The 121960-nt window shown below is 41.7% G+C and overlaps 1 protein-coding gene across 1 annotated transcript; it reads left to right on the forward strand.

Moving 5' to 3' along the window:
* Positions 1-59305: 59305 nt before the first annotated feature.
* On the forward strand, positions 59306-118598 carry hs6st1a (heparan sulfate 6-O-sulfotransferase 1a). Its single transcript, XM_040042661.1, has 4 exons — positions 59306-60142; positions 110189-110411; positions 112099-112347; positions 114437-118598. The coding sequence occupies exons 1-4, from the start codon at positions 59643-59645 to the stop codon at positions 114746-114748; spliced, it is 1284 nt and encodes a 427-aa protein (XP_039898595.1). The 5' UTR covers positions 59306-59642; the 3' UTR covers positions 114749-118598.
* Positions 118599-121960: the final 3362 nt, after the last annotated feature.

Below are 121960 nucleotides of genomic sequence, written 5' to 3' on the forward strand. Positions count from 1 at the left end.
TTAAACCTAATGTTATGCAAAATAAAGTTAAGCAACATACAACAGCTGTGCTTAGATGGAGTTCAGCATCACAGTGACCTAAAAATGGAGCTGTGCAATGTAGATAATGAATCCAAAATGTTTCCCTAATGCTAACCAGGTAGTTTTGATAGCTTAACCGAACCAAACAATTCTCCTGATTGAAAGCTGTGTGTGCTTAGGTCACCACCACCACCACTCCAGCTACCTCATAAAGTGCAACTTTATGCAATTTCAGGAACACTTAGATGAGTTTATCAGCAACAAATTGTGTGTAATTATGTTTTGCAAGTCCTACCACGCAGTGATGCTAATGTAATGTTTCTGTTTAGGTTGTAGAGCGTTGTTTGCTAGCAGGTTTACCATGTCAGCTTTATAAGACTAAAATGTTCATAATAAAACAGTATGGGGGGATACGCACATCACTGGTGGCGTGAATTTGAGACCGTGTATCTTGGGGTCCATCATTTATTGTACTGAACTCATTGCCTTCACATATGGGTAATAGCGTAGTTAATGATAGTGGCATTGTGGACAGAGAGGAGTCCAACATAGTAAGTTCCCCATGCAACAAAGTAAGTCGTAGCATTGTGTGGACATGTGTTCACAACAATTTACTAACCATTTTAGTTATGATTTTTTAAAAATAACAAACACAAATTAATTTAATTCCTTCTTTGCAATGATTTGATTTAGAATAATGGTGACATCTGTTCACCTGTGGTTCTTTTTCTAGCATCACATTGTAACCAGTTAGTCCAGGGAGCAACCCTATCAGGGTTTCCATCAAGCATTTGCTGAAAAACAAATCATCCCTGCATTTCTAAGTTAGACATGATACTTTTATTTTACAGCTTTAATATTTACTATAAAGGTTACAGGTAAGTGGGGTTATTGTATAGCTGTCAGATCAGTTAAGATTAAGTGAAAGGTGCCCTCTGTTCACGATTGTAGAATCAATATCAACATCTCATTTTCTGGTTTCCTATTTCCCAAGATCCCCAGACCTTGATAGAAGCTGCAGCAACTTAATCAGCAGTTTAAGGAAAACACTTTTGCTCCTCTGGCTGACAATGAAGGACAATGAAGACAGCGGCTGTATGTCTAGCTGTGTGACTCGAGCCCAGTGTGAGCCCGTATTTACATTTCAGTCAATAGAGTATTCACTCATCTGTTTGAATGACCTTGTAAAGTCAGTAATCCCTGCTTCACAATGAATAAATACATAAACAATGAAATTTCATCGTCTCACAGTCACTCATTTTGAAAGAAAGTGAGACAAGAGAGACAGAGGGAAAAAGGAGAGAGGTGTGCGACTCTGATGCACAGTAATTCACTGACTGATAAGTAATTGCACTCTCGCAGAGTGCAGTGACTGCTGTTTGTTACTATAGGAAAGTGACTGGGGTAATGGTCCAATCCATATTGGACCTGTGCAGAAAATAGCAAGGTAATCAATGTGTCTGACCAGCTGCTGTGTAGCCCTGCATAGTATGTAATATATAGTACATGTTCTTGACAATGAGTTAGCAGAAAAGCTGAATGCAGTCTGCTTAAGTCCTGTTTCTGTGTGTATTTTTTTTTTTTTTTTGCATCAGTGTTAGCTCCAACTTGGCACAATACAGCAGCAAGCAGTGCACCCATTTGAAAAAGCAAAATTTTCAAAAAAGCTCGAGAGATAAAACTGCTTCCAGTGTGCCCTGTCTGCCACCTGATGTTTTATTCAGAGATGAGTCCAGTTCACATCACTTCACTTCACTATAGTGATTTATATAGGGCCAGCTTGAACAAATGAGGATTTTTTTTTCCGTCTCCTCAACGCAAAGACAAAGACAGAAGGAGGAGAAAGCTATTTGCAATTTGGAGCATCAATAAAAATGCAAATAGAGGGAAACCATTTCTCAGCTGTGACAGTGGAGGCGTTGTCATTGCAGCGCCCAAAGACAGCGAGACGGATGGACCCACCCGTATCCACAACCCAGAATTCTTTATCTTTAAACTGTAACACTCAGAGTTAGAGAAGAAAGGGATGGGGGTTCTTTCTTTCTTTCTGCAAATGCTGCTTTTTGTAAAGATGATGTTTTTTTGTAGTGCATGGCAGGGATTTTTGCTTCACAAGTGCAGATGTATACTTCACATCATGATGGAGGTGTCAGTGCTGGGAAGAGCAGGCCAGGGTCTGTCAATCAATCTTGCTCACAGATATGCTGGAAGAAAAAAAAAGGATATGTGTACTTTGAAGGCAATATTTTTAACGTTATAAAAAGAGGATTGATGTGAAGCCTGTGTTTGCCATTTGGTAAGAGCTCATCCTTAAAACCTTTTCTATTGTGACAATAGAAGAAGAATGCCTTGATACTGCTTAATCATCTAGGTAAGGAAATCCCAGAAACTTGATTCTGTTTATCTGGACATTGTGTTTTCTGTGGGATACATGTTTCATCACTCATCCAAGTGACTTCTTTAGTCTCTCTTTCAGACTGAAGAGTGGAACTCTGTGTGGTCTGCTGGCACAGAAAGAGTTAGATGTAGTTCTGGAGAATGATGTGTTTGATGACTGGCTTTTGTGAGTGTTTGTGGCTGCCTAACGCTGGTTTTATGGTCGAGCAGAGGTAGATCGTTCGATGTCTGCTCCATTGCCTGCAGTGAGCGCTATTGCAAGATGGGGGCAGTGTACAAAGTATGTGCTACAACAGGTATGTGGGAGACTTGCTTGTGTGTTGGTCAGTCAGCCAGCCATGGAGAAGTTGTAACAAACAAAGAGCTGAAGTGAAACACATGAAGTGAAACACATGAAGTGAAACACGTGAAAAACTTTTCATGCCTATTTTTTTTATGTTTGAAGGGGTTTTTTGAGGTTCTTCCATTCCCGGTGAACTGCGCTTTCACTCCCTGCACTATTCAGGGCCAACCAATCAACATTTGGCAGTCCCTTACATCATCCACTTCCAGCAACCTGCAGTGAGGGTCTTGCAGGAATGCACGGGAGCATGTCTGAGTTGGGTGAAAACCCGTCTCTCCATCTGTCTGACCAAAATCGTGGACATCTGCAGGACCGTAAATGTAGCTTTACTTGTTGCGCAGAAGAATCTCGGGGGGGACAGTCGAGCAGAAGAAGCTCAGGAGATAAACCAGAGATGAGTAGGTGGAGAGTGGGCAGAGAGCTGGTTAGACAGGGAAGTCCGTTTCTTTGCAGGAGAGAATTCAATTCATTTTATTTATACAGCAACAAATCACAACAACAGTTGCCTCAAGGTGCTTTAAGGTAAAGACCTTAAGTTAATACAGAGAAAATCCCAACAATCAAACGATCCTTTATGAAAAACCACTTGGCGACAGTGGGAAGGAAAAATTCCCTTTTAACAGGAAGAAACTTCTAGCAGAACCTGGCTCAGGGAAGGACGGCCATCTGTTGAGACCGGTTGAGAAGGATAAAAAATAGCTTGTGGCATCCAAAGTTCTCAATGTGCTGTATTCCATTTTTTTGACTCTGGGCAAACAACTGGGGGGAAACACACAACAGCTCAGTTAGTTAATGAATAGTACTGACGCTTACAGCTAACAAAGGTTGCCTGACTTCCACCAGGTTACCGATGACGACCTGGCAGAGAAATGTGGTACCCTTCAAAGTTAATGTGCTGAACACCTGATTGCACCACTCAAAACAGGTGCGGGAGGAGCAGCTTGAGCAGAGAGTAACACCAAGCCGTCTGATAACTCCACCAGGGAACCAGATGAGGGAAACACAGACAGAAAAAAGAAAAAGCAGCCCCCAAACCAGTCCCACTGAAACAGAACAGTTGCTGCCACGCAATTGGCTGATTAGATTTTTTTTTTTAATGAGCATTTGATATTAAATAAATTCGTATTCACTCCTATCAAATGAGAACGCTCTCTTATGTAATGCACAGTTATTGTTTTAAATTAGTTAGAAAAAATAAAATGTCGTGATTTTTTGTCCATTGTGTGTTAAATAAAGGATTATCTTATCAGTCAGAACTACACACGTCCTCTACATGCTTCAAAATTATCCAAACCCGCTGCTATCAATCAGCGAGTGAGCCCTTTAACTCCTTCTTTTCTATTTTCTGCAAGAACAAAAGTACAGACCGAGATTTCAGGTGAGCATCTACCTGTGGCACAAAAACCTCATTACCTCACAATCCAGACACTTCATCGGCTTCTGCGAACAAAGTAAGCAGCTGCTTGAGAACAGCAGAACCTTGAGGCAGAGGCATTAAGAAGCACGTGAAGTCAATGAGAGTTTTTCTTTTCCCTGACTTGGTGTTTCCATGCTCGCTGATTCTCCCTCTGAGTGGAGTAAGTGCACAGGTAAGCTCCCTGCTTATTGGTCAAGACTGAGATGGGAGAAATTCTTGATCAGCTCTGACGCACAGGCCAATGATTTTTTTTTTTTAATTTATTGTGACTGTGCAAACAGAGAAGCAAACGTGGTTGTTTCTGAGCTGGCTTGCAGATACCGACTCAGGTGTCTAACGCTTCTTACGAAGATCAAACGGTGAATTCTTTCCTTGAGGTGCAAAAGTTCTCCACTTATCCTGTTTTTCCGAACTGCTTGTCTACAAAGTTTTGAATATTTCCTTGAAAATTATATTGCTAAGCAGCTTAATAAACACCACCAACAACAAAGTCACGACTCCTACATCACCTCTGAAAGCTCGCACTGCTCCATAGAGCGAAACCTTCATAAACGTCAGACGTACTGAGGCACTCTTGACCCCCAAGGGAGCTTAGGGATTTAAATCTAATCTGTCCAAACACCTTACTGTCTCTTCCCGTATTTTCCTTCCTCCGCTTGCCACTTTTCACTGTTTGTTCTGTGGCAGTGCATTTGTTTATTTTTGTGATATGTATGCAAAGACTTCCTGCATACATAAACCGCAAACCCTGCTGAAAAAAACCCTACCTTTTTGTTGTCAAAAACTGCAAGTGTGTGTCTGTGTGAGCAAGCACTAGTGTGTGTCCTCGCTGGCTGGCAGTAATGCAGTAGAATTTAGGCAGAGTGAATGATCACTCTGTTTATAGGGATTTGATTGCAACCCAGAAACCAGGCCACATTCTCTGTCTGTCAGCTGCCAGCGAGCAGCCTGGCGTCAACATTTTATTCCCTGAAACTCTGCCTTTCTTCTTCCTTTTCGTTCTCGCTGCATCTCCCCTCGTCTTTCCTAATTCTTCTTCCCACTCCCCACCCTTCCTCAAGAAAATTATTTATTTGCAGCCACCACCCCCTCCTCCAACACACCCCTCTTTCTCCCACCCCCTCGCTGTGCCTTCTGATTTCCCTGGGAACTGAGCAGCAGCAGACGTCTTTCTTCACAAAAAACAGACACACACATACAAAAAAATAAGTCACACTTGCATGAGCACACGCCTAACTATATATATAATATATATATATATATATATATATATATATATATATATATATATATATATTTATTAACACATACAGAGATTTAGACACATACACAGGATTTTTCCATGTGGATTACCTGGGAATTACAACATCTGGATGTAATAATTTCAATATTTGTTTACTCTAAGCTCCCAGTCCCCCAGTATGTGGTAACAGAAGTTTATGAAACCAAATTAATTATGTGTGCCAGTTCCCACAGGACCCTGCTCACAGATTTGTACAGAATATTGGAATGTTAGTCCCCTCTGACCTAAAGCGGTGTTTTCCACTGTCTATCTGCAAATATGCACCAGAAACTGTGTGTGTGCTTGTGTTGAAATGTGCCTTATTTGGCAGTTGTGTGTTTTTCATTTCTATACTCCTGGCAGCTTTAAGAGTCTACATATTTCACATATTTTGCACAGAAAAATTGAGATGGTTATGTAACAGATGATACAGTCATATCTTAGAATACAGTTAGTTTATGGTTAATGCTATTTACATTATACTAACAGATCGTTATGGGGTGCACTGGTGACTCCTAAGGCACCAGTACAAGATCTTGAGCGATCTTATGCTACATCTACTTTAGCTGAACCCAGCCAGAGGGTCTTCGTTCCAAATTATTCCCTGCTTCTCCATTCCCTTGCCTCCTGTTATCTCTCCGCTACTGACTCAAAAATAAATAAAAAATACAATAACATGCCCAATTACTTGATAGAAAAGGATGCTCAAGAAAAAAGCAATCCACTACTGATTTCAGCCCACGCTATGCAACACGTTTCCAAAGAAAGGTTTGATACTGTGCAAAATATTTATAAAAGACAATAATTTGTAAATCATTTAAAGCCTTTGTTTGACAGAAAATGGCTCACAGACAACATATCAGATGTTGAAACTGAGAAATCCTGTTTTGTTTTCTTTTAAATTTCTGATCAGTTTGCATTTTAAACAAACTGAGACATGAGCAACAAAAGACGGGAAAAGCTGGTAAGGACACCATTTACAGCACATCATAAATTAAAAGAAAGAAATCTCTGTATGCAAAGGGCAAGTGTATGAAAGCCTGTTTCCGCCACTAAAAAAAAAAAAAAAAGTATCCATAACTCGAAATTTAGACTTATTAACTTGAAATTTTGAGAAAAATAGCTCGCAATTTTGACTTACTTTATCTAAAAATTTTGAGTTAATAATTCGAAATTTCGAGTTAGCGCTGCCAATCAATAATCTACGTGAATGATGTCGTTTCCTTGTTACCCGGAAGCTGAAGCCCTCAGCTACAAATACTACAGCTAAGCTACCAGTATTACAGCCAGTCATGAATGCTCAAATTGCTGATTATTTTCAGCGTGGCTTTACAAATGATGAAATCCAGCTGAGTCACATGGCGTTACTATCAGAAAACGTACTCTGGAAAGCGCCAATTTGTTGCGATCCGGTTTTGAGCGCGCATTCCATGTAGATGATTGGCAGAGCTAACTCAAAATTTTGAGTTGCTTTTCTCAAAACTTTGAATTAATAAGTTGAAATTTATATTATGGATACTTTTTTCTTTAATGGTGGAAACTGGCTTCCATGCAAGGGCAGCGACAGTACTGAATGGCTGTGATTTACAGACCCAGAGGCAGGCAGCTGTTTCAAAACTAGACATGACTCTGTAGTGGAAATTACTGCATGGGCTCAGTAATACTTAAAAACCACTCTTGGTGAACAATTTGTCAAAACTACCATGCAAAGCAAAATAAATAAATAAATAAAACAGATAGATTCAACATTCAGTATGACATCTTTGTTTCTGCATTAAAATAATTGCAAATGATTGCGTCCTGTTTTTGATTTTACGCAGAGTCCCAAGTTTTTAAAAACAAGGTTGTTCTTTAATATTTTCCTCAATCTCCAGCTTTCATTGTAGGGGGTCTAATAACTTTTGAATGCCAAACAGCAAGACAACAATCCCCTGGTTCTTAAAAAGTGCCTTTCTAACATTCTGTAATTGTGAAAACTGGCAAATTGCTGCAGTGTGGGTGTGATTGTAGTATAATTTTGGCTTTGGAAAGATATAAAAATTGGCAAGCAAACTGAACCCTCAATGCAATTATTGGAAAAGTTTCAGAGCATGTGGCTCAGGTAGTCCTTGACAATCCAAAAGCACTCTGCCTAAAGCATATTGACACCTTTAAATGTCTGAAATTTACATAAAATGTGAAAATTAGAATAAAATCACCCCACATCATCACTTCTCGTTATTGTTGCATCGCATATGCAGCTGCACATACACACTTGAGCTCTGACTTGGCAACAGATGTATTCTCACTGCCAGAAGGCGGTGGTCCAGCTTAAATGACGTAGTTAATAGAAAAAGTCTGCATATGTCGATATTCATTCACACAGAAAAATCTCAAAATATGTTAAACACCAGAACATAATTTTGTTTCTTACTTTAAAAACATACACATTGCAACTTCCCAGTGATTTTGATCTCACTAAATGCATCTTGCCCTTTTGTTGCATTAGGATAGCAACTCAAATCTCACATTTTTTTGAAATGTTCAATAACTAACTGGAGCTTGACCGGTGTATTGGTCTGCAAGAGATATGACCATGTCTGTATCGGTTTTTGTGTAACTTAGAAATGGCATCAACACATAATTCGTCCAGGAGATCGGCTGCAACACCAATGTTTACTACACACTCAGCGTTGTCTGTTGCACATGTGGCGGAGGAGCATCAAAGGGCTGCAGGCAGTGGTGCTTAGTCTAGCGGCATACCACACCATCCGTCAAATATTGTGGAGGCACTGTTATGGCACGGCTATTTATGGTTGCCAGTGGAACCAGGTTACACGGGTTGATGACTGCTGATAGGGGTAGCAGGATGGATTCTGAAGTGTACAGTGCTATACTCTCAGCTCAGCTAAATGCTGCAAAGCCATACTGCAAAAGCAACCCAAGGGTTTCTCAAAGCAAAGGAAAATAATATTCTTCCATGGTCAAGTCATTCACCTAATCTCAACCCAACACTGCCAGCTTTCAGTTGTTGAAGACAAAACTGAACGCAGACAGAGCCGCACAAGCGCAGCAGCTGGAGGTGGCTTCAGTGGCAGCGAATCTCACTGGAGGAAACGCAACATTTGGAGATGTCTGTGGGTTCTAGGCTTCAGGCAGTCATAGAGTGCAACAGATTGTCATCCAAGTATGAAAAAACAATTCTTATGTTTACAATTATGTTAGTTGATGCAGTTAATTGTGAGTTTCTGAAAATGTGGGGCTTTGTTCCATAACAGTGCAATCCAATTCTTTGGGTATACTGCTTGGATTAAAGCTGAATATCTGCACTTTAACTTCATCCTCACCCTTTGATCTAAAATCCCTTGTAGTGGTATACAGAAGCAACATACACTTACCAGCCACTTCATTAGGTACACCTTGTTAGTATCAAGTTGGACCCCACTTTGGAGATCAATATTTTCTTAATTCTTTGTGCCACAGGTTCAACAAAGTGCTGGAACCATTCCTCAGAGATTCCGGTCCATATTGATGTGATAGCATTACACAATTGCTGCAGATTTTTCAGCTGTATAACATGAATCTCCTGTTCCACCAAATCCCAAAGGTGCTCTGTTAGACTGAGATGTGACGACTGTGGAGGCCATCTGAACACAGTGAACTCATTATCATGTTCAAGAAATCAGTTTGAGGTAATATGAGGTTTATGATACGACGCATTATCCTGCCGGAAGCAGCCGTCAGAAGATGTGGTCATAAAGGAATAGAGATGGTCAGCAGTAATACTCAGGTAGGCCGTGGCATTTTAATAACACCCAGTTGGTATTAAAGGGCCCAGAGAATGCCAAGAGAATATCCCTTCACCATTATACCAGCAGCAGCAGCAGCGACGTGAACCGCTGTTACAAGGCAGGGTGGATCCATGCTTTCATTTTATTTTTAAGCCAAATTCTGACACTAAACTATTAATATTATCTGATATATCAATCATATCTTTAGCCATTAGCCCTAGCAATCCAGTAAGAGGCATACTCTACAGCTAACACTTATTCTAACCTTGAATTGTTGGCAGACATGTATGTTATGGTCATATCCATCTCCTTAAAGGATGTTGTCACACTGACACTTGTCATTGTCATTATTTGTTATTGTATGTGTCTGTCTGTGTCTCCATGCTTTAGCGTCAAAGATCTGAATACACAGATAGCACTTCCACAGTGTTCATGAAACATACATCTCCATCACTTTGAGCAACATGCCTCCCTTACACACAGACACACACACACACACACAGGAGCTATCATCTACTCCTACTGAGCCAGAAATAGGCATGCATCACTTCTCTGCTGTCTCAACAAAACATTGATATACGAGTTAGCTGTGATGTGTGAGGTTAAGTACAAAGACAGTTGATGCTGACGGCGGTTCATGGTGGGCGAGGGGGTGCCGGGTGGGCAGGTAGGTAGAGAGGGAGAGGTTAGGAGAGTGGGTGTCTTGAATGATTCATACAAGCGACTCCCAGAACGGCTACTGCTGTACTCAACATCAGCAGTGGGATATGATAGCGCACGCCTATTGATGTAAAGAGTTTCTCACTGCTTTCGTGTTGGAGAGTTCAGAGTTATCGATTCGGCCAAAGAGCTCACTCCGAGTAGGTGTTCCACATACCTGGCCCACCAGCTAATTTTATTTTTACGCAGCGGAGCAGGACTATCCGTCTGCCTGCGCAGTGGGATATCACAAAAGAAAACTCTTTTTCCTTCTAGCTTCGTTTTTATTCATCAGCATTGTTTCCCACCTCTGCTGTCCTTTCCTGCTCTTGTTCACCCCGCTCCCTCCTTCCAAGGCCATGTACATTGTAAGATAAAGAATGTCAGAGTCTGGTACAGAGGGTAGGCTGGAAGGATCACTGTTTATGGACGTTTGAGCCCAGTCTCTGAGAAAGGTAATTTCACGCTCGACGGCACTGACTCCAGTCTCAACGTTGTCCCTGTGATTAATTAGGCTTTTTAAACGAACAAACCAGGAGCCAGGTGAAGATGTTAATTATCCCACAGTTATGCAGATCGAATATAGTCACAGGCCTGCGGCACCCGTTAGTGCGCAGACTCGTGCCCAAAGGCTGACATACATATGATTTCTCATGAGCATTCATATACAAATTACCATGTGAAAGCAAACATTTGAAGCTGAGGACAAAAAAAAGAGAATCGCTGCTTAAATATTTTCCTAAATCAATATGTTTCTAAATCAACTGGGTTCACCCTTTTATTCCCAGCATGCACTCAAAACAAGCAGCAGTTCCCGGACTTGAACAACACCCTTAATGAGCCAGATATACTATAAAGTGCCGCTCCGAGCCCTCAGAAGACACGAACAAGCATACAAAAAGCAGTATTTTATAATAGACTTGAAACCTGAATCATCCACTCGCATTCATCCTCATTATATAACAACCGTTCGATATATAGGTCTGGATTCTTTGTGTCAATGTGGATCCTGTCGGTTGCCTAGAAATGAGTGAAATTCTAAGTTTTGTGCACCATCTTTTATATCAGCTGATCTTTGTTTAGCTTGTTTGTTTAGCTGCTGGACTCCTGAGATTTTATCAGCAGCTCCACAAGCTGTTCACAAACCAAATAACCAAAACAAATGTATTGATTTGTATATAACAAAACAATCCAACTCAGGACTCCTACTTACAAATTGTGTCCAGCTAAAGACGTGACCTAAACCAACAGCTTCAGTAGATACGGGGAAAACATTTCATGAGCGCTAATGCTTATCAGAACAATGATGCACATTGTTATTGAAAACTTAGATAACCACTGAAGCTGCTTTTCTGGCCTGAAATGTAGTCATATATCTGAATAAAGTGTCACGTTTTCATTTACAAATGTCCACATTATTCTTTTAAACTGTGTTTTTAGTTGAAAAGTATTTTCATTCATATGAAAAATTGAAAAGCATTCTATTCTATTCTATCCATGAGCACTACAGATCCAGTGTTTGCTTTGAGAGTGTTGATGGCGAAGTATAGAGAAGGTCAGAATCTGTGACACTGTGTGTTTGTGGATCTAAAGAAAGCAGATGATAAGGTGCCAAGAGAGGAGCTGTGGTTTTGCATGAGAAAGGCAGAAGTGGCAGAGAAGTATGTAAGGGTGCTGCAGGACTTGTTAGTGGACTGCAAGACAGTGGTGAGGTGTGTGGTAGGAATGACAGATGGGTTCAAGGTTGGGGTGGAATTACATCAGGGATCTGCTCTGAGCGCCTTCTTCTTTGTGATGGTGATGGACAGATGAACAGATGAGTTCAGGCAGGAGTCTCCGTGGACTATTATCTTTGCAGGCGACATTGTGATCTGTAGTGAGAGTAGAGAGCAGGTGGAAGAGAGCATGGAGAGGTGGATGTATGCTCTGGAGAAAAGAGGAATGAAAGTCAATAGAAGCAAGACAGAGTATGTGTGTGAGAGAGAGAGACAGGTTTAACAGTGAAGGTGGATGAGTTTGAATACCTGGGGTCAACCATCCAAGCAACAGACAATGCAGAGGAGAGGTGAAGTAGCGAGTGCAGGCAGGGTGGAGTTGTTGGAGACGAGGGACAGGGGTTATTTGTGACAGGATAGTAGGTAGAGTGAAAGGGAAAGTTTAAAAGATGGTAGAGAGACCTGCTATGATATATGGTTTAGAGGCACTGACAAAAAGATGGGCCGAGCTGGAGGTGGCAGAGCTGAAGATGTTAAAATTTCCATTGGTAGTGACCAGGATGGACAGTTTAGAAATGAGTATATCAGATGAACAGCTCAGGTTGAGTGGTTTGGAGACAAAGTTAGTAAAAGGAAAGCTCAAATTTCTGGCATGTGCAGAGGAGGGATAGTAGATGTATTGAAAAAGATTGAATAAGGAGCTGCAAGGGAGGAGGAAAGGACCAAAGAGAAGATTCATGGATGGAGTGAAGAAGGAAATGCAGAGGGTTGGAATGACAGAAGAGGGACAGAGTGAGATAGAGACAGATGATCATCTGTGGTAATCTCAAAAGAACATAAAAAAAAAAACGTGATTGTGCTGTATTCATATGGCTGGTGCCCAAGTTTTACCAGGAAGTACAGGGTTGGCTGCTTACTTGTGACAAATGAATGAGTGGTAATGAATTACTAGTCAATGCTGCTGCCCAGGTAAGTTACAGCCATTCAAACACCTCAGTCGCTTTAGATTGTAAGGTAAAGACCCTACAGACAAAACCACAACAATCAAATGATCAATCTTCACTGAAACTGAGCTGCCAACTTGTCTTTCAGACTCTCATTGACTGTACAGTTGTTCTGAAAGGGCAGCCGGGCTATGGAACATGTCATGTTCTCGGGGTTTGGTTACGTTTTCGAGTTTTAGACTCGTTTTTTAATTCCAGTTTCAAATGATAATTTTTTTTATTGTGACGCTGACCTTTGGGATCGTTACTTTCCTGGTTTCTCTTTGTTTTTTGCTGGTACTCTAGTGTTTGAAGTTTTGATTTTTGTGTTTGTTTTGGGGGATTTGGGGGGTTTATTTATTAGTCTAGTAGACTGTAAGTTTTACCTCTTGTGATATTATTACTAAGTATTTGAGTCATTGTTTTGCTTTATGATAATAAGGGTTGAAGTTAAGCTTGTCCAGGCTTGTGTTTCAGTGACTTCCTGTTTTATTTTAAAGGTTAGCTTTCTTTTGTAATTTTCTGATTCTTTCTCCTGTGTCTCATTCCCCTCATACTGATCTATATATATATATATATATATATATATATATATATACCTATAAATGGTCCTGTCTCCCTCTATCCCCCTTTCTCATTTACCAAATCACACGTTTTCCTCTCCTCGCATTTTAGTCCATTCCACCAGAGAAGTAAGCAGAGTCAATGCAGCAGGCATTTAACAAAATAACACATTCCTCTTTTGGAGCTGTCATTTTAAAACATCAGTTAAATTCAATGTTTGACATAACTGTCAATTCAATGTGTGTCATAAAGTTAGCCCAACTACTGCTGCATTTTCTGATCTCAGATGTGACGTGTTCATGACATCTTTTATATTTAGGGCTGCTTTCAATTAAATGTACGGCGTAATAAAAATACAGATAAAAACATCCTGTTTGAGAGATTTTTGGAAGACAGAGGAGATGAGATAAATCAGTGTCCATGATCCCTGTTGTACAGCCATATATGTTCCTGTATATTATTATTATTAGTAGTAGTAGTAGTTATTTTCTTTGTTCATTTTGGATGTTGTACTTATCTCTCAGTTCCCTGTTAGCTCTTTGGACAGCTAAATAATGTCACGTTGCCTTCATGTCCAGCATTTGGGTCCTTTCTCCATTGCCACTCACATTATATGACAAAAATAAAAGCTTTTTTTATTTGTACCAAGCTTTAAACATGCTTATTTCTTCTGAAAAGTTGGGCATTTTATCACGGGAGTCTGTGGGTAATGACACTCTTTAGGAGCCAGCCTCAATTGGCCATTTTAGAAACTGCAGTTTTTGGCTCTCTTCTGTTGGCTTCTTCTATCACCACTGGAGTCTTTGCTTCCCAAAGTCTAATTTTCCACCCTGTACACACGGCAATATGTCAACAACCTGTTTTCTATTAAGATTATCAGATGGGAGCAAACTTAAATCAGCGAATTGAAAGTTAGGAACTGCACACGGCCCTGATGAGCAGCTTCTTTGATCCACTCTCAACCGTTATGAATGCATCTCCAGAAAAAAAGAAAATAAAAGAACGTGGGTCTTTTTTAGCTAACCCAAAAGTTTACCACAACATTTCCTCTGGACGATAAAAGAAAGAAAATCCTTTAAAGTGTGCATAATTAACAAACAACATGATAGTTCGGTTGATCCAGCCATGTAAGGGTGACCTTTCCAAACGAGTCCAGCTGGCAGTAGTACGTTGTTTGAAGTGTGACTCGGTTCTCTCTCAGTGTGAACCAGCGGCATCAGACATCAGACAGCCTATTAAAGACTCAATTAGACGTTCTGCGTATTGGATTCCTGTGGCTATCTGTCCTATTGAAATACCATTACAGAGAGGCGGAGAGGAGGAAAACGAGATATAAAGAGCAGAAGATAGAGACAAACACACACGGGCAAAGAGAGAAAGAGAGAGACTGATAAAGACAGAGAGGGAGGCTGAACGGAGCGCCTCTGGCATCAAAGAATGATTAGAGCTCGGCCAACATAATGTGATCTCTCGCACACATAAGTTATGGCCTCAGTTTTTCTGGTGTTGCTGTACAAAAGCTGACTTTACAGATAGCTAGCTGGTAATCCAGTAATCCACCATAAGAACTATAGACTTTCAATTCAATAACGGTCTCACTGATGGATTTTGTAGACTAATGAATGACAAACAAGTGTTATATGAAAAACTTGCACATGTGCAGCTAACGTGTAGTCCTTTAACATTTAGATGTGTATTTTCTGCTGTTTTACAAAGTTGAGGTGTGTTTGTGTCTTTGTCACTTGTTCTCGCTGCTTTTCTTTGACTCACTCAGTTTCTATTTCTGCCATCTAATTACCGGCTGTCTGTCACTCCTTCCCAACTCTGTTGTTGAACTGCAAATTACGCTCCCCTGTGGACTTTTCTCATTTTATTATTTTGCAAAACACACTCACTGTAGATGTTTAATGAAGCTTTGTTTTTTTAAGACAGTTGGACACTTGTTTTAGAAATACACTTGAAAAATATTATTTACTGTTAGATTTTTCTTAAATCCTGTCCTGTCTGGCAGCTTTTGTGATCTGAATGAACTGTGGTGCCAAGCACAACTATATAAAATCTCTATAGCCTCCTCTTGTTCATGTTAATCTTTTATATGTTCATTCATTAATTTCTATTTGTGTTATTTCAGTTTTTACATTATATGTGGTATAATATGATAATGTCTAAGGCAGGACAGGCAGGGGGGGTGGGGTAACTGGTACGAGTTGAAAACACAGTCCCGGGGCCCCAGGTGCCCAAAAACCAAAGCGGTCCAAGCCACCCCGAGGCAACAGGGAGGGAGCAGGCCAACAACCACAACAGAGCATCCAGCCACGCATCCCAGATCCAACGAGCACCCGCATTCCAGGGGAGGGGCGTTCAGCATGGAGCTGTGACCATGTCCCACAGGGGTTAAGGCCCAGCAAGCCCAGCCATGCCCACACACACTCTTACAGACCATTCGCTCACTCATTCCCTCTCACCTACTCACCAATGACACAGAGAGACCTAAAGACAAATGCGCACACACTGGCCCAGCACCTGGCAATGCCCAGAAGAGACCAGAAGTTGGGATCAGGACTGATGGAAAGATCTGGCTCCCACTTAGCAGTTGGGAGGAAATTGATTTGTCAATTTTTAACAATAGTTTATCAATTTTTCATAACCATTTTGGGGCACAAATATTTAAAAACTTTGCTTCCCAAGTACATAATTCTACATTCAGTTGACTGGGATTGAATTTTCCGGTATGATGGATTTCAAGAAAATGTATCTTTGCTGATTCTATATTTTGATACAAGTTCTTCAAATGAAATAAACTTTCCATCTTGTATAACATGATCTCCTTCTCATGCCACGATGAAAAACTTAGTGGGGGGGGTTTTCTAATTAAAACAGATTACATTTTAGTAATCTTGTAATACACCAAGTAACTTTTAAAAGTAATATTCCCAAACATTAATCAAGATCATTGTTGAAAGAGTCATTAAAAAGAATGATGTTTCTCACTTTTTAACCTATTTATATTCGAATGCTCTCATTTGACACCCCATTTCCTCATGAGGAAATGGGGTGTCAAACATAATATTCACGCAGGTGTACAGTATGCCCACCATGGCCAGGCTCATTTCAGCATTAATCTGCTGATACACACATTTTTCCCTGTTTAATATGTATGTGTTCAAAGGAGGGATTAGCAGAATCTCCTTTAAAGAGCAAACCCTTTTCCACCAAATCACCCTTTGTACACACAGGGGTCTCTGACTGAGGCTGCATTAGGTGTAATGACCAAGAGGCTCAGTTTCATCTTTGTTTTCTATTTGCATTACACACGCTTCCTCATATTACCCTGGCCATAATTTCAAATGTTTTAACTTGCTGGAAGTTTCCCTTCCTGTCTTTTCCCTTGAAAGGTAATTTTTACCTTCTGTGTCCAGGATCTTTCTCAGATGTTTGTCCTTATCAATTAGTTCTTGGCAGGAAATTTACTTACAAGTGAAGCTTTCTCACATGGGGTAGTTATCTTAAATCAAGTGTGACACTTTAATACACTGTTGACCTTCACTTACCTCAATTAAAACCACTAGTTGCTGTACCAGCAGTGATTAAAGAGGAACTTTGGTGTTTGTTTCCAGCTTCATAATTGTGTTCTTGGACCGTGTAGAGTAGCTTTGCATGATAGTGCTTATGTGTCGGGGTTTGGGTGCTGCCACATAATTCATCCAGTGTACAAAACAAGCTGTTGTAGCTTTTCTCCCTTTAAAGCATTTTTCTTGTGATTGGCTGCCCTTCACAAAAAGAAGATATGAAGGTCTTTTGTACTTACAGCCAGACTACTCTGCCTTAATTGACCACATTAAGGATATTTGCTCTCATTAACATCATAAGCCAATGGTAGAAAAAGCTCTCTCAAACAGAACATTTGCCTCATAGAGATTACGCCTAGGTCTCTATTTAAATGCTGAAATATGTTTAATAAAAACACCCACTATTTTCCAGAATATATATTTGCCATTGTAAGTGGACTGATACTTATATAGCACCTTTCCACTCAATTTGGTCATTCAAAGCGCTTTGTACTACCAGTTTCATTTACCCAGTAAAACACACACACACAACCACACACACACATTCATACAATGCTTTTATCTATTAGGAAGAGTTCAAGGGGATAGACGACCCACTCTGCCACCTTATCCACAGCAGCCCCTGTAAAAGGAGCCCATATTCTCTGATCACTTATCTCCTTTTCCTGTATTTAATTGCACTTTAATGTTATATAAACTGCAATGTAAAGTGATTTATTTTCAAACTGATATTAAGTTGTCTCCTCTGTTGATGAAGTTCAAAGAGGCCTAATTACATCCACTGTGATTCACTTTGGTTAAACAAAAAAGAAAAGTTCAAAGGGGGCCCACACAAGTGCTTGAGTTTATGGTTCTTCGGGTCCTTCAATCTTCTTGTTCCCTCTCATGTTGCTCCACTCCGCTCCTGTCCTCCTACAAAACATTAGGGCTTCCTTGTTCCTATAGCAACCCCTCCTCATCTCTCTATCAGGGTGTATATACATAGCTAGTCTCCAGGGTATTCGTTCTCCAACTCAGCAAAGATATTGGCAATTATGTGCTTGTTAGGAGTGGGCCGGAGATAAGAAAGATGTGTCTTGTGTCTGATTACTCTTGCTCTGTGTTCCTGGGAGAGGCTTGGGAGTTCTCGGGGGGGGGGACTGTGCCAAACCCCGTTTCCTAATCTAGTCGGGGTCCTGGTGGAAATATTGCACTTTTGCATGTATTGGATTATTCATGCATGTAATATTGAGTAAATGGGAATGTGGAAGAGCTCTTATGTGAGGTGATAGTTATGAGCATTAGGCACCACAAGCCCTCTTAATTCCTTTTTTCCCTCTCTTTGGACAGTTTGAACAGGCTTTTCAGGGCATGGACACCTCACACGCTCTATTGTGTTGTAAATGAGACAGAGTTTTGGTTTAATACAGTGTCCAATAAGGGTAAAAGGTGCTGGGTTTCAGCAAAAATTTCAAGGTCGAAACCTCAGTACAAGCTCTTTCAGCAATCACCCACACACACATGTGCAGACACATCAGCACATACATGCACATAAACCATCTCAGCCAGAGCCATGTGTTGATGAGACAGGAGCGTGAGGGTTGTATGTGCGTCGCTAATGTAATTCCATCTCGCCAGATGGCCTGTTTTTTTTTTTGGTTTTTTTTTTCTTCCGAAAACACACTTTTTTTTTCTTCCCCCATCTTTTTTGATCCTCTCTCATTCTTCCTCTTCCTCCTGCACCTCTTGTTCCAGCTCTCTCATCATTCACACTTTCTCCTTCTTCTCACCTCTCCAACTTGTGTTTTTACAGCCTCACCTGTGCTTTTCTTTTTCTGCACTTATTTAACAGTCCGTGGCCTCTCACTTCCCCATTGTGTCATCTTAAGCAGGACTCATTATTATCAGTCAATCAGCGGCGAAGTCTCTTACGTAGCAGTTCCGTCTCCACTCGAGTATTTTGCGATGTTGTTCCGCTCACTCATGTACTCACAAACACACGTCGAAGCCCCTGTTCAGCTGTTATCTCTGTGGCTGTTTGATCAGTCAGATAGCGTGTGTGTCAGATGTTAGACTGACATGTTTCCTATGCTCAGGGCTGTTCTCCAGAGGCACGGCGGTCAGAAAAGCTCATTTGATTGGACTGATGCTGCAGGCTCAGAGCACAGGGCCCAGTCGAGTGATGTCTGAGCTGATTCTAATGCACTGCAGCATGTGTCAAACATAGAGCGACACAGTGGTTGCATTCCAAAACCAAGGATACTGTACACACTCCCTGCTCTCCCCCCATCTTTATCTGCTGCCCTTGAGCAAACCACGTCAAGGCTCATCATCATAGAGCCAGTCGGGAAAATTAACTGCGAGGGTGTTTTCTGTTCTCCAGCTTGTCATGAAAATAGACCATTAGGGCTGTAGCATCAAGGGTACAGTGAAGGAGGTTTTTGTTTTGGATCGCAGCCATGCAGCAAAGTATTTAGGGGAGCTGGGGATTTGAATAGCATTCCATTACAGAGCACCGCAAGGCGGGTGATAAACCCAGGTTTGCCTCTTTTGTTGTTTCTCATTTTCTGCTTCTGAGCGTTATGACTGCAAAGTGTGTTTTCATGGCATAAAACAATTTTTATTTTAAAAAAAATGTGAATAAAAGGGAGACTCTGGTATTTTTTTTATCTAGGAGGTTTCCAAAATAAATGTTGTGCTGTCATATTAAGTTTTGAATGTGAGCTCCTTTCTTCAGTATACCGGCAGAATATACGACTGAGCCAACACCAAATGCAATGATTCACAAGCGCTGATTTATAGTGTTTTCAGTTTCCATCAGCAAAATATATAAGGTGCATAAGCAAGAAATCAGATTTAAAATGTTTACAGATTTCTAAAAAGCTTCAATCTTGAGACTGTCAGCTACGCCAAATGCATTTTTCTCCTAACTACCAAACATTTGTCAGGTTCAGAGGGAATGTCATCGCTGACAGCTGGCTTTCAGTGCTTTTACTTTATCATTTCACCTCAGTCCTTCAATTTCCACCTTTCTTAGAAGCACAAAAAACACTTAAAAATATTTTCAGCCTATTGAAACCGAGCAGAGGGGCAAACAAAATTGTTTTAGGGTCAGTTATAAAAGCTTGGCACAATACCACTCCATGAATCAGTTTTATTACTCGAAGGTTCAAAATCCTACTAATGCAGACCTTCATGAGATGTCTTACCTGTCAGCTCTCATTCTCTTTTCACTTTGAGCTGCTTGCTGGGAAATCTGAGCTCATTTCATACCTTACACATTACTGCCTGTATTTACACCCTGGCTTACTACAAAAATACATTTTTGTACTAGTTACTTGCTTTGCCAAATGGGAGAAAATTGTTTACAATTATAGTAACATTTTTTCTGCATCTTTATAGTGTGTGGGGGTTGAGTGTTTACGTGTACAGTCATGAAAACGAGAGGTTTCACAGGACTCTATGAAGTCCTGTACAAAACTAAATCTGCCCCCATAATTCAGCAGCTTTTATCACCAATAGTTGTTTTCTCTTTTATTTTTTTTCAGCCTCTCATATCATTGTGAAGGAACTTTGCTCCACTCTTCTTTATAACATTGCTTGAGTTCATTGACGTTTGTGTGGATTTGTTTATACACAGCTCTCTTAATCTCAAGAATTGGTTGATGGCTGGACTTTGACTGGATCTTTGTAGACATTTTGTTCTTTTCCTATTCAGCCATTCTGTTGTGGATGTCATGTTGTGCTTTGGATCATTGTATTGCAGTTTCAGCCAAGCTTTAGCTGTTGGACAGATTCACACTTGACCAGAATACTTACAGAGGAGTTTACGTTTGACTTGATGACTGCAAGGTGCTCAGGTGCTGTGACTGCAAAACAAGCTGAAATTATTACCCCTCCAATGTCATGAACATTAACAGTTAACATGCTAATTTCAGACATTTACCACTTGAGTTTTTTGCAATTTCAGAAGAATTGGACGCTCTGTCCTCCTGCTGACTTTCATTGGACGTCCACTTGTGGGAAGACTGTGGAATTGTGAATGCTCCACACCAGCTAACAGCCAAAACCCTGTATTTATAGAGGTGGTCAGACTTGCTTATTATTAATCAATGCTGATAATCAAGTGTGTTTTCTTTTGTTACTTACCCTATGAATTCCTATGGAAGCAGGGAAGGTGTACTCTTTTTTTTTTTTCAGAGGAGTGCATGTGAAAACCTTCTTTGTCATATCACTATGTGTGTTAAAGAAATCAGTAAACATTTTGGGATATAGACCTATCAAGATGTTTGAACAAGACTTAGTTAAGTCTCCTCTGTGCCTGGCTCTCTTTAATCCACACAAAAAAACAAAAGTAGATGATTGACTTGTTTTATGGGAGTTGAGTGCAGGAGGATTTCTTGGAAGGTAACACAGATTTTCTGAAGCTTTTAATTCCTGTGAGGTTGAAAGACTCCAGGTTTCACATATTTGGTTCAAACGAATGCAGACTGTTACATAAACTACACTGTATGCCGGTCTTGCAGTGTTGGGAATCACATCATGACATAATAATATGACATAAAATCAGCAAAGTTAGAAAATGTAGTTTAGTTGCAAGACAAAAAAGTCTTGACAAGATCACTTTTTACATTGAGAGTGAATGAAGATCTGCATTTCACCCGCGGTATCTTGTTCATGTCAGCGCCGACATTCCTTCGTCTTCAGCCAAGTGAGGGGTTTTTTTTACAAAGAACTTGAGCAGTCTTTCTAGAAACTATGTTATTATTACCTATTTTCCAGGATTTCCTATCATTAGTATCACCCAATTTGATCTTATCACCTATTTAATAAGTGACGAAACAAAACAAATTGACAGATTTTAATCCCAAGCAATTTACTTGCTTACTTACTTACTTACTGATTTGCTTGCTTTTACTGGCCAGAAAATAACCAAATAGCCTACGTTTTCTAAACCTAACCACACAGTGGGTCCAAGTGAACGTGAACAGTGAGTAAAACCACAATTATGAAGCCTGTCATAACGAAAGTTATGCCCAAAAGAGCTCCAACTTGCATCATGGTGCAGAGCCGAATGGATTATGCCTCTGCAGCCTTTCTGACTCCTGGAGCAGAATTTTCCCGGCCCTTTTAAACTAGAAACACTCCGCACATCGAAGGGTGTAACAACCACCATTTAACGAGGTAATAACTACAAACAAGTCAGACGAGACTATCAACAAGTAAATGGGCATCAGTGGGGTGATCACATTTGAAAGGGGTGAATACACAGAACAGCTCTGCATTTCCTACAACTTACTTATGTGCATTCTTTGGGGAACAGTTTTATGTAAGAGCAATTTGCACAAGTGCATCAACATATTCATCACCTAAAATGTGCACACCTTTGCAATGCAGACACACACACACACACACACATAGGGTGAATAAAGCAAATCAGGGGAGTCTGTCATGGCTGGCAGTGAAGTACAGAGCCAGTCTCGGCTCTCCCTGAGGCCAGATGAAAATATATAAGATGTACATTCAAAGTTCACTCTGAAATCCTCCTCTCTCTTACTGTCACTCCACATGACTCATCCCATCTCTCTGGTTCTACCTTTTTTCTGTCACACACACGCACACAAAATATAGACTCTCCTTCTCACACACACACACACACACCTGCTCTTGAAGGTAGAATTTCTTAGTAGTCACAGAGGAATCCATTGTGTTTCCTGCACATTTTTCTTACTGTTAACTGGAGATGCTCCAGCGTGCCTGAACCCGTTTTAATTTCTGCTCTTTCTCATTGCTTCTCTCCATCTCCTTCATTTTATCTAATATGATAGGATAATTGTGTCAGTGACCTCGACTGCACAAAGCTCTCAGGTGATTATGAAGACGAAACGAAGTGGTTTACATAATTCGGTTGACCTGTCAGCTTGTGTATGTGACAGAGAGTAAGAGAGACCGTGCTCGCGGGAACTATGCATGTCTGTATTTGCTTTTTAATGCCACATAATGCCTGACCTTGTGTCAAGGAGTTATCAGCATTTTCCGCTTAAGCCAACTCACCTGAATACCAAAGAGGTTTGTTGGACTCAAGAACGTAGCCTCCCCCACGCTCTCGCTCCCTCCCCCTCTGTTTCCATCCTCTCTTTCTCTCTCCTTCTCTCTCTCGCTCATGGAGTGTGTGAGAATTAGCATGGTTGTTTTTCAGTGCAGCACAGTCTCAGGCTATTATAGAAGCAGTACCACCCAGGGGACGGAGGCATTATGAGTGTTGGAAGAGCTAAGAGCCAAGGAACAGATGAGTTCTCCCCTGGCTAACAGTCTATCCGCGCTTCACGCTGGTCCTGTGGGCATTCAGCCTCCATAAACATACATGCTGTGCAGGGCTATTCTAAAATGTGCCCTATCCCCCAGCCCTGCACCTCCAAGACTAACTCTTTTTAATAAAATCTGTGGCTTGGTTGTGCATGCTTGGTTTTTTAAACAGATCTTGAATGTGACCGCCTAAAACTTTAGTTAAATTAATTGTTTAGCAGGCACAGGCTGGGAATCCCAATGGTCCCGTACAGAGAGCAATTTTTAGAATTCTTTATTAGCATTTATTTGTTTTTCTAAAGCAGATGACCATGCAGATAGTTTGACTTTTAAGCCACACATTAAAATTTTTAGCCCTCCCTAATACCAAGAGACACTTCCAGTGCAGCAGACAAAAGCTTATGAATAAATTTCTTGTAAATCAGGGTGTTACTGAACCTTTTGTGAGTTACGAGATGAGCAGACAATTTCAGGTTCTTTTATAGAACTTTTAGTATTCTAACCGCTTAATTTTCATTGCAATCACATCGTTAGTTTTACTAGCCTCCTACTTAAGTTTTAAAAAGTTGAATCCGAGGCTGATGCTCATTTTTTTAAAAGTTTTTAATACTCCATTAGCTTGTTTTTTGTTTTGTTTTTTATTATATCACATTTATCTCACTTCAGAGTTAATGTAGCATTGCAATTACGGCGGTCCGGCTCTTTTTGCATGCTGTTTTACTGTTCTACATTACTGGGCTCACTGAGCCATAAGTCATAAGCACAACAGTAACGGGTGACATTATTTATTCAAGGTTTGATTTACTTAAAAACTACAAGGACAAATTCAATTGGCAAGTGTACCCACCCCGTAAATGACCCACGTTTTACCACCCACAGCAGATACCATGCAGAAGTAACGGAACTACGCACAAACACCTCCTCATCTTACCATATTTTGTCATGTTTCATTTGGCACCGCTTAGCATCAAATACAAATGACAGCTGTAAACAACTGGCTCCCCCTCTCTCTCCACCTACTCTCCCTCTCTCTCTCCCTCTAGAAATCTCTGTAGGCTATGAACTGGAGAGGGTATAATTTATCATGAACATGACAAATTACTTTTGGTCGTGTTGAGGAGCGGATTGGTCGTCCGCACGTTTGCGTATGTGTGTGTGCGAGTAAGAGAGTGTAAAGTGGTACAGGGCCTATAAAATGATATGCAGCATCTTGGCTCTGCAAGGTGGAAGGTGGGAATAGATTAGAATTACTGCTTTGTTCTTGATGCGCTGGCATGTTAAGAGCAGCTCAGGCCACATGCGTCCACAGATCACAATCAGCCCATAGGTATACTGTAAGAGAGGTTGTGCCTTGCATTTTATAGCTGCTGTGAGTACTTGTATTCAACCATCTGTGGAAAAATAAATATAGATTACAGTAGCTGTTGTTTCAGTATGTAATATTTTTCTTAATCAGATGTACAAATATCTTTAGTCATCGCTGATTTCTGCAATTTTGATAAAAAGAAAATGAGAGACACTTGTAGTAATTTATACTGCTTCAATAATGTTGAGGCCCGGGCTCGGGGGAGGCCAGTCCATGACTGATAGTGTTCCTCTGTGTGTGTTTTGTTTTGTTTTTTAAATCTAGGTATGGTTTTACTGTACCAGCAGGGTGTTTGGCACCATGATCATGCCAATCAGAAGCTGTCCAGATGGTATTACATAGTGGATCAAAATCTGACTGTACTTTTCTGCCTTATGAGCTCCTCTCTAGATATTAATGACAATTTGAACATCCAATTTTATTGAGACCATTTCTGATGAGGTTTCAGTGAACAGTAGATGAATCAGCTGAAGGTGGAGCTGCCTTTCTCAGGTCCTGTGTCAGGTCTTTGCTGGATTCTTCTCTGTTTCTTAAGGACATGACTTACAGATACTGTAAAGTACAATTTAAGTGTGGTTATTTTTTATGATATCGAAGCATTAAGCACTTTAATTCAGTAGAACGCATCATTCAGTTCGATGCACTTGTCTAAGTCATCACAGTCTGTTGCTTTATTACCAAATGCAGCCTAGCCGCTGACAGTTTGGGCCTCCAGCAGATCACAGCAGTTCCAAAGGGCTTGTAAGCTCACTTCTTTCTATCTCCACACCTCTAGATTTTTTTTTTTTTTTTCATTTTTAAATTACCTTCCCAGCCCCAACTGGGATTGACTCAAGTGCAATCACTTGGGACTGTGTTCAGCTCCCTTCGGACTTCACACTTTGATGTGAAAAATCAGCAGAGTTCCCCCTAAAGCTAAATAAATCTTTTAAAAAGGGCAGAATTGAGTAAAATAATAACAATACAAGGCAAAAAAAAAAGGTGTTTATTCCCAACTTGTGGAAAGTAAGCATTTGGCAGATGCATGGTTTCAAGAGGCGTGTGTGTGTGTGTGTGTGTGTGTGTGTGTGTGTGTGTGTGTGTGTGTGTGTGTGTGTGTGTGTGCGTGCGTGCGTGCGTGCGTGCGTGCTTGCATGCTTATCTATGCAGTTGTGCCTGTGTTTTCATTTCCACAGCAGTTGTTATCACCCCTCCTCGCCTATCGCGTGCTAATCTTTCCCCATCAGGTGTGTGTTTTTGTTTTGCAGATATCTCTTTCTATCTGGGTGTGTTGAGCTCCACAACAACAAAGAGCCACTTAGAAACTGGCTCTTGTGATTGCCAAAGTAAGCATTACTGACCAGATATGAACATCACAACAGCGACTGGGTCAAAAGGATAATAGGGCTTTTGTGATGATACAAACCGACAGGCTATTTTCACTCAGTCAGTCAATCATAATCTCTGTAATGGGAAGTTACATAAGGCATTCTCCATTTGTGCACAAATTCAACAGACAACACAGAAGAATAATTCATTCTTCATAGAATAATTAATAATAGATTTGTAATTTGTTTGGAAATTATTTTGTGGACAGATGTCTACAGGTTTAATTATGGGTTGTGGCACCTACCTCTGATGTAATTATTTGAAATCCAGATCACGTAAAAGAAATGATAATAGTAGTACTAATTAAATTCTGTCTGCTGCAATTGTAGTGGATAGGATTTAAATCATTAATGTCTGAATGGCAGTGTTTTCCCTTTTTTTTACTGGAGAAATGGTGACTGGCTGCCTGCTTAAACTGTATATAAAAACTGATGTAGTCACCATGACATTGGTTTGGTAACTTGTACTTTGAACCTTCAGTTTAAGCACAAGATACCAAGATAAAGCTGCATCTCACCAGACTCAAGACTCACCGGAAACTTTATTAGGTACAGGCTGCAGGGGCCCCCTTTCGCCTGCAGAACTGCCTTAATTTTTCATGGAGTAGATTCAACAAGAACCGTGGAAACATTCTTCAAAGAGTTTGGTAGCTTGTCACAATAGCATGCCAATATCTATGTGGAGGCCATTTGAGTACAGTGAGGTCTTTGTCACGTTTGAGAAATGTTTTAAATTTATGATATGCTGTGTTATCCTGCCGGAATCAGTCATCAGAAAATGGCTATGGTCCTGAACGGAAAGGCATGGTGATTAACAATACTTCAGTTCATGCTAAATTCTGACCCCGCCATCCAAATTAAGACCCATCATCCCAGACAACACTTTTCTGCTCTTCTGTTGTCCAATTTTAGTGAGCTCGTTTAAGTTGTGCCTTCAGTTTTCTGTTCTCTCCTGGCACCCTGTGTGGTCTTCTGCTGCTGTAGCCAATCTGCCTCACTGTCTAACATGGTGTTCAGAGATGCTCTTGTTTAAACCTTGGCTGTAAAGACTTTGTGTCATGGTCCTGGGTCGTGCGACCCAGTGTTTTGAGTTTTAGCCTATTTTGATGTTTATTGTTTCTTTAGGTTCATTAAGTTATTCTAGCTCATTTGTTATTATATTACCCTTGTGTTAAGTCTCCCTTGCCCTTCATGTGTTTATGTCTGTGTGTCTTATGTTGTCAAGTTCTTGTTGTCGTTTCTGTCATCTCCCTGTACTCAGTCTCCCTGCTTCGTGCGTCTACCTGTCATGCGTCATGTCTGCGTGGTTATGTTTAGTTCATGTCATGTCTAATCTCCATGTTTCCTGTTTTACTTTGAAAGTCTGTATTCAATGTCAGTGTATTTAGTTTCACTTCTCCTGTCCTGTCTTTAGGTTCATGTGTGTCAGCTGTGCTCCCATGTGTGGCCACTTCCCCTGATCATCCCTCATGTGTATTTAGTCTCTGTGTGTCACGTCGTCTGTGTTCCCATTCTTAGCCATAGCTTTCCGTGTCTTCATGATTTATTACAGTTTTAGTTCCCCGGTTTAGTTATAGTTTAGTTCTCTTCACTGTGATTCTGCCTTGTTTGAACCCCATGTCTTCAGTCAAAATGAAGGCTCGCTTTTCGTTCAAAACTTCCTTTCATGTCTTCGCCAGTGTCTGCGCCTGAGTCCTCCACACACTCTCCATACGGTCAGCCACTGCGACCGTGACACTTTAAATTTGAGCCGGACTTCTTGTATGGTTTGTTAGTGCAATTAACCGCACACCAAGCCACTTTATTTGTTAGACAATTCCTTTATAAATGTTTCCAAATGCAAAAACACCACAAACACATTCAAGAGGTTCAGTTCAGTGACTCCAATTAGCTGAGGTGACAAATACCAGACAGCTGTCTGTGCCGGCGCTTAATCATGCATTATTTCTAGCAAGTTATATACCCAACAGTATTTAGTTGTCACGAAGAAAGTTATATAGAGATCAAAATGTTTTTTGTACCAGGCGGTAACCAAGCTTTGTTCTGCTCTAAACTTGGACATTTCAACTGTGGAAGTCTTTGGGGACTGACTCACTTTTGGAGCCTGGCTTGTGCTGCAATTTGAGTAACTGCAGTTTTTACACATATATTTAAAAGTTATCAATCCATCTGTTTTCTTAACCTCATCCTGTTAGGGTTTTGGTACAGCAAGAGGCTATAATAGCTATCAGGTCTCCAGTCCAATATTTTAAAAAACACTGTAGGATTCTCACAACTTTAAAAATAAACGACCACAAAACTCACAGTGAACTACGTCAGTATATTATCTCATGTGTCATTCATGTGTGCACAGAATTGGCAGAGCAAGCAAGAAAAGGCTCAGCTTTAACCAGGATCATCACCCCAACCATCGATGAATCTGTTTTAATCGGTCATCATTTTTATAATGTACTTGTCAAATTGATTCAGAGTCCAGAGAGTCGAGAAGAAAACACAGAACTCATAAAAAAATGTAATCAGATCTACATTCAGTTATTTTTATGGGGGAGAAACAGGCAGTCAAATCATTAGGATCTTTTTAAATTTATTAGATCTATAAGTAAGATGTTATACTGTAACAGGCACCTGACAGACTTTTACAGGTATTAGTGTTACTTGAATAGGCATGAAACTGATATGAATGGTGAGAAGAGCAGAGATAACTGGAACGTGAATACTCATTTAAAGCAACAAACCCTCCCTGCTACGATAAACTGCAGTCATGTTCATGCACAAAAGGTATAAGAAGCAATGGATGGATCCAAAACCCGTTGGCACTAGTCGCTTTATCACAGGCAGGAAGAAAACTCCAGCAAGGAGACAGAGAGAGAGAAAGAGGGAGAGAGGAGGAGGATCGATATTCCAATACTCCCCTGTCTGCTCCACTGACCCCCAACGTTATCCCACATCATTGCAGCGGACACAGAGAAGACAAACGACTCCCATGTCGTGAACATGGGACCGGTGGAGGGGAGGGTGACGAAGGTGGCGTGATGAAGGGCAGTTGCAGGTGCGTGGGACGCGAGATGCGCAGTGAGTCCCTAACATCAGCACTGACAGCGACGACGTCTTTCCAGACTTGGCAGCGCAAATGTGCAGCAAAAAAAAAAAAAAAATCAAAGTGACAGGAAAGAGCCTGAGTCTGCAAGAATAACAGGGAAGAAGATTGCCTGTGAGATGCGACCTAAAAGCATACGACCCAGAAATGAGAAGACAAATAGACAAACAGGATATACTGCATGTCTTTATCAACTGTAGAGACTGTGCAAAGTGGCACAAACCCTCAAGGGATGCGCATATATACATGCACAGGTACATACACACAGGTGGATTCACATCTCTTCCCCTGCGGTAGGTAGATAGCTAGATACTGCAGGTAGGGGAGGCAGGTTGGGGGCCTCTATGTGATTTGTGACAGTTCAGAGTGACAGACTGGTTGCGAAGAAAAGGTGCAGGAATGAGCGAAGATGGATGAAGGGGGAGAACGCTCCCTTTGTACCACAAAGAGCCCTCTGTTGTTTTTGATCTGCTCTGACTTCAAAGTGCAAAAGTCTGTTTTTATTCCCGGCAGAACTCCCTCTGTTGCCTTATCACACATCTCATTTGTGGGGCTCCAGACAAACAGACAGCAGCACGGGGTTGAGGGCCCTGCTAGACTGAGGTTTGACAAATTAGATTTTGCCGTGATTGATGCTGAATCAACAGCTGAAACAAAGTTGAGAGGGAAGGGTGGGTTGAGAGAGAGGAGGGGATGACATGCAGGAGAATTAAGAAAAAAGAAAGAAGGAAGGACAGAAATGCAAGAAAGAAAGACTGCCAAAAACTCGATCAAAGAAAATGTCTCGCAATATTTATTTGCATCTTTCATTTCACGAGAATTCAGCCGGGCAGAGTGGCACCCATATTTATTGACATTGTCAGACTGTGGTTGTAATTTGTGGGCCGGGACTCAGGGGCTTTATGAGTGGAACTTGCAATTAGATTTATCGAAGCTTGTGTGTTGGTGAGAGTGTGTACGTGTGTGTAATTAGAAGTTATTGAAATGTGGGGTCCCTGTAGCCCAATGATTACAGCTAAATCAATATTAATCAAAAATGCAACTGGAAGAGTGACGCATAAAAAATGCAAAGATATAGACAGAAAAATTATGAGAGGCATGCGAGATAGAAAACGAGAAACAGAAGGCACAAAAACTGGGATGATAACGTAAAAACGCAGCCAAAACTTAGTGCAGACTTTCCCTTTTTGCCAGATCGCCCACATTTTCATCATTCCCTGATTTCCTCTGGGTCTCAAAAGGTGCACGCATTTTTACACCCACTTATGAACATTGACATGTAAATTTACCCCTTTGACTAATAGCGAGCTCTCTTGACCTCTGAAGTCAAGAGTCCACAAAATGACACAAGCTGTTATAGCCTATTAGCGGTGCTGCAACCTCCACTTAATTTATTTGCTGCACAAAAGAGGAAGCATTTAACAGTTATGAGCCCAGAGGAGATGGTACAAAAGCATCGTTTGAAAAAGTGGCAACCTCCAGGGTTGAAAAATGAAATGATTGCAGGTGTGCAGAAAAATCAAAATTCCTTGAATGTCCAATTGAGGCTGATTCCAAAAGCCAGTCATTCCCTGCAGACAGCCATATAAAAATGCCCAAATTTACAGCGGACAGAAACACGTTTACATCCTACTACAAAAATCGGCTCTGGTCTCTATAGCTAATGTTGTCATTTATGACAACTCTGTGGGGAAGGGTGGTGTTATATAATTCATCAGTTTAAATTGTATTACACCTTACTTCATTGTACTACAATTACAATAACATTCTCCACTTTATTAGGCACACCCATTAAAATAGCTCATTACTTCAAATGTCAAATCTCCAATCAATTTCTTTCCCATAGCCAGATGACAAAAAGAGAACCATTGGGATGTGGTGGAACGGGACATCATGGAAATGCAGCTGAAAAAACTGAAGTAACTGTGATGCTATCATGTCAATATCGACCAACATCTCTGAGGAATATTTGCAGCACCACGTTGAATCTATAGCAAGAAAAATTAGGACAGTTCTGGAAAGCAAAGTGTACCGAATATGTCAAAAATCCAGAGTACCTGGAAGAAATCCATGCAGTCAGGGGAAAACATGCAAACTCCACACATAGGAGCTCCAAAAAAGCTCCAATATACATAAGCATAAAACAGAATATTCAGAGAGTAACAGTGATGTCCTGTTAATTAGCTAAAAAAGCTAAATACTTAAAGGTAACAGATAAACAAACAGTTTGGGGAAAACAACTAAACCAGGGGTTACTTGAGTTTATCTGACAGGGCCATTGGGAAAATCTAACTTAAAAGAACTGAATGGCACTGGATAAGCTCAGTGAGCTAGCACTGATCCAAAAATGTTGTGCAGAAATTGTGGAGGAAGTAGCCATTTTCTGGTTTTGACAAGGTCTTTAGTCTCAGCTCTTTGACCCTGTTCCCTTTTCCTCTCTTCCTGTCTTCCTAGTTTGTGTGTATGTGTTGTGTTGCATTTGTAAAGGGGCCAGCATTACAGCCTGCTTTATAGGGCAGTGGACAGAATCTCTTTGCCAAGGTCAGGCTGACAGAATGCATTATAGGAAAGTAATTCATGAGTTTACAATAGAGCGCATTTACACGCTCAATGCAGTCTGCGGGCTGAGAATGACTCAGTCATATCTGAAGGATGGTTTTTACATCACATCTATTGAGCTGTTTCCTCTAAGAACACCTGCTGTGTGTGTGGTGTGTGGGTGTGCGTGCATGCACATTTAAATGTTGTGACATTTGCTGCAGTGTCTGATTAATTGTCTTATACAGCTTGTATAGACTGTGACAGGTGTTAGTCGTTTCATTGGGATTAGGAAGGTGGGAGGAAGATGGGAAAAGGTGATGAGGAGGGGGTTTGTCAAAGGTATGTGAGAGAGGGCGATGCAGATGATCATGAATGAGAATATCATAATATCATATGACAAAAACTGTGCGCCTGTGTGTGTCTAGGTGTGTGAGAGAGAGAGATAAAGAGAGGGACCCCTAGCTTGTTTGGAGCAATTATCTCTCTATTCCAATCAGTGTTGATGCCTGCGTATAATCTGTAAACACTAAATGTGCCTAGACCTTGTTTAATGAGTGTGCCTCACACACGCAACACACAGGCGCACACACAAGCCATTAATATTTTCTGATGGCAGTCAGCAGCATTACTCGCCGCAGAGGAGGAAGAGTTAAGGGGGAAGTCAAGGCAGCCTGGATGTCTGGGTGTAATGGGCATCAGCAGCTCAGACAGAAATGACTTCTAATAAGTACAGAAAGCATTGGCAGCGTGATATAAACACACAAGAAGTGAGCTTCACTTTAGCATTGACAATTATTTTCTGCCAGCATGGTTTGATGATTCAGCTCTGTTATGAACTTAGCACAAAGAGTAATGATTGCATTTGGTTGGTTATTTCTCGTTTGCAACAATGCTTCTTGGCAATAAATATTATACAGTTGGAAAGCCTGTTTATTTCCTATTAAATGGTGCCACATTTGTAAGGAAAATGCAGGTGGGTGCTGTTCGTGCCAGAGTAACACAACTACACTGGCTGACTTGGAATAAACGCTGGTTCAAAAATGGGATGCCATCCCACAGCAGTGTGTAACCAACCTGGTGACCAGCATGAGGGGGAGCTGCCAGGATGTTGTGGTTCCACATGCTACTTAAGTCTCTGTTTGTTAAATGAATAAATTCTTTAATGTTGTTTTTTCAGACTTTAATCATCCAATCCAATAAACACCAAACAAGAGTCAACAGCAGAATAAGTTGTTTGGCATTGGCAGAAACGATCTGGAGAATTTTTCATGGGCGCAGACCACATATTCAACTCACAAATGTATTTTCCTCATAAATATGGCACCATTTAAGGGGAAATAAACAAGCATACCAGCAGTATAACATTTATCGCCAAGAAGCATTAGAAATAATCACCCAAACACAAATTTCCTTACTTTTTTTTTTCTGCGTTTATATGTGTGGGAAGTTATGACAACTTTGATAACTGGTGTCTGCGTCAATACTCTAGAAAAACAACATGCATGGATCATGTTGTAATAATCAAATCTAAAAAATCTGACTGAGATTTCACAAAGCTTTCATGCACCGTCACTATTAACGGGTGTGTGACTATGGGGAGGGATGGAGCTGGCTATGACACTGCCTTTCAGGGGTAAAAATAAGATTAAGGACTTGCTAGTACTTGTCTATGATAACACTTCGTTGTACCCTCTACTGCAATAAAAGGAAATGCGTTGTTTAATAAAAGTCAGAAACATGATAGCCTTCTATAAAAGCTGAATTTGTTCAGCTGTCTCTAGTTGATCCCTTGTTGGCAAGCCTCTCAAGATGTACTCAAATATGAGCTAATTTAATACCAGTGACAATTTTTAGCAAGCAAAACTGAGTTTATTACAAAGAGGCTTCAGTCTTTTGATTTCTGGAGGGTTTTTTTTTTTCTTTGTTTGTTTTTTACCCAAAAATAAATTTACTAAATTAAACTGGTAAACTGTTATTTTCTACTTAGATTAAAACATTTTTAATGTTGTCTTGGAGGATAAACATTCACGATAACCCACTTTGTTGTCTGTTTAATTTAGATTTTCATAAGAGACGAACAGCAACTTTTACAGTTGAACATCTGAAATGTTTGACACTTAAATTTCAGGGAAATCGATTAAAAAAAGTTTCCTGATAGTTTGATATTTGGATCATTTAAATGACCAATCAGTTTAGTGTGACACTTAGCAAGAGATTTACAAAAGTTTTAAAAAGCCAGATTGTGTCCCCATAAAATTTAATGACTTACATGTTAACAAAGAAATTATTGCCTGCAACAAAAATCCCACTGGGTATCCCAAAATAGTCACCATGAGCTCACTTTCAATATTTACAGACTTTAAATCTTATGCCTTCTAGAGCTGTTCAAATTAGCAGATGGAAAAAGTGGGCTAATAGAAATATTTTACCTCCCTTTGTTTTCCATTATTGATTAAATTGTGTGATCTCCTTTAAAATCTTCCAACTTCAGCCTTTGACCTTGGACAAAGAAGTGCTTTTAATTTGTACATTTTAATCCCTGAGCCTGGTTCTGCCAGCGGTTCCTTCCTGTTAAGAGTTTGTCCTTCCCACTGTTGCCAAGTGCTTGTTCATAGGCGCTTATCTAATTGTTGGGGTTTTCTTTCTATTGTTGTTGTGTCTTTACTTTACAATATAAAGTGCCTTAAAGTGACTGTGGTTGTCATTTGGTGCTATATAAATAAAACTTAATCAAAGTTTTTTAAAAATTGATTTTTAACTTCACCACATGATCTTCATCAGTGAACTCTGAAGTTTATAAAGAGGTAAAAAAAAAAAAATTAATACTGAGCCGAACCAACTTCAGTTTATTGGTGCGGCCCTCCACAACAAACACAGTTTCTCATGTGTGAAATAAATTGTCCCTGTTCTAAATGGATCAGTATTTCAGTTAAAAGATGTATTTGAGTTCTTTTTTTGTCATTAAAGTGTCTGTGCAGCACAGTGATATTAAGAAATTCAGACTCAGACAGACATAAATAAAAATCCACACTTCCCATCATTATGGATGTCCGTAGCTACCAGGTGCTTTACAATGATGTCATCAACGTCAGATGCAGGTGATGAGAAATCATCATCATCCTGGATGTCAATCTGTTCTGTGACGCATTTTTCACCTGTTTAGGATGCGGTGTTATTGGCTGGTTAACCACCCACTGCCAACTCGTCCCTGTCGGCTCTACTCGCTATCTTTAGACATGCCTACCGAACTGTTTCATGCTCTGTCTCTTCAATGACGCCTGAGAAAGCTTCTCCCCCACTCTCTCTCTCTCTCTCTGTGAGCTCTACTCTAGACAGATATTGCTAGCTCTACCCATTACCTGTTCCTAATGGAAAACTATTTTTCAGCCAAACAATATCCCCAAAACTCTCATTTTCAGCAAATCTGTCTTCCAAACTAAAATGTCTCAGCTCCGGCACCCTTAAAAGCCCAACCATTTTGTCTTTGTGTGCTCAGCACATTTGCAGCTCAAACTCAGGTGGAGCTGTGTTTTTAGTGCTAATTTAGCGCTATGTGTAGCGCTGCCAGCATGTATTGGACCAATTAGAAAGCAGCAAAGGAGACCAAAACAGAGAGCGAAAAGAAAAAAGCTGAGAATATTTTAAAGTCCATGGGAAGTCATCTCTTTATTTTGGTGTCACTGAAGCTGTGTGCCTGTGTGTGCCTCTGTGTGTGTGTGTGTGTCTATGATTGGCTTTGCATTATGATGAGTGTACGGGGGTGGCAGAGTGTTGACATGCAGAGCACAATGCCTCCATAAGCAACAGGATAATGAATGCATTCAGGCTCCTGCGTTCTGACACAAGTCTGTTTACTCTTCTAACACAGAACATTCCTCTTTGGTTTTCTAATTTTCCTCTCTAAGTGGCCAGCTAGGTGTCTGTGGATAAGAGTAAGAGCAGATTCGTGTAGGAGCCTGCACGTGCGACCTTGTGTGTGCTTTTGTAGAGAGCGTGTAACAGTTTCGAATTTTTCTGAGCTGCCAGGCACAGAAACTCATTTAGGCTGCAGCTTCAGTTCAGAAGAGGCCCAAGGCAGCTGTTCCTCTAGGCTGACGCCGAGGATGGCTCACATTTTTACGCTGTTATCAGAGCTCCTCTCTGGGCTGAGCCTGGTGGGAGGCCTGGTTGCCTTGCCGTTCCTCTAGGCAAGACAGATAGCAACCAATCACTGGCACCAAAGAGGCTACCCCATGGCTCTCTCTGCAGACTCACATTTGCATATCCAGGTGTGTGTGTGTGTGTGTGTGTGTGTGTGTGTGTGTGTGTGTGTGTGTGTGTGTGTGTGTGTGTGTGTGTGTGTGTGTGTGTGTGTGTGTGTGTGCGCGTGGTAATCAAAATGCACTAGGGCTGGTTATTGTGTGTGTGGGCTTAGCCTGAGCTTAATTCCCGGTCAAACTGTTTGATCGTGCTTTGTTTACTTTTGTTGGCCTCATCATCTAAAAAACGATGCACACATACACACACAGAAACAGACAGCGCTTAATCACAGCAGCCCATGTGTTCACTGAATTCACTGGTCCTTCTCATCTATCTCATAGCACATGATTTATGTGAAAATTATTTGCCGCTATAAACACTCACAGCAGGATCTACACAGAGACACACACAGTTCCTCATCGTATTTATGACAGCGGGGCCGCTGCACCGAGGGGATATTGGACTTTCTCTTCAGTTATCAATGTTTCAGTTTTGATTGATGACCTTTATTGTAATTATTTATTGAAAGGCAGGAACAGGATAATTAGAAAAGGTCTGGAGGGGAGGAAAGTGCTGATCCAGTGGGAATTCTGAGGAGGAAACTGGAACGCTGAAGGTGATAAAGTTCACAGATCTCCTCAGAATTCCGTGTCAGCGAACGGGAAGGAGGAGGGCAGGATCTGCAGAAGGAATCAATGATCACAGCTAATGGCATACTAATGATGTAACTACTCATCCACACTGCTCAGACACAGAGAGAGAGAGAAGGAGAGGGAGAACAGAGAGGAGTTGAAAAAAGAAAGAAAGAGTGAAAGAAGGAAAGAAAGAAACCAGACATCAGGGACACAGGGGTCATAAATTGATCAGTAATCAAAACAAGGCACAGACACTGTGAACCAGGGACCACGCTGAGAAATTATAAATGTGCTACTTGCACTCCGGTTCCATTTTGCAGGCGGAAATGGAGTAATCATCAAATAAACACGGTTATCAATTCACATTATTTAGCAGCAGTGCCGCCACATCCGAAGTTAAACGGCACTGTATCTTTCATCTTGCACATTCAGTTGTTGTTGGGTGTTCTTTTTACCATAATCATAGACATAATGTATGACTCTCACCATGAATGATTCACATTATTATTAATAGTGAAGCATGCAGTTACGCAGTTGTCAAAGCACCTCTCAGGGCAATCATTTATGGGGGTCAGCTGAACATCGGAACAAGACTTTAGCTCCAGTTTAACGTTGGCAAGTTAATTCATAGCATTTTAAAAGCGCCTTCAAGTACACTGATTTCTTTACACGGCAATCACTATGAAACACGACTTTGAGTCTGCAGTGATGCTAGAAGTTCTGAGGCTGTAAACAGCACCCTAACTCGGTGGCAACATGATGTAAATATGCTGATGTTTAACAAGTATAGCTGCCGTGCTTGTCAAATTGAGACACATGTACAGAGTGAGAAGCAAGACTAGCAGCAACTCTCACTTAAATGCTATAAAAAGGAATGTGTGTTTGCATGTTTAGATGCTCAGGGACCTCGTGGGCAAGCTCATGGTCAGAGAGAAAATAACTGTGCAGAAGTCATTCTTTGATAGAAATAAGCTTTTTATGAAATCCACATGTCTGTTAAGGTAGCTTATTCTGAACCAAAGTCCTGGATTTTCCGATGATTGGCACGGGCATTTACAAAAACACAGGGACTTTTTAAATATTCAACTACCTGTTCCTGTTCAGGTATAATATCTACATCGTGTGTCAAATTTAACATCACTTCATATTATCACACATGATCTTCACTGGACTTGGCCTTTGTTCATGTTTTCTTGATATGAATTCTATACATAGAATAAACTAAACTAAAAAGAGAAAAGCAATTCAGTTCATGATTCACAGGCATGAACTCTTTTTTTCACCATTCTTTCTCAATATCACCTTTATATGGAGCAACTGGTAATTAAAAAGCAATCATAATTCTACCAAATGAGATGATGTCAAATCACATAGGTGACCGGTTAGATGGAAAAAAAAACTCAATTAAATGATTTTTTTTTTCCCCATGTAAATCAATTCATATTCATTCCTTTTCTTTATTTATAAGGACAGCACTAATTACACCAGTGTTAGCCAGCTGGCTAACTTCCAACTGCAATCCTTTGGCAAGCTTTCTGAAAACCAGTGCAGTGACGGATTAAGAAACACACAAGACAATAACACACTGAAATGACAACAACTGTATCAGAATCAACATTCTCAATAGTACACAACATAGTACACATGCAGAGAAGCAGGAAGCAGCAATAATACAGTTATAAACTCCACTGTTAATTCAGAGGAAATATATTCCAGTCCCATCTAAGTGCATATTTACTGATATCGACTTCTTTGGGTGAATCCTTCTCAAGAACTATGCATCAAACTTCTCCTCAGTATTAATTAAATTTGTACTTTACAGTTAGGCCCATTATTTGTTGGAAAAGGACCCCTTTTTTGTTTGTTTCATCTCTGTATGCCATCACAGTGGATTTTGAATCACACAGCCAACATGTGGTTGAAGAGCCGAACTGGAGCTTTAATTCAAGGGCTTTTACAAAAAAGAAAGCTACTTTTGGCTGCTCGCTTTTTTCACAAGGGGTTGCCACAGCGGGTAGTGCCGCATGTTTGATTTGGCAGATTTTTACACTGGATCTCTTTTTTTGATGCATAGCAATAGAGATTTTGTGTTTACTGGGAAAAAAAGACAAGGAACCTATCAGAGAGACGGCAAAAAAGTTTTGGAGTGGCCAAATCAACAATCTGGTAGATTGAAAAGAAGTACTGTACCGCAGCCCAGCAACACCCAAATTGCCTAAAGACAAACTGAAGCGGGTGATGGCAGGATTAGTGAAGAAAAATGACTTCACAACAACTTAACAAGTCTAGAACACTTTAGAGGCAGGCAGGCATATCATTATCAAAGACTACAATAAAGAGATGCCTTCATGAATGAAAACACAGAGGATTTACAACAAGGTGCAACCCACTGCTTATACTCAAGAAAAGGAGACTGGATTAGGCCTTGCAGAGTATCTCAAGGGGGGGAACAAAGCATTTGGTGTTGTTGATAGCTTAACTGACAGGAAGGCCGTAACTGACTGTTTCCATCCATCCATCCAATTTGTCTTCTACTTGTTCAGTTCGGCGTCACAGTAAATTCAGTAATCACATTACAATTACAATTATCTTGTTGCTTATGTTACAAAGATTTTTTCAGTTATCTGCATGATGGGTTGATAGAAAGAAAGAAATAAAATGTCAAACATGCCTTTTTCTTTCTGCCCAACTACTCTAGAATCAGCTAATATTACTTCACATGGTGGAAAATGGTGCAGCGTCTACAACATAAACTTAAACTTAAAGATTACAAATATAAAAGTTACGTTTGGATTTTATTGCATGAAAGGAGAAAGTGCAAACAGAAACAACTTCATTGTATTACTAACACAAAATTGCCTCTTTGCAAGCATCTGCAAAGACAGCATGCAAAGACAAAGCTAACGAAGATCCCAGAATGATGTTACAGCTGAGTTCCTGCAGTCAGCCCGGCAGACTCAGAACTTCAGCAGGTAACAAAAACAGTGCTGAACAATCAAGCTTGTAGCACTGTAGAGTTCATTTCAAGCTCTATATCTTTCTACAGTGGAATCACAGTTGCAATGATTTTGAAGTCTCTTTGGAGCAGTTTTAAATTTTACTTTGCGTTGTTGGCTTTATGTTCAAACTTAAGCTCTAAAAGAACAATCGTATGACCAAACGATTGGGACTATGTATAAAAACGGCTGTAACCCCTAAACAGTTCATGCAAAACTTTTCTGCAAAAGCCTGAAAGTCTGAACTTGAATCACCTTTTGACTTTTTGATTTACAATCCAATTTGTGTCCAACAAATTATGGACCTTAAAAACCTGAATACTTGTAGCATTTGGACAACAGAACAAACAATGACGCAGCTTCAAGAAGCGATATTTCCTTTCATCTTTCCGTACTGCTGCCACAATGACAACATATAAGGTATTTTTCATAATGCCGCTTATGCTTCAGAAGACAAGTTATTCATTTTCTTTCATGTTACTTGTTTGTGGAGTTTGATTTACTTTGATAAGATCCTGGTTAACAAATCTAAAATGTCCTGTAGACTTAATATGTTCTACATACATTACCATACCACCTTTACTTATTACGGTGCACTTATTTACAGTTAAGCTGAAAGACTAAATGAGTCATTTTCCACGGATGAACAGCAGGTTTTTATAAAACTCAACATATGTACACAGTAATGAAAACCTCTCTGACTGCACTCTGCCTTCTCATCCTTGTACTAGACCTGCTTGTTCTCTGTCTGGTGTTTAAGTGTAACTAATCTGATTGCTGCCATGTTTCATATTGACAAAGACATCCATCAGTGCTAATTAACTCTCTAACTGAAGACTTCCTTTTGGATGGTACTATAATGTTGCTGAATATTGATTATTTTTTTCTTCCCCCAGTTTTTATTCTTAAGTTTGTTTGGGGAAAAATGACAAATAAGAAAAAAAAAAGAAAAACTCTCCAGGATCCGATTCACGAGAAGGATAAATGTGAGAAGGACATGGTTTATGGATCAAGCAGTAGACTAATGGACCCAGGATATCACTGGTGCAGTTGCTGAGCCTAAGACTGCACATGTGTGAAGAAGATAAAGGATGGGGTTTAATTTAAAACTGAGGGGCAAAAAGAAAGAAAAAAACAGCTCCCAAACAACTGAAATGGATGAGCAGATAGGATCTGATGTGTTGTAGCGATACAAATAATTTTTGTAACTGCAGACTTTTCTGTGGAATAGTCCAGAGGGCAAGGATATTAAGTCGTTTTACACTTTGTACCTTTAAATTACCAATAAAATCATCCACTTTTAATCTTGAACAATCTTTTTTCTGCTGCGAACTATCTTCAAATAAAACAGCGTGCATGAAGTTTAAAGATGGTCCCAATTCCACACAGATTCATTGTTTTTACCAATGAATCAATGAAAGAAGTTTGTAGGAAACGTCAACTTCTACTTGAATGAGGCCCCAGGACCCTGACTGAACCATGCATTTCATAGCAAACACAAGTTTAATCTAGTCTAAATGAAGTTTACTCCATGGCAATAAAGAGGTTCATTTACTTTATCTACAGGGGCACCACATTTCTGATGATTTCCTTATTGCTTTTATAATGAAAAAACATAGTTTCTTGCTGTTTTATGAATATGACATATTATTTTTCTTAATAATATGATGATTGCATAGACTTTACACACCAAACAGTTGTAAAACACTAAATTAACTGTGGAGTTGAGCACCCTGCCTCACCACTGAAATTGTAAATAAGCAACAAAAATGAGCTCAGACGAAAAGCAAAAGAAAATTATTCATTTCCTTTGAAACACTTATCTCCTGTGGAGTGGAAAGTGAGATAAGGTGAAGACTGCAGCAAAAGAGAACCACAAAGAGGTACAACAATTACAGACACTGCAGAGACACAATCACAACCTTCCACCAGAATTTTCTCACACTCGCCGTTTGAATCCTTACCTCCTGTATCTAGCCCACCTTCCTCCAAAACAAATTTTCGTCTCATCGTTTTTTATTCCTCCCCAGCTTTTATCAGGCTGGCTGTTGAGGAAAGGCGCATGTGGCTCCTTCAGTAATATGACATTTACACAAATTCACCAGACGTACTGGCGGGATTCTGCCCCCACTGTGCACCAACGTGTGCAAATACACCTCAGTGAGTCTTTTTTCTGTCATATGCATATGCGTGTGCTTAAAAATTGGGTTGACAATCTCCATAACTGTGAGAGATAGAGGATTTTTGGGTGGAATTTTGTAGGTGCACGTACTAACACGCATGCTGTTTTGCCGTTTGGCAGACAAGCTGCAATCCTTTTGATGTTGGTGAAACTGAGCTTTCCTCTTTCAAAATCTACAGAACCCAACTGTGCTGCTGAACCAGCAGCCATTATCTCTTTGCAATAACATCAATACTCTGTTTCCTGATTTGCTCCTTCCCCTCACTCCACTCTGTCACCACAAAACTCCATCACCAGATCTGTCTGGCTGTGAGCAGCCTGAGACAGGCGGTCATGGTGAATTGGCATCATGAGTCAGCTGAGCGTCGAAATCATGTCGGGCTTCTGTATTTTTTTCCCCTCACAGAGCTTTTAAGAATCGCTGCAAGGCAGTATTTTTGAAAAAGGTTGGAATACACTGAATGAGATGCAGATACAGATGAAATGAATCAGATTGCATTGTTTAAACTCTCGGGGTGAGAGGGCGTAAAGAGGGTAGACACTGAGCAGATGGAAATGAATTCAGATACATCGGCAGAGGGAAGAAATGATGCAATGAAATTAAGATCGAGAGACAACTAAAGAGGGCACCTCAGCCACACCGAGAAGAGGGAGAAAATCAACAAGAAGAGTGTGTGTGTGAGTGTGCGTGGAGGGGGGCAGCCAAGTGTGCAAAAAAAAAAAAGTGTTTGCACCTCAATCAATGAGAGTTCAGACGCAGGGTGACAGAAAGTGCAGCAAAGGGGATGATGAAGAGAGCGGTTTAAAAAGAGCGAAGGAAATTAGATGAATCAATGGAGGCGTCTCTCAGGTTATTTTTCATCTTTTGGGGTCAGTTCTATTCCATTACTTGAGGACTGTTTGTCCTCAATCACACTGTTTTTGAATCATAGCAAAGCGGAAAGGCCTGGAAAAGAAAAACACGGGGGTGAATTTAATTTCTCAATCTCCAAATTGATTTAGTGGAACCTACCAAAAGGCTACAAACTGACCTCTGAATACAGCTTATTGTGCTTCTGCTGAGCGCTGTCAAACAGACGGGATTTCAGATCAGTGCAGTTATGACCTGACCATGCTAAGATGATAAGATGATTAAATATCTAATTCACTTTAGATCATTAACTTTAATCTGCTTATACTTAGGAGGCAGAAGAGGCAGCCGGGCAGGAGAGGGAGGGGGAGAGGAAGGGAGGGGAGGGGAGAGGCACCGCAATCTGGCTTCCATATTTCAATATCCATCATAGGATCAGTTTTATCTTCTCTGTCCATCTGACAAAATGGAAAGAAAGGCTCTGGGAAAAAAAGGGAAGTAAAATGGTTCACAGGGAAATAAATGCAGAATTTCTTTTTCTAAGTGCAGGATCCATCTGCTGCTGCATTTCATGTTATTGAAGTGACGTCAGCGAGGAGTTATAGACTGCACTTGTTTTAAAGGAACATTTCACAGTTTGCACGTCTTCTCTTTCCACAAGTATATCAAAGTGTGTTTACTATCCAAACTGCATCTACCCTCTGCTCATTCAGTGAAAATCAAAATGCCAAAGCTTGTAAATTGCTGGCAGCAGAGACATTTAGTCAGTACAAGTGAAAATTGCCTTGCAGGTGTGTGAAAATTCAGTCAAAAATGATGGACTGCTTTGAAATATCATATCGTGTGTTAGGATCCTGACAAACGACATTTCAGAGTCAGCTGAGCAACATTGTGTTCATTCTTTTTTGGTTTGTAAGCTTTTACCCTCCATCAGTGGCGGTCCAGATGCGAAGCTGTTCTCAGGCCAGCTCTTATCTTGTGTCAGATGTCAGAATTTCACTTGAGCCTCTAGAAACATCCTCAGAGCTCTGGGAGAAAAAATAACCCTTGCTGTTTACTGAATTTCATGCAACAGTGATGAAACCCTGAGGAAGGTGAAGTGATTCTCTGTTAAAGATCTTTTTCACTTATGACATCTGTGCTGTCAGGAAGTGAAACTAGGGGCTTTCTGAAAGAAAATGCCTATGTATACAGTATTTTACAAAAGTCTCAGCCACCGCTCATTTCTTTATATTTTGCTAGAAAAATTAGAAATCACCGTAGATTTATTGAAACACGCAAATGAAATGAAACTACATTATATAAGGCTAAAACAGAGTTTGTACACTATTAATGAACATTTGGTATAACTACTTTAATTCTTCTGTTTGGCCCAAACTTTCTTCGGTCAAGCTTTAGTTAGGAACAGATCGACAGGCTTCTTGAAGGACTTTCAAAGCTCTTCTTGGGATGCTGACTGCCTTTTGTTTTGCTCTCTGTGGAGGCCAATCCATGACTGATAATCTTTTAATGTGTTTTTCTATCCAGGTATGTGTTTGTTGCATTGGGAGTTCTTTTAGGATCATTTTCATGCAGAAAAACGAAATTATTGCCAGCTGTTTTAGGCCTGCCACGTCTTCTTTTGTCTACCAGTTTCCACAAAGTTTTTTAGGGACAAACATGCTGAGATATGCCAAGTTTTTACCTGACAGATCTTTGGGATTTGCCTTGTTGGCACAAAAACACTATTTTATGCTTGTCAAACTGTGTTATCTTTTGGATTTTTGTAGATTCGACTAAAGAAATGTGAACAGTTATGTGTTTTTGCAACAAGCTGGTAGTAACAAAGTGCCTAAAGATACAATGGCCACTTTTAGAGGTACACAAAGATTTTGCCCCTTGGAAGCAAAGGTGTGGCTCAAAACTTTTGCACAGCTCTGTATATTTATGTATATTTAGTTAATTATCATTTCTTGCATGCAGCAGCGCCTCAATCCCTATAATTAATGTGTCATTTGCAGACAAACACAAATGTTAATCTTATTTCCCAGCATTTGAGTTCCTTTCACTGCTGCAATAAACATGAATTAGAGAAGTTAAATGATTCTCGACTTCCTCTGAACACGGTGCAAACATTCTGGGAACAACCTCAAAATTAAGGTAGTGCATGTTGGCAGTGATCGCAGCTGACCCTCATTAACTCTGAGCACTCTTACTGCACTGCTGCAAATGTTTGTTCCCTTGTCCTGAGAAGACACTCTGGCAGGTTCATTGCACAACTGAAACCAAGCTTCTATTAGAATCTGCAATCTGCTCGTGGCAGGGAGACAACGCCGAAGCCAAACTATGCAGCTATCTTTGGAACAATACTGCATTTGCCAATCAGTCATGCCAATAATGTGCAACTAGCATGAGGCAGAAGTTGAGCTAGCGGGCAGGAGGGAGGGTGAGGATGAGGGGAGGAAACTTGTGATTGTGAGGTGAAAACCACCTACAGCACAGTAATTACTGTCCATTTATTTCAAAGGAGATAAGCGGTGTGACAGGGGATATTGTGGGTTTCTCTGTGCGAGAACCCAATGCCATGTGGCTCACGAAAGGAAGGACAGACGTGGTGAGGGAAGAGTACAAGGGAAAAAAGAAAGATAAAAAGGGGGAGGAGTAGGGAAGAAAGAGAGTGAGACAGTGTGAGGTTACGCAGCTTCCATTAGTCGTCCGTTGTCTTCCAAGAACTGGAGCAGCGGCTAGATCAGGTTGCACCCCACTCAAACAAAGAGCTTTGGTTATTTGAGTCCTCTGCCATTGTGCCGGCTAAATTTCCCAAGGCAAATGTTGACAGAGAAAATTGATATTGAGTGCAATATTATTCTTCACCAATCACAAGGCATTTCCTTCATAAAAGTTGTTATCTGTGATGTCTGCATAGCATTCATCTGCTTTTATACAGGACTGGGAAAAATGCCTTTATTGAGAGTTTTTAGACACACAACTTAGATAAAATGAAACTTTAGTGTAAAACAAAAATTCATAATAAAACTTACTTTGTTAAGTAATACAGCTCAAAAACACACAATTTTACTTTTGAGCCAAAAGCTAATCAATAGTGGACTAGGCGGCAGACGGTAGCTATGCATGGCATTTTAAATAAACCCATAATCGTTAAGAATTGCCTTGTAATGTGAAGCAACCTAGTTCCCTCCAGACACACCGCTTATGGACTTTAATCTGTCATGTCTGTGAGAGAAAATAAAATCGTCACACCCACAGGAAATATATGTCCTCGGGCTAAAAGGTTCAAGGGTCAGCTTGTCACGAAAAAATGTTTGAGCTTGCAGAAGATTAAGCCTGCAGTGCTTTGGAGATCGTTCTAAAGGAGATTGCAATAACCTTTTGTATGAAGATCCAAAATCTCTATACACACAATAATCAATACAAAAGACTTTGTGAGAAAGGTTTGAATACATCACCTTGCACGGTGTGTTAGTATCAAAATGACAGTTTTGGGAAGTTAGGAAAACACATTCAATACTGAAAGTTTAGCAGTGAGAGGGTTCGGCGGCTGAATCAGTGATCTGACTTTGTTTGAACCGTGCTGACATTTTCGGTGAGAAGAGGGAGATCGCTGTCTACTTGAACTGGTAATAATTGTGTTGTGTTTGAGTGAAAAATAAAAAATCAACCCTCAGTTGCACAATAACACACTGCAGCTCCGTCTACTAAAGGTTCAGATTAAATGCTTCTGATTTGCAGTAGCAAAAAAGTTTTAAAAGAAGAATTTAGGGTCAAAATAATAATGTAATGGCCATGCTTGCAAGTGTGAAAAGTTGTCCACCAACGGCTGAGCGAGTGCTGTGAAAACGGTACACATATTTATGGTTGCCAGCAGAGATGGGCGAATCGATCCAAATATCGATAGTATCAATGCCAACGCTGGGTTTGGTATAAAATTGATAATAGAGTGATAAGATCAATACTTTGTATCTTCTATGTTCAGTAGTTTTTGGAGGAGAAATCAAAAAATGTACCTCAAACATGCACAATGAAAAATTTAGGTTAAAAGTATCCATACTGGTATCAGTGTCGGTATCTGCAATACTGGGCCTGTATTTACTTGGTATCGGATAGATACCAACATTTGCAATCTCACGCTTACCACATGATGAATCCTGATGAGTTTCATGATCCTCTGTCTTTTCCTGTAGTGCCAAATCAGATACTGAAGTGATACATCTGTCCTTAAAATCCAGGGATGATCCTGCAAAGTAGCCCTCTCCTGATTAGTGCTTGTCAATGTAGCATTAACCCCAACTCCTACCCTGACCCTCCAATTAAAGCTTGATTATAAAGGGGACCTGCAGCTCATTGTTCAGTCTCTCCTGGCTTTTTGGGTTTCGTCTTAGTTGCAGACAGCAGGGGTGGAAAATGGATTTCATGTGTTCAGCCTAAATGTGAATGTAAATATGGTCAGATCCTGGTGTTGGTGGACCAGATTTCTTTCTCTTGGTGACTGTTTTTGGTTGTCCAGTGCCTACTGGTTATGAGTAGGGTTACAGCATCAAGGTTGTAGTTTGGGATTCCAGTAGGGTGGACCTCAGATAACATTTTTTCTCCTTTTTATAGATCTCCCCTGCTGCTGGCTTCTTTAGGTCTTTTCTTTAATTCGACCTTTTTTGGGGTTTTTTCTTTTTAGTAAGGAGAGGAAACTCTTGTTGGAAGCCTGGGGACATTTGTTGAGGTCCCCTTCCCACACTTGTGCCCCAGTGCCTGTACTTAATTGCATGAGTATAATGGACACTACTTTAGTTTGCAGTGACAGTTGCAGTCAGACAGTCTGTTGGGCTGCTATTTTGCCACTGTGATTGTGCATGTCTTCTGTTAGAAATATATATATATTATATTACAGTAATATTTTTACTAGATTATACTGTTTTTGCCTGTTTAAACTTTCTTGCGTTGCAGTCTTGTTTTTGACTTACTGATTTATTACTGCCTTATTAAAATTAACTTGCCACAGCTGCGCCTTGTCAGTAAATAATTTGTGTGCTTTACAATTAAGGTTAATTAGTGTAATATTGCCTGGGGTGTAATTTCCTAGGTGTCATATACAGTGTTTAATAACTTTATTAGGCCACCGCCCAATGCAAGGTTTGTGCCAGTATTGGTAATTATTAAAATAATTATCTCTACCGAGGAGGATATGTTTGTGGTAGCATGTGCGTGCGTGTCGTTCTGCCTGTAAGCACGAAAGCTGAAAAAGTGTTGAATGAATTCTGATAAAACTTTGTAACAGTGTAGAGTCGGGTCATGTTTACAGTCTGTTAAAATTTGGTATACATCTACTGAGTTCAACCGAATGATTTATTCAAATTTACAAAACGTCTTATAACTTAGAAACTGTGATTCTTACAAGTGTTGTGTGTGTTGTCAACATGTAGAAAGTACCGTAAATATCATGACACATTTGACCTTTGACCTTCAAAGTCAATAGATTGATCTGAAGGTCAAAGTGATAATAATGTTATATTGAGCTAGTTACAATTATCTTACTGCCATTGCTTGTATTGACAACATAAAGGCATATAGGGAATGGTTTATGGGGACGCTAAGTACCATGTTACTTTTGACCTCTGACCTCTACAACGTCAAATAATGCCAGCCTTTCATAAAATTTCGTTTATCTTTCAAGCTGTGTGTCATGGTCGTGGGTCATGCGACCCAGTGTTTCTGAGTTCCATGTTATTTTGTTATTTCATCTGTATTCTAGTTTCTTTTCAGTTATCTAGTTAAATTCATGCCTAGTTTACGGTTTTAGTTCATGGGTTATCAGGTTCCCCTTGTGTCATCATCCCTGAGTTAAATTTCCCCTTGTTGTTGCGTGTGTCTTATTCTGTCATGTTTCAGGTCTGCATGGTTGATGTTGTCAAGTTCGTGTCATGTGTGCTTCTCGTCATGTTTTCCTGTTTACTTTGAAAGTCCGGTTTCCATGTCGTTGTGTTCAGGTTTACGTTTTTCTGTGCATCATGTGTTCGTTCTAGTCAGCTGTTTCCTCATGTGTCTCCAATTCCCCATATCACCTCATGTGTCTATTTAAGTCCTCCGTCTTCCTGTGTTTAGCGTTGCGTCGTCTGTGTTACTTCACTCCATGTTTTTCATAGTCTTCATCGCCATAGTCTTCAGAGTTATCGTAGTTATCTCAGTTTTAATAGTTTTAATAGTTTCTTCCCAGTTTAGGTTCCTGTTTAGTTGTTACTCCTGTTCTGCTCTTGCTCTCGTTTTTGTTCATGATCACCAGCCACAATAAAAGGCTCGATATTTGTTTAGAGTTAATTCCGTCCACACCTGGGCCTCCAAACACCCTCCACACGGTCTCTCCCACAGATCGTGACACTGTGCATGAAATTCTAATGCCTTTAGTTTGAAAACTTCTTAAAGTATGTTCAAAAACAAGAAAGAAACAAAATGAATACATGCAAAATACAATACTATTCCCTTTACAGTAAATGTTACCCAAAGAGCGAGCTGCCTCGGCGAAGGTTTACGTTCTCTGAGTGAGAATGGTTAATCCACCAATATGTGTAATCAATATTACATTACATATATATATCTTTTTATTAAAATATTTTTAAAATATAATTTTTGTTGTTATCCATGAATTTTCAAATTTACAATTTTATTTTGAAAAGCAGAAAAAATATTATTTTTTGAGTAAGATATTAAATCACAGCTATTTACTTGCATTCCTGAACATTTTATTTTAGTGATTGAAGTTTATGCTTGATCAAATTCCGACTTCTCGGAGAAGTCGGAATTTGATTATAAAAACGCAAATTTCGTTAAGTTTTCTTTTTTGTTATATTTGTGCTTCCTTGTTTTTTGCTCTACTACATTTCTTAAGCATTGTATACTTTACTTACTTTAATACAAGGAAAAGTAAAAAGATTTAGCGAGCCTACGCTGCATGAGAAATGCAGGCGTATTTCTAGTTCTATATCTAATTTATCACAACATAATTGTCACTGTGTGGAAAAATCTTGTTGATGAGATGAAAGAGAGGCCGCTGAAGCAAATGCACTGTCAGGAGGTGGTGCACTCCAGCCGGTCGTTGAGAATCGCTGATCTGACACCAAATCCACACACACAATGATTACGCATAGGGGCACAAAGCAGCACATGAAAGCAGCCCATAAGCCATGATAAATATAAACACGCCGCACATGTCCTGATGCATCATTTTGCAGGAATACTGACAGAAGATAAAGTCAGGCATACTCACCGGGGCAGAGCTACCACATACATTAAGAATGACAGAGTCTTGTGTTGCTACCCTCACACAGAACAGAGCCCCTCTTGATACACACACTAGTATTAATGATCACAGTCATATAGAACAAATATAACAGACATTTCAACCCAACCAGCTTTTTTTCTTTGGAGGAGTTCATATCTTTATCCGGGGGGCGCTCAAGAGAACACAGAATGGCTCATTAACATCATACAACATACACATTCCCACAAATGTATACTCGCTTGTTTACAAAAACATGTGCATACGCTCCAGCATATTTGCACGTCTGTATGGCTAACGTACACGCACTTATGTCTAACACACACTCGCATGCATCAAACCTCCTCGGTGTGCCCTCCTCAAACACACACTCAAACAGACTGTGGAATGTAGGAACTACATGGCGCCCAGTTTTGTTTTCTTTCGACAGTGTGCACTTCCCCTTAGGCACAGCCAAAGAAAATATTTGTGTCTGAAACACTCTGAAAGTTCAGGGAATAATTCATTTCTGGGCTTCTTGATGAAAAAAGATTTCTAAATTTTTTTTTATTTATCTTCGGCCTGTTTATTTATAAGGGAGAGCAAACAAATGCGTGATTGCATTCATGACAAAAAAAAAATGAGAGTTTGGTGTGTGCGTTTGTGTAATTTTCTGCGTGCGTGCTTTTAATACCTTCCTGCTCTTGTTTTCATGTTCTTTGCACACAGTGGTATTCGGTCCTGGCCGCTGGCTGGGTAAAAAACAAAAAAAAAGGGGGGGCACGTACAAACAGAAGGAGGGTGTGTGAATATGATGTGTGTGCTTGTTTGTTTGCAGGGAAAAAAATCTTGAAAATCAGGAAATGACAGACATGTAAGCACCGTGAATGAACCCTCTTTAGCTTGTGTCAGCAAGAGAACCAACAATAACTGAGGGTGTTTAATGTCTCTTCTGCACATGTAAATATTTATATGCTTTTATTTTCATGCATTTCTCATATTTGTTTCTCATAGTTTACAGATATAAGAATGTTTATTGGAAGTTTCTTCCTGTTAAAAGGAAGTTTTTGCTTCCCATTGTCGCCAAGTGCTTGCTCATAGGAAGTTAACTGATTGTTGGGGTTTTCTTTAAAGTATTATAGGGTCTTTACCTTACAATATAAAGCTCCTTGAAGCAACTGTTGTTGTGATTTATATAAATAAGATTGGATTGAATTCAATGACTCAGTCTCAGTAGAGTAAAAATAAGACGGCAACCTTCTTGAAAGTAAGAAAAATCGGTGGTTTTGCTGTAGTTACATTTTTTTCACATCTGGGAATCAGTTGCAAGTAGATGTGATGACCAATTGGTCTCCCAGAGATTAAGCAGGCAACCAACCACTTTGAAGGGTCACCTGGTCTGAAGCAGCCTATCTTCAAATAGTCACAGTCTGACTCAGACTGACTGCAGTCACTCTCGGACAGATTGGCAAAGGGTTGCAAATGACTGCCATCTAATTAATAAACACAGACAGACTTTTTGCAAAGTGTTGGCAATTTAAGTCAGTCTTCACCAATGAGCGTAATTCATCTGTCGATTCAACTCAACTGGTTTCCTACTGGTTGTATTCTTGCATAAAACCAAGGTTGCTGAATGAAAATGTCACTTTGATGTGAAATCGCTATCATGCAGCAGCTATTTCACTGTTTGTGGAGGCAGAGTCAATTCTGGACTGGAGTTAATGCAAATTTCTGTTTAATGTGAATTTATACATACGTAGAATTTCCTTTGTACGTCAACATATTTGCAACAGAAGGCAGTTAATTTGCAATTTTTAACCATTCAATTGCTGTAATTTGTGTATTATCACAGGTATATTGCATGGAGTTGCCAACTTGACCCCATTCAATCACAGAATTACTTTTCTTTTTCGTGCCATCTTGACATGTCAAAAATGCTTTGAAAATCACAGCTGACTCCAAGCGCTGGCAGACCTGCTTCCTCTCTTCGAAGTCACAGTTTCAAAAGCACCAATCATTGTTTTTCTTATTGTGATCGTAGCATAACCTAGATAATATATTCTATGCAGATATACATGCTGATGTTGGTTCTGAATATAAAATACTGTAAAATGAAAGTATTTGGATGACTTTTAAGAATACTGTCTAAATATTTATTGACTGGCCGACTTCCCGGCAACATCTCATGATTCATTGAGAATCTTGGTAACATGTGACCAGCATTCAAATTTCAAATCTTACATCTCTAAAGTCACCCAGGCTCGTATTTTCCTAATAAACTGCAACTTTAACTACACACTTTTCCCTCCATCTACAAATTCCCTTTTCATGTTTCTCCAGAGCAGGACAACTATAATGTTAACGAAACTAAGTCCGTGCTCACACATCATCATTCTTGCTTTCCTTCAGCAGCGTCCAGTGATATTTAGAACTCATTTAAAAAATGTACAGCAGATGTGCTAAGACCTTATTCCAGCAATGGATCACCAGTGAACTGATCAGGGCATTTTAACTACTCCATGGTGCTATATCAAAATCCAGGCTTTTGAGGTTGTAGCATCAAAAAATGTGGAACAAGCTGCCTTCTTCTATGGTTCATTTTAAATGTCTGCACCAAAAAGTTTGGGCTAGTATTAAAATTGTTGCTTGTACGTAAGTATGCCTGCACATATGTAACATATGTATATTGCTAAACACATTTATTAGACCACATGTTACAAAAACAAGAAAACACAACTCTGTATAGATAAATAGAATTATTTTAATATATTGGTTCCACAGTAAAACAAAAAACAAAAAAATGCACCCCTGTTTTTTGTATGAATATATCTCAGGGATTCAATGTGTAGTTTAACATCTTTATCCTGACAGATCGGGGAGTTTCACTGGCCTGGCCCACTTAAAGTCAAAGTGGGCTGCATGTGGCCCACAATGTAAAATGAGTTTGACATCCCTGCTCTAGTCCAATCATCTTTCTGCCTGCCTTCTTTAAGTTAATCACTCTGCGTACTTTAAATCTCACTGCTCATTTGTCATTCTCCGTTGCAGACGCCTTCATGGAACGCACCTCCTCCCCCTCTTTATCTTCACCGCCACCAGCGCCTAGACTCTGGAGGGGGGTCCTGCCCTAAATCCTATCACCACTGGGATTCCGTTCTGCTGCGATGGGCCATCGGAGTCTAATTGCCAAGTAGCTAAATTGAATTCTGTATATCAATAAATCACGTTCAGTTCCTTCTAATGACCTCTCCTTATTGAAATAACATTTATTCCAATCAAGACATTTAGCATTAAGCTCACGTCTCCTCATTACTGGATCTAACTAGCAGGCCGGCTAGCAGAGCCTTTAACTTCATCATTACGTCAAGGCTTCCACTAGTGGTATTCTTGGGCTAACTAAACAATAACTACTTGCACACACAAAAAAATAAGGTTTAAGTATCTAAAAGCAACATTGTGTACAAAACAATTAAGACAATTGGAAACAATTTCATGCTTTTAACGCTTTTTAAAATTATGCATTTAAGAGAGTTCATGCTTTTTAAGGATCTGTAGCCACCCTGTAAAATACGTGGCTCTCACTTCATTATCACAAAATAAATCTCATCTATACATTATGGCTTAGACACATTAATATAATGCATTTGTACAAGAGAAATAGAGAGACTCGATGTGTGCATGGACACTGAAGCGGGACATAATCCACAAGTCAAAGCCTCTGGAAACAGCATGGAAATATCCATCTAAACAGCAACATTATGCAAAGGCAACAATAAACTGGTTCTCATGATAAACAGACTGTCATATCTCTATACCCAAGCCAGAGGGCAACACACTCAGTGACATCCATCTTCTTTAAGTAACGCTGCTCGTAATGGCACTGTGCATGGCGGGAGCAGAACACACACACAAGTTAACACTGCCAAACACACAGTATTAATATGCTCACTTGCGCTCTCTCTCTCAGCCAGACACACATATATAGACTCTCCCAGTATTTAATACAACTGGGTAATGCCAGGGGCGAGGCAGAACTCATAATCACGAGTGTGTTTAACAGCGGTGTGACAGGCGGATGCTGCTTCACTGTAAGTAAAGCACATGTAAATAAGCGGGCTGAATTATTCAAGACGGGAGACTGGCTCGCTCGTGCTGGCTCACCCTCACACACTCAGATCCAGACATGCTGGGATAATCTCAGGAAAAAATGCCTTTGCTTGTCAAGGTGCAAACAGTCCAAGACGGAGCCAAGCAGGAGTGCTTATCATGCAGCGGGCGTAGTGAACTCACGTGATGTGCCTGCAGATTCAGGAGTTTGGTGAAGTTGTGAAGAGGCACATGTGGCTTCCACAGGGCTCAGGGGAGATGTCGGGGATGTGTACGGGATGACAGAAGAGTTTTGTGCTGCATATGACCAGATGGGGATGAAAGAAGAAAATAAAAAAATAAATAAACATATTTCTTGCAACTTTATTTTACAGCAGACTTTTCCTGTTTTTTTCCAACTTGATATTCTTGGACTGTACTGGAGTAGCTTTGCTTTCATATACTGGGTTTCGTTGGCTCCCTTTAAGCCAACTTCGCTATGATTGGCTGCCTTTCATAAACAGATGGTTTGAACAGCAGTTGGGTGGGGCTTATGAGCTCATAGCCAGAGCTGCGTGCCTGAGATGACCATATTAGGGATTTCCATACTCACTGACATCCTAGAGATCCAAGAAAAAGTATTTGGAGCAGTCTGAAGACAAGGATTACTTGCACATACCCTGACAACATTAATAATATTATTATTATAGCATTCAAGTTTGTCTTATATATAAGAAAATGAGCAGTAGGACCACTTTAATCAAAAATTTCAGGCTTTAATATTTGATTAACATGGACAATGTGACACTAACACATGTACAGCATCTCTCAGGAACATGCGTCCAAGTGCACATCTATCTGTGATTTGTTTTTCCCCCCATATTTCACGTCTTGATCATAATTTACTCTTCAGGTAAAGGTCAATGTCTCTCTACAGTTTATTTCAGTGATAGACGTGGCACAGTCACTCTTTTTGCTGGCAGTTTTGTCTGCAGCCCTTTCCATATGATGGCTTTCTTGCAGCTTTCCCAAAGTAGCATTTGCTGCCATTCTTTGTCTTATTTAAACATTTTCGTTAGGTGTTTTATCGACCAAATAATCAGCAGTTCAAATTCCTGCTATTTCATTATTTGCTGAGTGAAGTTGATAAGTCGAAATGTTTGCTTTGTTTTGTTTATAATGTCGGCTTTATGTTTCTAAAGCCCAAACTGGCATCATTAAATGCCATTATGATAATAGAAAACATCTAAAAAGAAATGCTTACAAGCTGTAAAGGAAGGCGTATAATTACATGCACAAGGCAAGAAGGTGAAAGGCTCCTGTAAAAGCGCTGCCAATAACAAGAGGAATGCCTGGACGCAGACTTTAAACCACAAATCTATTTACACAGACAACTTTCAGATGTGAGCCAGATTTTCCTCGGGCAAACAAAGGCATTTGTGGTTTGGAGTCTGTTAGCAGTGGTGTCCCTTTATTGAGATAGCTCACACAGCAAATAACTACACTCTAATAAGGGACAATATTGTTAAGGGTTTGTGACTAACACATAGCTTTATTAGGAATCAATCGTTTAATCATTCTACTCATGCTAGATCAATTATAACACATTAGTGCAGTTGCCCTCTGAAGGTTTAAAATGGACTATGTAACCTCTGGAATAACACGTGAAGAGAATCTGTATCAAAACCAATCTGTTAATATCTCTTTGGGGTTCCTGCAGCTTAAGGCGTGTTAGATTTTTAAGCCTTTTTAATATCTTTTTTTTTTCTAAGAAAAACTGAAGGGGAAAAAAACAAGATTAGGTAATGTAAGAGTTGCTTGGGTTTTGTGGTTTGGCTGAGGCTGTTTGTGAACATTGAAGCGACACATCCAAGATAGCTGATCTGAGATCTTCAGGGCTTAAACAAAGTTGCTGATTCCTAATGTGGCGAGTTTTGCACACTTGTTGCACAAAATCCACAGCGCCTCATATACATTGCCTGTTTTCAACCAAACCACAAAACCCTGCCATATTGATTGCATCTGCAGTTCCCTGTGACATTGCTGACAAGCAGCCAGTGCACCTGACCTGAGCTTCCCTGCAGTAAAATAAGCTATAATTGTTGCTGGCTGTGCTTCTGATCTGCCTAACTTAGATCTGAGAGTCATTCGGTTTTGATGTATTTAGTTTATGTGTTACCAGTTAACTGAATGTGAGGAAAAAAAGAGAGTCATAAAAACTGCCCATGTTTCAACATGTTCAAGGGATTTGAACGAACAGTGTAAGACGTGTTAATACCAATCACGGTCTGTTTTGTGCATTTTTTTCATTAATCTGAGGGAACCGTGTTATCAATAACGGTAAAACCCAAGAATATTTAACAATTAAAGCTTTTGTGTGTGGGTGGGGGGGGGGGGGTAGCTTTAAAGTAGCTAAAAAAGAAAGAAAATGAAAGAATATTTATATAAGTGGTTCTCCATAATCAAATCATGGAGAACCACGAGGCCAATTACAGCCTGACTCAACGCGTAACTCAACATCAACCGAAACCTCTCTAAGTGAAAGCATACCCTCATACCTTACTTGCTTACTACCCACAGCCAACAAACTGCTGTTTTCACAACCCCAGTCTGCTGATGAGGCCGATCTTCCTGATTAAGCCTCATTTAAGAGACATGTGGGAATCAGGGCGGGTAGTTTGGTGAGATTAAAGGCACATTCATTTCGCTCTGTCACATTACCACAATAAACATCTGCAATAACAAATGTGTGAGAACCTGCGAGCTAAACCACAGGGAGGGCAAAGAAAACACACCGTCAGCTGTGATGAAGCAGCACCTGGCTGTTAAAACATGCCTCTTTCTTCCACTCGCACATGTGATCAGTCAAAACATGTTCGACATTAATCGCCCCGAGGAATCGCGTAAATATGCCTGACAAGTTGGAAGGCTGTCTCGAAGAAAAGCGGGCAGGAGGACTCTTTACTGACCACCAGCGGGAGCAACGCGAGAAGCAACGTGAAGCACCGGGGGAAGGTTGATCTCATGGTTGTCGGGCATTCGGTGCTTTCTAGTAAATGAGCTAGGGGAGCTTTGCTCAACAGAAACTTGTACCTAATGCTGCTTTTCTGGCTGTGTGAAGTGTGTCTTTGTGATGGAGATTTCGAGGCTATTTTAAATATATTTATATAAATTCTTAATTTATAGAGCAAGAGGAAAAATAACACAATATTGGGTTACCCCAATCTAAAGATGAAAACAGAGAAAAAAAATAACAACAACAAAAGGAAGTTAGAAGATTTTAAATAAAATATGTGCCTATAAAAATGTGGATTTATAAGTAATGTGTTTTTTGAGAAAATGTCTTTAAAAATGTAAGAAGTAGTGTTCTTACAAACACATAAAAAAAGGCTATATTTTCAGAAAATCATCATCTTTTTGCCAGATCTTTTGAAACTCATTAAAAATGCAGGGGCCGTTTAAGGACCAATTCAATTCAATTCAATTTTATTTATATAGCGCCAAATCACAACAAAAGTCGCCTCAAGGCGCTTCATAGATACAGAGAAAAACCCAACAATCATATGAGCCCCTATGAGCAAGCACTTTGGCGACAGTGGGAAGGAAAAACTCCCTTTTAACAGGAAGAAACCTCCGGCAGAACCAGGCTCAGGGAGGGGCGGGGCCATCTGCTGCGACCGGTTGGGGTGAGAGAAGGAAGACAGGATAAAAGACATGCTGTGGAAGAGAGACAGAGGTTAATAACAGATATGATTCAATGCAGAGAGGTCTGTTAACACATAGTGAGTGAGAAAGGTGACTGGAAGGGAAAAACTCAATGCATCATGGGAATCCCCCGGCAGCCTACGTCTATTGCAGCATAACTAAGGGAGGATTCAGGGTCACCTGGTCCAACCCTAACTATATGCTTTAGCAAAAAGGAAAGTTTTAAGCCTAAACTTCAAAGTAGAGATAGTGTCTGTCTCCCGAATCCAAACTGGAAGCTGGTTCCACAGAAGAGGGGCCTGAAAACTGAAGGCTCTCCCTCCCATTCTACTTTTAAACACTCTAGGAACAACAAGTAGGCCTGCAGAGTGAGAGCGAAGTGCTCTAATAGGGTGATATGGTACTACAAGGACATTAAGATAAGATGGGGCCTGATTATTTAAGACCTTGTATGTGAGGAGCAGGATATTGAATTCAATTCTGGATTTAACAGGAAGCCAATGAAGGGAAGCCAAAACAGGAGAAATATGCTCTCTCTTTCTAGTCCCTGTCAGTACTCTTGCTGCAGCATTTTGGATTAGCTGAAGGCTTTTCAGTGAGTTTTTTGGACATCCTGACCATCCACTCCAGCTTTTGTTTTCTGTTAGGGGAAGGTATTAGCAAACAGATCTGTGAATAATCAAATTACTGCAGAGTAAATGCCACACAGACCCACAGGAGCCGGGTCCCCAAAGCCCCTGAGACTGCAGCATTCATAGGCTCATCACAGGTGCTGTACAGACTAATTCAACTCCAGAGATATCGAAACCACTCTGCAGTTACTAAAAATTTACCATTTGTGATGAGTGTGTATAAAAAGGTTTAAAATAAAAATTCTTTTATTTTTATTTGAAGTCCTTTTTCTGAAACAAAACTAAAACTCAGTCCTGGTGAGGTAGGACATTTTCTGTATGGTGTTTTATTGTGTTAGTTTTTGTTGAATGTCTTTCTTAATTATGACATTTTCATGTGACCTGGCATGGAACCACAGACGTAGATTAGCAGTTCTGCTTTAATCTGGCATTACATTACATTACATCTTCTATTCTTTTGTATTTTTATGTACATAAATGTGTGTTGTCCCTGGTGAAACAATAATATGTACTTACAAAACACACTAAGGTCAGTTTGGAACTTTTTCTGAGCACAACTTGACAGATGGATTTTGCTACGTTTGTTTATGGAGTCATGGGTCGGCTACATGCTGTAAGTGTGCTGCCAGCACAAAGTGTCCTATCAGTTAATTTTAGAATTTGGTATTTATAGTTTGGTATTGATTTCTGTTTCGTTTCTGTTTTCAAATCAGTTGAGTTCCAAGTAATTCCCAGAGTTGAGTTCCAGTTCAGTAAAAAAAAAAAAAAAAATGTCTGAAATGTTTTCATTTTCACTTAATATTTTTTTATATATATTTTTTTTTTTTACTTTGAAATTCCTATTACTTTTTTAAACTATAGGTTTTATTTTTATTACCATTTATGTGTTAATGTTTTTTTCCACACCCAGTTTTTAGTTCACTTTCAGTTATCTGTCTGCTCAGAACTCCTTTAAATCTTGGCTTCCACATTAGAATAATTTAAGGAGAAAAAAAGTCTAAAAGCTACGCTGATATTAATGAGAAAAAGCAAAAACTGAAGGATTTAAACAATAAAAGTAAAAGAGCAAATGTATTTTGAAAGTGAAAACATAAACTCAGAATACAACATTATAACCACTATGACTCATTCAAATCCCCCTGTTTGTAAAATAATCCAATACAAAGTATTTAACTACAGCTCGTTACTGTAACGCTCGATCTCGCTGTCTATTGGCTGCTGGCAAATGCCGCGGTCGTTACATGTCAACCAACAAATTAAAGCGATTCTCCTTTCACTAGATTTTCAGAGAAAGAGAGAGGGAGTGAGAGAGGTTGAAAGGTAGGTTTCGCGCTGCATCCTGGGTACATAGCTCCACTGTGATGCAGTGAGCCTGTTGTGTTGACTGGACACCAAAGTAAAGTGAAACGGGAGCGGGTCGGCTCCGAGGGGCTCTCCGAGCGAGTTACGATGCGTCTTTCACGGTGTTGAACGGTCGCGGTGAGCCATGAGCCAACTTCGCCGGTCGCCTCGAAGCGGAATGAGCCACTGTTGAGCCCCGAAAACGATTCCTTCTCGGAGGGGGGAAAGCAAAAATGAAGAAGCCGAGCGCCCTGCTCCCCGTTGCCGGCTTGACTGGGAAATGGTAGCGTGCTGTAGGGACCGCACTGGGAAGGATCATGGTCGAGAGGAGCAGCAAATTCTTGTTGATCGTCGTCGGATCCGTGTGTTTTATGCTGATTCTCTATCAGTACGTGGCCCCCGGGGTGATCAATTTCGGCTCCCCGCACGGTTATTTCACGGAAGAAGACGAGGGGGACATCTTCCCCACTCCGGACCCCCACTACGTTAAGAAATACTACTTCCCCGTTAGGGACCTGGAGAGGACGATTGATTTCCAAATTAAAGGGGAGGACGTGATCGTGTTTTTGCACATCCAGAAGACCGGGGGGACTACCTTCGGTAGGCACCTGGTGCAGAATGTCCGTCTGGAGGTCCCCTGCGACTGCAGACCGGGCCAGAAGAAGTGTACCTGCTACCGGCCGAACCGCAAGGAGACCTGGCTGTTCTCTCGGTTCTCCACCGGCTGGAGCTGCGGTTTGCACGCAGACTGGACGGAGCTCACCAACTGTGTGCCGGGGGTCCTCAACAAGAAGGAGAACAAGCAGAAATCCCTGAGGTGAGACTGGGAGGTGTTTGGTGTAGTCAGGCTACTGTAGACTATGGAAAAGACACAAAGTGTGGTTTAGGTTCTAATCCCCCAAACTGCGGAGGATTTTGTTTGTCTGAAACTTTAGAGCTCTTCTCCACTGGAGGTACAATAAGGTCACTGAAAGCTCGTAAAAACTTACAGTTGATAAATAAACTTATGTCACTCAGTCAAACTGCCTTTCAGTTCTTAGCAGCTTCTTTCTGCTTATGACATATTTTACCTCATTCCCCTGGAGACATTTTAAAAGGCATAATAGTCACTGGTTTAAAGCTCATCTCTCCTCATAAAAATATCAAAAGTCCACCTGGAGCAGGTTTTTTTTTTTTCTTTTTTAATCACAGGATTGTTATTGTGATCCCAGAGAAGATAAAGCACAACAGAGGGTAATATAAAGGTGTTATAGTCTCATAAACGAATGTAACAAACGCATGAAAATCCCCACAGCTTCTTCACGGATGTGTTGTTCTCTGCATGGGACAGCATTACCATATAATTTTCATAAAGTCATCTATCTGCAGGTCGAGAATAGATGCTGAGAGACAAATGTTGATTGACATTTCAACACTACACTGTCACGAAATGCCACAGGAGCTCAGCAGCATCTCTGACAATTGTTGATCGGTGCCAGTATCAGGGTGCCCTCCCACTGAATCGTACACTGAGATTTGGCTGAATTTATTTCAGGAGGGCTGTAATACATCCAGGCAACATTTCCGCTCAGTAATAATCCCTCGCTTTGACTGCGAGGTACCCAGACACAATGCGCATTCTTATTAAGTTATAACCCATTTCTTCTCCACGCCTTCCCCATTGTTGTTGCCCACATATTGCATCCCTCACCCAGACATATTGACGGCTGTATCAACTTCCATTTCACTGCACCCCTGTGGTTAAAGGGTACGCTTGTTGAATGGGTTATGTGTCTTTGTGTTGTCTGAGCTTGTTCAATATTTTATTTTGGCTATGGATGATCAATAGGACAAAGAGGGATTAGAAATTGTGGAAATTTGTCTGTCTGGCATCCAGGCGTGGTGGAGATGTCAGGCCGGCTGCTCTGCTTCCCATGGCTGCTCAGACTGGGGGATCAGTGCTGCAGGCTGGGCTGGGCTTGGCTGGTAGAGGGGGAGGGAGATCGGGGGACCCTGCGGGGGTTTGGCTCCGCTCTAATCCGGGTGATTATTACCACTGGGACGCGCATACACACACACACATACACACACTAGCAGTGGTATTTGCTACTGGCGTCTGTCCTGACTCCTGTGGTTTCCCTGGGGCAGAGGTGATAACGTGTTCGGCCATTCTGCATGGAGGGCTGAGATATCACAGTGGATGCAGGATAAACTGCCTTTCATCACTTTGTGAACAGTTTCTGAGCCCGCGCGCACCTGAAGAGGCCACAGGAAAAGAACGAGACAAGAAGGCAGAGAAGATGAGAGTAAATATGCACGGGTGAGAGCACAGATGACAGACGATCGCTTGGCCCGGGTGTAATCGACTGTCTGAGCACTCGGGGCAGGAAAAACAAGGCACTGCAAGGGTAAAAACAACCTAAAGGAAACCGTGCCGCTCCAAGCTGTGTACAGCGCAACTTTCACAAAGAAGAGAAGTGAATAACTGCAAAGAAACAAGAAGCGCTCTCTGTTTCTCTCTCTGTCACGGCTCTGTTTGTTCCTTTTTCTCCCTCATTGCCTCTTTTTCTGGCCTCTGTCCTCATTGTTCGGTCCTCTTGTGCCACTCTTCTAATGCTGGGAGCATTTATCTTGAGGGCATTGTCGTGCAAAGGCGAGTTAAAGCGTGAATTTAAAGGTGTCAGTGTGGCATTTCTCGGTGTCCCCCCCAACCCGCAGCTTTCCGATCAACTGCGTATATTCGTAGTGCGTTTATGTTTGAGGAAGTGGGTTTGAGTGAATCTATGTCTGTGTGAAACGGAAAATGATTATTTAAAACAAACCTATGTAGCAGGAGCAGTTGTTGTGCTGACAGATCCAGCATCCCTCTCTCCGCAGCTGTGCGCTCATACAGCTGTCGAGTGGATTTTACACAAACGGCTCAAATGCTGCAAAAATAAAATGTGAATTAGGACCATTTCCATCAGCTGGATTGAGGCACATAAATACACCACCTGGCTGTCAACAAAAATATATATCTGCATGAAAACCTGAATAAAGTCCAGACAAACAAACATATTTAAGATTTAATAGTGGACAAGTCACTAAAGATGGCTACCACTACTACTACTGTAAGGGTATGTGAATACATCCCAAACTCATTCAGTTTGGCTTTGCTTGGTATGCTGTGCTCTGTATGATATGGATATTTCCTGAGTTTTAATGTAAGCCAAACATCTATTTCATGTCTATGTCTTTATGTTCACACGCCCTTAATGAAAATCGATGAGCTTTTTCCCACAGTGTTTTGGCAGCACACCAGTCCTTTTCATCCGTGTAGCAGGCTACCAGGGTTAGCCTTGCAGTGTTTCCCCGAGGTTAACTGTCTCCAGAAGTGGATGGGAGGGTTGAGGAAGCTTATCGGTGGGGTTGCAGCTGTAATGACATCAGCAGGAGAGCCACCAGGGTCGTGGTCAGGATTGGCTTCTCTACCAGCAGAGCTTCTTGCAGCGTTGTCTCTTGCTACTAGCTTCATGTGGGATGCATATTAAGAAATAATAATGATGACTAGGAGACTTTAGGGCTGACTTTCGGACGCTGGGGTTGTCTTTGGGTTTAAGTGGAGCTAAAGTGTTTTAAAGCTTTTACTCGTCGCTCAGTCACATGGTGAAACAGAGAGCAGAGGAGAGAAATGACAGTAAAGCAGAGCAGATGCACACACTGAGCTGGAGTGAAATTAAGACTCATATAATATGTAATTATCATTAATGAAATGTTTCATTCTTACATTGTTTTAATTTTTTGATTATTTTTTATCCCATTTTAATTGATTTATGCTTTGATGCAGTGATTCCCAAATTGCGGGCGGGGCCCCCTGGTGGGCCACAAAAGTATTGCATGTGGGGCAAATTACTAATAGAAATTCAGTTTGAGATTACTCAAGTATGTACAGTTCCATATTTATTTAAATTTGTGTATTGATGTCAAACGTTAAATAAAACTGGTAATATGAGGTGGTTAGTCTGTGGTAGTACTCATTACTGCTTTTGTATTGAAGTTTGTGTCAAAGTGGCAGGTGGGTCATTCATTGGGCTCAGCAGTTTGCATATGACTTGGTAGCATTAGCAATTTATAGCCAAGAGCCTGTTTCTGTTTGTTTGTTTTAAATAAAAATTTCAAGGAAACGCATCACAATCACAGATTGGGTGGGTTCCATGGGATTTTCAGGTTTTTAAGTAGGCTGTAGGACTCTTGACTTTGGGAACTTCTTTAACGTGATGATGAAATCAAAGAAATGTGTCTTTGCTTGTTTTGTTCTGCTGATTAAGCATACCAGCAAAAAACCAAAAACTACTTTCAAGCCTTTTGTGAAAGAAGTATCAATACGTTTTTGTCCAAACAAGTGCATCCATTAATAAAATTCTGTGATATTTGACAGTTGCCTAATTTATTAACTGTTTCTAATTATGTTTATATGGGGGCATGTTGCCCTTTTAATAAGGGCTAGAGAGCATCATAATTACCCTTATGAGATTTCCAAAACATTTGTGGATTTGGGAGCTGTTTTGTATTGATGCTGTAACGCTTTCCAAGCCCAGTTGTTATGGCTGGATTAGTTATTGATTGAACAGATGAGTCTGTTGCACCATTTCTTCTGAATATTTCCACTTGAAGAGAGCGTAACAGCAGCTTTATCTACTTTCTTCAGCGTTTTTAAAGTATGGTTTCTTTTTTCTTTTTTTTTTTTTAAATACAGTGAATCCTAATTTTTTTTTTTTGAAGAAAATAAAACAGTTGATTGGACATAGTTTGGTGTGGAGATAAATGTGGCAGCTCCAGAGCAAAGCGCATTAAAAGGAGCAAGCAGCGGCGTGATGAATAGTTGGTAATGGGGGAGACAGGTCTGGCTTTGATTGGTGATTAGATGAGATCGATATGAACAGTGGCATTGTGGGAGAAAGTAACTCACTTACTCAGCAGAGCGCCACTGAGAGTGGATTTGTCATCTTCCCACTCCTTATACCAGTTTTAATGTTCCCCACTGATCCCATGGGACACACTATCTCGCGCTCACACACGTCCACTAATAAGTGTGTGAAACAAACAGTCAAATGCAATGCTTAAGATATGGCGCTTCTAATTGGTTAAGGAGGTTCCTATCACTTTACTCAAATTAAAGCACCACTTTCAAATGGGGGAAACCATCTGTCCTCTAGAAGTGTGTGTGTGTGTGTGTGTGTGTGTGTGTGTGTGTGTGTGTGTGTGTGTGTGTGTGTGTGTGTGTGTGTGTGTGTGTGTGTGTGTGTGTGTGTGTGTGTGTGTATACACACATCTCATAACTGTGTGTGCCTGTTTTTCTTTTTTTTTTTTTTTTTTAATCCTGGCATGTCAAAGAGTGTCTTAGTAAGCAAAGTGATGGGGCTAATTTTACTGCCTTAGTCTCAGTCCTCTTTCAAATCGCTCCCTGTTTCTTTCTCCCCCACCTCCTCTTCAGCCCCCCTTGGCTTGTCTCTAGAACACTTTCCCTCCCTCCCTCTCCTTCCATCCTTTCCTCCCTCCTTCCGTCCACATGACGGTGTCACTCTAATCAAACAGCAGGCTTGCTTTCTGCTTGGTGGCTTTATGGCTGGGGGCTCTCTTGCTGTCTCTCTTTCACTTTTCCATCCATCTCGGGCCCGTTGTCTTTCTTTCCTTCCTTTGCCATCGTTCTCTCGCTCTCCCCCCGAGCGTGACTACTGCATTAGAGGAAATGTCTTTTCATGGAAGATTTGCTGCAATTTCCAAAATGGCTGCTTTGCCTAATGGACAACTGCCTTGGTTCTAATGAATGATTACATGTATGAGGGAGGGGAGGGGACGATGGCAGGGGGGAACAGAAGAAGAGATGGCGGCGATGAAGAGCAGTATGAGGAAGAGGATGGAATGAGTGTGGGACAAGAGGAGAGCTGTCAGGGAATGATTGGAAAGATAAAGGATGGAGGGGTGAAAACGTTTAGTTTCATTGCTGGGGAGGGGGCTAGTCAATTAGCACGGTTGTCAAGCACTGGGCATTACTCTTCTTTCAATAGGTCTGTTTCAGATTCACAGCACAAATCACTGCACCCTAAGATGGGTGTGTGTGTGTGTGTGTGTGTGTGTGTGTGTGTGTGTGGCGTGAGAGCGGATGCATGTGGTAGCCCAGCATGATGCCAGTGCAACCCAGCATCCAGATTAACTTTGCAGAGGCAGCCACGGCTGATTGGCATATCATATGTGTGTGTGTGTGTTTGTCTATGCGAGCACATGCACGCGCTCATGTGTAGTCAGGCAGGTCAGTGTTAATCCAATCAGATTAGCTGGGTTTAAGCGCTGGCGGCCAGGCACACCAAAGCCGGTTACGTCCGTTCATCCTGTGGCTGCGGTTATAGTATTCCCGACAAACATTCCCAGATCAGTCCAGCCAGTTATTCCCTTCATGAACTCAAATCCCCTTTTCTTCTCAGGCAAGCCTGCTTATCTTCCTAGAAACCAGGCTCTGATTGGGTTTATCTCTCATGAATAATACCAGTAGCTGCTTTACTTTACCTGATGAATATCTTGTTTGTACAGTGGACATGCAGTGATAAGTGTCTGGATGGATGTTTACATTTAGTCGTGGGAACATTAGTAGATTAATGGAGTTTTCAAAGGACACACAATTGATCAATGACAGTTGTTATGACCTGTTTGGTAATTAAGTAAAATATCAAACACTTGCTGTAGGAGGCGACAGGAAGGGCATCCAGTGTAAAAATCCATGGCAAATTAAATATGCAGATCCATCCACTACGGCGACCCCTTAGGAATAAAGCAGAATTTGTGGTTCAGCAGGGATAGCACGTTTGCAGTCCATCTTTCGACAGACCGATGCATCATCAACTTCCAGAAATGCACAGTTAGGATTTTAGAGGACTGGGCGAAGACCCTTCTCCATGCACGTTTGCAGGACCATACCGAAAGAAGCTTTGTTATAGGTTGTATATCTGTACAAGCTGCCACCAGGCCGATAATCCAAAGTTCTTGCTGCTCAACCTGTTTTATTTAAAGTTTTCTTTTTAAAGCTTAAAATGCTTTAGTGTGGAGTTGAATAATGAAGCCACCACAGACGTGCCAAAAGCTTCAAATATCAACTCGTTGCTCACAGCCTATTTGAGACTTTGACAGGACAGTGGATAATGTCAGGTGGATCGGTAAACACTGCACTACTAGTTCGTCATTTAGCTTTATCTTGCATTGGGAAAAATGATAATCATTTGTTATCATACAGCAAATAGTTTTGTTTTGGGGATTTTTAAAAGTTAAGTAAAGGTTTTGATTCTTTGTAGTCTGTTTAGTTGAATGCTGTTTCAAGATGTCCTCAAATAAAATGGTTATTTCTCTACTGTTAGAAAAAGTTGAGATGGACTCTGTATCTGTTTTCTCCTTTGGTAACGTAGAATTGACAGGTCTGTGCTTCACTGCTGCTTCGCGTTGACTTCAGGAGTTCAGCTCAGGTTCATTCTCAGGTCATTGCGTCAACGCATAACACAGCTTCAGGATTCAGAGCTGAGACTTTAGCTCAATAGAATATGCCAATACCTCTGTTGGGCCTCATCACTACACACATACGCAGAGTTTTAGTTTGACTCCGTGCCACGGAGACCATCTGCAGACGTTTTGCAGCAAACGAAAGGTTGGCTTTGGTTGATCAGGGATGCAAATGTCTGATTAGAACCAAACTGTTGACGTTGGGTATTACAGAATCGACCTTAAAGTCAACATGAACCGGCACAGAAATCAAACCAGTACAGTGAAGCCGAGTTGAGGCCGTTGCACGTAATTGATTGGCCGCAGCTGTTTCACCTCAGTGGATTGTAAAGGCAGGAGAAGTAGAGGGATTGCTAAACATCGTCTCCATTGATGGTATGTGAAAGGTTATCATTACCCTGCCTGCAAGACTTCATTATTGATTGAGTGCTATGGATTAGATAGGTTGGGTGTTTTTTTGTCATTGATTGATTGAACTTGAATGACAGTAACATAGAGCAGAGTCTTACCAGACCAGTATGGATGTATGCTGAAGACGGACGACAGACACACAGACAGAGAGAGCATGAGCGCGGGACAGAAAAGCAAGAGTGATGTGTTTCTTAATCATTACACAGCCCCTACCGCTCTGTGTGTCACTCCTTTTCTTCCACCCTCTGTTGCCGACTGTCAAATGTCAACCCTCGCCACCGCCACCGAAGTGATTCTGCGGCCCTGTGGACAAATAACCGTGCGGTGAATGATTAGCAGACATTTCTATGGCTGGTAATAAGGGGTGTTACGCTGCAGCAGCTCCGCCAACAGGATTACCGCCTATTGATTATCCTAGCCTAGCATTAGTTTTGCTAGCTAAAAGCGACTGGCTGATTAGTGAGCATTTCTATAGTGGTTAATGAGTGGTGCTGCGGAATGCTATGGTATGCTATCCATGAGAATGGGATTACAGTCTATTAATCAGACAAGAGGCTCGCTGGAGTCATTAGCCAGCCCCGCGGCAAAGTCAGCGCATCTGTGGCTTATTTCTGGTTCCTAAATGAGGTTTGGCCTTGTCTCCGTTGTCTGGTCTCTCGCTACATATCAACACTGAGTTTCTTGTCTTTCTTTTAATACCCAATGATTCCCTATTCTTTGATCGCACCTCTCATCTTTTGCCCTCCCTCACATCTTCTTTCCTTCCTCAGAGATGGAGAAGGACAGAGAGCGAGAGAGGGAAGGAGACATCCCTAGGGGAAGCCTCTCTCTCTGCATCCATTAACGGCACTGTCTTTTCACGTCCCTCAATATGACAAGTCCAGACAGGATGTGAACCCGGAGCTGCTCCTCATCTCTCAGTGTGCATTCCCTCTCCTTTATTTGTTAACAAACAAATAAATGCGACCGTTTTCTGCATGCTAGGATTTATGAATAATCTATTCACGAAGCTGATGTGTGTCTGTGGGTGCGTGCTTGCGTGTGTGCGAGCGAGAGATGGCCAAAGGAGGCATGTGAACGGAGAGGCGAGGCTGACAAGCGTGTTAATTGAATTGTGGGAAAAATGCAAATCCTGCACTGCCTCTTTGAGTTAGGGGGAGGAGTTTCAGCTGACTGTGACCGTCTCTGCTCACACACGCCCATGCACACACACACACTGAGCTAACTTTTACCGATCCCCCAAAAAAACGGTTTTGCCTGCTACTATTTGACGCCTCTTCCCATCATTACCCATCATCCTTCTCAGTTTTTCTGCCCGTCATGCCATCCCAGGACCTCTTTTGTCTGTGTGTGTGTGTGTGTGTGAGTGTGTGTTCATATGTGTTTGCATGTGAGGGTCCCGCCAGAGTGGGGGAAAAATGAAATTCCTCGTTCTGCTACACTTGGTTTGTGTACTTTGCTTTAGGGCAGAGCTGTAGATCACCAGAGTTGCTCCTTGTTTTGTTTTGGTTGTTTTGAAAGTGCAGTGTGTGTCTGTGTGCGAGTGCATGTCCTCTAACTTCATTGGTGCACGTGTGCCGTGTGTGTGCCGTGTGAATGTGTGTCCTGTGGGATCTGTGTTCACAGCACTGTACATTAATTTGATTTGTGGGCCTGCCCGTGACTGCGTGTTTGCCTGGTAAACCACAGATGAAATGTGTTGCTTACATTGCTGCCAAGCGTCACTGAAAATGCATATTTCTGATTATCTTCTAATACAAATAATGAGCTTTGAGCTGTGATTTGTTACAATTCCTAAAAGCCAAGGTGTGTTTGTGAACATTTAGGTGCACCTCACCATTATTTCTGTACAATCTCAGCTTCAGATGATGCAGTTTCTTGTTTCTGAGGCCCTCCCAGGGATGTGACTCCAAAATCACTGCATTTACATGAATAAGATTGACGTTGCATAATAATATCTACATTTTCTGAAGGCTTTAAAAGGCGAAAAAGCTCGACTGTGGTCACTTTAAATATTAACAAGGACAAACCGAACAACAAAAAGTCACTCGCTGCTTTTTCTCCAGTATGAACAGAGCGGTAGTTGTGACGTCACATCTGCACTCGCCTCTGTTCCATTGTTTCCGTAACTCGCTGCCGCCTCTCATCCAAACTGGCATCTCCTGACTCGCCCTTGGATTCTTCTGTCGGATTAGTTCTATGTTACAAATGCCACTGGTGACATTGAGTGTTTTTGTCTTAACTCTGGAAACAAGCCCCCGAACTTCTGGTTTCATTTCAGCCCTCTGTGCACCATCTGTAGCTGGGCATAAATAATAAAAACTTCATCGGGCTGCTCGGAGAGATTTAGGTTTTTATTTTGTGCTGAGCAGAATTAAAGGCGAACCGCAGCTGATTACTTGTACCACAAACAGTCGCATGACGAGCTGTCAGGTGGCAGCTACTAAAAGATGTTTCTTGCACACAAACGCACACAGATTATGCGAGAGGCCTGGTTGAGTTAAGAGTTAAATCCATACGTCTCCTTGTTTGAAAATCGGCACCGACTCTTGTTGATCTGAGCTTTAAATGTAGGGCAGGCCTCTCCTGTAACTGCACTAAAGAGACGAGTGAGAGAGTGACACTGCCAAATAAAGGTCAGCGTTAAAGCTAATCCAGTTATACTATTCTTAGTGCCTCTTCACCTCTTTGTCTCTTGCCGCTCTTCCTTCTCCTCCTCCTCTTCTTCATCTCACTTGGCTCTGTGGATCTGGGCTGCAAGTATGTCAGGTTCACCTTTGTTTTCCCCTTCTCTCTTTCGCTCTGTCAAAAAAAAACTTCTTCATCCTGCGCGCCACCACCGCTGTCATTCCGAGTCCCCAGCGCGTGTCAGCTTCCTCCAGAGAGAGGAAGTGATGTGTCAGGATGCGCCTTTATCCGCCAGTGATCTGATCTGATGTGAGATTGAGATAAACACAGGAGGAGTATAGTGTTCTCTCCCTCTCTCACCCTGGGGAACTGTACGACGGATTTCTTTTCCCCCCCCCACCCTCTGTCTGTGCCTTTTTTCCCCTCATGTGCACAGACAGAAAAATCAGGTGGTCTTGGGGTAATTGCCAAGTTACAAAGGGAATTCTAGGGAGTGGGTCTTTCATGTCTGCTAAGCCCGTCAATTCCTTAAAATATCTCCTTTGATACCTTATACTAGAAGTTTAGGAAGAAGTCTTGTAACAGTGAGATCACTGGTTTGATCCCCCATGATATGTAATATTTCTTCCGACAGCTTTGTGTTGTTACAGTCTTTAAGTAAGATACTAAACTTCCATCAGCTTCTAGTTTTATACCTTTTGTTAGCCTGTCAAATAAATGCAAAAAAATACTAAATTACTTCAGGAGCTCCTACAGATGCATAGTACAGTGTTGTGACACTAAGACTAGTACTTGAAAAGGATACAAAGTGTATCAATATTTCAGATTTTCCCCTGGAGTTGTCCTAACAACCACATAGATTGGTTACTTAGGCTTTAATAGGCAGAGAAAATCCAGTCCCACTGAGGCTGCACTGTTTTCAGCAGACAGTGTAGTGTCTTATATTTAAAACTGCTGTATTTATTAGAGTAGATACACATGGAGAGGCAAGGCTAATACCATAACCAACCACTTGAACATTGCATCCTTCCATCTTCTACCAGTTATAAAATCAGGGTCGTGGGGAGAGGATAGGCCAGTACATCCTAAACAGGTCACCAGTCTATGGCAGGGATAACAGAGAAACAGACAACTGTTGAAAATGACATTCACTCCTATGGCCAGTTTAGAAATCCCAATTAACCTAACCCCATGCACATGTTTGGACTGTGGGAGGAAGCCAGTATACCCAGAGAGAACCCAGTCGAGCACAGGGAGAACATGTAAACTCCATAAAGAAAGGACTCAGCCGACCAGTGTGGATTCCCAGAACCTCCTTCCTGTGAGGCAGCCGTGCTAACCACTGCACCCTGGTGCTGCCCGTTGCGGATATTTTTAGATAACTCCCCAACTAAGCCTGAACATCTGTTTCAAAGTTTATTTTCATACTTAGTCAATGGCATCCACTGCTAATACGCTTTCGAGCATTCCACTCCAGTCTCGGCCTAAACCCCGGAAATTTTGGTATGCTGTAATTATCTCCAAGGTAGTCCTGCTAACTCCTAAAAGAATATTTTATTAGACAACCGAACAGATGACCAAAAAAGGAGCTTTGACGAGTTCAAACGCATGAAAACGCATCACTTAGCTGTGCTTAAGAGGGCTTTGTCATGTCCCGGAAAGTAGAACATAACAGCCCAATTAGAGCTGAGTATGTAAATTAGATGTTTATGAGAGACAAGACTTATCCTGCCTCTTTAAGGCAAACAGTTAATTATGTGCGCTTCCCTTTAATGGAGTCTTCTCCCCATGGTCGAAGGCAAATGGGATCCGAAAGTCCCACCAAATGCTGATAAGACATGCCTTGTTACTACACTGGATATTAAGAGCTCGAGATGTATTGAAATCGTTCAGTCTTTGTTTTTGTGTTTTTCGCTTGTTCTGAAAATTGGACTTGGCTGCACATCCCAGTCTGTAATTACTCGACAAATGAAGCCAAAGCAATAACTATCAAACCGCTTTCCCAATGACTTCTTGTCACTCCGCTGCCGTCTATGAATTTCATATTCTCCTCTAGTGGAAAGCCAGGTAATTTGAGGTGTTAGCTCCAAAGCTTTCAACAAACGTTACCCCACCACCAATGAGCCTTTAAGCACAGAGAAGCTTTCAGAGGTGAGTGTGTCATTGTAAAGCAAGGTGTTCCCAGACAATGAGTAAAACAAGTGAGATTGTTCTGTTTTATTTAAGCTTTTTTTCCTTTTTCCCTGCTAGGAAAGTAATTTAAACACAGTGTTGACTGAAAGGGGCGGCGAGGCAGGGGATTTGGAAAAAAAATGATTCAAATTAAGCAGCTGATACTCAGAAACACTACGCATAAACAAAGACAAATACCGGTTATAGGACTAAAAGGCTATTAATTTGCAGAAGGCAAGATACTAACTGTAATGCAACACTTAAACCACCGAAACAAATTAAAGAGAAGTACCATTAACAGTATTTGAAGAAAAAAAAAAAGACCTAGGCAGTAGCCGTTTTCTCTGCTTCTGAGTGTCTATAGCAATAGATGAAAGAGAGTAGAGGTATTAAAGGTGCATGAAACTCCCTGGAGTCCAGAAAGATGTCACTTCATCACAACTTGGGTTATTTCCCATTTGCGTGATGCTGGCCTTTTGAGCATCACAATGCAAATAGTCCGAGGCACTCATGCAAAAATGCAGACCGTGCTCTCTCTGCCACACACATGCTCCCTCCGTCCCTTACAGACTTTATGATGTTCACTGTTCCCCCCCACATGTGCCTTTTTTTTTCCCCCCCTCCCTCTCTTTTCCTCCCTTCCTTCCCGTTCTCCCCTCGCTCTCTGCCATCTTTTGTCCGGCATCTCTTCACGCTTGACCGGCCTTGCTGTGACTCTTGACTTCAAAGAGCTACTTCATTCATCAGTCACTCATCAGAAAGAGAGGGCCATTCAGCGCTGCGCTAAAAGAGAGGGAGGGGACGAGGAATGAGTGTATAAAAAAAGAAAAAAAAAAAAAGAGTGTGCGTTGGGGGGGCGGGGGATAAGTGTATGAAAAGAGGGCACGAGAGAGAAAGCGGATCTGCTCTTGACCGCAGGAGACCTTGGGAGTCACAAAAGCAAAAAAAGGGACATGCTCCCACACATCCACACACCCATGCAGAGTCCCTGTCAGCACTTAAACAAACTGTCTCACACTTGTTTTCCATCCTGTTGGGTGTGTGCAGATGCCTCGTGCACATTTCCTTCCATCGTTTTCTGTCAATCTCCGTTTTCTCTCTCTCTTTTTTTTTTTTTTTTTTTTTTTTTTTTTTGTCTTCTCATTCTTCTCATTTGAGCCAGCGGTGCAGAGGGGGCGTCGAGTCCCGTTCCTTCTATAGTCCCCTCACTGCACCTGGGTTTTTTTTTTCCTCAAATCTTTTCTACACGACCGCTCGCCACTATTTCTAAATCTGTATTTTCTGTATTTTCACTCCATTGGTGTTCACTGACATTCTCCCTCTTTTTTTTCCCCATTCCTCTGTATTTTGAGGTGGCTGGCAAGCTAGTTTTCAGGTCAGTGGGAATTGCTATTGCCTCCCCTCTCAGTTGGGAGTCTGGCTCACACTCGACTGCATACAAACACACTCACACACACAGATATGCACACTTATTGTTCATCCTGCTCTTTTTTTCCCTTTTATAACCGGTTTATATGGACATGTGGTTCTGTGGCCTTGTACACACGGTTTCTTAACTTGTAAAGATTTCTTGTAGGTGCGCCAGGTGTCTTTCATCCACCTTCATGTCTTTTCACCATCCCGGCTTTTATTTGCGTTTCTCTCTCAAGTAATAAGTCACAACTGAAAGACTGTGACGCTCTGGGTGCTATGATCTGTTTTTGTGGTTTTTCACTCTCTATGGAGAAGCGATTTCTTTATGACTCACCTTGTTTGTGTGTGGGCATGTACCGTATGTATCTAAACTCTTACCGAAGTTAACCTTTCATGCTCAACAAGCAGGTTTTTACAAGAGGTAATTATGGTCTTATGTAAGGATGCCAGTGCCTGTTGAAGGACTTTTAAAAGTTTGAAAAGGCTTTTTGTTGTATAGAAAGTAAAAGTATATGCATACAGTGAACGGTAATATGTTATTGTCATTTTTATTATTATTTTTCGTGCACCCTGCAATTACTGTGTGCTGAGCGTAAGAGCCTAAAATAATATTTGACTGTTAAGATGTTTTGGGTTTTTTTCATATTTATTTAATTTGATTATTATTTTTTTTATTGTTAATATGTTTTTTCCCATACAGCACAATTTAACTGTTTTTCTAAGGTGTTACGTAGGCACCCCTCACTATCTGGTGCTACTTGAGGCTTCACACTTTTTTCTGATGGGAAGTTCAGCGTAAAAGATGGGTGTAGCATCCGTTACTGGTTTCTGAAGCGCTGTTTTGAAGCTTCAAGATGTTTCTGTTCATATGTTGGGGTTTTGAAACCAGATCTGAGGAGCGAGGTGTAGCTCTGACGGTCATCCCGGATAATCTTCCTTTCTGAAACTGAGACTGAGTAAAAAAATGGAGTAAATGTAATGATAGACTGAACCCATGAACTCGGCAAGGAATTGTATACATAGGTCAAAATAGCATTTTAATTCCTCAAGTCCAGTTAGCTTTTTTTTTAAAGTGCAGGTGTGCAATTTTGTTATACGTGTACGATGGCAATAAAGGGCTATTCTACTCTTAAACTAATTCTTAAACTAATTACACAAACTCCGGTCTTTACTTCTTCTTCTTTTTTAGTTCCTGGTGCAGAAACTGTGGCTTTTGCACCAATAAGCTGAATTCGTTCAACAAATTTTTCACAGTCCATTTTTTTTTGTTAAACTGTTAACAGCGCCAAGAACTAGCAGTACTTTGGGCTAAATGTAACAATAAAGGCAGTTTTAGTAAAAGGAAGTCATAGTAACCCAGCATGTAACTACTTATTACACAGTCCTGTAGATGCTAACCTGCTGGGAAGGAAACCGCTAGCCACACCATGCTAACTAGCGTGACATTGTATGCAATTTTAAGCATAGTGGAAAGCACCACACATTTTTAACAAAATTGAAATATATTTTAGTTATTAAGGATTAATAGTTTCAAATAGCTGACAGTTTGTAGGAACAGTGCTTAACCTCAGCCGTTGAGTGTGGGCTTTCTTTTAGACTGAATGGTTAGTCTTGGGGGGGGGGGGGTTGTTTTGTTTTTATAAATCTTGTGTTCATGTCTTGGGTGCACTATTATTGCAAACTGCGTTCTTAATCTATATCATCTTAAATTATGCGTTTGACACGACTCACTCTAAGCAGTGATCCTCTTCCTGTTTCAGCTTGGCTGTTTGTTGCTACATTTAGCAACTTTGCAGACATTTAGTAGCATTTTTCTCACGTCAACCAACTGCTGTTCAGCAACGAAGGTCCTTCTACAGTCAAATGTCTCCTTCTGTGCCATTCAGCAAGTTGGAGAGCAGCATACACTGAGAAGGAAAAAAGAAATTCTGCCTCTTTTGGATCATTTTACTGTCAACGTCTGAAGCCCAACAAACGATATTCAAGACAGCCCTAAGTGTAACTTATGTTTTTTGTTTATATTTTTGTACCAAATTTGATTTCCTTCAAAATATTCAAACATCAAAGTCCTCCTCAATTACATTTTACGTTCATTTTATCAAAGCTCAGGATAGGTAGGTAGCTAGGATATTATTTCATAGAAATGAAAGATTTCAGAGTTTTATTATAATTGAATTCACTTCAAATGTAGTTTTCTTAATGCCGAAAAGAGATTTTAATTGCGATTAGAGGCAAAAATGTGAAATTAGCAGATACATAGTGCTGTTCATGCCAAAGCAGCTCTTTCTGGCATTGTTTTAGCTCTGTTTGGTAGTAGTAACGATGCATTGGGCCGTGTTTTTTAATATTTTACCATTCTTGTGTGTAAATGGGGACAAACAAAACATAAATTTGTAGCTTTAAGCAACACAGAAGCCCCCGTTAAAGGCATTCAACTAATTAACCGCCTGAACGAGCCTGAGAAGCTTCAAAAATATTGACATGTTGTTTTTGTCGCTGCATTTTAAAAAGTGGGGGAATGAAAGCAAAGAAGAGAAATTGCGCCCGCTGAGAATCCGTCAAAAAATTGGCAGGAGAGCTGACGTGTCCGCAGACCGCAGTGTTTGGATTTTAAAGTCAAATACCGTGTCCGTGTGCAGTCTTCATGAGCTGAACTTCACTCTAGCAGACGCACACACAAGCTGCTGGGCGCTGCTCTGCACCAACGGCCACAAAAAGCCCGGAGAGAGCAGGTGTAGAGATGAACATGAGTCACAGGTCTTAATAAAGCAGAAAAGGTGCAGAATAGTTAATGAAACACCTAGTCATTTCCCCCTTTTTGTTACTCTCGCTGCCAGAGTGATAAAATGTGTGTTTCTGCTTTTGTGCCCATATATAAAAATATATCTGTATTTTTAAGTATTCATCTATATAAGTCTGCGTGTAAATTATGTACACAAACTCTGGCCCTGTGGGGCTAGTCGGGCAAGTTCTTGTAAGCCTGGTGGCTGAGAAACAGACCTGCCAGGACATGCCGGCACACATGCACACTCCTGCTAAAACATTAAAACACCCATAGGAGAAAATGGATATGAAGGGAGAAAGAAGCTTAATAAAAGCGCCACGATGAAGGGAATTGGAGGGGTGGGATAATTGTGTTTGAGCAGGCAAACAGAAAGAAAAGCCTGGGAGAGATGATGGAGGTTTTTCTTTAAAATAAATAAATAAATAAAAAGTAAAAGAGAGAAACAGAAAGCAAGAAGGTGAGGTGAAACTATCTCGTCGCCCCTCCTAACATGATGGAATGTTAATCAGTGTAAAGAGGTCAGCCCTTGCGGCGTTTTGTGCGTCTGTGTGAGAGCGTGTGACGAGGTGAAAAGGTCAGACATGGGTGTACTGGCTCTTTGGAGCCTCATCTTAAAGTCCTTGACGTGAACAACTTTACACAGGGGTCCGTTACGACTTTCTTCACAACACAGTCGCAGTCACAAATTGTAAATAAACACCCGATGATGATCCATCAGTTTTGACAGATTTAGAAAAGTGGCCTCAGATATCTGCCGACTGTGTTTTTGTCTATTAAATATTAAAAATCTATCGCACTTACCGTCTTTTCAGCTTCTCTTCCTTCACTCTCTGTTTTGTAAGTGCAGCCGTCAGCCTTTATGAGCAGCTTTTACCTGCCTGCTTTTTTTTTTCATTCCCAGAAAGGGAATTATGCTGCCAGTGCGTTAGATCTACAGGTTGGACCCACAGGATTGTAGATCATTAAACAGCCACAGAGCCATAATGTGTCGTCCACAGTAAAGATTTAAAACATGTTGTGCATTTCCTCTTCTTATTAAAGAAGTCTGTGGAGGATTATTTCAGGGCAGCGATCGCTTTGGGGTGAGAGAAAAGGCTTTTGCGATATTGACAAAAACATCATAGACACCCCCCCCCCCCCTTCTGAATCGTGCACATTGGCGTTTCAACAAAGTGAATGAAAATTCCACTGCTTAAAAATAAACACAATGCATAAATAAAAATTGCAGCTGTGAGACTAAGGTGCTTTTGTTATAAATGAACTAAAGGATTTTCTCCTACGTGAGTCTTTTTTTTTTGGTGGGTAAAAAAAATTCTTCACACCAATAAATTAAGTTGTATGGGAAACTGCCCGAAATAGTCTGTGATGTAAAAAGAAGGAAACACAGTCTTGGATTGGTTAAAAAGGCAGGAGTTAGCATTGTACTAGCTGTACTACATATGATTTATCCTGTGAAGAAACCCATCGAGAGAGATTTGAAGATTGTATGTTCAGTTTTTCATTAAACATACGAAGTAATCAGCATTTTATTTTAACCAGATTTTTTTTTTTTTTTACTTAAATGTACTTAAAGCTCTCGTATTTGTGTTGTTGCAAATTATCTGTAGTAGTTGTTCTTGTGTAAAAGATCCACTTTTAGTCTTCTCTCACTAACTTATTTGACACATCTTAAAGCAATTTGTGTATTTGTTCACTAATTGAATCTGGAGTAGCAGTTTGTGTCTGTATGTCTCAGCTGAGGTCGACTAAATCAGTCGAAGTAGCTGAGAGTGCTTTTCAGTTTAGTGGGTCGTATAAGAAATCGGGCCGTGTAATTTCACTTGGGAACAAAACAATCAGACCAGGAACTCGTTGAGAGGGCGTGCTGCTCGTCGACTCTAAAGAGATTCTGATCTTACTGGCGTCTAACTCTGTTACATGGAAGAAATTGTAAGATTTCCAGAAAAGTGTTCACGACGGTTCAGTCGGTCCTTGTGTTGAGAAACTGAGAATTCCAATGAAATAGGATGACTCGTTTATTCGCAATCTCATTTTGTAAATAGTGATGTGATCCTTTGTTGTACATTGCGACCACATCAGGATACGTTTCTAAGGGGAATTTGGTAATGTAATGTAGTGTAGTGATCCACATCTGCAGCAGATGCTTCATGTTTGTTTAGCTGTTAAGGAAGTCCTCTCCAACTGGAGATTAATGACTAACAAAGAAACAAGGGCCATTGGGGGGGAAAGCGTTTCCTTTTGGGTAGCATATACATCGGAATTAGTTTAATGAGTAACTGTACAAAGTCAAGGTGGTGACATGGATGTGATGAAACCTGATGAGGCAAGAAACACTGGTTTAGTTAAAGTGGTAAAAACTAAATAGGGTAGTTCTTAAACAGTGCTTTTTTTTTTTACTCTACTGATCAGTTTCATGCCCAAAGGATACTTTGGCATGCTGAATGGAGCAGCCATGGATTGAACTACGAACCTTCCAGTTGGATGACCTGCTCTACCTCCTGAGCCCGATAAAGCTATAAAGCAAAGCAAACGTTAATTTTTTTTCTCATAGTGTTTAGCTGCTTTATCCAACCTGTCACCAGTTTTGTGTTGAAAATGGATTTCATAGTGCAGGTTCCATGCACATCTGCATTGGCTTCACTTTTCAAACCCGGAAGCTACGTCGATTTTTCATACGCTCTACACTTGTCACAGTAGGGACAGCACAGATGTATTAATGATGGATCCATACCGCATACAGGAAAGCCTTGTAGACGGATTCACTGTTATGGCTTACTGGGACACTTAACAGACCTGAGCCATCGTTAGTACCTGTGCTTTCCCCACTGTGACAAGTCAAACTATCTGCTGTGCTGCTAAAAAGGTCTATAATAGCGCACTAATAGCGTAGTAATACAAGGCATTACGCTAAAGTCGTCATTATTATCCTAGATGAGATCAGTCATTTTAGCTAAAGAGTCCACTTGCAGACACAGTTGTAAAATAAAGAGCGTACTCAATCGGCAAGAGAGGAATAACAGGATGTATTTTACCAACTTTCTTTGCAAGGATGGATTATACTGGGTGGCCGTGGCGGGAGTTACCTTATGTTAGGTAGGGACTCAGGTGTTTTGTTCTGGTAACTGGTGAATTATTGTTAGCCTGTTGATAGATGCTTGTTAAACAGAGGTGCACATAAGAACATTAGCTCGTCTTTATTCTGCCAGTTCCCCAAATTATGCATCTAACAGAAAATAGGCATCATAGATGAAATTGATTTAATTCCCTGGGGTTCAGTAACTTTTTCTTTCGCTTGTTTGGCGTTCAAGTGCATTTTGCTGTCTGTCATGGAAATGGGAGAATGCTACCAGCGCTTTCATTGCTTTCCCTTTTAGGTGGATTTATTTTAATACATGTTTTTAGATAAGCTATTAGTGTGACCAGAGCTGTTGTTGTATAAATGATAGAAAATTTGGCTGAAAGTATAAAAACATAAAATAAGCCAAGATGGAACAAAAGATGAGGAAAAGGAAATGCCTTATTAGCTCCTTCAAACCCAGCCACTCTCCTCTCTTTGAAGAGTGACAGACTCCGACTGTCACTGTATTGGGGTTCATTCCCCGCTTTTGTACCCAGTGATCTGTGCTTGCGTTAGCGTGGTAGTAACGTGGCATCTCCATCCATTACTACATATGTATGACCACAGACACGAAGGCTGTCAGCTTCGCCACGCTTCGTTTTAATTAACTCAACTCTGAGGCGAAAGTGACTGTCGCGTGTTCGCATGAAGCAAGACGTTCGCATATGGTGTCTGACATGCTGCGGATATGTCGAAAGGAATGGGCGTCTTCTACATCCTGATCTTTCTCCCCTCTCTCTTGGTGTGTAATCACATGCTTATCTATCAGGTGATTTTCTCTATTTTTCTTTCTGTCTGTTCTTATCTTAACCGCTCACTCCATCATCTCTTCCTCTCGCCCTGCTTCTCTTCTCCCTCTTCCTTTCCTCAGAAGCCGACAGCTGCCATCAGGCTTATTTCAGGCACTGGCGCACACACACACACACACACGCACACACACACACACGCATCATCGCCTGCTCCCTCTTCTGTTTTCACACTTTCTCTCCATTCGTCACCATCTATCCTAATTTCGCCGTCCTTCTGTTTAACTCTATCTGAACATACCTGCTTGTGAGCGAGCGCCTGTGTCCGAATTGGACCGTCTTCTGAAGCTTTGGCCAACGCCAGCAGAAGAACTGGAGGAAGACCAAAGCAAACTGGCTCCTCTGCTACTACTTCCTTCCTCCCTTCTACCTTCCTCCTCCCCACCACCCGCTTTCTACCTGTCCATCTGGTCGCCAGCTCCAGGGAGGAGATTTCTCACCATGTTTGTGTGTTTGTCCCCCCAGCGTCAGCCTCTTTGGGCACGCATCTCTCATTCATTTATAATGAGGTGTCAAGCCTTCCTGTCCCCGTGGCTGCACAGGCTCCTTGCTTTTGGCACACTCCAAGTCGTGTCTGTATGTCTACTTGTCCATCTCACTCTGTCTCTTTCCAATTTATGCATCTGTCTACCTGTCGGTTTGCCCTCCTGCCTGTCACTCCTTTTGTCAAATAAATAGGTCACCCACCTATCACTTTGTCCCTCCAACTGGCCTTCCTACCTGTCTATCTTTCTGTGCCGCTCTGCCGCTCGGGGTGTTCATTTTTCCCCTCACTTGTCAGCGTGTCAGATTAATTCTTCTGCGTCCTATAAATGAGCCAAGGAGTGGCATTTTGAACTATTGATTTCAGACTGTGTGATTGCTATGGGGATTTTCTGTGGTTCACTCACTGTTGACACAGTGTCACTGTGATAGGACACTTTGTTCCACCTTTATGTCAGCACAAGTCATTATTTACCACTCTCTTTTTTTTTTTTGTGTTTTTCTTCCATGGCTCCTCCTCCTCCACGTGGCCTCTTCCTGAGCAGGTAAGACCTTTTCATCTGACCTCTTTTGTGTGTTTATGTAAATCAGATCAGTTGTCACAAGACTCAAAGTTACATCGCGCGAGTTTGCTAATCAAACAATTTGCACTGCCCTTGTGGCTTTACACACACACACACACACACACACACACACACACACACACACACACACACACACACACACACACACACACACACACGATCTCTTGTCCCCGAGCACGCAGACACAGACCCACTTTGTTCTTCACACATGTGTTTACAATCGCAGGTCACACTCGCACACTCAAGGTCCACGTGTGTTGATTTACTAAACTTGTTAAATGTTAACTCGACTTTGAAGCGCTGAAGGTCTTTGCGTCTGTGTTTGTTCTCCTTCGCGGCGTGTTTGTGCGTGCGCGTCGTCCTCCTGTTGGGACGTTTCAGCTCTCCCAAATGGGATTGGCCCTTTTCCTTTCTTCCATTCACACAGCCTGTGGGACCCGTTTGTATTTGTGTGATTTCTTTATAAGTGTGAACATTGTGTAGTCTGCGCGCGTAAGTGTGCGCGCTGCTGTCTCATCACCTGCAGGATGTTGTTTTCCCTGAGCTGTCTCTTGTGATCTCTCTCGCCTCTGAAGCACCTCTTCTCTAATTTCCCATCGTTCTGTATTCTCCCCATTTTCTTTTCAGTTTTCTTTTTTTCCCCCCTCAGCCCTCCTCTTTCTCCGGTCCCTTATCTCTTCTTTGCAGCCAAACCCAGCCCAGAAACAGCACCTGTGCGGACCTCTGTGAGTGTGTGTGTGTGTGTGTTGCTCTGGTGCACTCTAGTGTAGTCGGCAAAGGTGTTTCTCCACGTTCCACCGCTCACTCGTCTCTTGTGTCCAATTCATTTTCTTTTGTCTCTCTCTCACTCTCTCCCTACCTTTCCCCTGGTCTTCAGTCTTACAACCAAAAGTCTAGCTGAGCACCTCACTTCAGTGTGTGTGTGTGTGTGTGTCCTTGGTCACTGGTGCATCAGGCAGCACTGCAGTATTTTCTTCTTTGGTGAAAAAAAAAATCACCAAGCTTTGCTTCATCCTCTTCTTTTTTTCTATTTCGCAGTTTTTGGGGTATTTTTTTTTAATTTTTTTATAACTAACCAGAAGGCCAACAAAAACAGCCAAAACAAAGTAGCTTCCATCACAAATACGCCAGCCTGTAGAGTCTGTTGCTTCGCTCCCCGGGCTGGCAATCAGAACACAGGCTCAGAGATATTTAATTGTCTCGGCATGTGGAGTTTGTAAAAGAACAGTCGGTGATGGGAGCAGTGGAGACTTTTGGGGAGGGGGTGGTGGTGCTGGACTCTCCTCCGCTGATATTTGTCAGAAGCTTTTTTTCCTCTCTCTCTCTCTCTGTCTTATTTTCTGTTATTTATTTATTTTTCTTCTTGCCTTGTTCTGTACCTACTGTACGCCCGCAGGGAAGCAGAAGAAAGGATGACCCAGATAGGGGGTGGGGAAGAGAAGGATTGAGGAGGAACAGAGGCTGCGCTGAGGTAAAAAAGTGATATTGAGAGAAAAGAAAGGGGAGGGGTGTGACAGTCGAGAAATTAACTGGCGACACCTGCTTCGTGTCATCGCTCCGTCGAAACAGGCGCTTTTATTCGTCTCCCTCGTCTCTCTCCTCAATCTGGTTTTATTTTTCTGTGTTTTCCACATTTCTTTTTTTTTTATTTCTGGCGCCCGTGAACCGAAAAGGCGAGGGAATAGGAGGGGACAGACAGGAACATGTCAAGCTGGGAGGGAGGGTGCGAGGCAGAAGTCCCGTGCGCAGCTGTTTTTCAGTTCGTGTGTGTGCGGGCGCCTCAGCGTGCGTGTGTTCGCGAGCATGTCTGAGAGTGTGTGTTGAAGAGTTACTCTCAAACAGCATTATTAACTCATCCGGGTTTTGCATGAGTCGCCTCCCATTCCCAGACAATGCACACACGCACACACGCACACTGTCTCTCTCACACACACACACACACACACAGTGCAGTGAGTTTTGACAGCTCCCCAGGCTCCTATCCTGGAAAGGCGAGACAGGAGAGCAGTGGAGCATGATGGGATGGTAGAAGACCCGGACGTTCATCTCTGAGCCCCCCAGCCCAGTTAATACTTAATGTCCCAGCATGCACACAAACACACACACACACACACTAACATACTGGCATTTGTAGTATGTAGAGCTAGAAAATCATAAACACATGCACACACACACACACAAGACGTAGGCATGCTTTTACACACATATATAACCTCTCACATACGTGCACACAAACACACACAGGCTCACAGTATATAAAATATTCAAGACCCCATGAAATAATGATGACCATTGATGGAATGAAACTTGCTAATTTAACTGGGACTCTCTCCTCTCTCCTTTGTTCGAAGGACAACAGACAGTAACTTGGGACTTGGATGCACACGCACGCACACCTTCACAGAGTTAATCACAGCAAGAGAGCTGAAGTGACAGGGCATGGGTACCACTGGGACCGTTTCTGAACCAAAGTGCGACGTCTGCGTGCGTGCACGATGGTGCACATGTTCACTCGGCTCATATCATAGTGGATGCATGTGAATTTTACAGTGGTTTGATTGTTAAGTGTGTATACGTGGAGTGTGCAAGTAGGGCAGCTGTCCCTTTTCCTTCGGTGCAACAGCTTCAGCAGTGAGTGGGAAGTGCGACAGTATTGCTATAATGATTAATAATGCTGGCTGCTGTTTGTAGCATTGAGATAGAAGTTTGGTAATCAGTTAATTAAATCAGCTAATTAAATCAGTGTTTGGAGGCGAGCGTGTTTTTCACATTTTGCTTTTCTGAATGGTTGCAAACAGTGGGAGGGAGACGGAGGAGAAGCCCAAACGGAGAGGAGGAGAATATGAGGGCCTGTTGAAAGCTGGACATCTTAGACGATAAGGCCAAGGCGCGGTATGAGTGTGCGTCCGGGGCGGTCAGTCTGGGGGCGTGTGCGTTCGTGCGCAAGTGTGTTCACGTGTGTTTACCGAAGGGAGTTCATGAACGTGTGTGGCCATGAGTATTTACAGCGTGTAAGTAAATACACTCGCTCATTCAGATGTGGGTGTTTTTCAGAGAGCATTATTAGCTCATCTGGATTTCGCTCTCCTCTGTGTGTTTAACTTAAACAGTTTCCAACAGCAACAACTTCACATTCGCCGAGAGGCAAATTATAAGCGTGTGTGCACGGTGCACATTTTCCACTGATGTCAGCACTTGGACGCGGAGTCACCTTATAGTGAAAGTTGTTACAATGAAATGCTTTCCCTTATAACAACCTCCGTTTACGCGGCGTTACCTGCCACCGATTGTGCTCTTTTTCTGGGTTAAGCTGTCAGATAACGGCAGAGGTGAAACGAAATGTTCCCTCTTATATTCATGAATTCTAATTTAGACAGCTGCTTGAGCAGCGGCGCGATTTGAATCACAGTAAACTTCACATTTGCGACTACATTCAAAACACAGTTAAGAGCTTTACAAAGCAGTGAGGAAGCGAAGCCATTAAGAATAATAGTATAATGAGATGGAACTGCTTGACGCGAATTAAAAGCACGACTGCGGGAAAAGAATATGCAAGGACGCAGCCGGAATCAGACTGAAACAAAATAATGTGGAAGATCGCCGCTAAGAGTGCGAAATGGTTCCGAAGTTGGGGTTGATTTTCTTTGCCTCAGCTCCTCAGGCTCTGTGCTTAAAGGCCTCAGAGCCCACTCCACACCCAGGCCCCCACCGTTTATTGCTTGGTGCAGTGCCTGCAACCTGCAGCACATAAAAGCTAAGATAGAATTTGTGTCAGCACTGCTCTGTGATTCTAGTCGTGGTGACGCTGGGGTGTTTGATGTTGCAGAGAAGAGGAGGGAGCATTTGTTTGAGCCTCACTGTGTTGGTGCATAGTTTGGTTCACCAATGTGGACGATCCCCTGCCGCCCAGCAGATTGACACCCCAGATCTCTGTTTGTGGCGCCCTTTAATCTGTCTCCTGCGTCTCACCATAATCCCTCCCCTGCCAACCTGCGCTGACAGGTGGAGGTTGCGTTGGGGTGTCCTTGACCTCCACTGCATGGTGGGTTGGCGAGGGACTGGATTAGACCAGATCAGGCCCTGCTCACTCTGTGCTTACGTGTTTCAGGGAGCCGGAAAGAGCTACAGGTAGCAGAAAGGCTTTTGGGGGATTTTTATTTTTCCAACAGCGAGTGCAATGAATCTCAGTTGAGTCAATATGTACTGTAGTATATTTTGCTGCAGCAAATGTTAACACTGTTAAGGGATAAATGCTGAACTGAGTTTTATCCCGCGTATCGGTCGGTGTGTTGCTTATGTTTTTTTTCCAAACTCTTTTAGCGAGAAGTGAAAATCTGGCAGTTAATAATTGACTGTAAGTAACAGGGATGGGAATCAGTCAGTCAAGAGCAGTGGTATCAAGGTACAGTCCCACAAATGATCACAGTACTAGCACCACTACAAATACCAGTTTCCATGCCACGATCCTCCAATAACAACAATGTTACACATAAAAAGTAACAAAAAATAACAGGACCTATTGGTGTTTAGGCCCTAATAACACATGAGAACACAATAAATAGCAGGCTGGCTGTAATGAACATAAAAGATATACTCAAGTAAAAGAAAGGCGTTCCAGTTCAAATAACTCTATGAGGACATCTGTAATGGCAAAACACTAATCTAATGCTTTGTAAGATCCTATCATGCTCTTTTAAGACTGTTTCCTGGCAGAGGCTTCTGTCTTCCTGTCAGTTTCAGTCTGCTGACAGTAAGCAGAGTAATGTAATGCAGCAGTCGTCTGAGGCCAGGCTCGCTGGAATAACCCAGCGCAGGTAAAAGCAAATTAAAACGTCATGTTTGCTCTCACTGACCACCTCGCTGAGACAAATAAGCTGTTTTTTTTTTTTTTTTTTTTATACTATATGAAAGTGAATGGCGGCTAACAGTTTCTCCTTTAAGGTGAGAAAATGAGCCCATATTTCATTTATGCTGACTGTGTTTATATGCTAGCAGAGACGAGATGGGGGGGAACATGGTGGTGATTTGCTAAACACCAGCATTATCCTTGCTTGGAAAGCCCTGCGGGTCAGAATAGATAAATCTGTAAGGCTCAGGTTTTATCTGTGGAGGCACACTCACTCATATCGAGTGGTTCGTGTTGATGCTGAATAGAAGAGACAACAAAACTGATAAATGGAATAACAAATCTATAAATGGAGGATAATGTGGCAAACATTTTTTTTTTTTTTTTTCTTTTTTTTTTAAACAACACTGCAGCTTTTCATAGAAAATTCCTTTCCTGCCCAACATGAAATTTGATTAGCTGTCCCAGCTGAATGCTGAAAGGATGACCAGTGGAGCAGAGAGAGGAAGCCGACAAATTCCTTTATATACGTTTGGGAGTGTTGCTACGGGGAGGGACGCGGATAAAATAATAAACAACACATTATTACACTATCTTAGACTTCTCTGTCAGTTAAGAGTCTACGGGGATGTTTGTTCGAAGTTACTTGTGTGGAAGAGGAGCAAATGAGTCTGCACATGATGCACAGGAGCAAACCTGCTTTTCATTTTCTGTTTGAAAGCACTCAGCCACAATAGGACACAAGCCTCCCCCCCCCTTCTTACAGATGTAAGTAATAACCATCATTTTCATCGTCAGATAATCGAGCCGGTTGTTTCCTCCAACAATAAAACTTTGGAGCTGTAAATGTGAGAGAAATCCATAGCAATTTACTCAAATTCTAGATATTTAAGTCTTGCGTCATTTGAAAAGTTCCAAACCAAAACGATTAATGAACAGAGAAAAGAAAATAATGATTTTTTTTTTTTATGATAATCTAGTAGCTAATATGTGTAAAATGCTGAATGTGTAAGGTAATGGTTAATAAATTAATTGCCTAATAGTTTGAGGTTGCGGACTAATGAGAGAGGTTTGCACTGGCTCATCAGTTATATCTGTATACTAGCTAGGGCCCTTATTTTCCCAGTCTTTACACACTAAACGGGAATCCAAAACACAGAGGAGATTAATAAATCCTGCCCTGTCCTATACAGAGGCTATCCAGTAAAGCATAAATGCCCACTCACATAATAAATGGGAAGACTGTCCTCCAGCTGGAAGGTCTGTTTCCATATTCCCCCGGGAAAGCAAGCACCGATGTGGATGGAGTGTCCTTGTGTGAAGCACTTGCAGACCCTCCAGGTACCTGTTGGTATCACACATCACAACATTTCTGTGTTAAGGCCGTACCTGGCAGCCCCTCCGTTGCCCCTGGAGAATTGTGAATACCCTAATAATCACATAATGGATGCCGGTGGCTAAAAGGCTCCAGGCTGCGCGATAGTTTTGAGCTTTTTAAAATGTTTCCTGCAGGGGTGATTAGCAATGTGGCCATCCAGTGTAGACAAGCGAGCCGGAATTCTCAGACGAAATGTCGGCTGCTAGAGCCGAGGTGTCCTTGCAGCTCGGTGATTGATTCGAATTTGAATTATGTTGCTCTCTTCCATTTCCCAACAGAGTCCTTGCTGACATCAGCTCCCCATTAATGAAGCAAAAGAAGGTCTCACCAAAATGAATCTCCGAGCAGCTATTTCCTCTCGCCACACTGGGGTTTTTTTTGTTTTTTTTTTCCTTAAATACTCTTCAATAATTTTTTTTCTTTCTAGGACAAGATAAGAATTTAATTTATTTAGTTTAATTCCAATTAGGTCGATTTTTGGGGGCTCGAAAGAGGCCTTAACACTTCTGCACATTTCCCAACACGGGTTCATATCAGAGCGCAGCTGTCCGGCCCAGTCAGGCATAAACTGGTCTTCGGCCTGCCAGCTTCCTATTGCAAAGTCCATGTGATGTTCTGTTGTGCTGATGTGCAAATCGGCAAATATTCCAGTGGATTTACCGCTTGCGAGTAGGCGTCATGTGTGTTCCCTCCTGCACCAGCAGTGTGGGCAGCACTATTTCTTGCTGTGTGCTATATGTGAGAATAGAAACGGACAGAAATATCCCATCCTGATACTCTTGAAATTGTTCCAAGTTCATGTGTGAACATGTCTAAACTGGAATACATCATATTAGGTCTGTTTGTTTTTTTGTTGGGTTTTTTTTCTGTCCACGAACTGGGAAAAACAAAATACTGAATCCTGCCTTGAAAATTGAGTCTGAGGCTTTTTATTGTGCAGGTGATTGAAATCCAGTTTGATCGATTACAATAATCACCACCGAAGCCATTTGGAGCCAAAAAGGTGCTTTTACATCACGGTCACCCATCTATTTTTCCACCTGACCTCTTTCCACTACAGGCCTAGTTCCAGTCAGATGGGTATGGATCTGTTGTCAGTGGCATCCTGTAGTTTTCTGCCTGTGGTCACTTCTTCTTCTCCCCGCAGTCAGACTGTCCACCACACGTACTTCGTGCGCTCACGTGTGACGTTTCGAGGAACAATCAATTCAATCACGTTGAGATTTTCTCAGAATGTGAAGACTTCACACTATGTGAGTATCGATGTGATTTGAGTTTTAAAGAGTTTTCAGCGGCACAGCTTGTTTTTGCAATTGATTAGAAAGATTTGTTTTCGTCGTGTTTTTTAAGCCTTAGTTTGATATTTTATTTTGCCTTGACAGTGACCGTGCAAATGGAGCCTTAACTCAGTAGTGTCTCTATTAAATCTCACATGAAATAAAGTCACAGTCATAACTACCATCTGTACTTCTTGGTAATATATTAGAAGATCTCTTAGCTGTGAGCAGTCGGCGAACAACTCTAAAAGTTGGCAGCAGTTGATAAAGCCGGAGTTTTGTACTAGGGTATTAAAAAATAAAAAAAAAAACATGCTTGAAATAGTCTCAGAAATATCTAAAGGTTGCCCAGTTTTTAACCATATTAGTGTATTTTTAAACTGCTGCTGTATATTCCATGCACCATGAAGTTGATTTGCTTATTTGGAGGTTGAAACGAAATTAGATTTTACTTTACCCGTATCACAAGGAAGTCATAAGCAGACAGTCTTCCCCGTTGTCATTGGATAGGTGCTGATTTTTCTATCCGCGCTGGTTTCAAATTTCACCGACATTATTTTCAAAGACAAAATACACCTTCGGGTCGCTTTTTTTCCCCCTTTTTTTTTTTTCCCCCTCAGTAGCTGCTTCCTTAACCTAAAATGTTTGCATTCCTGCAAATGTCAGTGTGTCAAGCTTCAAAATAATAGAGCACGCTGTGATGTGGTACTGTTTGATATAAGATACAGCTGCGAGTTTGTTTCTTGTGAACAGCTGTGAATGCCTGTGATGTATGTCTTTAACTTCTTTACAGATCTTTTTTTTTTTTTTTTTTTACTGCTGCCAGGAGCTGATTGAACATGGGAGGAGAATAGGAAGGAGGGGGTGAGATTAGAAACCTACAGTAGAATTGTAATTCTCTTCATCTAATGGCCTACAGTAGAGTCAGGGTAATGTGAAAAGGATTAACGCTGGGATGAATGCACGAGAGGAGGGAGAGAGCCTGAGATTACAATGAGAGCTTTGTTTCTCCAACTATCGAGCCGAGGTTCCTGTAAGGATCCATTATTCTTGCTTTAATGCTGCTGTCTCAATGAAAAGTAGTTGGCGGCGATGCATTGTTTCAACAGCAATGGGGATATCACTGCAGTGCTATTCAGCATAATTTAACCCCCCCCCCCCCTCCATGTTCGTCCTTGCCTACGCCCCCCAAGTTACTTCCCGCCTGCTTCGTTGTGACTCTGCAATTACCTGCGGTGCTAAATCAGAGCCTGACAGCAGTGGCTAAATATGGAGCTTCATGCCTACCTTCACCTTATCAAACTTTCAGTGCTTTGCCAAGCAGGATCCTATCCAAGAGGGATGGAGGCCCCTGATAAACGTCCTGGTTACCCTGGACGACGAAAGTCCTGGGTACCGTTTATCAGTTATATGGGCTGGTTGTCAGGGAGCAGATTGTCAGAGAACAAGGAAGTCGGCGACAATTAGAAGATGGGTGATTTATGACACCTGATTTAAAAAAAAAAAAAAAAAAAAAAGGAAAAACAGCCGCTTTAGCGTTTGGTGTGTGTGTAGGCGTGAGCGGCGCAATCCTCAGCTGTGCGTGCTTGTGTGTGGATGCACTTGGGCGCGTTGATATGTCAAAGAGTGACAAATATTCCAAGCTTGGAGCTTGCAACATCATTTCCCATTGCTCCTCTCGGCACAGATGTTCGTCTGCGCACACCCTGTCTCACACATACACACGCACCCCGCTGCACACATACACACACACACATGGGCAGCTCACTGCATGCATCCCAGCTCCAGCTGTTCCAGCAGTTAGTGGGACATGGTAGATGCCTCTATTAGAGAGCCGCAAATCCCTGCAGAGGTGGAGAAAAGAGATGGAGTGAGCGATGGATAAGAAATGAGCAGAGAGGGATGAACAATGACCCCAGTGCTGCAGGGAGGGAGGGCGGGATCGCGCTCTGGCTCTGGCAAATCTCACAGCAGACATTCTGGACATTTCTGGATCCAGCTTCAGGGAACTTTGTGGAAGTGGAGGGAGAGAGGTACACACAGCAGGGGTGTGTGGGGGCTTTGTGAAGAGGTCTTGGAGCGGCTGATGAATGCTAGTGGAATGCTCCAGGAATGTCGGATGAGGCTTTTTAGGGGCGGCCTGCTTAGCGGAGGCAGATGTGGCCTCGGGGGAAATCACAGGATCATCATTCCATCACTGCTTACCTTTTTCTCTGAACGCACGTGCATCAGACACTTCCACACACACAGACACACATTCCAGTGGGAAGGGGAAAGTTTAAGGGATAACTTAACCCCCAGCTGTGGAGCTCGCTTGCCTCCAACCCTTACAGATGGTTTTATTTACTTTTTACAAGGATTTATGTTTGTGAGTTTGACGCTCCTGCCAGCTGCTGCTTGTACACAGGAGGTTAAATGCTACAAAATAAAGTACAGGGTTGGTAGAATCCCTCTGCTACAGCAGCATCTCTCTGGTACGCCGAACCGTGTCTGACCTCTACAGAAGTCTATATTTTACTCCTCCAATCTCTCCTGTTTCGTTCTTATCCCTCTGTCCTGTCACTGCTCTCCCGGGGACAGGTTGTGAAAGCTCCAGATCACCGTCCAAAGCATTGTGTAGGTAGATCGGCCTCACTGTTAGGCGAGACAACACAGTGCAGGCCAGACGAACATACTTATCCAGCGGGCTTTTGGCGTGATTAGTTTTCCCTGTGTGCCTTGAGGTCGATCTCAGCAGTTGGTAATGTTTCCTGTTAGTCTGGGATGAACCATTGTGGGCGGATTAACAGATAATAGTCAGTGGGAAGACACGGGAAAAAGACATGGTGAGCTTTCAGCGTGGTGACCCAGTGTGGGAGGTATGCAGGCAGACTCTGATAAGGGCCAGACTGCTAACTGTTTCCTCCAGTTCCTACTGAATGCTAATCAAGAGCAGCAGAAGACAAGATTGGCTAGTTTTTCCTATTTTCCTCTATTGAGCGTCTGCTGCTTCCCTCCCTATCATCTCTTGTCCTCTCCTCTCATTCTGTGTTCCTCTCGTCTCTTTCGCTTTTCTCCATAGCAGGCTGAGCAGGGATAGCAGTTACAAGGCTTTGCAGATTTAGCATGAAAATGAGGGAAAGCACTTGGCTCGTCAGCGCAGACATGTGTGTTTAGTGCTCAGTTGACTCACCATATGGAGGAGCTTTATTTGCATAGTATATTGTTCCCTTGGCACATGGTCTCTTGCGAGTTTTAATATACTCTCTTGTAACCAGCACATTAACACGGAATCACTAACCGGGACCTCCAGTCGCCTAGTCTGGCTTCTTATTTTTCCTCGTTCCACTTCCCAACACCGTCACCACAACATCTGATCCAAGGATTTGTTTGGGATTCTCTTGGATTCACCCTGATTCTCCCCTTTATCAGTGCGCTCGTGTGCTCGTCTCTACATGTTTCTTCTGGCTGGGCACATGAGGATAATTACATATCAGCCTCCCACACAGTCTCTAATATCTTTCCAACAAGACAAAATCTCGCATTGTTCGTATTGGTGAGGGTAGGATGTGCTGCCGCACATTCGCACACACACTTTCACACACTGATACTATTACTGTTATGTAGACATTCCATTGACTAATATCCGCTCCAAAACACAGGACATAGCTGTTATGAATAAATGCCCAACCCGGTGTACGATGCAGTCTGCAGCTTTTTTCCACATAGATCTGGCCAACTGAATGCTTGTGACTCTATTTACTGTCATGGTCCTAAATTTTTAGTAGATAGCTTGATGAGTTTGATGTTATTACAACATAAAAAAGGTGTTATAAAAGGACCTTCATAAATAGGGTTGCAGACTCAGGGTTAGCTGATTGATTGATTGGTTGGTTGATACGCGCTAATCCAACTCAATACGTATTATTGAGACAGTCAGCGGTGTTACTTTTATATGGTGAAAAGCACAACATCAACAGCTTTTCAAAAACACCCCCGTGCTTTTGGTAACTTTGAGCTCACCCAACCTAATGGAGACCGCTGGGTCTAACTTATTTAATGCTTACTCTGAGTTGGCTCCAAACTAAGTGGCACCATGTCAAACGAGTCAACAGAGTGGCTGTGTTTTGTTAAAGTGGATTGCGAAGAAGCTGAGTGGAAACTCTACAAGCAGCACTTTTCATATAGCAGCAAAAACAACTGCTGTGCGTTATCTGAAACAAAGGGGGCTAACTGGTGTGCGTTATGATATCTTTTGTGTTCAAAGGCTGTGATCTCACGCGGCCAGCACCTGAACACGTGCACCCAGCCAGAGTTCTGTTAACATGAAGCTGGATGTGAAGCCTTCTCTCTCATCAAAACAGGAAAACGGTATCTGAATAGGAATTTAAATTGCAGGATTCAATAGATCATGTGTGTTGTTGTTTAGTTTTTTGAGTTTGGGAAAGTCCGCTCCGAGTGTTTTTCATCTGGCAGAGCTTATGCCGGATGCCTTTCCTGGCACCACCAAAATCAGAACTACTAATAAGAACTAAAAGCGCTGACTTTTATGTTATGTTTTCATAAAAATATGCATGCAGAATTATTTTTTTTCCCCTCTTGTTGAGGGCTCGAGGGGTTAAAGAGTGTGATTTGAGACAATCAAGATTTCCTTTTGCTGATTTCAGACCTGCGCACGATAAGCTACAAACAACCTTTTTTTTTTTTTTTTTTTTTTTTTGGTTCACATGAGACTAAATGGTTTTTCACGGTCTTCCAGTTTTTGCTCTCATTAAACATGTTACACCCTTTACCCAAACTCTCTATTCAGCTGGCTTTTTGTTCTTTTGTTTCTGTACGAGGACTAGTCCCATTACATGACCATTAAAGGAGATATTTATTCACTCTATTTTCATTTTTCTTGCCTCTCTAAAGGGAGCACTCCAGCTTTGACCCTTGGCCTTTGTTTACTTTCATTTTGGAGGATAGAATAAACCCGTCAGCTGTGATGTATATTTTTTCCATCAGCCTTTCACTTGTTGTTTTTCCATGTCATTCGTCTTCTATTGGAAGAAAATCCCAAAGCATGTGGTTGATTCGTGGTGGGAGAACAGCAGCCTTATGCCACTTTAGTTATATAAAGTAAATGAATAGATTTTTATGCCAAATCCAACCAGGTGGCACAAATTCTGAAAGGTGCTGTTGATACCAAAACAGGTCTCTGGGCTTTTGATTTAGCACACTTTTTTTTCCAAATACCAACATTTACAATTGTCCTGCTTTTGAATTCTGACTAAATAATTCCAGGTAGGCTCCTCAGCTGAATGCGTAATAGTTGCTGACAACATGAATGGTTATTTAAGCTGACACACACACACACACATATATACACACACACTGCATGTACCCTGTCCTCTGCTGTGTTGAATGTCGGGGTGTTGATGCTTGGTAAGTTTTTATCCCAGTTGGTTGGCGAGGAGTGTTGCCAGGATAGCAGCTGCTCCAACTCCACATTCCCCTGCATGTGATCCGAGATTGGAAACTCAGGGGAGCGTCTGACTCGGACAGACACACACACATGCGCACACGGTGAAAAACACATGTACTTAGAGCCACACATGCACAGCTTAGAATCACATAGACACATATGCAGGGTGAAGGCTGAAGAGCTAGAGAGGCTAGATGTCACGGGCCTTATAATAGAGGGATGCCCCCTTAAGCTGCTTCACAGCAGAGCCCAGAAAATCAAACTGTCATATCAATGAGCAGCTCAACACCCCCCACCACCACAAAAAATACTCCCCTCTACACTTCACTTTTCTTTTTCAGTCTCTCTTCTATCTCTCTGCCTCCCTCTTTCCATGCTGAGAAGCAGGTTTGAAGTTTTCTGGAGGACGGAGCCGGCTTTTCAATTATTTTCGGTGTCATTCGTAATGGTATAAGACGGATAGAGGAAGAGGGAGTCATGAGAGAAAAGGGGAGACGGAGCTGAGAGCAGAAGAGAACATAGGCACTGGCAGAGCAGAGCTGTTTGTGGCAGGCTAAATGGAGATCTAATTCAATTTTAGCTATGACCAAAGGCCAGGTTCCTTTGCTAAAAGCCTGCTTGCATCAAATGCAAACACAACATCTGTTTTTTTTTTTCTTCTTCTTTTTTCTAAATCCTTTTCTTCCTTTTAACCCAAGACGGAGACATCAAAAGGGCATGGATTTTCATCCCTCTTCAGTCTTACATCTTATCTTCTTTTGCCTTTTCTAATTCCTGTTTAAAGGTTACTTCATAACAGCATTTCCAGGTCTTTCCAGCTACCCTCTGTGTTGGGTTTTGTGCAGAATTAACAGCCTTTTGAATCTCTGAATGCACAGTCAATATGCACCCAACAGATGGTGCCTGGCTCCACTGCTTTTCCTCTTCCTTCTTGTTTTTTTCCTCTCCACTAGCTAGGAACAATTTGCTGCTCGGTGTACGTTAGCTGCATGTTGCTCTGCATTGGTTTATTCTGCTCTTTCTCTTTGTCGCAGATGTAGCCTGAAATCACGTCTGTCACACTGGCCTTAATCTCACTGATAGCAGCTGCCAGTTGATTGTGTGTGTGTGTGTGTGTGTGTGTGTGTGTGTGTGGAGCGCAAACGTGTATGTGTTTGCGTGATCTTGTGTGAAGAATTAAATAAGCAGTTAAAATCCCCCTTAACGCTCTGGTCACTTGAATGTGTAAGTGTGTATTTAAAGCTGTTGGTCAGTGGATAATTAAAGGAATAAACTGATGTTGATCAAGCTGGACAGACACACACATGCGCACACAAACGGTCTTGATTCAAGTTTCACTAGAAAACTTCTGTCTTATCTGAACAACAGCGCACTAGTGCAACGGAATAAGAAAAAAAAAAAACACAATGTGCAAAAGTCTTGAGCCACCCTCATTTCTTTAGATTTTACCAAAATGATAAACATGCAAAAGTAAATGGAAATGCGCTATGTAAGGCAAAAATAGAGCGAACTCAGTTTAAATAAAATTTCCAACGAGCTTGATAATCAGTATTTGGTATGACTTTTATTCTTCTTGAACTCTGGGGCAAGTTTTTTTTATAATTTCTTTAAAGTTACAGTATGTAAAATTTCACCACTAGATGTCAGTAGGTTGCAAATTCCTGTCAACTGAATTCTGTTTTCCTTCCTCAAAATCCAAGTGCAAAATCCTGGCTACGGTGGCCAATGTAGAACAAACAACTCAGTCTATTGTTCATCTGTAGTGAGTGTAGGATGTCAGTCGGCTGTTTACCTATGCCAGGCTGTAACACTTTGTGAAAGGAGTCCAATACAAGTTTAAGAATCAGGGGACGGTGATACTGAGGTGAGTTATAGAACTTTTCTATTATTAAGCGCTGGTGTTTTTATTGTTGTTAGCTAGATTTAGTGAAGCTTTCTTTAACCTGGATTTTTGGACTCGGACATTTAACATTTGAGAATGTGATCAAACTGTTTATCAGAGAGAAAGTTTGATTTTTACACTCAAGCTTAACATTAGCTGCAATAAAATTAGTCTCTAACCAGCTGTTGTTGTTTAGCTGGCCTGCTGTCAGCCATGGAGACAGGAGGGCCGCATATGTAATCTGACAATAAGTAACTGTGACGATATCAGGAATAAATAAGCATGTTTATGCACAGCTTTGTGTGTTAAAGCCCTGACTTCAGCTTAGGAGGTGAAGCTTGAGGTGAGGAGGAAGATGATGACGTTTTTAATCCACATTCTAGTCATGTTTTGTCTTTCCTGATGATTAAACATAGATCTGATTCACACTAATCGGTTTATATTTATGAGTACAACATTCTTTTTTTTCTATTAAAGTACCTGAAAACCTTTAAGTAGTCTTCAGGAATAGTTCTCCAGGCATCCTGTAAGCCATTCTCTTCTTTGGATGTTGGCTGCCTTTTGTTCCATTTTCTGTCAAGATGATCCCACACTGCTTCAATAATGTTGATGTCTGGGCTCTAGGGAGGCCAATTCATGACTGATGTATTTTTCTATTCAGGTGCGCTTTTACTTCACTGGCAGTGTATTTGGGATTATTATCGTGCCGAAAAATGAAGCCGTTGGCAATCAGATTGTTCCCACATGGTATTGCACGGTGGATTGAAATCTGACTGTACTTTTCAGCGTTTATAATTTTGTCAAGATCCCTAACAGCACTTTGAAAGAGCAACCCTGGAGAACTATTGCAGCCGTTAGGTGAACTCGGCCTCTAATAGCTGTACAGTGCTGCACCAGAAACCTCCTTTAGATTGATTTGGTCACCTGTTAATTGCTGCAGTCACGGAGTGCTAGTGAAACTATTGAATGTGAAATGTAAACTAAAAGGGAGACTATTCACCTTTAAAGTAAAGGTCTTGCCTTTTCTAACATGTTGGTTGGTGTGGCAAGGCACGACCTTTACTTTGAAATTCTCCAATTTCACCTGGTGACAACCAGCAACCACCTGCAAACCAGTCGGGGAATACATTTTTTCCTAGCAACAGGTAGTTGCCATTGGTCAGTGACCAATCTCCTAATCTCTAGGCCTGTGTGGCTCATGGGCCTTACCCTTTCCCCTGTTATGCTCTGTTCTAACAGGAAAATAAGGCTAAGCTCCAAAGTCAGATGTGGCTTTGGTCACATTAAATAAATTTGCCTATTAGTGTCTCTAAAGCTCCAATATCTAATCGTTTTTGTTTAATCAACACAACAATTGTGAGCAAAAAGTGTGAAAGCCACAAATTGTAATTTTCCATGATTGTTTGCCTAAATATTTTTAGACCGTGACAGGTCTTTCCCATTTTACATAATTTCTCTTGTTTGCCTGTCACAGGCTGTTTTTGATAGAGGATTTTTAGCAGACTATAATGCAGTTAGTGTAATAGGGTTATTGTGGGGTTATTTCAAGTAGTGTTTATACCACTTAAGCGGACGAGTCATAACATGTTAATTAGCAAGCTTGTAGGCAGATATAATGACTTTCAGACGAGGGAGGACTTGCTGGGGTTTTTTGTTTTGCTTTTTTTTTTTTTTTTTAAAGGCCTCTTAAGCTACCAGGCTGTTAGCCATAACTATACATCAGCTTCTCATTTAACTTGCACCCCAAAATGTCAAACTGCTCTTTTAGGAATAGATTGAGCCTTATTGAAGAGATTGAAGGTAAGGAGGGAGGGAAGGCGAGGCGGAAGGATGCTATAGCCTCACAGCTTATTCGAGACAAAGCTGGAGCTGTGAGCTCGAGTTATGTTACTAGACAATAGTCTTCTTTCACCCAAACGCACAGACACACACAGCACAGGGGTTCTGTAGAAATCAGTTGTTGCGCCTGTTGCACAATATTTGGCTGTTATTATTTTGCTATGCCCCCTTCTTCCTGTTCTCCTGCCTCTGCTGACCATCTCTGATTGTAATTTCCTTGGCTGCTTGTTTTTGCCTGACTGATTGGAGTGTGTGTGTGTGTGTGTGTGTGTGTGTGTGTGTGTGTGTGTGTGTGTGTGTGTGTGTGTGTGTGTGTGTGTGTGTGTGCGTGTGTGTGTGCGTGTGTGTTGTGCGTTTGGACTTGCCTTGCCCTGTCACATGTATATAGCCTGTGTCGTATGATTGCGCATGATAACAAAGGCCAATTTTAGCTGTGAAATCCCTCTGACATTGTGTCTCCAAGTTGTGGCTGCATAATGAGAGAGTGTATGGGGACACAATCTAGGGAATGCCACCTTTATTCTTTAATTCCCTGGAATTTTCTTTCCCATTTTCCTCCACGCCTTGTTCATGCCAGTCCCTCCCTCCAGGCACTGCTCATTAGCCCCTTGGCCCTCTCTAAACAGGTGGGGCATGTTTGGCACAGCCCTCCGACATGCAGTCAGGCTTAATTGGGCTTAGAGGACCCCTTAAACACACACACACACACACACACACACACACACACACACACACACACACACACACACACACACACACACACACACATCCATACATCCATCACTCATATTCACCCCTCCTCCTCCTCCTCCCTTCACACTTTTCCCTCCATTCTTAAAGAACCAATTGTCCCCGTCCTATTCCCCAGGGTGAGGTTGTGGTTCCTAGGCTGGACCGCGTAAATCCAGCCTCAGGCTTGTCTCCAGGCCTGGCTGACTCACTGACTGACTTCCCCCACATCTCCCTTCTCCCCGTTTTCAGTCAAAAAGATAATAACTACTACCAATACAAGCTCCATTGACATGCAGGAATATATTCCAAATTCACTGGGCTCTCCTGGCCTTTGGCTCCTCAAAGTCTCCGTGCTCACTTTTTTCCTTCCTAACTCCACCTAGTCTTTACCTCTCCACTACCTCTTTTTCCTGACTTGTCTTTCTTTCCATCCCTGACTTGTTTCTAAGTAAACTCTTTGTCTTACTGCCTGAGAATATATTTATTTATATATATGTTTTTTTACCTGAAGAGGATTTTTTTTTTTACTTTTCAAGGATACTGAGATTTATCCTCATGTGACTGCAGTTTTTGTTTTTTGTTTTTCTTTGTGCTGCACGTATGCTCAACTTTCCGGGTAATCGTGAAGCATCAGCGTGCCTATCTATGTCTGCGTAATTACACCCGCATCAGGCTGCTCTTTTAAAAATTTATTTCTTTTTTTACCGTTCTCGGGCAAACGCTTGACACTACCTTAAAAGGATGTTTACTTCAAACGAAAGAAAAATCCCCAGTCTCGCTTTTTTGCCTCCTCGCCTTTTTTGTCTCTCGGTAACGAACACACAAGCGTACACTATCCACCGCTGCTACTGGCTCAGCAATATCTCATTATCCTGTTTATTCACACAGCTGAATGCCTACTTTCTCTACACGCGCATGCATATATACAGATGTAGCGCTGGAGCTGAGAAGTAAAGAGAGCGCCGTGGTGTGTCTGCGCGTGGAAAGGGTTGCGCAAGGCAGGTGGGGAGGTTTGAATGTTAACTGCCTTATCACTCCAATTTCACACTCTCGCCTCCAGTCACGCACGCACACACAAACACAATGCACGCACACAGAAAACACCCTGTTGCCTGCAGTCTCGTATGTGGCGACTGATTAACGGACAAACAGGGGGGTCTCTCTCCCTTTCTGTCTCACACACATGCACACACATAAAGTGCACACACTAATCCCAGCCAGAGGGGAGGTTTTTGTGTGTGTGTGTGTGTGTGTGTGTGTGTGTGTGTTAATGAGTGTGTGTGGCTGCTTCTGTAATGGGGCCACCTGTCTACTCATTAGCCTCGTTATCCAGCCTTTTAATTGCCCCCAAACTCCGCACAGTCTCCTCCTTCGTCTTCTTCTCCTCTTCTTCCTCCCCCCTCCCCTTCATTGGAATAAGTGAACTGTTGGGACATATCAATAATCTAACATCACCGCATATGGCGAGGATTATATCACAACTTGCAGGTGTGTGCTCGAGTGCGTTTGTGCAATAGGAGTGGGTGAGGTTGCGTTGATTGCAGCTTTTCCATATGTCAGCAAATTGATTGCTTTGACCTCGGTATCAGGAGGCATATGAACATGATGCTGGGTGGAGGGGACTTTTGCACGCACGCGCACACACACACAACAGGATATCAGGTTTAGTCTGTTACCTTAAACAGCGTGACGCTCCACCTTCATCCCTCTCATTTCCTGGCTCACATTTCCTCTGCTTAACTGGATGCATGATTATGAAAAAGGACTCTGATTACTGAATTTTTATTACTACTGCGCTCACACTTACAACAACGATTATTTGTCTCAGCTTTGGGAGACTATAGCAGGTTGTTTTATTGGATTTTTTTTGCAGCTTAGCATACATTTCCACTTTATTTCCGTGCACTATTTCTTAAACTTGCTTAGAGTGCTTTATTCCACACTCTGCGATCTTTATACTCTCGTTGTGGTCCTTTTTGCACCCAATTCAGTTAATAATCACTTCTTTATTACTTTGGGACACAGCTGCAGCCCAGAGGCAAACTTAGCACACATTCTGCAGTTATTTGTCATACGGTAATCTCCCTTAAAACTGAAGATAAACTCAGATTTGGGGAGGGGTCTTTTCTTAAGATGAGCCAATTCACTCTGCATCACAAAATTTAACTGCTTTTTTTGGTCACACAGTGATGAGCGTTACATGCTGGAATGAATATGAGGTTATAAGTGCGTATCACGGACGTGAAAGTGGTTGCTAACTACTTTGATAAATATTAAACCGTCCCAGCTTGTCAAAAACAGACATTCATCAACTGTCGTGCTAGCTGCAGGTTAACTTGTCTGGATGGCTGAATAATCAATTAATCATCATTTCCACTCTAAATGTTGAGGGAAACATCGACATTTAAGAATTGTATATCTGCTGCAGATACATCTCATACAGCCACATCTTCCTATCCTAACATGCGCGCATAACATAAAATTGCAAAAACATGAAAAATGATCTGCGATTACTTGTGCAACTTTCCTTGTCCTCCACCCATCTACCTCTCACCATATCCGTCTTACTTTCTCCCGGCTCCCTCTCGCTCTCCCTCCGTCTGTCAGACAGTTCTCTGGGCTGTTGCCAGCCAAGTTACATGAGCGAACAGGCGGCCGAACATTCCTGCCGAACATAGCTTTGCACTCAGGGGATTCCCTCCCCTGTCTCTCTTTTCCTCCTGCCCTCTCTTTGTTTTTGTCCATTCCCGAACTGTAAGTGTAGCTCCGTAAGCCGTGGGCTACACTTCCATACGAGGCATTCTGCTCCCTGTTTGCTGCTCCTCTTTGTCTTGTAATCACGAAGAGGATGCATTTCTGTGCTGAAATGCAGCGAGCCATGAGTTATTTTGCACTCGTGGCAAAAGCCAAGGTTTCACACGCTCTTTTAGTTATGGTCGCACAGCAACTCCCACTTGCATTGCCAACTTGCTTTTTTTTTTTTTTTTTTTTTTTTTTTTTGTGAAGAATACCTTGCTTGTAGAGAAGAGCTCGCCTGAATGCTTTGTTAATGACTGCAGGGGCTCTGAAGCATTCTCGGTGTTGGATCCAAATTTACTGCCCCAGTGGAACAACGATTCAAAATTGTTACTGTACATCATAATAAGACTCCTTTTTGGGGGCGATGCTGGCAAAATGTGCGCCTAATGGCACTGGTTTCATTCTCTTGACAAAATAATGAGTAATAAAGGCTGGTTAATACAACTACAGTAATTGTTGTTTTGCTAATCTTGCAGTCCTACCAAAAACTCTTGAGTCACCCCTCAGTTCTTTATATTTTGCTGGGTGACATAAATGAAATGGGAGCTATTGAAACATGTGCAAACGTAATAGGAAGTGGAGCAGGGCGATATGACCAAAAATATTTATCACGATATACATTTGAAAATTTGCAATAACGATATAACCGACGATATAATTGACACTAGACAAAATACTTTACAACTCCACAACTTTGATGGGGGTTTTTTGCACTAATAATGTATTTTTACTTAAACTAGCAGCTGTTTTATGTGCATTAAAGTTCCTTGCTGACAGTTTAACCAAAAGGCATTTCCAGTGGAAATTGGCCGACATATCCTCAGCATAACCATGTATAATATCCACAAAACTTAAAAAGAGGTTAAACACACACAATACGGTAATATTATGTTGAAGCACAGTACGTATCACTCCGCGAGGCTCCTGCCTACGATAGCCGTAATGCTCCGACAATCCATCAAGCAGTCCGGGTTCGTAGGTTAGCAAAGTCGTACTAAAACATTTGTCAGATTTTCGAGCGCCGTGTACGACATAAAATCGTTTCGAGGTCAGTAAACACAACCAGAATTCATACATAAGGCACACGGGATTATAAGGGGCACTGTTGATTTTCAGAAAAATCAAAGGATTGGTTTTTAAGTGTGCCGTATTTTCCAAAAAACACGGTAATAACGACGGCCTGCTAGCATGCTCTACCAAAAATAGTGCTTTGTTGTGTATCTGACGGACGAAAGCTAAACCAGTTCCACACCACTGAAGTTGCAGCATTTTTACAAACCAATTCTGGTTCATCCGTTTCATTCAACGACCCGCTGTCGCCCTTCTCATTCTCCATCGCCGCCATGCTTTTCCTGCCATGTGCGTATGAAAACAAAGGCACTGCGCATGCGCGGTTTTACCCATATTCTATCGCGATATTTCATTTTCTTATCGTTGCCCAACATTATACCGGTATTACCGTGAACGGTATATGGCCCAGCCCTACAAGGAAGTACAATATACAGTGCATAGTGGCTCAAAATCTTATTCATACTTCCATCAATGACAATTTTGAACCAAAAACTTCACATTTACAACTCCTCACTCTATAACACCTTTTGCCACAAAATTTCGTTCTAGTATTTGCGTACTTTGGGAAACCCCAACCTATTCTACCAGTTTCCCTTTCTTAATAATGGCTTCTTGACAGCCACTGAGACCATTTCTATTGAAGCTTCAGTGAACAGTAGATGGATAAACTGAAGGACCAGATTCATCTTTTAAATCTTTACTGGATTTGTTCCTATTTCTTAAGGGCATAACTTCACTGTTCATCTGCTGTAGATATTTTTCTCTAAACCTGTCACTTATTTTTTGTTCTTCACCTATTTCTTCATAATTTAAAAGAAAAGTCTATATACACATCATGTCAAACTATTCATTTTTTACTAATAGTTCTTTAGGAATCACCTAGTTGGCGCACAAAAACTATTTTATGCCTCTGAAATTGTTTTATCTTTGCTTAGATTTGACTAAAGAAATTGAAACAAATCGTGTTTTCGTGTCAGGCTGCTACTGCCTAAAGATACAACTTAAAATTGGTTCTTTGCTGTGATATTGGTTGTGTGGAGACAGAGCACTGGCTCATCCCTTCAGTTAGATACCTTCACCTACTAAGACTGGATTGACTGTTTTTTCACTCATTTTCAGTGTCTGAAAGAAGAAAGTCCAGAACTCGGAGAGATAAAAAGAAGAGGCAAATCCACACTCTTGATAAGCTGGAGCTAACCAGTGTTCAATATACAGACTGAATAAATGAGCAATTGGATCATTAATAGTGCTAATTAATTTCCTCTTACCTGTTCTGATCAGTTAATCAACGATTTCATTTTGCATCTTAATAGTGGCAGTAATCCTGTCTGTTTGTGAAGCTGAATGATGATGTTAATCGCGTGATAATGTGATTTCTCTAATGGAGAGAAAAAAAGTACAAATCTAAGTTGCTGGTTTTTTGTAACTACTACAAAACCTGCTTGTGAATGTCTTCAATTTACTAGATAAAAACCACCGACTCTCATTTCAACATCAGTTCAAGCAGGGCCCTTTTTTTACTTCTACTCTCAATCACAAATAGACGGCTCAGTAATATTGTCTCATTAAGCAAAATGACATCAGGTTCTCTATTAAATGGTTTGATTTGCTGTTTTTTGGGGGTTTTGGACATTTAGTTGCACAAAGCAATCCCTTAGTGGATGTTCCACATGGTTCGGGACAACTGATTTTTCATTGTTTTGCAAAATAATGATTGCAGTTACAGGTCATAATGTGATATAATTCTGAATTCTGTTGCTCTGAAGGTTGGCCTTAGCCACGTTACCCCAGTCACATTTTCTTTGACACATCAGCACATATCCAGTTGCATCCAAAAATCTAAGTCAGGATGTTTTGATATATAGAAAATGTGGATACGCTAAATGGAAAATATTTAGAAACCATAAATTTCCTCTCTTGCTGTTGAGAGAACAAAGAATTTCTGTTAATGTCCTTAATATTTAACCACAAACGCTCTTGGATGTCTGCTTGATCCCACCGTGCTCCCTCTGCGTCCCCTCACCCCAGCGCTGTCCCCACTGTCTCCTGTTCCTCCCACTTCTCTCCCACTCTGTTTTCTTTCCACTCAGTCTCTCATACGTCTTCTGTGTTTAAAGTCCAAATTACCAAGGCAGGCTGTCTGAGTCCCGAGGCTGTTATTGATCAACTAACAAAGAAAGCGGTACAGGGAGGAAGAGTGAGCTAGGGCAGCCAGAAGAAGAAGACGCCCGGAGAGCTTGTCTGAACCGGAGGGTCTATTTCTGTCTGTCTCGGTGCGTCATTATTGGCTAGAGACACTTGGGACAGGAACAGGAAAACAGAAGTAGGGGGGGAGGCCAAGAGATCACCTTTTAGAGGGACAAACGGGCACTATAAGTCAGCTTTGTGCGGGTGGGACGGTTCTGGAGCTTGAAGCCTGCCAACTCCCAAAAAGACTGACTACTTGATTTATGAAATGAGGTCAACATGTGTCCAACCTGACGATCAATTATTTTAGGCCTGTGTCGAGTGTGCGCGTTCATCCAAATGATGACGTGGAGGAAGTCCTCAGTGGTAGTCTGCTGAGAGTCAAGTCCCGACATGTTGATCCCTGCTTTCACTCCAACATGGCTGATGTCATCTGAATTTACAGCCATGTTATTCCACACACCAGCTCCCTTGCCAGCATTCAAAGTGCCTGTTATTGAGAGTTAAACCACACGCACACATTCAAAATCTGATTCTTATTTTTCGTTTTTGGTGTAGACCTCGTCAAATCTTGATGTTCGTTTGTGGTATTTGGGCGAAGAAATCTAAATGTGACAAGAAAAAAGAGCAAAGCCACACTTGCATATATTGTGCTAAAAGGAGAGGATGTTAAAGTTCGATTTCTGGCATCTTTTGTGGTGGTACTACGGTAATTAAAAACCGTTTATGTATCAAACGTAGCTGCGATGTTAAAAATGATGGCTGTAACTGTGATTTTATGTATATGTATATAGATATATAGAGATATATATATATATCTCTTAACCAGGCTCCTGTTTGACAGGTTTTTATGTTGGATGCATTTTCTGATGCATTTTCTGTGTCTCCTCCCAGGATCAAACTTGAGAGCTTTCGCTTGTTAGCCGAATGTGCAAACCAATACTTATGCATTTATATTATATGGTTTATATTTAAACGTGCTCTGCGTTCCTGATGCATTTCGTTTTAGTCTTCGTTATTGCCACCGTGCAGAAGACCGTAAACTTCTAACTGGACCACATGGTGGATTTTGACAGAAAGAAGTGATGGGATTTGATCACCTCTGGCCAATGTCTGATCACAGTATCCCAGTTTCAATCAATCCTTCCTACTTTGAACACATTAAGTGAAATAAAGTACATTTTAATTTGCTTGTTTTATCTCAAATGAGGTTCATTTTTACACAAGTTATCCTCAGCGTTTCTTCATCATCTTTAAGAAACAAGATGTGCTGCTGGAATTTCAAATCTTTGCATAATTGACCAGCAATCTGAGGATATTCGTGCACGTTTTTCGCCTGCTATTTCCGACCTTTTCGTCTGATTTTTGAAGAGAAATTCACCAGCCTGTGGCGTTGGCATTAAAGCGTAATGGTCAGTTTGGACTCTCCTTGCGGTGGTTTTGCTTCCAATTCCATTTTTAGAGGTGGAAAAAGTTCATTCTTGAGTGGATCTGGTTCCAGACTATTAATAAATCATGGCTGCGACATCATAGGGTGCTGTTGGCGTCACTGTGTTTATAGGGCCGGATGAGCATGATTTACGCATGTAAACACCCTCAGATTTATATTTAAACAAGTTGTCTTAACCCTTTCATGTTCTTAAGGCATTAAAAAACTGTTTGCATCTCTTGTGTACTGAAGCGAACCTCTGGTATTTCTTAAAAAAGAGATTTTAATTGGAGGACAACCTGCAGACCTCCTCACCCTAATTAATGGCAGTCTTGCTTTCTAATATTTTACTAACTAACAGTAAAGTGGTAGAGAAAGATTTGGGTGTCCCACTTTCAGGGTGTTACTCCAAAAGGAAAAAAATAATTTCCTAGATTGGATGGGCTAAAGTAGACGACCCAGAGGGAGGGGAAGATTTAAACAGAAGGAAATAGAGGCTTTAAAAAAAAGGAGGTAGAAGTTGTAGAAATGATGATTTGAGGTCCTCAGGAAACAGGGTTATGTTTTTTTCCGGGCTCTGAGGGACCGTAGCCGGCCCAAGTTCTGTGTGTTTCCTCTTGATAACACTCAGCAACCTCACTTGTTGTCACACTTACTTGCACTGTAGAGAGTCTGGACTGCGTTGTTATAGAGGGATGAGTCTAGCACGTTCTGTGTTTATTCAGTTGTCCTCCAAGTTGTCTACCAAAACCTGCAAGGAATCACAAGCATTCAGTGTTTCCTGACATCGTTGTAGTTTTGGCAAAGTTGGAAATGTGAATAAAATATAAAAATGTGGAAAAATACAGATGCACACGAGAGACAAGGAGGAAAGGAGGGGGAAATTTCTCGAAATGGAAAACTACTGGAATCATTGCATGATGGGCTTGCTTTGTTCTTCGTCCTATCTTTGTTTTTGTCAGCCAGTCAGCTAGTGAGCTTCATAATGATCTTATAGCCTCAATTTTGAATTCAGTTTTACTGATCAGGACAAAGTAAAAAGGGATGAAGTAAAAGAGGTACTAGACAAAGCCCCGCAGTGGCTTCCTCACACCTCTCCCCATCAAGCAGTCGTCTTTTTTTGTCTTTTTTTTTTATCAGTGCTCCACACACCACCAGTCTGACGGGATAAATCTATAAGTGTTCGCCGATTAGTCGACGTGTTTCATAAATGTAATTTTGACTGCTTTTGCAGATAACGCAAAGGCAAACCGGCGAATCTTATGGAAGGAAAACAATGCAATGCATTTAAATGTAGTCTGCAGGAGGGGACCTTTCAAGCTGCAGTGTCATGACTACGAATCCACAGCCGTGCTCAGCCGGAGTATGACGATCTTTAATCTCGCCGGTGAGAGATTGAGCAGTTCATATTACCTTTGAAGCTGATTTGACAAGTGCACATAAGCTTCAGCTACGAGCCATGTCACCTGTGGTGGGGGAGAAAAAACCAGAATACCTGTTGTAATGTTCCGCTCCCTCAGAGCCAAGGGAAAAAAACATGGAAAAGGGAGTGGCCTTGCTGGTGAGTGAGTAAAAATACGTGAGGCTAGGTGTGTGTGTGTGTGGGTTGAACCATCATTACCTTGGGATCCGAGTACACGGCCAGACATCATTAGGCTTTAAGGCGAGAAAGTCTCCGCGGCACTGGTTTCGCAGTCTGCCTGACCCAGCAGACACGACAGGCCGGCATGCCGTTTAAGATCATTTATTTGGCTTTGCGTGTGTGTGTGTGTGTGGGTTCCTATGCGTGTTGCCTCATGTGTGTGTTTGTGTGCGTGTTATTTATTTATTTTGCCTGGTAATATGCCTGAGCCTTCATTATAGCGGGAGCCATAACTTTGATAAATCACTTGGGCTTGGGGCCCTCACTGCTTTCACAGTATTAGAAAACTAATTGAAATTCTCTTCCGCCCCCTCCTAACTCTCTCCCTCGCTCTAGCTTCCCCTTTTTTCTTTTTCCCTCCCGCTCCGTTTTTCACCCTTTCCCTCGTTCTCCCTTCCCGTCTCCTGTATCGAGGGCCAAACAGTACCGTGTTTTTTCAGTGGAATGGAAGCCAAGAGGGGGAAAATGTCATCACTGATTTAATAGGCATATTCTTACTGAGAAACACACACACACACACACACACACACACACACACACACACACACACACACACACACACACACACACACACACACACACACACACACACAGTTCACTCTGGGGAGTGTTAGGAATCTTGATAATGTCATCGCAGGAATCTCTATAATGTACTCAGGTGTCCTGCAGGCTCCAGTTTGACTGTGCCTCTCCTCTGTTTTTGATTAGATGGGTGCGATGGGGTGGGGTGGGGGAGATTTTAGGTTTAGGGTGATGGGATTTAGAGTTTAGATTCTTGTTTCTGTGGCTGTGATTTCCACCTCCCCGCTGTCTTCGAGATTGAAGGTCTGTTTGGTTCGTTGCCTGGGATCTCCCAGCTGCCACTGGATTGAGGGTTTAGTCGTTTCATTGTTCATGATCCCCCCCCCTTGCCGCTACTTGATTTGTTTCATTTGCAGAGATGTCTCTGTGCTGCAGCTACAATCGGGGTGTGGCTGTTTTGTCGTGCAGGGTCTCCCAGATGATTTTTTTTCTTTAGCTGTCCGGGATCGCCTCATAACTGCTGGATTTAGTTTTTTTTGTCTTTATAATGATGCTCTATCTCTCAGCTGTGGCTAGATTTTGGGTTTATTTGTTTTGTTGTCCAGGATCTCCCTCCTCCTGCTGCAGCTGCTAGTGCTGCTGGATTTTCAGGGATGTTGCCACTTTTTAATAGCCAGACACTGCTACTGTTTGTGTGACACTTGGGGCTTTGTGTCCACCCAGCAGTCCCGCTTCTCTCGCCAGGCGAGCTTTGTAGTGTGAAGCCCAAGATTTAGCGATGAAAGCAGAGACTCTGTGTGTATATGAGAGGCGGCTTGTGTGTGAACCAGGCGATTTCGTAGAGTTCTGTCAGCACACAAAATTCCCTCTGCAAACATTCCTCTGATGTGATGCAGGCCCAGGGGAAAAGGGCAGCGTGTGTGCCTCTGCGTGTGTGTGTTTTTGACAGATGACGTGCGTCTGCTGCCCAGACAAATCCATACCGCCACTCTGAGCCACGCTGCAGGCACATAGTCACACATAAGCATACACACGTGGGTTATATGTGTGCGTTTTGGTTAATGAGGATGTGTTGATTGATTAGACTGCAGTAATTAGCTGGAGTGTGAAGGCCTAGAAAGGTCTCCACTCTGGTGGGAGTGTCCCCTCTAGAGAGATGTTGAACTGTGCTATGCACCATTACATCACACACAAACACGCACAGACAAACACCACAGAAATGGTTCCATCCAAATCCAAGATGCGGGATGAGTCATCTCTCAGAGAGACTTGGTGCAAGCGCGAAGGAAGGGGAAAGGATGTTTGCCGCGCGCGTGCGTGCGTCGGAGCCCGAGACAGAAGGATGTTTGCAGCGTGGAGATGTGTGCTGCACATATGAGATGTGCTTGTGCCAGCAGTTTCCTTTCCTGCACAGCATGGCCCCAACACTGACCCGATCCCTCTGCCTTACAAATCAACTCTCTCGCTCACTTCCTCCTCCTCCCGTGCTCATTTGCAGTTTGGCTTCCAGTCTTCCACCCAGATATCTTTTGTGCAACACGGAGCTGCTTCTAGTAAATGCAAATAATGTGGTACTAAATATGACAAGCTCAGTGTGAAGCCCTGAGTTAGGAGCATGCACAATGAACTGCTTCGGGAAACCATTGCACACAGTGCCACCATATGGTCGGCTAAAGAACTGCGTGTTGATTTAGCGTTCTTGTTGGCATACTTGATGCGCGTAAAGAGGCGAATAAAATTCACTTAAAACAACATCACACGAGGCTGATTCTCTTAAATGTCTAACATTAAGGGTTTTTACCTTTTGACTTTAACTGTGCATACACCATTTGAAATGTTCTGTACAACTGAGGTAACCTCTGCTTTTTTTTTTCTCTCCTCCCTTTTGCTCCATCCTTGTCCCCAAATAGAAAGTTCTACTACATCACTCTGCTGAGGGACCCCGTGTCTCGCTACCTCAGCGAGTGGAGGCACGTGCAGCGGGGCGCCACGTGGAAAACCTCCCTGCACATGTGCGATGGACGAACCCCAACGCCCGAGGAGCTGCCCTCCTGCTACGAGGGGTCCGACTGGTCGGGGTGCACCCTGCAACAGTTCATGGACTGTCCCTACAACCTGGCCAATAACAGACAGGTACAGAGGGGGGGGGGAGGTCATAAGCATCAATGTTTATTTTAATCTCAATAACTTTAAGAACATCAGACACCAAATGTCTCAAATCACTGGAAAAGGTTTCTGTACACCATGTTTTTCCCCCTTTTATTTTACCTCATAACACACAAGAAGGTGTACTGGCAAATTCTCATAGAGCTAGATTGTTATTTTACTATCATTTATTCCTGATGTTTAAAACTGTCTGTAGTCTTGCTTTGTCTCCTCTAAGAAGATGTGTGGCCTGTCCTGGCAGTGGTAGCGACTGGTGATCGGGTACCACAGTTTAAAAAAAGCTCAGTTTGCTTTCTTATTAAAAGTAGCGAGGAAGCAAAAATCCATACCATAAACATAATGGAATCACGAAGCTTTGTAATGTATAAAACCAGCCTCAAACGTTGTCTAAAGTCAGCACAAAAGTGTCACCAGGAGTTATTCCTTTGTATCCATTGATTTGGTTCATAATTTAATACTGATGGACTTTTGTGCAGAGTCTTGTGTGCCGTTTCAGTTGAAGTGTGGTTGTTTTTATCCACCTGTCCAGGGATAACAGATGCAAATTAGACGCTGTGCAAATACTTTTAACTGTGTGCTGTCACTTTTTAAAAATAAGCAATAAAATAAGTTAAACCTGTGCACTGTAAGTAGGCCTTGACCGATATAGGATTTTTAAGGCCAATACTGATATTTGAAAAGAAATTGGACATTCATATTATTACAGATACAGATTTTTTTTAACAGTTTTCGCACAAATGGTCAAAAATGGTCCATCAAACTTGCATCACATCACCAGGCCTGACTTCTCTCCTATCAGGTTGCTTTATCACCGTGAGAATTACTGTACAGATGTTGAAAACACCAGCAAAGATGCACTTTGGCTTGAATTAAAGTTAAACAAGTTCTCCTACTACTTTATTTCATTTCTTACATATAAAAAGTGCCTGGTACACTTGTAAGATGAAATCCGCATGAGTGAAAATACACTAGATCTTTCTCCCTCTCTCTCTCTCTCTCACACACACACACACACACACACACACACACACACACACACACACACACACACACACACACACACACACACATTTACTAGTACACGGTCAGGAGTTTGCCTTCTGGTCATAAACACCTCAAATTCGCACCTCCTTTTCTCATGCTATCTCAGTCTCCCACCTCAACGTGTTGGCCAGCTTATCTCATCTGAGCCTCGGGGTGTTATTACTCAGGGTCCTATGACTTATAAATGCGACATGCGCGCACAAACACACACACACATGCATACTTGAGGAATCCTGATAGACCAGCGGGCTATGGTGCATGCAGTGAATCCAAATTTATGTCCAGTCTGTTTGTTTACTGTACTTTAACAGCCCCCCCGTATACCCTTGGTAATGAAGTGATCTCTCACTTTGGAGCAAAATTTTCTTGGCTCTAATCTGCTCCTGCTACTGGAATTTCAGAGGGAAATTTGTTACTGATACCAGCATTTTAAAGATAACATATGATGTGCCGGCAAAATCAAAGATTTCAGGATCAAGGCTGGACGATGAATAGTGAAAATCCAAGTAATATTAGTACCACCTACATAAATTCTGTTGCACATGCAGTGAGTGACAGACACTCCATGGGCTCGCACAGGCGCCTTCACGTCCTTTTCTCCCGTCTTTAGGTTCGTATGTTGGCGGACCTGAGTCTCGTAGGCTGCTACAACATGTCCACAGTTCCAGAGAAGAAGAGGGCCCAGCTTCTCCTGGAGTCTGCCAAGAAGAACTTACGAGACATGGCCTTCTTTGGCTTGACGGAGTACCAGAGGAAAACCCAGTTCCTCTTTGAACGAACCTTCAGGTTGCGCTTCATCAGGCCTTTCATGCAGTACAACAGCACGCGGGCTGCAGGGGTGGACCTGGACAACACTACGGTAAGTGCAACATTGTATTTAACTCTATAATGCCAGATGTATCATCTTTGATATAGGAGTTCTCTTTTCCCCCGAAAAACCTAAATAAATTGCGCAAGAGTAACAAAAGTAGTAGATGTAGCAAAAATTAACTGAAACAAAAGTTAAATAAAAATTAAAAATGTATACACATATTTTATACATTTCTTTCTTTCTTATTTGTTCAAAAATAAGAATTTTCTGGCAATTATTTTAAAGCAGCTTATACTATAATCGCATTCAAATTTGTATTACTTGGCAGATTCTTTTTTTAATAGAAACTGGAAGAAAAAGGAAGAAGTACAATAAGCTGAAACGAAAAATGAAGAAAGGGGGGGAAATGTCAAAAAGAGAGACGGAGAGAAAAGTCTGCAGTCTGATATTGCTGTGAAATGAGTTGGAATGACTGTTGCTGTTGAGAAAACAGCAGCTTTAAACATGTTCTTCACACTTGTGTGGGAGTTTTTAAGCTCAGTTCTCATCTTAAAAAAAAGAAAGAAAGAAAAGAGAAATCCTCCAGTATACAGCAGTCTGGTGATTTATACATCAAAACCAGTTGGAGCAGAGAATATAAAATATGCTTCTGACAGATGCTGTGGAAAGGTGGATCCACTGGTTATTATCACGGAAAGGACGAAATGTCATATTGTGACAGGTTGGAGTCCGACAGATGTGGCGTTTTGTGTCGCATTTTGTTTAAAAAGTAGGTTATAAAATTGGTTTAAATCTTTGCGAAGCCGCTCTGCTAAACTGAATTATTTAAATAAGTTTTTTTTAAAGGAATTCAAATAATTATATCAGCAGGTTTGGCGGAGACTGTTTACTTTAGACTCTCCTCTAAAGCTGCTGAAAGCCCACTCCAACCCTCATCCCTTCAAGATCTCAGTGAGTCATTTTTGTTTGAAACTGGTTTCTAAATAATTCGACGCCTGTTCTCAGATAGCCGTGCGCCTTCTCCCTGGCTTTCTTTTTGCTGGTGTCCCCCCCACGCCGCTGATCAAACGCCTCAGATTTTCTAACATCGACGCATCACATCGCTTCCCCCTGTTATCCCACACATGGCTCGCAAATGATATCCAGCACTCCATCACAGATTTCAAAGGGATTCTCTTAATTAAACACACACCCCCCACCTCCATGTTCAATCTGCACACAGCAGATTACAAAGCCAGCTGCATGGCACAACCAAACAACATGTTTCTGTTGTCTCCACGCTAGTGATGCATTCTCTTTCAGTTCCCTCTCTCTGCAGACACGCTATAAAGCATGTGATCAAATGTCACCATGGGATATTTTCGAAATTCCAACTTTGAAACTTTCCCAGCATCGCATGGAGAAAACTGAGACTATATTTAGTTTCTGGGGTTGTGCCTTGAGTGTTTTGGGAACTTTCTGGGCCTGAGTTAGTAATATTGAGCAGTATTGATGGGTCATTAATCACAGAAATATCCCTGTGTCCCCAGAGTCAGTGTTTGGGTTAGGAGTGGACACAAGTTGATGAAGAAATTAAGGCTTCGACATCAATCCCAAAGCAATCCAATACCATGGCTAAAGTGATAATACATTCAGCTCCATGCATTTCCAAGCATATCGGCCTTACTTGTGATCCATCTCACTTCCCCTGTGAGTTTAGTTGACCAAAAAAGGGAGATGAGCCGCGTGTCAAGTATGATCACTGTGTTCTGACCTTCATCTCTCCACAGAGAGTTTTCTTTTTACTCCCGCCTACATCAACACTCCAGATAAGGGAACACTTTGTGTTTTTTGCATTGTCAGCAAGCGGCCGGGCCGTCCTTGACGCAGAGCACAAGGTAGAGCATGACGCAGTCAGGTCACTGTGCTCCAAAAAGGTCCGCCATGACTGACCCTTTCTGGTTCCTCAAACTAGAGTGAGAGGTCAACTTTAAAAATCTTATGGAGACAATACCGATTAGAAATCAGTGCAATCTAAGAAGAATCCTGGAGCTATTGAAACTTCTAGAAAAGCTAATAAAAGCCTTCCCTGTTCACTCCCCCCCCCCCTCTCCATCTCATCCACCCAGCTAAATTTCTCCTGCTCTCTTCTTAATAGGTCCAGCGTATAGAGGAGCTCAACGAGCTGGACATGGAGCTGTACGACTACGCCAGGGACCTGTTCCAGCAGCGCTACCAGTATACCAGACAGCAGGAGAGGCGGCAGCAGCGCATCAAGAACCACATGCAACAGAGCCACCAGGGCCTGGGCATCAGCCTGTGGCCCTCCCGCAGCCAGCAGAGCTTGGTGTCGACACTGGAGGACGGGGACGGAGAACGGGAGGAGGGCGAGGAGGGAGGTAGAACGGAGGAGGCGGGAAGCAGGCTCCCCACTGAGGACTACATGAACCAGATCATCAACCGCTGGTAGCAGAAGAATGAGAACAAACAACAGACATGCATATGTAATGTGAAATGCAAACACATACACACACACTTACACTCACACACACACTTACACTCACAGAAAGTGGCGCCTGCTTCAAAGACCCGACTGACTGGAAAAAAAAAAAAATACAAAAAAAAAAGAAAACAGACTTTACCAGAGTTGGGCTGCGGGAATCAGAATCCGAGTGGGTTGCTATGGAAACCTGAGCTTGGTCGATTGCATCAGCTCACATTATTGAGGTTTGCCCAGTTGTTATTAGCGCCTGCTTGACCTTTCCTCCCCTGTGCATTTCTTTGTCTCTCCCATCATCATTACTGACTGAGCAGAGGAGAGATATTTTTAAAAGTCGCTGACAGCTGAGTAACCCAACCAGCTCTCCCGCCTCCGCTCCTCCTTCTGTATTCCTCTCCGTCTCTATGGCCTGATATGGAGCATGAGAAAATGAATTTAAGTCTGTGAATTCCCGCTAATCCTTGCAAAAAAAAAAAAGAAAGAAAGAAAGAAAGGGGGAGAAAGGAGAAAATAAAGGACCAGTCTACTTCCTGGATTCTCCAATTTCAAAGGAACTGGGAGAGCAATGAAAATGCACTGATTGCTGGGCCGAACAAAGAAAAAGGTGCATCAGAGACTGCCCCAGAAAGATGGAAAGAAAAGTTGTGTAATAAAAGCTTTCCGCTTTACAAATAAAAAAAAAAAAAAATGTAAAAAAAATCTGTCATCTCACCCATGAACATGCTTTGGCCATGAAATAGTGACATTCTCATTTTAGGATGAATTTATTTGTATTTTTCCTTCTATGTTGATGCTTTTTTTTAAAAAAGCACAATTGTAATAACACTGAGACCAACATTGCTGCCTAAAGAAAAGTAATTCCTTTATGTCTTTATTTTTATTTGTTTTATAAGTCAAAGCAAATGGATTAGATTGATGTACTATGGACCATAGCCATTACTGAAGCCTTGCTTCTTAGGGGTGGGAATTTTTGTTTTTGTTTTTTGTTTTTCTAGTCAAGGTTTCCACAGCCCTTGTCGCTTGATAAGTTCATTATTTCTCTTTTTTTTGGTCTCCATCCTGCAGAGAATGACAGCCAATTACAGCGCCGAATCTCACATAGGTGCGAGGAAATCAAAGGGAGGGGAGAGGAGCGAGTGTGCTGCAGGTTGTTGCCAGGAACTGTGTGAGCGGCAAGCGCTTTGGAAGCCTTAACTCAGACAAATGCTTGAGATGGGAGCCATGGAACTTCTGGTCACCATGGCAATGTGAGCTCTTAATGCAGTGGGTGGCATTTTCAGTTTCACCGTTTATTCCCATTTCTTTCTTTTACCTTCTGACTGCGTTGTAAAAGTCGCAGTCTCAAAGAAGCTTCCGCCCTACCTGCTGAAAGGGCGCCCACAGCGCCGGTGACCCGCGGTTCGTTAGTGGGAGCTGTCTTTTTACCCTGAAGAACGGACAGGGCGAGGTAGCAGTGCCTCTATGTACTGGGAATCATAGTCACCATAATTATTGCTGATACTATGTCTGCATTACACTACAGTAATTTCTCTGACTACTCGTGAGTCTGTGTGGATGAGTGCAATTCTGCAAGAGTGCGTGTGTTTGTGTAAATAGTATGTACAGTATGCCTTTGATTGGCGTATGTGTATGCCTTTGTAAATAGTGTGCCTGACTGACTGACAGAGGATGTGCGATGAGTTTTGCGAGTGAGTGGCTTCATGACCAATTATAATGCCTTTTTTTTTGTTTTTGTGGAGGGCAGCATGTCAGAGCAGTGCGACCCTCACAGTGATGCAAGCCAATAATACTCCCCTCTCCTCCTCCCCCGCGACCTGTCCTTAACCCTTGTTTTTTTTTGTCTGTTACCCATGATGAGGCTACGTATAAAGACTATCAGTGCGACCACTTAAAATCCTAATGTGCATTTTTGTCAATCAGTCATAAGTAAGCTTAGTGGGATTTTTCTCCTTTTGTGACCTTAGTTCCCCTGTATGTTATTCAGTGATTTGATCATGTAGCGTTATGTATGCAAACTGCAGGAGGGAATCCAAACGTGCTATCCAGCAGCTGGCCGTATCTTCAACGGCTTTTCCACGTTCCCACAGGGGTCAGCTTTTTAACCGGAAAGTTAAATATTTGCATGGGGAAGACTGAAAAACTATTTCCACGTAGCGTGCCAGCTACTGGCACAGGTCGAGCAGGAAGCCTGTGGAAAGATCGGATTTAAATGCGTCTTTAGCCCAGGGTCATCATTTTATTGTTTTCTACAGTAAGTAGCTGCTTGAGTTACCACAAAGAGAACTGGAGACACAACTTCTATCCAGATCACAGGTAAAAAGAAAATTAGATTTTGAGTTCAAAGCCCAAGGTTGCGCAGGACCTCTGACGTGGTCACAGATGGGGCTCTAATGGCAGCAGTTTCCAGTCATCTGTAGCTAATCGACTCTAAGTCCATAGCAGCTGAGAGATATCTGCAATTTTCTGTATTCTGCCAATGATTGTTTCCTTTCTATAACTGCTGGGAACTTATCTGGTTAGCTGAACACGTCTCAGGAATATAATCAATACTTTAAGGTCATCAAATTAATAGCGCCCAGCTCACTGAAAAATATGGTGCAAAGCTACATCTGTTCATTATCACTTAATCAAGACTTTGTGCTACAGTGGGATTTCTCTTTAGGCTTGAGTTACAGGCTGGAAACAATAAATGTATTTGTTTCACATGCATGGAAGGAAGCATTTTGAAAGAATTTGGGTTTAAAAGTGGATTGGAGTTGGAAAAAATCCCTCATCGACCCTGCCTGCAAGAAAACACTGTCAGCAATAAAGCGGGAAAACGAAGAGAATGTAAAAGTGGGACGGGAAGAATCTAAACTGAATGTAGTCCGCTGTTTGTGTCCTCAGTCAAAGGATGCAGGCAAACAACCTGCTTTCCTGGTATCCAAATACATAAGATGATTCATCTGGTTGTTAACGTTATTTTATTTTTATTTTTTTTGTAAACAAAGGGAACAATTTAGCTGAAATTTAACAGGCCGGATCCTCCCGTCCTCCTGCAGATCTCTTTATTTGATCAGCTCTGTTTAAATCAGGGATGATTTATGAAGGAGAAAAGAACAAGGGCGAGGGGGGATGATGAAAATGTACTGGGACACATCCAGAGTCAATATACTTCTTTTAAAGTAATGCATTAGGGAGAGGAAAAATGGTTATAGAACGAGAGAGCTCCCTTTTTCATATTTTTCCGTCTCAGTCATTGTATTCTTCAAACCGGAGATTTTTATTTATTTTTTTTCCCCCCTAAGCTCCGGGCGTTTTGCCCACAACTTCTTTTTCAGAGTCACACTCACATTAGTCCATGTTTTGGCTCGAAACCAATAATATCTGGCTCCGCATTAGTGGTTTCGGAACAAATAAGACACCAATTCTGTATCTCAAAAGCGTTTCATTTTCAGCGTCCCAGTTTCAAGTGTAGTAGTCCTCAAAAACACTCCCCGTACCTGAACAGAGTGTGAGAGGAAATCTCAAACCTTTCACCGAAATGATTCCAGTTACCGATGCTCTGAAGCTATGCTCAGATTTTTGTGTCTGATCTCTGTGTATATCTGATGTCTTAACAGCATTTTTCTTTGTGACAATGAAGCAACCCGGGTGTCGCTAGCATCATGCTTTTTATTTTTTTAAAGAGTGTGATAGAGATGTGTGTTGTTTGTTTTTGTTTTTGAGTTGGTGTGCAGTCTGTCTCTGGCTCCTTCTGTATGCATATTTCTGGGATTGTTTCTTATGATTGCAAAAATGAATCATCAAGCCACCAATTAAAATATTTCATTTTTACAGACCGGGCTGTGTTGTGGTTGTCACTGCGTGTCATTTCTGATGTTTCCCATTCTGTCACTTTATTATCAAGCATGAAAAATATCTCCCGTTTTTTTTTTTCTTTTTTTTATAGCTGGAAATTACATCCAAGGTACTGAACTTGAAAACGAGCCACATGTTCAATTACACTCAGTGATTTTTTGACAGCTTGAGTGGGAGCCGAGACCTGCAGGTTTCCACACTCCCATTCACAGGCCAATTTGTAACTAAAGGATTTCTTTCTTTTTTCTTTTTTTTACCTTTCGCCTACACTAACTGCAAAACTGTGACCCCATAAAGATGCCCGTTCCCCCACCTAATGATGGTCCTCAGTCCTGTCGCCAGTGATCTACAGCCTAATTCAATGTGCAGACACTCTGAGCCTGCCTGATGCACTTATATGCACACAAATATGCTTCTTCCTCTGCTGTGGCAGGTGGGTGTTTGCGAGGAAGAGGACAGCCTGTATAAATATAATTCCGTGTCCTTGGCTGAGCTTCCAGAGGAGAGAGGCCTCCACCCTGCCTCATCAACACACCAGTGAGCTTCAACTCTGACCTATCGAGGCAGGCGTAGAAAATAATTTGCCAGGACAGTGACGAGCAGGGCCAATTGGCTGGAGGGAGATCAAAGCTGGCACGGACAAGAGCAAGAGTGTCGAGCAGATGAGGAATCAGAGAGAGTCTTTATGTAGGACATGAGGAAAGAGATGCTGGGGGGTTTTTTTGGTTTTTTTTTTTTTTTTTTTCTGCCTGACATACGAACAGAAGAGCGGGATAGAAAAGGAAGAGCTGCGAAGCCTCTCTGGCAGCTGGCAAATGGTGTATTAGACTGAACGCAGTCTTTAATCCTCCCCCTAGCTCTGGGTCGCTGTCATTCCAAGTGCAGCTGGACTGAACAAACAATAATGGCTCGACCGTTGCAGAGGGGTGGACAGCTTTTGTGCGGCTGAACGTGTGCATGTGAGTGTTTGGGAGAGAAAGCGCTCGCTCGCTTTTGCAGTGGGAATCCAGCTCAGAGTTGATTGTACGGACTCTGGCTGCAGTCCATTATTAGCAGGTCAAACTGGCTACAGCTCCTCAGTGCTGGTCCCATACGTGCGCCGTGCAAACAAAGAAACTCTGGCGTTATTACTGCTTATTTTCAGCGTGGAATTCTGCAGATAAGTTCATACCGAGTTGCTCCCTTACGTGCATCGAGCCAGGCTATTGTAGTTCTGGAGGACTGCCCTGTTGGCGCCGGCAGCTAGTCACGATGGAGTTTGGTCTTTGTGTCCGGGCTTGAGTCATTTCCAGCAGTGGCATGGCTTAGACCCTCATCGTCAGATATACAATGTGGATAAATCTCTCTACACAAACAATTTGCAGAGTTTCAGTACCCTGTTTTGTCAGATTGTGAATGCGGAGGGCGGTGAGGGAGAGACAGCAGTCCAGAGTGGGAGTACACATTTTTCCCTTTAGCAATAAAATAAATATGATTAGATGGACCATCTGGGGCTGTTATCTGACCTTCCACTCCACGTCTGGCTAATCTCCCAGGTCAACACCAAATCACCTCTCGTGATACTGCAGGATTGAACAGAAGAATCTAACCTCCCAGGCAGTGCTCTGCTGACTTACACTGTGGGAGTCCGATCTGAAGGATCTCACAATCCTATTAGGCTTGAAAAATGTGTGTTCATTATGTTTGTTTGCACGCATGTGTGTGTGGAGCTTTGGAGCTGTGGGACAGGAGCTCATAAAGAGCTGATCTGCTGCAAACTTATTAACCTCAACATAAAAGCCTGATAAATGTTGATGTTGGGGAAATGTAACAGGACACAAACCCGCAGGGGCTGGGCCAGCCCATGAGATCTAAAAGGCTGTTTAAAAGGGATAACATATTCACATTAAGTGACATGGATCCTTCAGAGAACACAATCATAAAAAAAATGCTACAGTGCAGGAAAAAAGTGATGCGCCCATTAAGCGTGTGCGTTCTCAAAAGAAGGCACCTGGATGTTGTTTTTTGAACATTTTTAATGGACTAAGCAAATATTTTACGCAAACATATACATTTATCAGGGTGTAATTAAGGCTTCCCAACAAATTAATGCATTCTTATGAACTTTGAATTAATCAATTAAAAATATAGAGGTGCAGGCATCGGTTTGTGAAAGCGCCATGTAAGAGTTTCTGTGCAAGAGTAAATAAACGTGACTATATATTAACAGCTGAGGCGAACAGCGAACTGACAGCCTACACTCACTGCAGATGAATGACCAGAGTTGTCATACTGTAGCCACCAAGCCAGGATTATCCACTTTCAATTTACCCAGCCTGCAATCTACTGACATCTAGTGGTGAGATTCTACATATTGTACCTTTAAGTTGTGGAGACGTTTCACCTCTCGTTCAAGAGGCTTCTTCAGTTCTAAAGCTAAAAGCTGGAGAATCCCAGCTAAAGCCTAGTTGGGGCTGTCCCCTTCAGAGGTGATCGTTGACCCGTTATTGATCATGTGAGGGTGTGGATCATTGCCATCACTGGGGGTTAAGGGTGAAACTACTGTAAGACCTTGGCTGACTTACTCACGTCACCTGAGGTAAATTTGTGAGTGGGGGTTGAAGCATTTGTGAAGTTTCTCCTGCGTAGAGATCCAAGCACTCCTCACTGCCCTGCACAGCATACGCTACATTGTTTAGTTAAGCTGCGGTGATGAAGTCCACTTGCCTTCCTTCTTTTCAAGCTCTCGAGACTACCGTGACCTGAATGACTGAGAACCTGCGCAGATGTTTACGTACGAGTGTAAACAAAACGGTCCTCGTCTCCGGGTGTATTTATAGGAAGCGAGCTCAGATCAGCAAAGAGTTTTTGGTCGCTGTTATGTGGTGAATTAGCTTCATGTTAGTGACCCCAGCTGACCCTCATTATACAGTCAGGGACACATTTAATTAGCAGCAACTCACGTGAAACGACAAAATGTATTAATATTAATGGAGGTTTAATTGAGGTCGTTTTGGTCCCCCGTCGAGGCTTTCAACCTCTAAAATGGCTGACGTGCGATAGTGTGAGGAGAGGGAGCCCACAGCCCGAGCTCGCCATTTCGAATGTGACCCCAGAGAAGATGGCAACCATCTCCCATAATTCATCTGAAGATGTCACCTTCCTGACAGATGAACAGGCCCTGTGGGCAATGTGTGTGTGCATGTGTGAGACGGGTTTTAGCTATACTTATGCGGACTAATGGGATGTTTAGGCCTGTCCTAATAGAGATATGGCTGAGTTTTCTGTGTATGTGTTAGATTTTGCGAGTCTGTCCGCATGGGCACGTCAAAATGAAGGTCAAAACCAGAAGGATAATTAATG

The sequence above is a fragment of the Simochromis diagramma genome, unplaced genomic scaffold (genome assembly GCF_900408965.1).
Source record: "Simochromis diagramma unplaced genomic scaffold, fSimDia1.1 OVJJ01000304.1, whole genome shotgun sequence".
NCBI classification, from domain to species: Eukaryota; Metazoa; Chordata; class Actinopteri; order Cichliformes; family Cichlidae; genus Simochromis; species Simochromis diagramma.

Coding starts and splice junctions, on each gene's coding strand:
- hs6st1a (XM_040042661.1), top strand. CDS start 59,643: ATGGTCGAGAGGAGCAGCAAATTCTTGTTGATCGTCGTCGGATCCGTG. Junction 60,143..110,188: donor AACAAGCAGAAATCCCTGAG/GTGAGACTGGGA, acceptor GTCCCCAAATAG/AAAGTTCTACTACATCACTC. Junction 110,412..112,098: donor ACCTGGCCAATAACAGACAG/GTACAGAGGGGG, acceptor TCCCGTCTTTAG/GTTCGTATGTTGGCGGACCT.